Genomic DNA, 144179 nt, shown 5'->3' with positions numbered 1-144179 from the left:
AAGACTAGCTTTGCAACATCTTCCACTGGGCCAAAAATTAGCCCCACCCTAGTATGCAATTGCAGAACATCATCTATCATGGAGGGTGCCTTGAATGTATCTGCATTAGGCCTTTCCTGCTTGAAATACTTCCTTCTTTATTGTGTCTTATTTTTCTTTCCTGTGGAAAATATGATCAGGATGTTTCTCAATAATTCGACTTTATTGCCAACCTGAAGCAACATTATAAACATGGGAAAAAAAGACAAGAGGAAAAGGTAATTGAGTCCTAACCAGCTAAACTACTTTCTACAGCCTGGAGAGAATTATCAAATCCCATATAACATGTTATTCAGTAAGACATTGCCTAATCAGATATACAAACATACATACATAATTATAATAGCATCACCAAGTACAAGGTCCATAGGCAGGCGATTTTGAACTTGCGGGTAAATGGCAAAATCAACTCCACGGAGCCGAAAAGATACAACATTAAAATCTAAACAAGGGTGAAATATATTTTTACAATGGTATACTATTTCTCCAGTTTTCTCCAAGCCATAAAATTCGTTTATTAAAGTCAGACACACTCTTGAGTCTAAGTGAGTTACAAAGGGTTAAAATGTGCATTGGGAAGTATATAGAGGCCAAAAGTACCTGAGAAAACTGCAGGTATCCTAGGTTCTGAGGTTTTTGTTGTCAGCCAAGGGAGCAAGTAAATAATAAGACAGGTCAGCAGAGATCTTTCCCCTTGTTTTGAGGTCTCTGGTCCAATTCAACCTCAATCTTGGGTCTAGCAGGAATCTCTCACTCTCAGCAGAAGCTGCCTTACATCAGTGAGAATTTACTCTCCCCCTGGATTCAGTTGATAACTCTCAGTCATCACTTTGTGACTGTTGCAAAAGACGGGTCTCTAACAGGGACATCTGCCTTCCACGAATTACCACGCTGCTTAATGATGTTCAACTAGCCATTTAACAAGTCTAACTTATCCAATTTGTAAATATTTATTGCTTAACAAGAATGCTCAGTCATAAATTTGCTAAAACATAGAGAAATAAGGAACTGTGTGCTCTCTCAAAGGAGACTCAAGCTTGTAGAATTGGCTAGTTGCCATTAGGAATTAAATGAAAGATGCCAATTGAATCATACAAGAATTATTCAGCATTAACAATGGATAAAATCATGCCAGATACCAGGTCCATTTAAAACATGTCCACTTGAAAGACAGAAGAGAGCAATTAAAATATCTTCTTGATATATTTTCCAAATACAGAAAATAAGGTTATCTCAGGAAAAGAGAACCTATATCACAAGGGCAATCACATTCATCTTCTGTTTCCAGACAGACTTCACTAATTGATCACTGTGCACTTTACTTCTGAGCCCAGGTAGTGCCTTGGACAATCTGTCAGCCTAGCTCTCCAAGTTGGGTTGAAACTTATTTGCAATCTTAGCACTGAGCCTGTGATTTTCCCAAACACTACGTAGTTTAGACATTCTAAATCCTTCAACACTCCACTAAGTAAACATGAAATACATGTTGGTTTAAGGAATAGATAAATTCAAAATCCTTTCCCCTCTAAATGTTTTCACACTGTAGCCCCTCCTAAAGTGGCATTAGTCATTGAAATTTCAGTGAAAAATTCTCAATCATCTTCCACCTTTTCCATCACGTATTGCTATTGGCGTTATCTTTCCCCCTACCTTCAGTGTTCCTTCTTTTATTTTTACTTCCAAGCACTTTTGTGGTAGATGAATTTTAAGCATCTGGAATAACTATAGGCCCCCAATCAAAGGTTTTTAAAATATAGTTCATGAACCACTTGTATTAGAGTTTCTTGGGAGTGTTTTAAAAGTACAGGATCCCATTCCAGACCTAGCCAGTCAAAATCCTAGGAGGGGGTGTTTGAAGGGTGTGTATAGATGGAGGAAGGTCAGAAATATGGAGCTTTAAAAATCTCTCCATGTGATTCTGATTTGCAGTAAGGTTTATGTAATACTGCTCAATGCCATGTCATTGAAAACTTCATTGCCTTCTTCTCATTCCTCTCTAGAAATAGTTGAACTAGAGAGAATACATCAATACAAAGTGTATTTCCATTTCTAAACTTCAATTTCTTGCTTTTGGCTGAACCCATGTGTGTTTAAAAGTGTTATACTACTCACCAGTCTTTCTTCCCCCTTACTTCGTATCTTTCAAGAACTCATACTCTACCTGACATGGAACTCTGTTCTTGGGCAGGTTGTGCTATCAAGGGAGACCATAGAGCTCTCTATTCAAGAGATTCTTATTGAAATTCTCTCAGGTATTAAATGTGAAGACTTCCAGTTTAAAGGGACACAATCAGGAGGACATGAATATGTCCTGCTTGTTCTGCATGTTAAAGCTAATTTTTTTTGACAAAGTCTTACTTAGATCACTTCAGGATTACCCATGGATATAATAATATTAATAATTAAGAAGCTAAATGTAATTGTACATGTGTTTGGCACATAGTGTATTATTTAAATCAGATGGATTTGAATGCTTTTAAATAAGCAATGTACCAGTTCACCAAATCTTCAACAGTTCATCAAATCTTCAACATAAACTATTTTCCTACACCCAAACTTGCTTATTGTGTTTCTCTCTCTGTTCTCTCTAGAAATTTGATTTTATGACCTCTATTATAAATAACACACTGATTGTTCTTTTGGCATTCATCTGATAGTCTTTCTTGATATAAGTTGAGAACTGGCAATTTCGGGTGTTGAAATTGAAGTCATATTTTATTTCCCTATTTCACTTTGACAATTTTGAATGTATCCTATAACCAAATTTGGGACCAACCTAATTTTCCATAAGAAAACAGTCAAGGTAAATATATAAGGAGGTGACTGGGACACAAATACTTTAAAAATCATGGTTTTAAGTGTGTCATGAACACATTACACTTTTCACATTTACCCTCTTCAGAGTTCATTCAATAGAAAAATGGTGGAGGGCAATGGGATTTCAAGAGGGAGAAAGAAATATTTGTTGTGCAGAGTCTGGGCCATTTATTTTAATTTTGGAATGTTCATTGGGGATTGCTTATGAAAAAAAAAATCTGATCTAAGTAACAGTCATTTTCTTATACTTCTTAATGACAGACATAATTCCACCAGAAAACTTAATTACCATCAATTCACCCAACAATCATTTATTGAGTACTTATGGTACACCATGTACTATTTTGGGTGATTGGAAAGAATCACTGAACAGCATAAATCCCTATTCCCATAAATTTGACTTTCTAGTTTCAGGAAAAAAAACAAAAACAAAAAAACAGAAACTTTCTTCCTTAAAGAACCACAGACCCTGGACCCTGCTTCAGTGTTGACTCCTCTAGTATCACTAGCACCAGGTATGTGATGGGCAAATATCTATTACATAAACATTTTACCCTGACTGGTGTTGGTTATGTCTATACTAGATCCCTACTTCATGATCCTGAAAAATATATATAAAGAGCAAAGGGACTAAAGAAGGATTTGAGGAAGGGGTTTGCCTGGTAAAACCCCAAGCCCCAGAGAAGTTCTGCATAATCACTTTTAATAAAAGCCTGTGTTAATTTTAGAGTGGCTGATTTCTAGCATAATAAGATCTGTCAAATGCAAGTTGTCCCCCTGTCCCCAAAATATGAATAGACATTCATATTATCTGGAATATAGCAAATAGATATTGCCATTATGGGGAAAAGAGAAAAGGTGACAGGAATGCCCCATTTCTTGGTGTGCTCGGTCACATTTCATTTTACTGTGATTAGGAGCCATTTGACACTTTAATCAGGGTGATATCTCACATGCCTGGATCACTTAGCCCAGAACAGGAGACTGAACACTGACATTTGTTTTCTCCTCATGTTCAGCGGATCACTGTCACTGCACGCTGGTGGGTACCAGCAGGTGTCTGGAGAGGAATTTAGTGAGTTCTCCTTGGTCAGAAGCCAGATGACAAACATAGTGAGTCTGTTATAAACATACTTCTTAATGATTACACCAAACCCACCATTCCATTTCATGCTGTTGTTAGCTCGGGGCTGCCTCCCTGTACTGAACAAATCCCTGTACCTTGAAACCAGGGAGCGTATGCTATCCAACATGATAATCCTTTTTGCTCAGACCAGGCCCATTGTGGCCAAAATTAATTGATGGTTCAGGTATCAGGCTGGCCATTTTCGATAAAATGTCACATTTGATCTTTAGATTAAAATAGGTACTTTTATTCCCAGTTCTCAGATGAGGAAACTGAGGCTCAAAGTCACTTGAAATAATGTAGCATGTAAGCGGTCTGGGAATTGAGACTTTCATCTTGTGTTCTACTCCACTGGGAAAATCGAAAGTGCAATAAGAGGATTTCCACAGAAGCCTTCCACCAGAGCTCCCCATCTAACAGCATCTAAACCTTTATACTCTGCTTTCCTTCCTGTAACCATGAACAAAAGGTCCATGCTCCTTTCCAAAGCTAATCTTTCCACTTGTATATTAAATCCCACTTCTTCTCATCTACTCTAGAAATTAATATGCCCTATGTCATTAATTTTACTCTCTATTGCATCATTCTCATCACTATGAAAACATGCTGTTATTTCTCTCATTTTAACAACCTTCTCCTTACTCTATTTCCACTGCCAAATACCATCCCATTTCTTTGCTGCCCTTTGTTGCAAAATTAGTCTAAAAACATATTTATACTCATGGTCTCTGAGTCATTTCTCAGTCATTTTCTCCTTCCATTCTCTCCAGTCAGGCTTTATTGAAACTGCTTATATCACAAATGACCCCTGTGTTGCTAAATTTAATAATCGATTCTCAATCCTCATCTTACTTGACATAGTAACACATTTTGCACAATTAGTTATTTTGTCCCCTTGATACATTTTCTTCTTTTGGATTCCAAACACACTTCTTTGGTTTTACTCTTATGCTTCTGGCTCCTCCTTCATAGTCTCATTTGCTAGTACCTTCTCTTTTCCCTAACCTCATAAGATTTAAATGTCCCAGAGTTGTCAATGATCCTCTTCATTTATCTATGCGTCACACTTTTGCCGAACCCATCTGATTTAATGATTTTACCTATCATCTCTCTGTGGATGAGTGCCATATTGGATCTTCTAGCCATATCTCTCTCTCAAACTCTGGACTGGCATATTCAGCTGCCTGCCTAGCATGTCTACTTGGATGTCTAATAGATGTCTCAGTATAACTTACTCACAACTTTACTCTGGCCACCCACAGTTGTAATCTATATTTGGTTCACCTAGAATAGAATATTTAGTATGCATTCAATAAATATTAGTTGTCTGAATGCATTAATGAATAAATGCTTACAGCCTAGCATGGTTACTGGCACATAATTTGGAATTCAATAAATGCTTTTTGAGTAAATTCAGTAAATGAAAGAATAAAATAATGGCAGGCCATATTTTGAATTCTAGGCCAAATTCACTTTAAGCCAAATTTTAATATGTTTAAGAAGATAAAGAAATGCTTATAAAATTAGAATCATTCAGATGTCCCCTGTTTAGAAAGGGATTCCTGACAACTACATCTAAATTAGTTAACTATCTCCCACTCCCAGTGTTCTCTAATGTCACTATGGATTTTCCTTAGAGCAGTTATTACTGTCCATAACCATCTTGTTTACTAGTTGTTTACTTCTTAATTTTTGTTTCTAGAATAATCACTCTATGAGCAGAAGGACATTGTTCAGCACTGCAGAGACAAGGGTATATGCTCAGTAAGATTTTTCAAAGGAATAAATGTATGAATGAATTAATGTAATAAAAGGTAATAATTTTAAGAGTTAAATTGGATAATTTGGATTATAAATATCATGAGGGATTAGAGGAAGAAAGAGAAATAAGAGCTGAGGCTGAGCAATAAGAGCTGGGATTTTCTTCATAGAAAATGTATAACCTGACCCAGATATGAATTGTCTATGCTTGTACAGAGAATAGTTTGTAACAGCATGCACAGGGTTTGATTCTCTACATGCCAACCCATTCTTATTGTTTTCTCTCTTTTTCCCAGATGCAAACGTGCACTCCATGGCATTGTTTCTCAACAATTTTTTCACTAAGTTTCTCACTAAGGAAACTTTTTAGACATATTTTTCTGAATCATTCCCCATGAAATTTTAATACCACATATATGCTGTATAATCTGGTTATATACCAACTGAATATTGTGCTTTATACATTAAAATAATAAGATTTTTCACACCTTTGCCCCGAAAACCGATTTTTGCCCCCTTGTCAGAGCTATCACTCCCACCGAGAATGCAAGTTCTTTAGCAACAAAAATTGCTAACTTTCTGTTTGGTACTGGGCCCTCTTATGTCAAACATCACAGTTTTCAAGTAGGTATTTCTTTTATGGCATTTCCTTTTTTTTTTTTTTTTTTGAGATGCTCTAATTTTTCAAATATCAAAACGGCAAAGCTTGATATCCTACGTCCTCCCAAACCTTTTACTATTTGGTTTTCAAGCAGATTTACTAAGGAGTCTTGGATTCTATACTTAAGATCAAAATCAACCACAGTTCAGGAACTCATGTATGTAACATTGTTGGAGACTCTGCCAAAACATAAGGAGTCCAGCCCCATGTACTCAAGAAACCAATTATACTCACTGATATCTTTTCAGAGCATGGAGCCTCTTTATCTTCTTCTTTCTTTGACATTCATTTATTTCTTTGCAGACCTTTAGTCTTTGGTTTGGACTGGTGCATTTCTTTTACATTCCTCTTGATGTCTGGCTTTGTGTGACTGATAAGAGGAGCTTGAGATTCTTTTTGTGGTTCAGGCTTCTTTGATAAGCCAGCTCACAAGTTTTTGTTTGTTTATTTGTTTGTTTGTTTTTCCCATTGCTGCTTCCTTCTATTTTCTTTAAGAGCTGCATTTCTTCTCTTTTCCTGAGCAGCAGCTACTGCTATTCCCTGACTTGGAAACTGACTCCCTGTTGCATCATGCAGGAATAGCCATTGCATTAATGGCACTGGCATCAGGCAAAAGAATTTAATTCTCAAACTGTTTGACAAGAAGTAACCACTAAACATTGAAAAGTTCTTAAGATTCAAGATAGAGAGCAGCTTGCAGAATACTATGGGGTAGCTGAAAGTAATTTTTATGGTGCAAAGAAGGCCCGTTCTCTCTATAGGTGTCACCAACGGGTAATAGCAGCTACTGTGTCAATGCAGTTGTGATGCAGTGGGTAAGAGCAAGCCTTCAGAGTCAGAACCCCGGCTATTTCAGTTAACAGATGTGTGACCTTGGGAAGGTTATCTGATTTCTCTCAGACTTATTTTATCACCAGTTTCTCATTTGAATGGAGAAGACAATAATAAACTTCATAGGATTGTATAGATTTAAAGAGCAAAATAGTCAGCATTCCATAAATGGTATCTATTATCGTTTTATACATATAGGGCACTTGTTGATTCTACTCTCAATGTCCATTTCTCTTTCCTTTCCATATAAGTCATACTTTCCTCTTGGGAATTAATATGATCTTGGTGACCCTGTCACAACTTTGTGCTTCAGTAATATGATGGTTAGGTTCATGTGTCAACTTGCCCAGGTGATGGTGCCCAGTTGTCTGGTCAAGCAAGTACTGGCCTATTACTGCAAGGACATTTCATGGCTGATTAATAAACCAGAAGGCTGGCTTATTAAACCATCAATTGATTGCACCTGTGGCTGATTACATCAACAATCAACTAAGGGAGTGTCTTAGAGAATACAATCAGTTGGATTTAATCCAATCAGTTGAAGACTTTTAAGGGAGAAGAGAGACCTTTCATTTTTTTCTTCAGCCAGCCAGCCTCTCCTGGGGAGTTCATTGAAGACCTTCATCAGAGTTGCCAGCTTGCTCTCTGCCCTACAGAATTTGGACTCATGCACCTCCTTAGTTGCACGAGACACTTTTATAAATCTCATATTACAGATAGCTCCTGTTGGTTCTGTTTCCCTAGCAAATCCTGACTAATATAAGTAGTGAACCTTCTAGGCTAGTCCAGTGGCCATAGGTACCAATGCAGGTCTGGAGTGGCCCAATCTGTATAAATCTCACAGGTAGGGATGTTGGGGAAACATTCCTGGGAGATACAAGGAAACAAGTTGCTCTGTGAGCTTCTGTCCCTATTTTGGGAACTTGAGTGTTCCTGTAAGATGTTAGTAAGAAGGGAAACTGCAGATGGGGCAGATGGGAGGGTATATGGGAAATCTCTGTACCATCTTCACAATTTTTCTGTAAATTTAAAACTGTACTAAAATAAAAAGTTTATTTAAAAAAAGAGAGAGAGAGAGAATGAGGCCAAAATAGCAGAAGAAGAGGAGGAGACATAAAGGAACTGGGTCCTTTGTGACATCATTGAGCTCCTAAATCAAGATTTGTTTACAAATGAGCTTTTTAGTAACACAATCTAATAAATTCCCTTTATTATTAAAAAAAAAAAAAAAGAATTATACACCACATGCAACTGAAAGCTGCCTTTAGGTCCACACTTAATTCCAAAACTTTTAGCCAAAATGCTCAGAACCAAGTAACAAAGCCCAGAAGATAGCTCTTGGATTCATGAGCTCTTTGTCTCCTTACAGATGATACTGGATATAGGAATCACATTAGACCTTACAGGGGCCTTTCAAAAAAACTTTTATAGACACCTGGAGCTGGGAGCCAGTCAGCACAAACAAATGAAGCAACAAATCTGAAGCAGTGATCAGAATTTTAGAGTAAAAAAAAAGAAAACTTAGAGATCAATAAAACAGATACTAGCGGAGCTGCTCTGATTGAATTGAGTAGTAGCCCTGAAGCGCCACCCTCGTGGCTTCTCTCCCCTCTGATAATCCATAAACTCTTCCAAAGTAGACATTGAGGAATATCCTAGAACCCATCACCACCATAGACAATAGGTTGAAAACCAATGTTTAAGTGTAACATGCTTATTTTATAGAGCCCAGATAGGTAAGGCAACTTGCCCAAACACCCTCAACTAAAGAGCAGTTCTCTAGTAGGTTCCCTGACTCCTTTATACTATGCCCACTTAGCCTCTTTAGAAGAACAAGGTACAGGGTATTTTGGTAAGTTCTAAGGAAGGATTTCAGTCCAGGAGAACTCATGGAAAAGCACAGCACAGTCATGAATGCAAATGCCCCATGGGCCAGACATAATGTCATCAGAAAATATGGGAGCTGAGGAACACTGGAGATTGTGTCCCTTAACTAAGGGCATTCAGATTGAAAAGGTCACACCACTAGATGTCAACTGAAACAAAATTTAGGTCAAATTCTGGGCCACCCAATGACCTACTCCTTTGTGTAAAAAGGAGTGTTAACTTGTACACGCATGTGAATTACAAGCATGCACCTTTTTTGGATGGAAGAATAAGTAAAAAAAAAAAAAAAAAAAAGATTTCTCTGGGACAATGTAGCAATGTAGCTCCTGGGATTAGATAGGGCTAGATGTCAGAATATGTTTAGGAAAACCCCAGAAGAGGATCAAAGGCTACTTGATGTGACCTCATAACCCAAGACTTCAGAAGGTTTGTAGTGTTGTATTGGCTCTTCTGTAAATCAGGGAAGAAAGCTACCATGGGAACCATATCATGGGCCTCTGTCTGCTGCCCTTATGCTTTGCTTTTCCAATGACAAAGTCATTGACTGGCTCTTGAGCCCACATGGTTTAGCACTTGAAAAATGCTCTTCACAAGCCTCCATGACCTAGGATGGGACAACTTACCGTAATATATATCAATAGTTTGAGAGTAAGACAATTCACAATTTAATTTCCATTTAAAAACTGCCTTTATTTCAATTTATTCATCCCTTCATTCATCCATACCTTCATTCTTTCAACAAACCCTATGGGCTCTACCTTTGCAACATATCAAGTATCTAACTCCTTCTCATTATCCTCATTACACCACCATCTTCTCTCACCTGAATTACTACAATTGTCTTCTCACTCTGTGGCAGCCCATATAAAACCTATCAGCCATTTGTGGTTATTGAGCACCTGAAATGTAGCTAGTACAAATTATACTGTAAGTGTAAAATGCACACTGGATTTCAAAGACTCAATATGAAAATAATGCTGTAAAATATCTCATTGAGTTAAATAAAATACATCATTAAAATTAAGTTCACCTGGTCCCTTTGACTTTTTTAATGTAACTACTAGAAAATTTAAAATTACATGGCTCACTTTTTTGGTTTTCATTATATTTCTATTGGACAGCATTGTTCTAAATGGTCTCTCTGCTCCACCCTTGTCTTTTTATTCAGTTCACCACCCAGTTGCCTGTTGAAATGTTCAGACTGTGGCACTTCAGTGTTCAAAGATGGATTTCCATCCTACCTAGAATAAAAGGCAAAGCCTTCCACATGACCTGTAGGGCTCTATATAATTTGACTCCCATTTCCTCTCTAGTCTCATCTCCTACTGTATCTCTCTAGCTCACTCCAGAAACACTGACCTTTTTCCGCATCCCTGAATTTCATTATCAATTGCCTCTGTCTAGAATGTTCTTCCAAAAGGATCACATGGCTTGCTCCCTCACTTCCTTTAGGCTCTTTCCATCTTTTCAAAGCCTCTTTCACCTTGTACTAATACTTCAATTTTTTTCATTTTATCACTTATCACCAATTAATATCATATATACGTCATTCCTTTATCTGATTTAATGTTTGTTTCTCCCACAATAATGTAAATTCTCTGAAGGCTGGGAAATATATCTTGTTTGTTTATTGCTGCTCTCCAGCACCTAGAACAGTGCCTAGCACACAGACGATATTGAATTTGAGCAAGGATTTGTTCCAACTACTTACTAGAACCTTAGGCCTTATATGAATGCAGTCCTGTTTACCTCTATGAATTCTCACCTAATATTTTCTCGTTTATTCCCCTGCAGTGGCTTCTTGATATTCCTCAAACACGTCAAGTTCATCCTTGTCTTGAGGCCTTTATTTGCTTTTTCTTCTGCTTAGAATATTCTTACCTCCAGATCTGGCTCTTTTGTAATTTTCATATTTCCAAAGTCCTTACTGAACACGTTATCTAAAAGAGTTCATTTTCTACCCCCTTACCTGGCTTTATTTCTCTTTTTATACTCTGTCACTGCATGAAACTACGTTATGTATATTCTTGCTTTGCTCTTTGCTTACTTACTACCTCTTTTTTATCAGAACATTAATTCCATACTGGTAGGAATTTGTTTTCTTCACCAATGTATTTCCAAACTTTAAAATAGTACCTGGCACATATTAGTGCCCATTTAGTATTTGTGGAATAAATACAATAAAATTATTGTACCCAGGAGATATTAGGTGCTCAAAACTCAAAAAACAAAGACACAAGTATTTTGGGGAAGATTGAAAAGTTAACAATAAAATTAGTGTGTGATAAGTTCAAACACAGAGAAAGCACAGGAGATTCTGGGCACTTTCAAATGGCTACTTGAAAGTAATGTTGCAAAATTAGGGGAATTTGTGACTTATGATTTCTTTTCCCCACACACTCACCATGTTCCACCCTATTGTGTCCCCTAAAAGAGCCCTGTCTCGTCCTTAGCACTCATAGTCCTTAGGATGTTCCAGATAGAGAAACGGAAGCCCACACAAAGCTTCCAGAAAACCCTAACATTTCCTGCCTGGTGAATGAATTAGCAAATTAAGAGCTGCAGCCAAGTTCCTGGCAATCTAGGACTCCAGGTCTCCTCTTGATGAGGCACTGGCTTCAGTGTTGTCAGAAGCAAAGTAACTCATGGCTTTACGATCAAAGAGGAGCCACAGTGCTAAGACAAGTAGTCCAAGTAAGAACAGGGCACAGAGAACGCTTTTCTCCTTAGCTCAGACTCAGCCCCACCAAATACTCACCCTCTCTTTGATCAATCCTGGTACAGAGCAGTCCTTAATAACTATTCATTGAATGAATGAGTAAGTTGACCAGATAGAACAGCATAGTGATTGATGGCAATAGAATCAGCTCAGCACCCGTAAAATCCTAGTGACAATGATCATCTTGCTTATTCGCTGTGAGACTCTCTCTCACAGAGTTGTCATAAATGTAATAATCTAAAATATTTTCCATAGTGTTGAGCCCATTCAAGCATTAAATGAGGAGTAACTACTATTATTTACAGGCTCCTTTAATTAGGACACATGTCAAGCCTCTCCTGAAGCCTCTGGAGATAAGGGCCCTTTCTTTCCCTCCTAAAACATAGTACCATATCCCCCTGTTTCATATCCCCCTGTTTCAGTGTGTCACTGTCTACTAGAAGCAGTTCAGTCATCCTTTCTATTCATCTTCAGGGAGGAGAGTAATTTCCTCTGAAACACATGGGCACAAACCTAAATGGGACATTAAGGATCCCTTAGTCCAACTTTATCATTTCACAGATAAGGAATGAGTCCCTTGAGTGGAAAAAGGGCTTATTCAAGGAAATATAGATTTTTCCAAGAGTCTTAGTACATCCTTTTCCAACACGGAGTGGAGAGAGAAGGATGGCATAGGAAGCAAGGGTTTTAGGCTTGAAACTACTCTTAAAGTCAGGATTTCAGGCATACCTAATCATGTCTACAGTTAAGCAACAAAGCATAATAAATGGTAAAGATAAGCAGGCAGTCAACCCAATTTACCTAAAGCGAAGTATTATGGGTCAAAACTATTAACAGACACTGTGGTTGACAACTGCAAAACACTCCCTGAATGTACACAGAGCACTAGTCTCATAGTAATAAGCATATGCATAACCAACGTCTTGTTCAAGACAAGGGATTGAGATGGTTTGGAAGCCCATCAGCACTTTAGCCCCAGCACGAGTTCTGAGAATTCCAGCTCTCTGATGGAAGATCTCAGTAAAATCATGCTGCTCTTCTTTTTGGAAAAGTCTCAAAGACTGAAACTCTTTAAAGTTTCCAGGTCCTTAAACTAAACACCATCATCTTTTCCTTTATTGAACTATATTGGTCTAAACCATTATCTCTTTTTATGATGGCAAAATTTGCCTCCGAGTATGGCACCTTCAGATTTCAATAAGAAACAGAAATAAGTCATAATAAACTTGATAAAATTGATAATTTGGTGTCAAGCACTCTAATAAGTGCTTTATATAAGCTATCTAAATTATTTCTCACACCAAAGCTATCAAAGAGGTTTTATTGCACCCAATTTGATGATAAGAAAACTTGCACAAAGTTACAAAACCAGTAAGTAGTGAAGAGAGGATTTGAACCTGAGTGTTAAATTTCAAAGCCCTGAGTTTTAGAAAGGTTAATGCATTCAGTGAGTACCTAAAGTAAAGTAGGGTGATCGCTGAGCTGCAAAAAGTAAAAAAATAATATGCTCCTTGTAGGCAGAAACCCCACCTAACCTTTTTAAACACCCCAGCAGTAGCACAATACTTGACACTCATTAGCCAATATTTGTTCAACATTCAGGCCAGAATGGGGTGTCAGGCATTAATTAATACATGCTTAAAGAAAAAAGTCTCCAAATTAACAGATGAATGCAGCCATCAAAAATTAGTAACAGTGAAGTCATCAGCATGGTGACCCAAGACATACCCTAGAAAAGTCTCCTCTCAGAATCAACTAATAAATGGACAAATCCCCCTTCCTTAGAATTCTGGAGGATGACAGACACAAGTGAAGGACTCCACCAATGCTGAATCGAAGAAAAAGAAAAGTGAACTCCAAGATCAGGAAGGAGATTTCCTTCTGGGACCCACCAGTCAGGATCCTTCCCCTCACCGGGTCCCACGCAGCTTGGGAGTTTCAGAGAGGCAGCACAGCCTGGGGCCCTCCTGTCATGGACCCAGAACACAGAGCCACCCACAGCAGTGAGTTAGAAACCCACGCATATCCAGATACAGGGACATAAGTCCGCAGAGACCCAGGGTGGGTAAACAAGCAGCTGAGGAAGCCACATACAAAAGGGCCCCAAGGGAGGCGTGGGGGAGAAACCTCAGCAGAACTTTTGGCAAGAGATGTGCACACTCAATCCAGTCTCCCTTGGCAGGACCACCTAATCACAAAATTAACTTTTCTGGATTGATCCCATCTGGGTCCCCAGGGGGGGACTCCCTAATGGGGAAGAAACTAGAGGCAGAAAAGCCTCACAGAATAAAATAACCTGGGGGCGGGAACTGACTAATAGAAGAAATGAGTAACAAAAAAGGTGTAAGACATACAGAAAACAAATAGCAAAACGGCAGAAGTAATTCACCAGATGGAGACATTCTGGGGTGATGGTAATGTATATCTAATAGGGGTTTGGTTACACGGATGTGTGCAAACTCATTAATATATGCTGGAGATTTCTTCATTTCATTGACAGTAAATCTGAATCTCAAAAGACAAAAAGCTACTTAAAAAAAGCACAGGAAGCCTGAGCACTGGAACTTGGTCATAGCTCACACTTTTGCTCTGCTCTTTATTGACAGAGAAAGTTAACACACTCTCTGGGTGCCCCCATTTCTGAAAAATAGGTTTTACAGTACCCTTAAAGGATGGTTGTGAAAATTAAATAAGACAGTGCTTATGAAGTATTTGGAACACTCTCTTACCTAAAACAAACCTTTGATAATTATAATTTTCTTCCCTAGCCATGACCATGACTACTTTATAGCAATGTTAACAATCACGTTCACCTTAAACTTGTTGCTTTAGTTGTCATTCAGTTATTTTGGGCTGTTAACTCTATTGATCCAAATGGGGTGTTGTGATGCAATCAATAAGCACTATCCCCATTCAACACCTACAGTTGCAAATCAACTTTCTGAATCACAGTTGTTTTTCCTGTCTTCCATAAGCAAAATGAGTAAGAGAGGTGAGACGATAATTTGAGTAACTTTGGAGGCCTTTTCCTAAGTCTAATTCCTCATGTGCTTAAAATATTTTCCATAGTCTCTCTTCATTTTGAGCATTTAAAAGTGCTGTGAGGCAGATATATTTGTCTCTGTTTTAGCCAATAAGGATACTGCAAAGCAGAGCAGGAAAGTCAATTACTCGAAGGCCCAAAGGCAGTCAGAAGCTGTTTATTTGCTATTTGTATTTCTTCTCCTGCAAATTGCCTAGTCATTTTGCAGGCCCATTTTTTACTGGGGTGTTCAACTTTTAATTACTAATTTGTAAGCACTGTTTATATATTAATAGCATTAATTCTTTATTCAACATATACTATTGCACATATTTTTTCCAGTTTGTCATAGGTATTAACTTTATTACTATTTTCCAAATATAAAAGGTTTAAACGTTCATGAGGTGAGATTGATCTTTTTCATTATAGTTTCTAGCTTTGGTGAAATGCTTAGAAAGTCCTCCTGTATTTCAAGAGTACAGTAATAATTACCTAATTTTTTTTCTAATTCATCTGGCAAATTAAAAAAAAAAAACTAAATTCCCATCAATATTGGAATGATGAATGTCTGGATGGTGGGCTCTGGATAATTTTTCACTTTCTTCTTCAGACCTTTATTCCTTTATTCCTTTACTGCATTAGGGCTCTTCCTATCTCATTAAGTCTGTCCAAACTATCTACATCAAGAAAGGGAATTTACTGGCTCCTGGATCTGGATAGTTCAGGAGTAGTCTCATTTCAAGCATTTCAGGGGAGAATGCTTCAGGGTTCGCTGTGATGAGAATAATGTTCGTGTTTCTTGCTTTTCTTTTTTTTTTTTTTTTTTTCCTGACTTTACATTTAGTGGCTTTGCTTCTGCCTCATTCACGGATATGTCTCACTTCGTGATAAAAAAAAAAAAATGTCTTCCAGTTGTTCCCACCTTCCTCATTCACATCCATTCAGGGGCAGGGGAAGAAAATGCTGTTGCAGTTCTTTTAAAGAAGTGGACTTTCCTTTCCCTGGAAGCCTCAGTTTCTTATTAGCTTGTTAGTGCCGAATGGGCCACGTGTCCACCATTGATTTAATCACAATGGCCCTGGTGCATTTGGATTTTCTTAGATCAATTAGGACCCATCCCAGGAGCTCAGAGCATGTCAGTCTCAACCCAACTACAATGCTAAGAGCAGGTAAATTTCTTAACAGAAAGACAAAGCACTCTTTTGCAGGAAATATGAGAAATAGATGTCAGTTGAGGTAACAAATGCCCTCTACCAACCTACCTTCCTTCCTTTCTTTCTTTCTCTTTCTTTCTTTCATTCATTCTTTCTTTCTTTCTCCTCCCTCCCTCCCTCCCTCTGTCACTCCCTCCCTCCCTCCCTTCCTTCCTTCCTTCTGTAGGAAAAGGGTAAATGCTACAATAAAATAACACAAAAATGTTGATGAAATTATTTTCCTCTCACCTAATTAGTGTCTTCCTAGAGTAAAGACAGTCGTTATTTCAGGGAAGTGCAAATTCAAAGTCATCGTATCCTGTATCCCTAGCTTTGCTGTAGACTGGTCCTCGGAAGTGTCATTCATCTGCTTAATTAGCCCAAAGGAAGCACTTGTTTCAAATTAGAAGCAACAGCCTGTCTGAAAAGGACATAATAGCATTAACAATCACAATTTGTTTAATAGGGCTTTTAAAGCTGATTTTTAAATGAGACTGACTGAACCCAGATATATTTTCAGTCACTTGGTTTTCCAATCCTCACAAGCATCCAGAATTTCATCACCTTAAACTGCAGCTACCATCCTCATCATCTAGAAGGAAATTAGTTGTACAGCAATTGATTGTCTATTGTTAGAATAGTAAAATTGAAATTGTGATAATATTGTAATAATAACTGTGATCCTAATGCATAGCTATTTGGGTTTTGTCCCTCCTTATGGTTTACACAAGACTTCAAACTAGTTTATATGATAGGCAATTTCAAGCAGGTATCCACATGTGTTTGAAGAAAGCAATTGAGAGGAGAAAAACGGAGAGTTAAAGAAAGACTGAATTAGCTGAATCTAAGGAAAGTATGTTTTTACCATTTGATTGATTCAAATTAATTTGATGATATTGCTCCCTGAATAGTTAGTAGTCTCCATCCAACAGGTGAAACTGTGAATATCTTTCTTTCATCCTTCCACTTTCCTTTGCTATTACTCTGGTCCTCAATAAATAAGCCCATTCTTTCCTAACCTTTATGCATTGGTTGATGGTGATATTCTTATCTCAATTTACTTACCCTCACCATGATCCCTGGGTGCTTCAAACATTTGGGGGGAATAAATTATTCATATGTAACTGCATATGTGTCATGGACATATACATTTTTCTGCCAAACCAACTTTCATTTAGAGAACTAAACCTCTTCCTGCACCATACTTTCAGTAATGGTGTCAATCACAGATGTTAGTACTCTCCCCAGCACAAGAATGAAGGAACACGTAACCCTGGTAGTTAATTAGGACCCCATCCTCCGGGCAAAGAGGTGAATCTAAGGCTGATATATGCAAAGACACTGGAGGAAAGTCTGTCTTTTCAATGACAAGCCTATTAATGATACAGGCTTGGGGCTTCCTGTGGTCTCTTTCCCACTATAAAGAGTGGCATTGCTAGAGAATGAAACTAAATAAAGCCAATACACACATATGTGATAGAGCTGAGTGATAGAAAGAGAGAAAAAGAGCTAAGATCACCCTTTTTGGACCCCTATGTTTAGCAGGACTTAAAAGGCAGCTTTACTCCTAGATTGTCTAAGTTCATGAGCGAATCATTCACTTTTTTTTCCATAAACAAGAAAGAGTTGGGGTTCTATCACTCACCATAAGAAAATTCAAGACCAATACAACATATATATTAAAGTTATCTTTTTCTCATCCTTTAAATATTTCACATTAAGCTGCATTTAATTGATACTTAATGACCATTTGTTGAATTTAAGTCGATAGTAGTTCTAAATCAGAATCATTGTACTAAGCAGAGTATGAAAAGAGTCAACCATCAGGACGAGGATGATGATGGTGATGGTGATCCTCACAGGACATAAGCAACATGAGTTTTTTTTTCCACTAGTGTGTGTGTGTGTTTTTTTAATGCAATTTTATTGAGATATACTCACATACTATACAATCATCCAAAGTATACAATTATTTACATTATCATCAAATAGTTGTGCATTCATCACAACCCATTTTTGAACATTTTCATTACTCTAAAAAATGAAAATAAGAATAAAAATAACAGTAAAAAAGAACATCCAAAACATCCCATACCCCCCCATATCCCCCTATTATTCATTTATTTTTTGTCCCCATTTTTCTACTTATCTGTCCATATACTGAAGAAAGGGAGTGTGAGCCACAAGGTTTTCACAATCACACAGTCACACCATGTAAGTAAGCTATATAGTTACACAATCGTCTTCAAGAATCAGGGCTACTGGGTTGCAGTTCAACAGTTTCAAGTGTTTCTTTCCAGCTATTCTAATACACTAAAAACTAAAAAGGGTTATCTATGTAATGCATAAGAATAACCTCCAGAATGAACTCGTGACTCCATTTGAAATCTTTCAGCCACTGAAACTTTACTCTGTTTCATTTCTCTTCCCCGTTTTGGTCAAGAAGGCTTTCTCAATCCCACAATACTGGGTCCAGGCTCATCCCCAGGAGTCAGGTCCCACATTGCCATGGAGAGTTACACCCCTGGGAGTCAGGTCCCTCATAGGGGGGAGGGCAGCAAAAGTGACATGAGTTTTTGAGGATGAAGAATTCATTAGCAACATTCAAAGAGCCTGCCTTCAAAATACACAGTTCTTCCTCTAAGTCTTTATGAACAATTTTGTGTTGCCAATGAAATTGAAAAACAAAGTCTTATATATTTATATAAATATAATCTATATAAATATAGATTATATTTAAAGCATTTTTAACCTTGTGGAGACATCGTCTTTTAAATACACTTCTTGGAAGATAGGGTAGTTTATCTTGATGGAGACAGTTGCTTGGGATGCAGCTTAATGATTGAAAACCAATCTTCTCTGACCATTAAAGACACTCTCCCCCACCTCCTGCCACTATGGAATGGCAAGAACATTACTTTCTGATTCTTCATGTTAATTAAGAGATTCGAATTAGCAAGACTAAATATATATAACATCTGTTTCACCATAGCTACATATACTCAGTCTACATGAAATGATAAAATTTCAGTGAACTCCAGAAAATATTTCAGTGGTTTGCGCCACATAAAGTATATCATTTTCATAGAAGCATAAAGAAAAGAAATTCTGCCTCAACATAACAGCATAGTGGTTGAAAGTGCTGTTCCTGTGTGAGGAGCTTGGGTTTCAGACTCCCACTCCACTCGCAGGTAACATAGCCTGCCCAAGCGTGATTACCAATCTGCAGAATGGGAATGATAATAGCACTTTAACATGAGAATTAAATGAGAAAATGCTAGAAAGAACTTTGGTCAGGAAATCTAAGTTCTCCATAAATGTCTGAATGTATAAATAAGTACATGTGTGGGTATATGTATTTATCCAGCTTAAACTCTCTGTTTATTAATGTGAAACCAAAGCTCGGAATGAAAAAGACCCTGGTCCAAGACATTACACCTGATGACAGCATAAGCAGAGCCAGGTCCAAAGTCTTTGGGTTTCCCAGTGAACTGTCCTCTGAACTGCCTGGCCTTTCCTTCAGAGCCTGTGGACATAAACCAAACAGCCCCTAGGTACCAATGGTAGGTTGAAGCCTATGGAAACCACATAGTCACACATACACAAACACTCATATATTTTTTTTAACTTTGGAAAAGGTGTTTCACTGTGATAGTCATCAGAAAAATGCAAAGTAAAGCCCCAGGAAGGTAGAGCTACACACTCACCAGATTGCCAAAAATTCAAACAACTGATAAGGGCATGCGTGGGTTGACCAGGAACTCTAATGCACAGCTGGTGGGGATGTGATCTGGACAGTCATGTTGGAAAATACTCTCACATCATCTAGAAAGTTTGAAGATTTGCATGCATCTTGATCCCACGGTTCCTCCCCTAGAGGAGCGTGTGCACAGGAGACATCTTACCATGTCCCCACCTGGAGACATCCCACATACCATCAGGGTAGAATGTAAATAGACTGTGGTAGTTATTGCTCGTAAGACAACAGGACAGACCCAGCCACAAAGATTGTGGCAGAACCTGAAGAAACTTCTGGTTCTCCTGCCTTCCTGTGTAGGCCTTTCCACACACCTCCTTCCTGGTTTGGTTGGTATCTCTTAGATGGTGTCTCTGACCAGGTTTGTTCCGCCTTGTCCCCCAGAACCCAAGGTGATGTTTGCCAAGGAACAGCCAGCACACAGTGAGGTGCAGGCTGCGGCAGGGGCCAGCGCCATGCTGAGCTGCAAAGTGGCCCAGGCCCAGTCAGAGGTGATGTGGTACAAAGATGAGAAGAAGCTCAATGTGAGCTCTAGAGTGTGTGTGAAGGCCATAGGCCATGGTCACTGGCTGGTGGTGCAGAAGGCAGACAAGGTGGACACCGGGGAGTACAGCTGTGAGGCCAGGGACCAGAAGGTCTCCTTCCACCTGTACATCCCAGGTGGGTCCTGAGGTCCCTCTTATCTTCCTGAGGATCATCATTAGGCAGTGGTTGGTGGGAGGAGCCATCTAATGACCTGTTTTCTTACAGAGCACTTCATATAACATCCTCCACCATGTATTTACAACACACTGAATGACAGGCTCTTGTGACATGCTTTTGTATTTTTAGATGTTTAAACTTCACAAAAAAAAAAAAAAAAAACCCTATGAAGAAGAAGCTGATTATTCCCCTTTTAAGATAAGGCTCAGGATGTTTCATAACTTCTAGGTCAAACAGCCAGAAAATAGCAGATCCAGGATTTGGGCCCAATAGCTTGGGATCATTTTCCTTCTTCTTTAAAGACTTTGCTTTCAGTATTTATTTTAGCAGGCTGCTAATGACTCATTCTGCCATTTTTTTGTTTGTCTGGCACCACATTTTGCCTTTTTGTTTTTAATTAGTAGACTATTTTTTTAATACTTTTAGATTTACAGAAAAATTGAGCAGAGATTTTATATATCCCCTTCCCCTGCAAACTGTTTCCCCTATTTTTGACATCCCACGCTAATGTGGTACCTTTGTTATAACTGATGACCCAGTATTGATGTGTTGTTTTAATTAATGCCCATAGTTTAGATTAAAGTTCCCTCTTTGTGTTGTACTGTTCTGCAGGTTTTGACAACTGCATAATGTCTTGTATCTACCATCACAGTATCACAAAGAATAGTTGTACTGCCCTAGAAATCCGTTTGATTCACCTGTTTTTCCCTTTCCACTGACCCCTGGCAATCATTGATCTTTTTACTGTCTCTATAGTTTTGTCTTTTCCAGAATGTCATAGAGATGGAACCATACTCGCTTCTTTCATTTAGCAGAATGCATTTAAGGTTCCTCCATGTCTCTTCGTGGTTCAATAGCTCATCTCTTTCTAGCTCTGAATAACAGACTACAGCTTGTTTATCCCTTCACTTACAGAAGGACATCTTGGTGTGCCCAGTTTTGGGTAGTTATAAATGAATCTGCTATAAACCTTCTTGTGCAGATTTTTTTGTGGACATATGATGCCATGGAGCATGATAGCTGCATCATATGGTAAGAGAATGCTAGTTTTATAATAAACTGCCAAATTTTCTTCTAACATGACTGTATTGCTTTGTGTTCTCATCTCATATTGCTGCACATCCTCATCACCTTTTGGTATTGTCAGTTTTTTGGATTTTTGCCATTCTAAAAGGCATGTATTGACAGCTTATTGTGGTTTTGATTTGTAATTTCCTAATAATATATGATGCTGAGCATATTTTCATATGCTTATTTGCCACCTATCTTCTTTGGTAGACATGTTTGTTTAGCTCTTTTGCCCATTCTTTACTTGGGTTGCTTATTTTCTTAACAATTGTTGAGTTTTGAAGAATTCTTTATGTATTTTGGATACAAGTCCTTTGTCAGTGTCTTGGTTTGCCAGAGCTGTTATGACAAATACCATATGAGGGGTTGGCTTAAACAGCAAGAATTTATTGTCTTTTTTTTAATGCAATTTTATTGAGATATATTCGTATACCATATAATCCATCCAAAGTATACAAACAGTGGCTCACAGTATCATCGTATAGTTGTGTGCATTCATCACTACAATCAATTTTAAAATATTTTCATTACTCCAAAATAAAGAAAAAAATAAAAATAAAAATAAAAACACTGAAAACATCCCCTACCCCTTATACCTCCCATTATTTATATATTTTTTGTCTATTTTATTACTCCTATGCCCACACTCTGGGTAAAGGAGACACACTCACATTTTAATCTCCATCTAAACTCACTGCTCTGCTTTGCCAATCATAGACTTCCTCTGCTTTTCAGAGTTCTCTAAAATGTGACCACAACCCTTCTGTTTTGGGTTCTTCCAACCTGTGTGCATATTTGTAGGTGCACTATTTTTAGTTGAATTCATGTTTCTAGTTATGTATACAATGAACACAGGAGCACCTTGACTACAAGGAATGTGGTTAGGTCTCTGGGGTGTCTCCTTATAAGTCTGATTCAAGTGAGATTGTGCAGGCTTTTCCAAAATGCTTTCTAATGCACTGTTTCTCACCTCACACCATCTCCTCCCTCCATCCCTCCAAAATGTCAATTCCAGGGTTTGTCACCACACAGGCCACGTGGGATGCTGGAAAGTTAGGCCACAAGCATTTTCTTTCAGGGTTAGAGCACTGATGTCCAAATTGAGGGGGCAGGAAAACAGCGTCAGTGGGGGTCAGTTCCCACAAATGCAATGTTCATTTAGTGAAATTTGCCTTTTGGTGGTAACTTTTTTATTGAATTGAGTACTTTATTGTAGCCTGGAAAAGTCTTTTTCAATATCTTCAAAATGTTCTCTAATGAGGAGGCAACATTTTTTTTCCTTCCAAAGCAATTGGCTTTGATTCACTTTTGGTTTTTTAAATCATACTTTAAAAGCCCAAGTTCCTGAATCAATAATACAGTACTGCATTTTCTGTCCTAAACAATTATTCTCAGAAAGTGGGAACACTTGTAATTTAACATGCCGCTCAGACAGTATAAGAGTTGAGCTGCTTGCCTTTTAACTTGCTAGAACAGGGATGAAAGAAGCCATTGTGGATAAAGAAAGAAAAATCAGCTCATAAGGTTTGCTAAACCTCATTGCATTAGGAACCAGAGGGAACTTCTAGGTTTGGGGCACATGGAGAGAAAAAGCACAGTATTACAAGGTTGGATGCACTGATGGAGAGAAGGGGCAAAAACCATACAGGTGCTAAATCATGATAAAATGTATCAACACAAATTAACAGAACTATAATGCGGGATTGTTGGTTATCATAAAAAAATCCATGGTATAGGTCATCTGATATGGGAACTCTTCATCTATCATTTAGGCAACTACCCACTACATTTATGCCCCAGGCTCTAATCTGCAGCGAACAAAAATAGCTCATTGTCTACAACTGCTGTGGCAAGTGGCTAATGGAGAGGATCCTGGAAATATTAAGGAAGGAAGGATGACCACCTATATGTGGTATGTGAATATATTTCAATAAAACTGAATTTAAAAAAAAAAAGACAGCCTCATGGAGCCCCATGGAATCTACTGCCTAGCTGGGAATGTAGACATTAAATAAGAAATTACAATGTGATGAATGTTAGGAACAGTTGTTTATGTGGTACTTTAGGAAGATACAGAAAATGTATTTTTTTTTTTTTCTGGTCTAGGTAATCAGGACAGTCCTTGCCAAGGAAGTAAAATATAAAGCAGTGACTTTCAGTCACTAGTTAACAAATATTGTTTAAGTACCCAATCAGTTAGAAAAATTTCAGAAACTAAGAAATGATGCTTAACAAGACTGACAGTCCCTTCCCTCAGACAGCTTACAATTAAGTTGGGGAGAAAAGTAACAGAGACATGTGAAAATACAAGACAAAGTAATTTCAGATAGTGATAAGTACCATGAAGACTATAAAGAGTTCCACTGGCAGTGGAGTGGTAATTTGGAACCGAACTGAGACCTCAGTGATGCAGAGGAGCCAACCAAATGAAGATCAGGGATAAGCATACTTCTGTAAAAGTAGGAACTTTTGGCAACCCTGAAGCCAGAATGGGCCTGGCATTCCCCTCCTGTTCTTTACGTTGCAGCTGTATTGATCTGTATTTCCTTAAACATAACAACTGTTTTTTGCCTCATGTCTTAGTTTGCAGGGCTGCTGTAACAGAGTACGCTACACTAGTTGCCTTAAACAACAGGAATTTATCTTACAGCATTGGAGGTTGAAGTCCAAAATCAACTTGTGAATAGGGTCATGCTTTCTCTGAAACCTGTAGCATTCTGGTGGTGGCTTGTCAGCAATCCATAACAATTTCTGCCTCTGTCACATGGCCATCTGGCTCCCTTTCTGTCTCCTTCTACTGTGCCCAAATTTCCTGTGCTTAAAAGGGCCCCAGACATATTGGGTTAAGGTCCACCCTGATTCGGTTTGGTCTCTCCCTAACTAGTAACATCTTCAGAGATCCTATTTACAAATGAATTCACCTCCACAGGACTGGGGGGTAAGAGTTGAATATGTCTTTATGGGGGGACATATTCAATCCATATCACATCATGATTGGGCAATCGTCTTTTGCTGAAATATTTCCTCCCTCTAGATGCTTACAGGACTCATCCCTTCACATCCTTCATATATGGTACTCAAACGTCTCCTCCTCAAACAGACCTTTCATGACCAGTGTTAATACACTGCCACCCATACTCCAAGGAATGCTCTAACCTTCTAACCCAGTGCTGTCCAATGCAATAGCCACTAGCCACATGTGGCTATATACATTTAAATTAATTAGTTATCTTAGGTTAGTTGTCTTTTTCTTACTCCCTTGTTATGGTCTCTTTGAAATGTTCTTTTATTGTATGTTTGTTTTCTTTTTAACTTTTTTTTTCATACAGTTGATTTAAAAAAGAAGGGAAAGTTAAAAAAAAAAAAGAAAAGAAAAAAGACAAACAAGGAAAAAAAAAAAAAAAGATGTGGTGCCCCCTTGAGGAGCCTGTGGAGAATGCAGGGGTGTTTGCCTGCCCCACCTTCATGGTTGCTGACATGACCGCGGACATGGGGGACTGGTGGTTTGATGGGTTGAGCCCTCTACCATGGGTTTTACCCTTGGGAAGACGGTTGCTGCAAAGGAGAGGCTAGGCCTCCCTGTATTTGTGCCTAAGAGTCTCCTCCTGAATGCCTCTTTGTTGCTCAGATGTGGCCCTCTCTCTCTGGCTAAGCCAACTTGAAAGGTGAAATCACTGCCCTCCCCCCTACGTGGGATCAGACACCCAGGGAAGTGAATCTCCCTGGCAACGTGGAATATGACTCCCGGGGAGGAATGTAGACCCGGCATCGTGGGATGGAGAACATCTTCTTGACCAAAAGGGGGATGTGAAAGGAAATGAAATAAGCTTCAGTGGCAGAGAGATTCCAAAACGAGCCGAGAGATCACTCTGGTGGGCACTCTTACGCACACTTTAGACAACCTTTTTTAGGTTCTAAAGAATTGGGGTAGCTGGTGGTGGATACCTGAAACTATCAAACTACAACCCAGAACCCATGAATCTCGAAGACAGATGTATAAAAATGTAGCTTATGAGGGGTGACAGTGGGATTGGGAATGCCATAAGGACCAAACTCCACTTTGTCTAGTTTATGGATGGATGTGTAGAAAAGTAGGGGAAGCAAACAAACAGACAAAGGTACCCAGTGTTCTTTTTTACTTCAATTGCTCTTTTTCACTCTAATTATTATCCTTGTTATTTTTGTGTGTGTGCTAATGAAGGTGTCAGGGATTGATTTAGGTGATGAATGTACAACTATGTAATGGTACTGTAAACAATCGAAAGTACAATTTGTTTTGTATGACTGCGTGGTATGTGAATATATGTCAATAAAGTTGAAAGAGGAAGGCTAGGGACATGTATGACACCGGAAGTGAAGATAGAAGATAAAGACTGGGACTATGTAACTTAGTGAAACCTAGAGTGCTCAATGATGATGATTAAATGAACGAATATAAGAATGTTTTTATATGAGAGAGAACAAATGAATGTCAACTTTGCAAAGTGTTGAAAATAGGATGGTACAAGGGAAAAAATACAATCAATGCAAACTAGAGTCTATAGTTAATGGTAACATTGTAATATGTTTCCATTAATTGTAACAAAGGCCACAAACCAAAGCTAAATATGTATTAGAGGGGGATATAAAGTAGGGGTATGGGATTCTTGGTGGTGGTATTGTTGTCTGAACTTTTTATTATATTTTATTTTTTTTATTTTCCTTTTTTCTTTTTTTATTAATCTTATTTTAATTTTTTCAGAGTAATGAAAGTGTTCAAGGGCTGATTGTGGTGATGAATGCACAATTATTGATGAATATGATGATACTGTGAACAACTGATTGTACACTCTGGATGGCTGCATGGTATGTGAATATATATCAATAAAATTGCAGGGTAAAAATAAACAGAGAGATAAAAGTGCTTGAGAAAATGTGGAGAAAGGGATATACCTATTCATTGTTGGATGGGGAAATAGAATGATATTGCCCATCTGGAGGACAAAGTGGTGGTTCCATAAGGTCCTGCAACCCATTATTGGGTATATACTTGGAAGAACCGAGGGCAGGGATATGAATGGACATTTGCACACTGGTGTTTATGGCAGCAGTATTCATGATTTGCAATGGAAGGAGGTGGCTTAAGGGTACATTGATGAACAGAATGGTGAATTGTGGTGTAGGCACATGATAGAATACTAAACAGCTGCAAGAAGGAATGATGTTGTGAGGCATGCAACTAGGTGAATGGACCTTGAGGACAGAATTTTCATTGAAATAAGCCAGAAATGAAAAGACAAACATTATACCACCTCACTAATATAGACTATGATGTGCAAACTCTCAGAACTGAATCTAAGAGCATAGGTTATCAGGGGAAGGCTTATTGTAAAGGTCCTTAGATTGTAAGTTCTTACAGCAGTCACATCTATTCCTGACTTGTAATGGTTATCTCTAAGTTCTGAGAAGCTGAGCTCTTTTTGTATAACCTAGTCGGTCCCTGGAACTTTGGGTATCTTTGTGACACCTGAGACTTGGAGCTAGAGTATAGCAGCTATGAATGTGAGTATTATCCCATACAGCAACTGTTAAAAAAGCTGAAAAAGAGCTCAGACTTCAATTAGAGATGTGAATAAAGCTGATCTGGTTAGGACTAAGGCAAATCAGACTAAAAGGTAAAGGACAATACTGACGTTGTTTCAAAACTTCAATTTCTTTGTTAAACCAAAGGAAGAGATGTTTATTTGGTGCAAAATCTATATTTTCTGCAGCACACTGTATAATTTAACTTGTATGGTCAGTTTATTCAAACACCATACTTACACAGAACTTTGAATAGGGAATTAGATCTGGTTGGTTTGTACAGGTTAGTGTGAAACCCCAATAAATCCCAAAGTAATCCGACCAGAGAATAAAAATGCATTTGCAAAGTCCCCTTGAGGGACTGGGGAAAATGCAGAAATATTAAACTTCCCCACTTGGGAAATTACTGATATTCTCACAAGCATTGGGCATTACCATTTAGAAGGACGAGCCCTTGATCTTGGGGCTTGCCCTTATGAAGCTTGTTCTGCAAAGGAGAAACTAAGCCTACTTATAATAGTGCCCAAGGGTCACCTCCAGAGAACCTGCTCAGATGTGGCCTCTCTCTCTAAGCCAACTTGGCAGGTGGACTCGCTGCCTTCTCCTGTAGGTGGGACATGACTCCAAGGGATATAACTCTCCCAGGCAATGTGGGACATGACTCCTGGGGACGAGCCTGGACCCAGCAACATGGGACTGAGAAAGACTTCTTGACCAAAAGGTGGAAGGAAAATGAAACAAAATAAAGTTTCAGTGGCTGGAGATTTCAAATGGAGTCAAGAGGTCACTCTGGAGGGTATTCTTATGCACTATATAGATATCCCTTTTTAGCTTTTAGTGTACTGGAATAGCTAGGAGGAAATACCTGAAACGGTTGAACTGCAACCCAGTAGCTTTGATTCTTGAAGATGATTGCATAATTGTGTAGCTTACATGGTGTGACTGTGTGATTATGAAAACCTTGTCGCTCACGCTCCCTTTATCCAGTGTATGGACAGACAAGTAGAAAAATGGGACAAAAATTAAATGAATAAAGGGGGGGGGTGATGGATTGTTTGGATATTCTTTTCAATTTTATTTTTATATTCTTATTTTCATTTTTTTTAGAATAATGAAAATGTTCAAAAATTGATTGTGGTGATGAATGCACAACTATAGGATGGTACTGTCAACAATTGATTGTACACTGTGCTTTACTGTATGGTATGTGAATATATCTCAATGAAAATTGTATAGTGTTAATAATTTTGGCACCACCTTTCACTCTCAAAAGTGTCCTGGTATGGACAATATAGTACATAACATTAGCAAAGGAAGAGTATTTATGAGATGGGAACAGGGAACTAACTTGGGGACAGAAGAGCACACAGACCTTTATAAGAGCACAGATTTAACCTATCATATATAAGTAGACTGTATTCTAACTGCAATTGAAAAGCACTGGATGGTTCAATATGGAATAGGACTTACCTGGTTGAAAGCTGAGATGCAGTAAGTCAGGCAAAATGAGGAACTTGGTGGGAAGTATAGCCTGCCCAAAAGAATGGCTATCATATGCATAGTCCCAGACAAGAGAGAAGGTGGATGGATAAATGTAGCAAGTTGGAAAGAGGCAAAACCTAGGGTTTAGTCACCAGGTAGGGACCAAGTTGTGGGGGTTTTGAAGGACAAATATAATATTTGGGACTTAAAAACAGTGAGAAGACAGAAAGGAATTTAAGCTGAGGAGTAACATGACTGGTTTTGCCTTTCAGAGTGATTACTTTGGAGTCAGTGAAGAGAAAGAAAATGTAGAGGAGCAATAATGAAGGGCAGCAAGAGCACTCAGATGGCTCTCAGGTAGCCCAGGTAAGAGAAGAGGAAGTCAGAGCCTAAAGCTAGGGCAGTGAGATAGAGAACTATGGTGGCTTAGAGGAATATTTGGGAGTTATAGTCAACAAGGCTGAGTGATTAGTTAGCTGTGAAATATTACAGTTATACATTTTTGTCTAAATAACTGTGTGGCTATGGTATCATTTACTGTGAGATGTGAACACAAAAGGAATAAACTTGATATGGAAGAAGAAGTGTTCAGTTTTGCATTTTGAGCACCTGTGACACATCTAAGTTGAAATGTCCCATTAGAATCAAAGGCTGAATGTCAGGAGTTTAGAAATACAGATTTGGGGCCTAAAGTATACAGTTGTTAAAGAAACAACGATAATGCCTGAGGTAATCTTTTTCCTAAGGAATGTCAACTTCCAAAAAATAACCTTTTTACAAATATGAGATTTTTGAGGTTATTAAATCCAACTCACCTATTTTTTAAATGAATAAACTATTTATCCAAAGAGAGGAAGTGATTTGCTAACGACCATGTATCGCAGTTAAGTGACAGAGAGAGAATCAAAACTCATCTCTCCTGAAAGCCCAGCATCTTTACACTACACTGCATATCTAATTGTGTTGCAGCATTAACACCCCATAAAATAAAATGCCACCTTGGCTTATTTTAATTGTAGGCAAAAATTCTCCAATTTCTAAAAAATCACATTATATCTATGGATTGGTAGAGGAATACTAAGTGATCATGATTAATTACAGTCTCTAAAAGTTCTAGTTATTGTTGTTATGCTATTAATTAGTTTAATAAAGCATTAATTTAGATTGAAAATATGATACTAGTAAGGTTTTAATTTTAGAAATCAATATCTCATTAAAAAGCTATTGTTGTATCTATAGGCTTCACTAGATTAATCTCCTGGTATAAAAGAAACATTCCAAATTATAGAAACTATGCTTACATTCAGGAGGTTTTTTTTTTTTTTTCATTTTTATTTTTGATTTAATTGAAAGGAATATATTTGATTCTGTAGGAAATGTACAATCACTCTTGTTCTATAGCTCCCTTTGGCTCTAACAAGCCTGAGACATGGTCCTTTTCATTCTCAGTCTTTATGATAATGGAAATATTAAAGCCACTTAATAACTATAATAATGCACAATGCAAAGAAAACCAAACTAGGGTTCCAAAATGGCACATACTCTTCTATCTCTGTTCTTTAACCACAGAAGAGAATTAAAAATCTTTTATGCAAGCAAGCCCAAGATTCTTATGAATAAGTGAATATGTCATTTCTTTCTCTTCTACACTTTGGAAAAACTCAGAATTACTGTCCAGCCTTAGACACTTCAAAAATTAAATAGGGAAGGGAGTTTAGGGCTCATCCAGAGACCCTTGCCATGTCTCCAACCTCATTTTCTACCATGTCCTCTGCCCTCATTATATTCCAGTCACACTGATCTTCATTATGCTTCTTGAACATGTAAGCTTACTCCTGCCTCAAGGCCTCTAATCTCACTATTCTCTTTTCTTGGAATGCTCTTATCTCAGATCCATAACTAGACCATTTTTACCCTTCGGTAATCAGCTCGAATGTTACCATCTCACAGGCATTCCCTGACGACCCTATCTAATGTAGATGCCCTGATCCCTAGTCTCTTTCCCTCCCATTTTCCTATTGCATTTATTTTATAGTAGCTATCACCTTCTATGTCCCAGTTTGCCAGGCTGCTAAGACAAATATTACGCAGTGTATTGACTTAACAACAGGAATTTATTGACTTCCCATTTCAGAGGCTAGAAGGCTTGATTCCTCCTGGGGTCAGTAACATTGTACTATCTGTCAATCCTTGGGTTACCTGACTCTCCCATTCCATGGCATTGTCTTCTTCTTTCTCTTCCCTGTTCTGTTGACTTCCAGCTTCTGGCTTCTCCTCTTTGCTTTCTCTCGGTCTGGCTTCTGGTTTCTTTCTCTTTATAAAGCCTCCAGTAAACCAGATTAAGACCCAGCCTCATTCAGTTGGGCTAAACCATAACTTAAAATAACATCCTCAAGAGAACCTATCTAATGGATACGCAGCCACAGGAATGTGGATTAAGAACATGCCTAAATTGGGGTATATAATTCAATCTACCAGAGTCTATTATGAACTTATTTATGTATTTGTTTACATGTTTTCCACCTGTATTTCCCACTAGAATAGAAGCTCCATGAAAGCAGAGATCTTGTCAATCTTGTTCAGAGTCACATCTACAGTGCCTAGCTCTGTAGCACTCCATAAATATTTTAAATGAATGACTCTAGCATATTACTCAGTTTATAGTTTGAGAACTTGTGGCCCACTAACCAATGATAGTACTAAGGCAAGAACCCAAATTTATTTCATTTGAAGTCACGAACTCTTTGTATCTCAAATACTGCTTCTGTCTACCTCATCTCAAAGGTTCTTCCTGAGTGCATTTAAATATTTTTCAATATTGATAAAGTAACAATAATTAGGTGCTAAGTATCATCATTTAGCAGCAAATAGGTGTCAGGCATCATCGCACTAAGTATTTTACATGCTTTAGTTCATCTAATGTTCACACTGACTTTAAGCTGGTAAATACTATTAGACTTTGAGAGAAAGAGACTCTGACGGATATAAGTAATTTGCTCAAGTTCACATGACTGGGAGTTTTTTATGATCCCAAACACTGATATCATAATTATTTTGTTATATTAGGTTCTATAAACTTAACAAGGTGTTTTATTGGGTGTTCAGTGATGGGGTGGAGACATGCTCAAAGAATAGCAAACCTCAAGGCAAATAAATATCATAGCAAATCAGGCCAGCTAGATTTGTATTCTTTGCAAGTCACAATATGATGACAACATCAACAAGCACTTCTACTAGGTTACAAATATCATATTGATCACTAAAACATTAGACCAGTAGAAAAGTTCCACGGCTGAGGCTTATTGATAGATTGCCCAACACAGTAACTTCTCAAGTACCTAATGGAGAAGTGTCAACATTTGGGCCCAAGGATAAAAAGATTAATAAAACTCAGAAGCTCATATTTCATACGTATTTTTCACCCCAGAGAAAATGAATCCAAATCCTGCATTCATCAAATTGATTTTTCTGTTTGTTAATGTCAGAATGTACAGATTTCCTTTCAAGGTCCTCAAAAGTTCCTAAATGTCACAATAAATAGCAGGCTTACTGGTTATTTAATTAAGAGGAAAAGAGAGAGATTCTCTTTAAGTTCTAATTTGAACAGCAGAATTGTTGATTATTTTCAGAGTTGCATAAATATTAAGGAAAAGAAACACTCTCCCTCTCCAAGAATGAAATGGGGAAAGTGGGAACCCAGTGAGTCCTAGGTGATTTTGTAATCAATATTAAACAGTAACAAACAAGAATATTACAAGCATTTATAGTGACATTATTTCATACTCTCTTGGGATTTTTACACTATATAAAAATAAACAATAGGAATAAATTAAAAGCAAAATAACTTGGGATATCTTAGCTCCTCCTTTCAAAGAGCCTAACAATCTTAGCATTCCTAAATCCATTCTACTTTACTTATCCTTAAAGAAAACTGAACATTCTTCTTTTCCTGCCATGTCTTTTCATTTGCCTTTCAAATTAATTCATTTGTGATTTCCTATTAATGGTTCATTTACTTGAATCCATTTAAACTGGCTCTAATCTATCTCTTAGGAATACAATTCCCCATTTGATTGGATGTAAGGAGAGTGTTCTAGTGGAGAGAGGGCACTGGTTACAATGGCCCTGGCTGATAGTGGAGGAGATGTTAGACCTCATGGTGCCTCAGTTTCTGCATGTGTAAGAAACAAAGGTGGAAATGATGAGCTCAAAGGGGACTTTCTCCCTCCAGTGCCCTTCATCTTGGATCTCAGACTCTCCTCTCTCAGCCCATGCGGGCTTAATTACAACTCAAAAGGTCCAGGAAAAACTGAAACGCATTTTAAATGCATGTCTATGTGCATCATCGCATTGTTTCTTGGTTAAGAAGTAGGATGTCTTTCACAGGATTCTAAAAAAGCGTTTATTATAAAACCCCTGCCCCAATTTTTAGAGCCACTGTCTACTTTCTAGCTCTATCAAGAAAGCCTCTATCTTACATTGGCTAAAAGAATATATTCTGAACTGAAACACCTTAGATTTCATTCTTACTCTTCAAAATAGTAAGTTTCTGACCTTGCAAAAGTTACATAATTTCTTTGTATATCCGGTTTCTTGTCAATAAAAGGGTTAATAATAGAATTTTCTTTACAATGTTGCTTTTAAAGCTTAAACAAGATTATGCAGGCAAAACGCTTGGCTTGGTACCTAGCACATAGCAAGCACTCAAAGCCATTTTTACTTATGTTTTAAAACGAAAAACTGTAAAAATGACCATAAGGATCAGATCAGATGGATCATGTATCTACCTTACTAATGGAATATATATAAGTAGCAAATACTAAGAGTTTTAATAAATATTTGTGGAATGAAAGAATGCATGAACTAAGGCTTTTGAGTAGATCAGTAAAGAACCAACCTTGATAAGAATCAATGATGGGTCACCTTGTCCCAATTGTGCTGAGCATTGAAGGAATATTAGAGGGAAACCCTGAACATGCTTGCTTACTTCATCTTTATGTCATTTACTTTCCCTTGTACCAGAGCTGTCATCCAATTTTTCCACTTAAACAAAAGCCTGCTCAGAATCATCTTTATTTATTTCTTTGTATCCACAAATATATTTCCTTGCAAAGTCCTAAGCCTAATTTACTCTCTAGGTAATGATTTTTAAATAGCTTAAACTAATTTCTCCAGCACATACTCTGTTTTGAAGTTTTTTGCCTCAATTTCTTCATTCAGAGTATTCATTCCTAGGTGTTACACAGATGTGTTAATATCTACAAAAGAAAGTGAGAATTTTTTAAGTGTCTAGATTTTTTGTTGTTGTTCTCGGAGACTAATTGCAGCACTGTTGTTACTATTTCAATTATTAGTAGTAAGTATTTAGCAGACATCTGTTAACGTTCAATTTAGGTAAACTTTTCCTGTAACAGCTGGAAGTCTGAAATAATGCTCTCTGAATACTAAATTCACCTTTGAAGTGCATTTTGTACTCAAACAATTTGAGGCATTTCTCATACTTCTTAATTATTCCAAACTTCAGGTTTGGTACACTAGAAATAGCTGAACTCAAGGCAGCCTCAGTGCTAGTACCTGCTTCTCCTTTAATTAGCAATGAGATTTCTAAACAACCACTAGACATCCCAGGCCTCAGTTTCCTCATTTGTAAAATGAGGGTCGGAGCAGTTGGTTAAAGAATCACTATGCTGCTGGCCAAATAATCCCATAAAGGAAGTCAATAACATAAGAATTTTAAAAATTAATTCCCATTGAGTTGCTTCTGCTAAGTAACTGGATACTTAAACACATTTTTTTTTTTCCTTTCAAAGATGATCTTGGTAGAAACAGCATAACAATGGTAAATGTCACTCTTAGGTACTGATTCAAACCAGGTTCCATCTTAGGTATGTAAGAAAAGGATGCCAAGGGTTCCTAACCATTTTATCTCTAGCTCAGTCACATTTCTATCCATCCATCACACATTTGATGAGCACTTTATGTGCAGCTTCTAGGACACAGAGGTGAATGGCACACAGCCCCAGCCCTTCAGAAACCCACATCAAAAGGGATTTAACATGAGACTCTCCCCTGCAAAGGTAGAGAAGTCATGAGCTCCTCTTCATATGCCCTCTACCATCATCCCCATGAAATACAATGGTTTCAATATTGAGTACCTAGAAAAAGGACTTTTAATTTAAGAGGCAGTTTGGGGCGGGGGTTGGGGGTGGGAGTGGGGGACTGAGAGAGGGGAATAAACGTGAAAACCTTCCTGAACAGCAATATAGCAATATGTATCAAAATCTTTTAAATATGTCTACTTTTCAACCTAGGCATTCAAATTCCAAAAGAAATGCATCATATATGTAGGCAAGATTTACCTCTAAGAATGTCCCCCACAATGTAGTGCACAATTTTTAAAAATTGGAGTAAGTTAAACATCTATCATAAAAAGACAAGTTAAACTAATTATGGTTCATGGAAAAAGAGAAGATGAAATATGTTGCAGCTATTTCAAATGATGATATAAATATTTATTGAGATGGAAAGATGCCCAAAATATTTAAGTTGAAAACAGAGTATAAAATTGTGCTTAATGATCATTCTTTGTTTTAAAATATATTTTTTATATTTATACATATACAAAATCTGGAATTAAATACACAAAAATTAATGCTACTTGTCTCTGGGGGTATATGATGAATAGATTTTTAATTTTCTTCTTTATGTTTTTCTCTATTTTCTTTGTTCAACGAACATACATTACTTTTAAAACTAAGCTTGGGTGAGTGTGCAGGGGTTGGGGACAAGATAGAGCTGCGTAAATTCATAGCCACAGCCTCTCATGAATAAGATGATCACTACTTGGGATCCTGTGAAATGGGGGAGGAATATTAAGAAAACCTCCTTCAAATTCTGTCTTGCATCTAGTTTTCAACTTTGTCTCCCACTCCCCTTCGCCTCTGCAGATGCCTTCCAAGGATCCTTGAGTCTCTCAGTCCCCAGAATATCTTCTGTAGCATTTAGTGTTTGTCTGTGTCTTCTGTACTCACCATCTGTTGCCTTCAGTTTGTAGCTCTTCCGTGCCTATGTTTTGTCTCTCGAGCTAGTCTGCAAGTTTCTCAAGGACAGGTATTCAAGTCTTATACCAGGTATAGAATAAAAAATTGTATAAATAATAATACATAATAACAAGGAATAAAAATGAAGACTTGCTGAAGGCCTCTTTGATTCTGGGCACTGTCCTATGGATATATGTTAATGCATTTTACCCTCCCAATAATTCCATGCGGTTGGTATAATCATTCCTATTTTACAGATGTAGAAACTAAAGCTTAGAGAAGTTAAATAGCTCTCTCAGGGTCATACAGTCACTAAGTTGTGGAAGCAAGATCTGTTTAGCACATATCACAGAGCGTCATAGATTAGCAAGCACTCTGCAAATAACAGTTAATGGGCTGTTTGATAGGGGTCTGCCTTGTGGCTGGAGGAGAAGAATTTTGTTTGTAATTTTAGGTCCAACCTTACCCTTGTCTCCCTGAAATATTTCAGCCTTCAAGCAATGTTCAAATGTTGCATCCTTTCTGTAACTCTCCTGGATCTCCCTATCTTGCACCTTCATTTCTGTTCCTAAATTCTATGTAGCCTTTGTCACAATTCATTGTAATTATTTCTTGGATTCATGTGTTCTCACCCAACTGCCACCTCAGTGAAGGCAAGGTTCTGTCAATTCACTTTCTATGCCTCATATACATTAAGTGCTCAGTCAATGAGTATTGAATTGAATGAAAGCAGGAAGGTATAAAGCCTCTGATAGAGACAAACTAGCCATGTTTTAGGCTGGTCTTTGCTTTTCTATTATGTGATTCTCTCTATTTCCAGCAATGGATTTGAAAGATCAAACAGTTCTGAGTTGGGAAACTTTCAGGGAAAATAGTAAATATGCTAGTGTTCACACTCCTTTTTTATATGGTGAGTCTTAGCCTAAATTGATAGACTATCAGGCACACCCTTATTAAAGTCTCTGTATCAAAACTCACTCCAAGGTCACTATTATTCTTGAAAAGTTTGCAGTTTTAAATTAACCACTCCCCTCCATTAGTAGAGATAATTGAAAACTGAACCCAAACAAAATAACACTTAAAGCATACCCAGAAGACTTGGAGGCATAGAAATCTATGAACTGAGCTGCCACTGGGTGTCCTAAGACTATCATTTCACCAAGATGCATTTACTAATAATGTCTGTAAATCGCTAAGTGCTGTCAAAAGTCTTCTGGAGGGAGCACTGAGTGGTCACGTCTCTCCTGGGAGGGGCTGTGCCAGGAGCAATATTGCTCATGCCATTAGCATGTGTGAGCAGAAGCTGTGAGCCCTCTTTGAGAGGTTCACAGGAAAGTCACTCTGCAACTAGCAAAGAGTCCTCTTTCTCATTACTGGAAATGCCAAGCAGGGAAGGAAGTGGGTCAGGACGTCCCTCACTCTCCTTGAGATTACTTCGTTGGCAGTTTCTGGCCTTTGTCGTTCAATGACCATTTTAAATTCCTTTATTCTGGGCTGAGCCGTACGTTATATGACTGTAAGTGACACATTTACAGAGCAGAAAGCTTTCCCTACTTCATTCTCATTAATCTGCTGTAAAATATAACGACTCCTCCTTTGGGCCGCAGGTTGGCCCTGTCTTCTAACCGAGCTTTCTGAACAAGAACCAGGTCAGCAGCCATTTTGGTCACTTTGTGTTTTTGCTTTTACTCCCAGAAAAAATGCAGCAAAATGTCATAAAATTCCATTAATACAGAGAAAACTGACCCTGAAAGACTCATTTATTTCACAACCTGAGTCACTCCTCTTAAGATGTTTACTTCTTTAAAAATAATAAAAATCTTTTCTTCACAAATTTCCCTGAAAAATATATCTTAGGAATGAAGAATTTTATCCAGATACTTTCCCATAATGAATTGCTAATCAAAATATAAAATGATCCATTCTCAGTTAAGCATAGAATCTCAGAATTTTAGGACTGGAAAGTAATTTAGAAATAATCTCAATCAATTCTTTTATTTAAGGGAAGGACCAACATGAGAAGCTAAATGACCTTGCCACTACCACACTGTTAGTGACAGGGCTCAGCGTGGAACTCGAGCGTCCTAACTCTGAGCAGGGGGTACATGTTTAATTAGCTTTTTATGCCAAAGGGGAGAAAATTCTTATATTGAGTTATCAAAACAGTAGAATCATTATAGGAATCTGAATTTAATCTGCCAATGCAGATAAAATGAACATATATGACTATCAAAGAGTAAGCCCTCTAATTTTTGAAGAAAAACAGCTAATTGGCCTAATGAGAGGGTTCAAGTTCAGAATATTGGTGTGGGGCACATATTTCAAGTAAACAAATGATTCATTAGATTTGAATCAGAGTGTGTTATCTACATGATGCCAAACTACCACTCATTTCAGCAAAACTGGACAAACCAGTGAGGAAACAATTCCAAATTGGTCTATCCAAAGCAATTAAATGTAATGTGTCATTAGACATAGTCAGAAATTTAAAAAGCAAATGAGAAATGGGAACATAGGAATAGAATAGACTCTTACCCTTGGAAAAGATAGACATAAGGATGGAAAGGACACCATCTGGAGATGGATGTGGATACCTTTTAGAGTCCATGCCTTTACTTACTCCCCCTTGAATACCCCCGTGGAAAAATACAAAGCTCTTGGAATGGATATCTAACATGACCCACCTCCCCACGCATTGTTGTCTGCACCAGAGAAGGTCACCTGAATCATGCTAGGCCAACCAGTGCCCCCTCTTGGTGATCAGAATCAGACAAGAAATCAGTCTCATTGTGTGACTAGAACCAACAGATGTGGAGATGGGTGCCTTCCATGTGGCTGAGAAGCAGGGAAAGGCAGTTGGCAGAAGTTAGCAGAAGTGCAGAAAACAGAGTCTATGGTTGTAATAATTGCTATAAGGAAAATCAACAGCATCCTGCAACAGAGCATAATAGAGTGAGGATCTTTGTGAGAGAGGATGGTGAGGGTAGACATCTCTGAGGTGGTGATTATTAGAATGAGACCTACAGGATGAGGTGCCAGCCATGTACACACCTGGGGGATGTATTTTAGGGAAAGTGTACAGTATGTACAAAGCTTATCAGTTTTAAAGGATTGAAAGAGGCCAGAGGGATTGGAACAGAGTGACTGAGGGGGATGGAGAGTGAGGTGAGTTTGAAGACAGCTTTCTTATGAAAGAGACCAATTGTCTTTATTCACCCAGAGCAGTGTGGATTTCAGTCTGTTACCTGTGCGTTATTATTCACAGTATCCCTTGTACTCTCAAATGTCCTCATTTGGACTCTTCTAAGGTAAGAAATTCATATTTTCTTGCACTTGGAAAGGGAAATCATTGAAGATTTTCAGTCAGGTAGTGTCAAAATCAGATCTATATTTTTAACAGATCGCTGTAGCCAAGAGTGTGGAGTAGAAAGCAGGAAGCACAAGTCATGGAAAACTGGACTTGTGGACTGGCTTGGTGTTGGTTTCCTTCCTATTGTGAGCCCCTTCATGCACTCAGGGGAAGGAGGTCCTGGGTAGGTTTGTGAAGAAACACACTGAGGGCTTTGTAATAACGCATAAGTATAGTTGCCACCTTGGACTGAGGAAGGCGCACAAACATTCAGGCCATGCTGGTATAAAGCAGGAAGGGCTCAGGGGCCTAGGTTACCTGGACAATTATCTTAATTCTCCTCCTTGTAGTCACAGCCTCAAGAAAACCACATAAGACCATACATCCAAATGTATTTTAATGCCATTGCTTAAAGATAATTCCTCTGCAAAAAATGCAAAAACAACCCCAAAGCCAAATCACAGATGAAACAACAGATTAGGTGAGAAGCAAGGAAAGAATTCCACATGCAGATGATGAGTTCTGCATGATATCAAAGATAGACTTGAAACAACTCAAACAAGAGTGCCTTTAAGCAGGAAGCCACCTCGCAGTCATTATTCGCCACAAATAAATAAAGTTATGAGGCAAGAAAGTTTACCAATTTAAAAAATCTCACTGGCTTTCAATCATACCAGATAGCCTGAATTAAGACAGGTGAAGTCAGCTTCATCTTGTTGTGAAGAGTGATGAGGAATTGCTTTGGCAATTAAATATGACTGAAAGCTCTGTGGGGTTATCATTAAAGTAAGAAGGTCAAATCAAGTGTGATGGATGTTTACACAGGAAGAAAAGTCCCAACATGGGTAGTGGTTTGTAAAGGCATCTCCAGAGTCCACAGTGTTCCAAATCCTGGACTATTTTCCTAAATCCAATTTATAGGTTTGTGTTATTTTAAGATGCATTCTCTCTCTAGCACAACTCACCACTCATATTCCAACCCTCCCCATAAAAAAATAATCCACTGCTTCCCCAAAAACAGCTATGATCCTATTTACTTTATTAGGAGCAATTCGCTTTTTAAAAAAATGTACCACATCCTTAAGAGAGGTGGTGGTGGATTGACTTGCGTGCCCCAGTTTGGACATGTTCTTGGTCTTGGTCAACTTCCTGGTGGGTGTGGACCCATTGTAAATAAGGACTCTTCAAAATGTTATTTCAGCTAAGTCAGTAAACCAGGCTGGGCTTTAATCTGGATTAGTGGAGTTCTTTATAAATAGAGTGAAAATCAGATGGAGAGAGAAGCCCCAGGGAGCAGTCAAAAGCCAGGAGCAGTCAGAAGATGGAAGTCAACAGAACCTGGAAGAGAAAGGAGACCATGTTGCCATGTGTGTTGCCATGTGGTGTAAAAGCCAAGGAATCCCAAAGATTGCCAGCCAGCCAGAAGATGTTGACCGGGGGAGAAGCAAGCCTTCTAGCCCCTGAAATCATGATCCAATAAATTCTTTTGTTAAGCCAAGTATTTGTTTTTAAAGCTAAGGAACTAAAACAGATGTGGTGAAAGTAAAAGAAACAATAGAATTTCCAGTGGTGAGTATCATTAAATGTGCATACTAAATATACATATATATTCAACCTAAAAAAGTGGTGACCTAGGATTGTGATATTATACAAATATTGTTCAAGTCAATTAAATAAGTGTGTACTGAGATGTTTTTTGTATGCCATGAATTGGACTAGACTCCATGAGCAACAAGGGAGGAACCTAAAATGTGTTCTCTGATCTTTAACTTATGGCATATTTTTGGAAAGTGCCTGCAAGGGAAAGGAAGAGGAAAAAGAAAAACAAACAAACAAAAACATGTATATATGCCTGCATGTGTATATATGCCAGAGAAAAAGTTCCAAAAGAGGTACAGAAATTGAAGTAGTGTTTGTCACAAGGTGATTCAAAGACCACCTGCATCAGAACCAATTGGGGAGCTTGTAAAATTGCAGACCTTCAGACCCCTTCATAAACCTAGTGAATCATATTCTCTGGGAATGGGGCCAAGAATGCAAATAAAATCATATTCTCCTCTTAAAATTCACCTAACACAAGGAGAAGATAACTCAAATATTTTACCAGGACCTACATAAATAGCACCCGCTTTCTTCTCATACCTCATCTTCTCTCCCTTCCCACCTCCACCCATACCCACACATCACTCTTTCATTAGCCTCCAGTTGCACTGATATTCTTTCCAGTCCTCAAATGACAAGTTTTCCCTATGACTTACTCATCCTGCTTTCTCTTTGAAATGTTTTCAAGCATTGCCCTAGTTAGATTAGCCCCCACCCCCCATCACCACTACCATTTTATATATCAATAACTATATTTTTTGTTTGTAGTGATCTCTTGGTATTCTATTGCTTCTGCAACAAATTATCACAAACTTGGCATAAGACAACACAAATGTATTATTATCTTACAATTCTGTAGGTCAGAAGTTCGACACAGGACTTAGTGGGCTAAGATCAAGGTTTCAGCAGGCTTTTTGGAGGCCCTAGGGGAGAATCATTTACATGCCTTTTCCAGCTTCTAGAGGTCATCCACCTTCCTTGACAAGTGGCTTCCTTCTTCCATCTTCAAAGCCAGCAAGGTTGCATCTCTCTGGTATTTATTCCATGGTCACATCTCCCTCTGACTGCAGGTGGGAAAGGTTCTCAACTTTTAAGGTGTCATATTAATTAGAATGGGACTATGTGGATAAACCAGGATAATCTACCCATCCCTTAACCTCCATGTAAAGTAACATATTCACAGATTCTAGGCATTAGGGTGTGGATGTCTTTGGGGGCCCATTATTCTGTCTACTGCAAATACCGAACACGACCTGAAATTATCTCATTCATTTTTTTGTTTTTCCATACTGCTAAAACAAGAGCTCACCAATGGTACCCAGTTCCTAGAAACTATGTTAACATATAGTAGATTTGCAATAAATATTGAGGAAACAAATGATTGGAAGAATGATGGACTATCACACCAACTCCTTGAATTATTATGCATCTTCAAATCAGATTATCAGACATTATTGAAGGTCTGTAGTCATGAGGTCAGCACAGTCATCAATTTAAATGTCAAGCCAATCCACACCAAACCTGGAGTGGAGGATCCAATCTATTTGCAATATATTTTAGAATTGGCTACCTCAACTTAACTCATTGCATGCATTGGAAAGTACCTATGAAGGAGAAATGCTTTATGTTTAACAAAATTCCTTTTGTTGCCACTGAAGCTACTTTCCTCTACTGTAGCTCTAAGGAACAAAAAATATCTTTCAACACATTTCAAGAGATGCAAAATCAAATGATTAGAGAGGTATTTGTAAGTAATGAAAATAAGTAAAGCTAGAAGGATGAAAGGATAGAGTGATAAAGACTGTGTGACCTGAAAAATGCATGCTGAAGCAAAAAGAATAAACATCCTATGTTGCAATAGCTGGTTATTTCTAAAGAGAAAAATCTGAATCTTCTTGTGAAATGTACTGATGTCTAAAATACTATGCAGGTAAAACTTCGGCTTCAAGCTCTGAAGGAACAGCATGTCTCACTGATAGCAACCATAAATAAATATACAAACTCACAAAATCTGTTTGAAGACGTTGTAAAGATGCCAATGCAATCAGGATTTGGGAGACAAAAATCTCAGGAAAGGGAAGCTCATTGAGCTGTGATGTACATTTTGGACACCACTTTTCTGCTGGGAGCATTTACCAATTCTTGGCACAGGAGGAGAGGCTGAGAAATTAAAAAGGCAGAGGCAGCTGTAAAGAGGAAGAACAGTGAGTAGAACATTTTGGCAATTTCTCAGGACCAGAGAGACAAAAATTGCAGTTTGAGGCTACCAAAGCTGCTAGTATGTGAGGGACCAGGAATCCTGAGGGGACGGAGGGTAGAGATATAAGTTAAAAACTCAGTAGGTATCCCTTTGAAGCATTTGCCAATTCTTAAGCTGTGCCCTACTTGATGTCCAACACAAATCCCTTTTATTGCTACTGAAGCTTCTTTCTTCTATTGAGTCTGAAGAACACAGAATATAAGCTTCTCCTACTGAATTTCAGGATGTTGAAATCAAATGATTATACCCAAAGACATGCAGGTGATAGAAATGAATGAAACTAGTTAGGTGCAAAACAACAGGGAGTGGTGGGGTCTGTGGTGAGTTGGAAAGTGCATGCTGCATCTAATAAAGGAAGGAATCACTGAGTACCAAATAATTTTGCCTTTTTGGAATAAGAATCCTGTGTGTACAAAACAGAGTAGACTTTTCAAAGGTACTGAGAAACAAAAATTGAAGTTCAGGGTCCACCAAGGTGGATAAGCAACCCAGGCACTCAATTGAGACCACTGGAGGTCTACATCCTAAGAACTGGTCATAAACAAAGGTACATTGATCTTTAAGGAAACTCTCTCCCTAATTATATTGAGCATATACCTTACTCTAGTTAGCAGCCAGAGAAAGAATCAATGTCCTGAGAAATATAGCCTTGTCCAGAACCCTTACAATTTTTCCTCCACATATTTAATCAAAAATTACTAGCCATGAAGGAGAGGCAGATCACCATGTGACACATGATGCATAACACGAGGCAGAAGTGCAACCCCAAGGACTGCGGCAAGCCAGCACCTGAATGCTACAGACCTTGAGAGATGATGCTTCCATTTGGGACTTCTAGCCTCCAACACTGACTGTTATGCTTAAAGAGTTCCTAAGAGAAGTGGACTGTTAATAAAGGAGTATTGGAAGAAGAAGAAATATATTTGTAGGAGTTTCGGAGAAGATTATATATGTCAGATCAATGGTGAACAAATTATAATGCAGCTTGTTGGAAGTAGCCCCAGAAGACGCTCATTTGAAAGAGCCAGACCCAAACAGTTCATTGGACCAGAACTGGTAGCTGGACCAAGATTTGGGTAGCACTGCTTTAGGTTTTAAATCTTTATCCCACTTTACAAGGTCAGTTTCCCAAGCAGAGGGCTGTATGCATTTGTTCAGGCTTCTCTTCAGACCACTGAAAATCCATATTCAATTGAGATCAACCCCAACAGTTTGGCCAGATTCGGTCAGAATGCTCAGGACCAGTTTGATGTACATTGATATGAACAACAGGTGCTAAGATGGCAACTCTCATGCACCATCTCATAGACGGGAGATAGGCATTCAGCAAACCACAGCCTGCTGAATCCTGCCTACTGTCTGATTTTGTATGCCTGAAAGCTAAGAATGGGGAGCAAATAAGCAACATGTAAGATGTCAGAAATGATTGGAATTTGGACACTGGACTTATGAATGCACAGGAAAAAGAACATACCTACATTGGCCTTCAAGAACAGCAAAACTCAACCCAGTGACCTTGATTCTTGAAGACGATTGTATAACTAAGTAGCTTGTACAGTGTGACTGTGTGATTGTGAAAACCTTGTGGCTCGCACTGCTTTTATCAGTGTATGGAAGATGAGTGGGAAAATGGAGACAAAAATTAGATGAAGACTAGTGTGGGATGGAAGAGATGGAAAGATTTAGTTGTTCTTTTTTGCTTTTATTTTTATTTTGGAGTAAGGAAAAGGTTCAAAAATTGATTCTGGTGATGAATATACAACTGTATGATGGTGCTGTGAATACTTGATTGTAGGGTGTGTGAATATATATATAAATTAAACTGTATTTAAAAAAGTAAATGAACAATGGGGAGGAGGGGAATGGGATGTTTTGGATTTCTTTTTTATTTTAATTTTCATTTTATTTTTTGGAATAATGAAAATGTTCAAAGTTTGATTATGGTGATGAAAGCACAACTATATGACAATACTGTGAACAACTGTTTGTACACTTTGAATGACTGTATGTTATGTGGTTGTATCTCAACAAAATTGCATTACAAAAAGGAACAGCAGGAGGGTGGGGCAAGATGGCGGCATGGGGAGGAGTGGAGGCTGGGTAGTCCCCCTGGAGCAACTGCAGAAAACCAGAAACAACTAGTAAATAATCCAGAGTAACTGCAGGGGGACAAGCAGGACTATCCACTCATCATGCATCAGCCTGGATTGGGAGGAATGCCCAAGAGCACAGCATAGGGTCTGTGAGTGAAACCTGGGGATCCGGGTCGTGGGACCCCCTCCCCCACAGCCGGAGCTGCGGAGCCTCGTGGTGCCAGAGAGAAGCTCTCTCCCAGCGAGCGGGTGTGGCTCAGCTGAGCTCCAACTGGGGTTTTGGGTGGCGAGTGTGAACTGCTCGCTGCAGGTATGCATCCCCAAGGGACGGACAGAGGCTTTGGGTGATGACTGACCTTGGAGAGCCAGGGGGTCACCTTGGACTGGGTCTGAAGGGGACTGTCTGTTTCTTTTTTGGCTCAGTGGAGAAGGCCCCAGTCATTTTCAGTTTCCAGGGCTGTGACTCGGGGAGCGGTGGAGACGGCACGGGCAGAGAGCGAGGCCATTGAGATGCTGGAGACCTCCACCTGGGGGGGTCTGTCTTCTCTAGGAGGAGAGGGGTGGGGCCCTTTCCATTCGGAGCCAGACCCCAGAGCCTGGGGGAACGCGGCCACACCTCCTCACACCAGTCAAGAATTATAGGCTAACAGGCATCACCTGCTGGGCAGAAAAGCACAGTGACCTGAGGCATCAAAGGGTGGAGCAATTTTCTAAGACACACCCTCAGGGAAACCAGGTACTGAATATTTCTTCCCTCTGGGACCTGAGCCTGTTCTGGTCTGGGAAAACCTGATTCGGATAGCCAAGGAAACCATGCCTAGACAACAGAAGATTACAACCTACACTAAGAAAAACAAAGTTATGGCCCAGTCAAAGGAACAAACGTACACTTCAACTGAGATACAGGAATTTAAACAACTAATGCTAAATCAAATCAAAAAGTTTAGAGAAGATATTGCAAAAGAGATAGAGGCTGTAAAGGAAACACTGGGCATATATATGGCAGAAATCAAAAGTTCAAAAAAACAACTAGTAGAATCTATGGAAATGAAAGGCACAACACAAGAGATGAAAGACACAATGGAAACATACAATAGCAGATCTCAAGAGGCAGAAGAAAACACTCAAGAACTGGAAAACAAAACACCTGAAAGTCTACACACAAAGGAGTAGATGGAGAAAAGAATGAAAAAATATGAGCAATGTCTCCAGGAACTCAAGGATAAAACAAAGTACAATAATGTACGTATCATTGGTGTCCCAGAAGGAGAAGAGAAGGGAAAGGGGGCAGAAGCAATAATAGAGGAAATAATTAATGAAAATTTCCCATCTCTTATGAAAGACATAAAAGTACAGATCCAAGAAGCGCAGCGTACTCCAAACAGAAGAGATATGAAGAGGCCTACGCCAAGACACTTAATAATGAGATTATCAAATGTCAAAGACAAAGAGAGAATCCTGAAAGCAGCAAGAGAAAAGCGATCCATTACATACAAAGGAAGCTTAATAAGACTATGTGCGGATCTCTCAGCAGAAACCATAGAGGCAAGAAGGAAGTGGTGTGAAATATTTAAGATACTGAAAGAGAAAAACCACCAACCAAGAATCCTATATCCAGCAAAGCTGTCCTTCAAATATGAGGGACAGCTCAAAATATTTTCTGACAAACAGACAATGAGAGACTTTGTGAACAAGACACCTGCCCTACAGGAAATACTAAAGGGAGCACTACAGGGTGATAAAAGACAGGAGTGCGTGGTTTGGAACACACTTTTGGGAGATGGTAGCACAACAATGTAAGTACACTGAACAAAGCTAACTATGAATACGGTTGAGAGAGGAAGGTGGGGAGCATGTGAGACACCACAAGAAAGGAGGAAAGATAAAGACTGGGACTGTGTAACTTGGTGAAATCTAGAGTATTCAACAATTGTGATAAAATGTACAAATATGTTGTTTTACGAGGGAGAACTAGCAAATGTCAACCTTGCAAGGTGTTAAAAATGGGGAGGCATTGGGGGAGGGATGCAATCAGCATAAACTAGAGACTGTAACTAATAGAATCATTGTATTATGCTTCCTTTAATGTAACAAAGGTGATATACCAAGGTGAATGCAGATAAGAGGAGGGGATAGGGGAGGCATGTTAGACACTTGACATTGGTGGTATTGTCTGATTCTTTATTCTACTTTGATTTAAGGTTATTTTTCCTTTTGCTGCTTCCTAGCTGTCATTTTTTTTCCTTCTTTCTTTTGCCTCTCCACCTTCTTTGACTCTCCCTCCTGCCTTGTGGAAGAAATGTAGATGCCCTTATATAGATAGTGGTGAAGGTGGTGAACACATAAATGTATGACCATGCAGAGAACCATCGATTATTTACTTGGAATGGAATGTATGGTGAGTGAACAAAACCATATTAAAAAAAAAAAAATGTGTTGATGACAAAACCTCGAGGGCAATATACTGAGTGAAATAAGCCAGACACATAAGGACAATTATTGCAGGGTCTCACTGATAGGAACTAATTATAATATGTAAACTCATAGACATGAAATATAAGGTACCAAGATATAGGACGAGGCTTAAGAATGGGGAGTGGTTGCTTAGTATGAGCAGAATGTTCAATTAGGATGAACTTAAATGTTTGGAAATGAACAGGGGTGTTGGTAGCAAGATGTGAGAATAACTAACAGTGCCAAATGGTGCGTGAATGAGGTGCAAAGGGGAAGCTCCGAGTCAAATATGTCACCAGAAGGAAAGTTGGAGGTCAAAAGATGAGAATGTATAAAACTGAATCCTATGGTGGGCAATGTTCATGATCAACTGTACAAATACTAGAAATCGCTTCCATGAACCAGAACAAATGTATGACAATACAATTAGAAGTTAATAATAGAGGGGCATATAGGGAAGAACTATATTCCTATTACAAACTATATACTACAGTTAGTAGTATTTCAACATTTTTTCATAAACAGTAACAAATGTACTATATCAATACTAGGAGTCAACAATTGAGGGGGGTTGGTTAAGGATAGGGGAGGATTAGAGTTTCCTTTTCTTTTTTTCTTTTTTCATCTTTCACTTTATTTCTTGTCTGGAGTAATGAAAAGTTTCTAAAAATTGAACAAAAATTAAGTGTGATGGATGCACAGCTGTATGAGGGTACCCAGGGGCAAGTGATTGTACACTTTGGATCTTTGGATAATTGTATGGTATCTGAACAATCTCAGTAAAAATGGAAAAAAGAAAAAAAAAGAACAGCAGAACTAAAGAAAGCTTTAAAAGAAAAAGAAAACAGATTATTGTTACAACAAAGGAGATTTTTTTCCCCTTGTGTTTACCAGCATTGGAAAAACTAATGTAGAAAAAAGACCAAGAAAAAAAGGTCTAAGAGTGTAACCAGATCCAGTACTAATAGCAGTGACAGTTCAGCCAGTGATTCATCATCAGAAAGTGAAGAAACATCTACTCATCCTCCTCAGAGGACAGTGACACTGACGAAAGCTCTTCTAGTCCATCATCTACAGCTTCTTCTACAAGTTCTTCCTCCTCCTCTGATTCATACTCAGGTTCCAGGTCCTCCACTAGCATCAGCACAAAGAACAACTCTGAGGATGAAACAACAAAGAAGAAGGAAAAGAAATAGAACTGCTCCATTCATATTGTACTGATGGACTGAAAACATTAATGTGATTCTCTAAAGGGAATTTAAAATTCTTAAGGCCAAGAAGTTTAACTGGTCAAACTTTCTAGAGTTCAAAAGTTTCTAAATGTTTTACATTGTAAGAACATAAAAAGTATTAATAATGGATTTTATATATATATATATATAAAGACTTTTTTATTTTAAGGGGAATTTTGTTTTTTTTTTATCTTTAAAATATGTCTATTGTGGTGATGGATGCACACCTGTATGATGGCACTATGGGCAACTGCTGTACATTTCGAATCTTTGGATAATTGTATGGTATGTGAAAAATCTCAATAAAATTAAATTTAAAAAATATATATGTATGTATATATATATATATATATATATATATCTAAAATCAAAGCTGAAATCCAGTAAATCTGTTTTTGTGATGAAACTTATCTTTTTTTCCCCTGTGAAATAAATGCCATATTTTGTGATATGTTAATGGTATGTATCTATCAGACATGTTTTCAGAATAATGCATCAGAATATCAGACAATGAATTTCTAATGCTTTTGGCTATATGTTATTCCGTAAGATTTAAATACCTTGCTATTGTAAAGTTATGAGTTTTCCGACTGTTGATAAATGTGCTCTATTTTTATGTTTACATTCAAGAAAGTTTTTCTGACTTCTCATCCTAAATGAAAAGTACAAGGAACTTATTATATATTTACACCTTTTGAATGGTACAAGTTTCACATTGCTTGTTGCATCATTCATTATCCTGTGGTTCCTTATGTTCTCAGAGTCACACTTGTCTGAGGAAAATCATTCTAGAGGAACCTTAAAGGGGACAAAAAATTGGAAATTACTTAGGAGTCTAATCTTGGTGACTTTTGATAAATTCGGCATATCAGAAAAGAAAGCAACCATGTAAAAAGTAATCTTAAGTAAAAGTGATATCTATGTGTACTGGCATGCTATAAAAGGTACCATTAAAAGGACAAAAAGGGGTAGGAGGAAGAGGCAAAAATTGCAGAAAATTAGGGCAGTGTTGGTTGCCTTTTATTAAAAAGATTTTTTTGTCTTCCATAAAGATTGCCTTTTGCCATTTGTATAATTACTGTATAACAGTGTATATGGTAACTGGTCACATATGACAGTCTACTGCATAAATATGAATGACTTGGATTAAATTTGGTGTATTTACATAGCATTTACACAATTGAAATCTAGCATAAAAGTCAGGTTTAAAAGGAAATACTGCACATTATTTCTTAAAAGTAAAATAATTTGTGGTGATTAGACAATTTGATTTGACATCACATTATTCTATGATGTCATTTAAACTTTTTAGAAAGCAGTATCATTTGTAGAAAAAATCTTGTTTTGGGTTCAATATTGTAAAAACTATGAATAGTAAGTCTTCTTTAAATTTTATTGAAAAAATAGTAGAAAATTACTTTTGAAGAAAATGGGCTTCTATTTAATCTTAAAATATATGTATGTTGTGAGTTTAAGGAGCCTGTGATTACTTGTAAGGTTTATAGAACCATCTGCTTTCAATGATTATAAATAAATTCTCAAAATACATTTCAAAAATAAATAAATAGTATTAACACTCAAGTCAAATTTACAATTATACATACTGTGCAGGAAAATAACAATACCCTAAATTCAAAATAAGTCAAGAATAGGAAAAACACTGAAAGTAAAAATGAAATGCAATAAAGTGCCCATGATTCTGAAAACGCAAAAAAAAAAAAAAAAAAAAAAAAAAAAAAATTACCAGGCATAACAAAAAGCAATTAATGAGAAGAAAAAACCCAATAGAATCAAACCTACAGTTAACCTAAGGATTTGAGATATCAGGCATGGACTTTAAAAATAACTACAATTCATGTGTACAAGAAAATAGACGACAAAACGAATTTCACAGACAACATTTTATATATAAAGATATAGATATAGATATATAAAAAATAAATATCCCAACATGAAAAATATGGAAAGATGGAAAGTGGTATTATTAGTGAACAAGAAAGTAGGTCAGGAAAATAAATTAGGCTGAATCACAGAGAGACAAAAATGTAGGGAAAAAAAAAGTGAAAGGGACAGAGGGATATACGAGAAAGATTTAACACGCATGCAGTTGGAGTCTCTGAAGGTAAATAGAATGAGACACAAGTAATATTTGAAGTCAAATGGTTGAGAATTGTCTAAAACTGATGAACACCACCAACCCACAGCCTCATGAAGCTCAGCAAATCCCAAGCAGGAAAAACATAAAGAAACCACCTCTAAGCACATTATTGTCAATACAAAGAAAACAAAATAAAAAAGGAAATTGTACATGAGAAAGAAAAAAACACATTAGCTTCAAAGAATCAACAATAAGAAAACAGCTTTTTATATAATAGAATAATGGAAACAGAAAGATAGTGGAGTGACATTTTAATGTGCTATAAAACAAACAACAACAAAGCCGTTAATCTGGAATTCTATATCCAGTAAAATATCTTTTAAAAATAAGAGTGAATCACAGACATTGCCAGACAAACAACACCTAAGCAAATCCATCACTAGCAGACCCACAGGAGCAGACAATGACATCAGGACTTCATCTTACTCCATCTCATGGCTCTACCTTTTTCTCTGCTGACTTATTTTCTCAGGTGGTTCATTACTACTGGTGACCTCAGGGAGTTCAGACTTATATATTCATAATTCTGAATTGAGTGAATAAAAAGAGTTATCCTTCTCCAATAGTTCAAACTAGAATTGGGTCACATTCTTAAACTAATCACTAAGCCTGGGAATTAAGGGTGTGATTACACGGGCCTTGGTCACATGGGGTATCTAGCTAGGTGTCAAGTTGGCCCACCCAAATCACATGGAAGGATGGTTCTCCAAAAGAAATAGGGGTTCTATTATCCACAGAATTGGGAAAGGGGGAAAAGCAAAGAGAGTAGGGTATCATTCTACTCACTTGTGACACATCTGTAGTTTCCTCTAGGCTCCCATTCATTTCCTTATATAAGTGAGTAGCTCTGGAAAAGTTTCGATGAGTTTGCTAAGCCTTGAAGTCTCAAAATCATGTTTCAAATACAAATTCAAGGAAGATGACACAGCATGCTCTTATTTAGCTGTCTAAGGTCTGTGCAGGGCCACGTCCTGGTCTGTAATAATGTGTGACTTTTGCTAACCCACATTCACCTTCCTTCCTTCCTTCCTTCCTCCCTTCCTTCCTCTCTTCTTTTCTTCCTCTTCTTCTCTTTCTGCCTCTCTTCCCTTCTCTCTCATTTTTGTTATTTTTTTTCCAGTTTTCTACCCTGCATCTACGTGTCCAAGATGACCCTTTTTTGAACCCAAAGTCTTCTCCTAAGTAACTTATGAGAAAAGATCAATGCTTTTCCATTTATATCATTTGGTATTTCAACTTGCATGTTTAGTCCTCTTGAATTTTAGTGTCTCAACAACTTCTCTAATTTCCCACATTTTTGTTTCCATCTATGTCCTTTAATCTCTCTCCCATAAGCATATATACTTTCTTCATTCATCAGGATTACCCACCCTCAATATCCAGATCAAATTTCTTCTCTTCCGAGAAGACGTTTTGAATGCCCTCAGCAATAAAGTTTATATGTTCCATTTTTACTTATCAGATGGCATTGCAATTATATGAGGTCCCATTTTCCTAACACTTTTCGATCACCTCAATGGTAAGAACTACATCATATTAATTATTATAACTTCCCCACCTGCTACACATTATGTATATACTCAATAAATGTTTGCTCAGATGCATGGAGAGGAGAACAAATAAAGGATTCTGGCCTAACCCTTTGAAGCAAAGTTCTTATTTCTCTAAATCTTTTTGACATTTATTTCTCTCCCTTCAACTCTCCCTTCTCTTTAAAATTACTTTATGAATTTTCTGGAGATGTAAGTTTATGAAATAGTGTAATATGATAGTGGAGTCTTTTTTCCTATCAGATCTTTAGGCCATTTAAAAAGTAATTATATGAACTCACAGTGTTATTAGTTATGTTCGATGAATTGGCATTTCCATTATGAATCCATTTTTAATTACATTGGACACATTTCATCAATATTTCTTCTGAGAGCAGCAGAATATATAATGGCACTCACAGAGACACATTCACCAGATTAAATGGAAAACTCCTCTACTTGTACAGTTATGCTATCCATTTTTGGATAATTGACAAAGCCTCTGAATACTTTCTCCAACTTAAATATGGTCTCTACTAGAAAATAAAACAGAAAATTCCATGATTATCCTGATTTGTAACAGCTCAAAAATCTAGAGAGTATGTAGTCTATTGATTGTGTTGCTCAATTTTCTTCTTTATTAGTTCTGTGAAAGAAAACAAAATAGATTGAGAGGAAAACTCCCAAGCTGAAGGCCTGCTGCCATCAGTTGAAAAAGAGTTGGAGAAAGCAAGGGCACATTGCCTTGGTATTACAGATTATTTGTTACAGTCAAAACCCTTTTGGTTTCAACTGTCAGAACCAGATATCAAGCAACTTAAGGAAAAAAAAGAGGTTTACTGGTTCATGTAACTAAAAAGGCAAGGGGTACGTTTTTTTGGATTGAGGAGCTAGAACAAAATGTATCTCGACTTTCACTGGTAAAAGTAGTCCAAGAGTCAGAAAAACTCTTTTTTTCCATAAAGGGCCAGATAATAAGTATTTTAGGTTTTGAGGGCCTCACCAGATTTCCATTATATGTTCCTGTTTTTTTGGTTTTTATTTTTTACAATCCCTTAAAACATAAAGACCATTCTTAGCTTATAAGCCATACAAAAACAGGCCATGGGGTGGCTTTGGCCCACACAACATAGTTTGGCAATCCTTGATAATCCATAGTCCATATTCAAAATTACATTAATCTTTCCAATAACATCCTTTAAAATTACTTTTTTTCTAAGTCCCCAACCCAGTTCAGGACAATGCATTGCATTTAATGGTCATGTCTCTTTAGTCTCCTTTAAAATAAACTATGTTTCTTTGTTTTTCTTAACCTTCATATACTTAAAAAGTACAGGTTATGACTCCTAGGGGTGTAAATCTCCCTGGCAATGCAGGATATGACTCCTGGGGATGAATCTGGACCTGGCATCGTGGGATTGAGAACATCTTCTTGACCAAAAGGGGGATGCAAAATGAAATACAACAAAGCTTCAGTGGCTGAGAGATTTTAATTGGAGTCTAGAGGTCACTCTGGTGGACATTCTTATGCACTATATAGATAACACTTCTTAGGTTTTAATATATTGGACTAGCTAGAAGGAAATACCTGAAACTACCAAACTCCAACCCAGTAGCCTTAAGTCTTGAAGACAATTGTAAAACAACGTAGCTTACAAGGGGTGACACTGTGATTGTGAAAACCTTGTGGATCGCACTCCCTTTATCCAGTGTATGAATGGATGAGTAGAAAAATGGGGACAAAACCTGAATGAAAAATAGGGTGGTATGGGTGGGGTGATTTGGGTGTTCTTTTTTATTTTTATTTTTTATTCTGATTCTGATTCTTTCTGTTGTAAGGAAAATGTTCCAAAATAGATTGGGGTGATGAATGCACAGCTATATGATGGTATTGTGAACAGCTGATTGTACACCATGGTTGACTGTATGGTATGTGAATATATCTCAATAAAACTGAATTTAAAAAAAAGTGCAGGTCAGTTATTTTGTAGAATATACTTCAATTTGGGATTATCTAATGTTTCCTCAGAATTAGACTGTGCATTTTTTAATAAGTATACTAATGACATGACATGGCGTCCTTCTCAGAGCATCATGACAGGAGGCATATAATGTCTATTTACCTTAATATTAGGGATATTAGACGTTAGCTTTGATCACTTGATTCACATGGCATCTGCCAAATTTCTTCATTGTAAAGTTACTATATTTCCCTTTGTAATCAATAACTAATTTGTGGGACGGTATTTTGAAACTTTATAAATTTCCTGTTTTTCATCAAACTTACACCTACAAGATTTAGCTTTCATTGATGATTTCTTAACTTCTATATTTATTAGATGTCCTACCATGATAAGGAAAAGCTTTCCACTTTATTTATTTAATCAATATAGAATCATTTAATTCTTATTCTATTTGAGGGATTATAATTTGCTATCATTATTTATTTTGGTGCTCAAAATATTCCAGATGTGGTCAGTGAATGCTCATTCAGGCTGGCTCCTTTGTTCTTTTGGCATGTTTTTATTTTCCTGTATTTTCTGATAAAATAAGAATTTTCTGGCTCATCTTTCCCCTTCCTGCCCCTATCCTGGAATCAGCCATTTCCCCAAAGAGTTCTGGTCCCTTTTACTGCAGAATGGTTTATAAAATAAACATAACAACGCTGCCCCTTATGATTTCAGAGAAGGTGCAGTAGCAAGGCACCTTGACCCTCCCCCTCCCAGCCAGGGAGGTGTTATAGGAAGACCAGGAGGAGTCTGAACTCCCACCATGTGCTGGTTTGGATGTATTTTGTCCCACCAAAACACCATTATGTTTGATGCAGTCTTGTGTGGGCAGGAACTTATTGGTGTTGATTGGGTTGGAGACTTTGGAGACTTTTGATTGGATGTTTCCGTGGAGATGTGATCACTCAACTGTGGGCGAGATCTTTCACTGGATAATTTCCATGGAGTTTGGCCCCACTCATTTAGCATGGGCCTTGATAAGTTTATTGGAGCACTATATAAGCTCAGACAGAAGGAGCAAGCTTGCTACAGCCAAGAAGGACACTTTGAAGAATGCACAGGAGCTGAGAGAGGAACTGCAGTTTACAGAGACATTTTGGAGACAGCCTTTGAAAGCAGACTTTTGCTCCGGAGAAGCTAAGAGAGGAGAAATGCCCCAAGAGCAACTGAGAGTGACATTTTGGAGAGAAGCTGAAGCCTAGAGAGGAACATCCTAGGAGAAAGCCATTTTGAAACCAGAACTTGTAACAGATGACAGCCACATGCCTTCCCAGCTAACAGAAATTTTCCTGATGCCATTGGCCATCCTCCAGTGAAGGTACCCAATTGTTGATACATTACCTTGGACATTTTATGGCCTTAAGACCATAACTGTGTAACCAAATAAACCCCCTTTTATAAAAGCCATTCCGTCTCTGGTGTTTTGCATTCCAGCAGCATTAGCAAACTAGAACACACCTCCAACCTGCAATAATGAGACACTGCCCTGCAACTGCCCCAGGTTGTCAAGGAGTCTGAGTCAGGAACCTGGACTTCCAACAAAATTTGACAATAATATGGTGGTCCTCCACTTCCCCTACTGGTGCAGTGCCATAGTCTAAATTAGATTCAGAGTCTCAATACCCAGAACGTCAAGGATTCAATAAAACATCACTCACATGATCAAGAACTAGAAAAATACTCACACTGAGATGACTGAGATATTAGAATTATCTGACAAAGATTTTAAAGTAGCCAGCAAAAAATGTTTCAGTGAGCAATTATGAACACGTTTGACAGTAATGAAAAAACAGAGAGTCTCAAAATTAAGATAGAGGAAATATTTTTTTAAAAAATGAAAATTTCAGAATTTAAAAATAACTATAATAAAAAGCTCGTAGATGAGCTGAACAGCAGAACAGAAAAGACAATCAGTGAGTCTCAAGATAGAACAATAGAAATTGATCAGTCAAAACAACAGAGAGAAAATAGACTGAAAATGTATGAGAAGAGCCTCAAGGACTTGTGAAATTTAACAAAAAAATCTAGTATTTCTGTCACTGTAGTCCCAGAAAGAGAGGAGAGAGAGGGTGAGGCAGAAAAAGACTGGCATAAATAATGGCTGAAATTTCCCAAAATTGTCAAAAGGCATACAGAAACAAGAAGCTGAGCAAACCTACAGTGGTTGTTCAGTTAAAGTTCATTTGATGAATAAACACTTACTCACATTCAAACGACTTTAACAAAATCTGAGTAGATACGTAACTGACCATATAGTACAGAGGTCCCAGGTTAGGTTAAGTACGTCCAGGCTGATGTCAGCAATTTTAGTTGAGATGTTGGTAGTCTGTGGCCAGGACAGAAGGAGTCTCATGGCTCAAAGTATATAGATTTATGTATCAGGAACTTCCTGGGGCTTTGTTGGGCAGGTGCTGTGAGCCCGTAAGGGCTGTCAAAACACCATTTCTACTCTACATGTTTAACAAAAAATTGTCATAAATTAAAAATCAGAGTTTTCTCATAAACATTGTCACAATGTGAAGCAAAGTTTGGCAGGTAACATATAATATCCTTCTGACTGGGAAAGCCTGGAGGACATTGTTTGACTGTCGGCGAGCTCTCCTTGCAGTTTTTAATTAACAGATTGATGCCTGATGTGATAGGCCTCACGTTAATTAAAAGACTGATGTCCAACGAGATAAGGACTAGGGTGTACACACAAGCAATTCTTTGGCAAGATGGTAAGAAGGAAAGGAAATGGAGGGAGAATTGAGGACAGAAAGTGCAAAATAAGTAAAGCTTATAATGCTTGTTAAGAACATTGGTCATCCTTTATTTTCAAAAATTTTCACTCTCTGGGTATATTCTAGTACCATTTCCCAGATGCATGGTTATCAGTTTGGGAAAAATAACTGAATATTAATAGCAGTCAGTTCCAGTACCCCTTAGGGAGTAGGAAAAGTGCATGGAGGCACTGCTTTTAAAATGTGGGGGAAGAGAATGGAGAGGAGGGAGAAAGTACAGACAATGCCCTTGGGTGGCCCTCCACTTCTGACTGTTCAAGCTGTCCTCATCTGGAACACTGGGGATAGCCATAGGATTCTCCCACTAGTGCAGTTACTCTCAGACATTATGTAGGCATTATTATAATGGAAGAAAATCACTCTCGTCAGGAGAATTATTTTCATCCATTCATTGAGCATAACTCTAACAGAAGACCTAGAGAAATATTATCAGCTAAGCCGAAGCTTCTCTATTCTTGCTAGCCATTACACATGTCTTTTTGGCACCCATCTTCTAATAGACAGAAAGTACATTACACTTTGAGAATAAGGTATGCCTTTCATGTATGTCTTTCAGGTTTTACCATAATAAAAACAGAATTCTTTACAAAACTGTTGCTTGGTAGTTACCATACTGAACTATCAATAAAATTAACACTAAAAATTTGAACACTTTATATGTCAACCATGCTGAGCTAAAACATGTCAAACAGGACTAAGAACTTTACATTTGTTACCTCAAGTATTATTACATAACCCAGTGAAGTAGGTAATATTATTTTCCCCATTTTACAGATGGGAAGACTGGGCCTTACAGGTAGTAAGTTATGGAGCCAGGATTTGAATCTGATTCCATTCTCCATGCCCTTAATCACCATGGCAGAAACACAGGCTTCATGTTCAACAAATGGTTTTAAAGTCACTATCTGAGGTAAGGCCAAGAAGAGCTTTCAACATCAGATTATGTGGTCTGTGCTGTATTCTCAAAGTATTTAGGAATCACTGAAGGTTTTGAGCAAAAATTTGATACCATTTAGATTATCCTCTAAAAGAATTAATGTGAATGTGGCTTATAGAATAAATTGAAAGCAGAAAGAAGAGATATTTGAAAAATTATTAAATCTACCATTAACTGAGCACCTATTATATACCATGCATGCTTTCTAACTTAATGAAAAATACAAATCCTGGAATAGAGCAAAGGAAGTGGGATTCAAGCTAAGTGGACAGCTCTATAGAACCTATAGTAAGAATCATCAGCAGAATTAGCGATTCATTAGTAAAGAGAAGCAGTGTGACACACTCAGCATGTCTTCAAATAGACTCACAATGCCTATTCCCTTTAAAAGGGTCATTATGGCAAGATTCAAAGGCACTGGGAAAACAGAATACCAAACTGTGATATAATTAGCCCTGTTTCTGCCAATTGCCATCATGCAGGGACACCTGTTTTGTGGGTCAGCCTTGGCCTAATCCTCATGGTATTCTTCATCAATCAGTGAACAGCATTTATTAAAAGCTCATAATGTGCACAACCCTAAACCTGCTGCTGTGAATCTATTCTAACAGAATATCCAGAAAGTAGAAAGTAGCACAAATCTACTGTGAAAACATTTTATATATATATATACATATATAGATTTAATAATTTATATAGCACCATGAGAATATCTATATAAAACCAGAGCTCACCTCAAATTCCCTCAAACAGATTCCTTTCTCTTAACTCTGCACATGAATTTCAAAACACTGTAACTTTGAGCAAAAATGTTCAAAATTCCAAAACTTCATGAATAACTTTGAGGTAAAAGATTTTTGGAGCCCACTGAGATGAAAATATTAAAAGATTTCATTTAGCATTTCTATTTTTGGGTTGAACTTAATTTGATGGAAATGCTGGCATGATGCCACTCTCTAGAAATTACACTAAATTCTCTGTTTTCTTTGCCCACCTCCTTCCTATCCATAAATTTTCCCAAGAATTGAAAGTGCAGAAAGGAAGGTGCATTTCAAGTGAGGAATGCAAATATGAACTAAGGCCTAGAAGAGATGTCTGGGGGTAGAGGATGCAGGGTCCAATCGGTTATTAGAAGAAGTGAGTTATTTGGTTTGATTGAGAAGAGGGTGAGAGAAAAATGGAATGCAGAAGGAAGTTTTCTATTTACTAATGAAGGCAACAATAGTGCTCTATAATCCAAGGGTGGACACTTAGATTTAAATCTTACTTCAGGGGCCTCCATGTTCTGTTTGTGTTCTGGAGACATCAAAATACCGGTGCTACCATGCATTGCCCTTTACGAGGTTCAACAAAATAGTTAAATTTAAATAAGCCAGGGATCAGTGAGAAAACACATAACATGTATGGAATATAAAAGTGCTTAATAAATGAGCACTGACGTAACAAAATTTGAATATCCTGTATTTCATGTATCACCCACTATGAGCTTGTAGGGAAACTTGTAACTGTGCCAGGACCTGGATATATAAATGAAAATAAGATGTGTCTTTTTTTTTTTTCAAGGTGCTTATGGGTTTATGCATGCAAAGTGGGTGGCAGAACAAGAAATGAACCTGTTCAGTACAGTATTATAAAAAGATGTATGCAGAAGGTGCTAGGAGAGCACACAGAAGGGATATGAAATCACAGTTAGGAGATCAGGAATGTTTCCCAGAAGAGGTTTCAGGGGCCAGAGTAATCAAAGAGCTGGGGACAGGCATGCAAGGCAGAGATAGCTTTCTGGTTTTGATGCCCATCGCAACCTAGAATAAATCCACCTATTTGACGGCTTTCTAAATTCTAAAAGTGATTCTCATTTTGATGGTTCTTAGGGAAAAGACCTTTAAACATCAAGAGAATTGAAGCATGCTTCCAAGAATGATCAACTGCTATACCAACAAAGAAATTCTCCTTACTACTCAGTCTACAGTAGACACACCTTAACGCGGTCATTCTCAACCTTTTCTGTTTACTTTTCTTTACAGCACATACCACTTTCTGTAGATCATTTACTCATTTATTGTATAACTGCATCCACTAGAATGCAAGTCCATGAGAGCAAGGACCTAGTAAATCTTGCTCATCTATATATCCCCAATGCCTGTAACAGTCCCTGTTATATAGAAGATGCTCTATAGATACTTGCAAAATGAATGAATGGCTTCCGTTTGTACCATATGGAGAAAAAGTTAAGAACATCTGGTGTACTTCTGCCCTGGCATTTCTAGCAACATATTAATGGACCACATTCCTTGATTTTAGTGTGAATACTGAGTTCTAAAATAACATCAAAGCATCTATTTTATCACATTAGAACTTTACTGTAGTGTCAATATTTGACAACATTTAATCATTGTCACTGTGTTAAACAGTTATATGATAGTAATCTATAAAAAGTGTGCAAGGATCTCTAGCCTCAATTGATTAGTTTATACCATACATTTTAGATGCTTACCTACCTCATACTAGAACAAAGAATACAAAGGGAAATCAGCTCAATATATCAAGTATTTGTTGAGGACTTACTATGTGAGAAGGGTATTGAATAAAGAGAGTCATTGGTAGTTACTCCTTGATTTAAGCTCTGTGTAGAAAATTAATCTGCATTCTTTTGAAAGACCCATTGTAATTCAAATGCCTTTTCATTTGAAGACCTGCTTCATGTTACAAGAATGTGTTTGAATCCCAGTGAAATAACAATGTTGAATTTTGAATTACCCAAGGTGTCTCCATTTTTCCACATGATATTTCAGTGGTAATCATAGTGATAAAAATTATAATAATGTTAAGACATTACAAGTGTTCATGGCAGGCTGGCCCTCTGTCAAACATTCTGCATGCACTATTCCTATCTTGGCCAGGCACTATGATTTTCTCCATTCTGCTCTGAGAAGACTGTGGCTTAGAGAAGTTTGTCCCCAGAGTCACAGAGCTACCAGGTGATAGGGCCTTTAAGTATCTGACCACAGAGCCCAAGTTTCTAGAAACTAGACTATATGTACCTAAAGTACTAGTATTTTTCTTTTGAAATGAACAATCTACTCCATTTATTTCCTACCAAGTTGCTTTATAATTCATGTTAATTTCTTGAGATCAGTTTGTCTATTTATTTACTTATCATAGACTTAAATGCACCAAGAATCAATACTAACCTCATTTACTATTGAACTGGAATCTTACTTTCATGTTTGAGGTCCCTGTGGGGACCTCTAAAGACAAAAAATAAAGAGGTAGTTAAAAACGATTAGACACCATGGGGCCCTGACCATGTCTCAAAGAAATTAAAGATCAGAAGCCCTGCACACAACCCTTCTCTTGATGATTTGTCTTAACCAGCATTGCTATTATACTCCATATTTAATGAGTGAGTTAACTTGAGATACAATAAAATGTTCCCTTCTAAGTTGTTAATGTTCTCTTCTCAGATAAGGTGAAAACATTTTGTTAACCCACTTAATATTCTAACTTGCCCTACTCTCAGGCTCCATTAATACTTCCATAGAAATAATGACCTAAAGTGATCAGTAATCCCTGAATCATTTGACATTATGCTTGTACTCGTCAGGGTTCTCCACAGAAAAAGAACAGACAGGATATCTATCTATCTACCTACCTATCTATCTTTCTATCTATCTGTCTGTCTATATCTATGTAAATATTACGAGAGTTATTAAAGGAATTTTCTCACATGACCCTAGGGATTGGCAAGTCTGAATTTCCTGCAAATTAGGAACTCTGATGAAGGTTTTGATGAATTCCCAAGAGAAGCTGGCTGGCAGAAATTATTCTTTCTGACTGTTGAAATCACTATTTCTCCCTTTAAGACCTTCAGCTGATTGTATGAGACTTCTCTCATTGCTCAAGGCTATCTTCTTTGTCAATCGCTGATGTAATCAGCCATAAAAGCAATCAACTGACTGATAATTTAAGTCCATACACTACCCTCACAGCAACATCAGGCCAGTGCTTGCTTGACCAAACAACTGGGTACCATAACCCAGCCATGCTGACACATGAACTTAACCATCACAGAGCTCAAAACTGTTTGTTGGAGCCGCCATCTGAGGGTTGTGGAAAGTGAAGAGGCCCAGCCCTAGAAAGAGATGAGTTCAAATGGTAGCCCTGCCTTTTACACCCTATATACTCTAGGATGAGTTGCTATTCTTCTTGATCCTCAGTTCTTCTATTTAAAAAAAGGTGAAGAAACATTTACATTTACTTCTCAAGGTGGTCTTTTTATGGTTTTTGTTTTTAATTAGAGATCATGCAAGCACAATGTTGGACATGAAATAGGGCACTCAATAATTAGAAACACATTGTCATGTGATGGCCAAGAATATCCTCAGATTGGATCATTAGGGTAAAATTTCTTCTATCACCCCTCCAGAGTAAGAGTGTGGAAAGGGAAGGACCCAGTGAACTTTGGTCTTTTCCTAAGAGACCCCGATCCCTCCCTTGTTCAGCCCAGAGGCCCCAGCAATGAAGTTTAGGCTCCCTGTTCCTACCTCCTGTCCTCTAGGCACAAATCTAACTGGAGAAGAAAATCAGCAAGTCAAAAGAAAACTCTTTTGCTTTGGCCTTGAACCATTAATTACTTAATGTATTCATTCATTATTCACATCAAGGAGCTAGGAAACTCACACCTCCCCAATTTGTTGATAAAGGATAGATGAGCAACATGAAGAACTATGAATTTTTGCCAATAGACACTTGACTAATAAGTGATTATTGGGAGGTAGTGCCAAATGTGAGCATCAAGATCACTGAAACCTCCAGTGTTTTCCAGTGGGAATAGTTTATTCAAAAACCCACCCAGAAAGTGTTAGTGTATTTTTCACTTAGATGATAACTTGATTATATTTTTTCTTTTTGTGGTATTAGGAGATATTCAGTGGTATGACGTTTCTTTATTAAATATGTCACTATGATTGGATCTTAATGAGAGCTTATTTGGGAAAAGAAAAAAAATATCTCTAGGGGCATGGCCCATGTGGAAACAAACTATGAAAAAAAACTAAAACATTTTTAATCAGCCACCCTTAAATGTTTCATATAATTCATGTCCATTTGTTTTAATCATTACTCTCCTCTCAAAGAAAATTAGCCAACAGTACTATCTGCACTGATGCAGAAAGCATTATCTAATTTTGCAGCCTTTAGCAGAGCAGATGAATTAGAAGGTTAGTGACTGGGTCTTATTTACATATGTAAATATGGGAACTTCTCTGGGTCTCAAACAACTGTGGCACAAACTCTCCACCTCTGATTCTTCTCCAAAATGCTGCATGAAAACATGATCAGAATCCAAAGGCACAAGCAACAGACAGGAAAACCAGAGGACAGTGCTGTGAGAAGGAGGAGAGGAGTTTTGCTTGTAACTCAACACCGGGTATAGGGTAGTGACAATTCTTTCCCTTCAGAGTCAAAACCAGATTAATTTTAACTGCTCACTCTCCAGTGATTGCCTTTTTATGAGACAGATAACACAATTAAAATTTTAGGGTTTGTTTATTTTTGCCTTTTTAGTCCAAGTTTCCATGTGGGATACAAACTTGCTTCCATAAAGCACATAAATACAACCAGACGAAAACTCTCGAATTACTGTGAACTGTGGGGACCATGTGAGCACTAGATGGTAATCATTCTAGGTTCCTTAACTCAAGTGTTTCTGAAAGCTTTACCTGCTCCTAGAAAGCTTTATTTGGCTCCTTTGGGGTGCCACTCCTTCTGTGTTTCCACAGCGATTTCACTTGGAATTACAATGTTTGAAATGTTATTAAGATGTGGATGCAATGACGTAATCTAAAGGCAATGCCTGTCAGTCAAAATACCCCATCCTGTCCCAAACCACAAAGAGCCACCAGGCAAAAATTCCACTAAAACAACCAAAACACAAAATTGCATTAGAACACTAAATTCCAAATAAATTTTCTATTGCAAAGTTTGATTCAATCATTTTTGGATCCCTAATGCTTATGCTATGTTGGCTGAATGGATGAATGAATGTTAGCCTTGGGTATTTTGAATGATTCAGATATACAGAATGTAAGTTCATTCTTCATCATTAAGATGCAGATATTTTAAATCACCAGTTTAACATTCAGATATAGCAATTTAATATGTTTAGTTCGTTAAGCAAAAATGATAAATAAAGTTCTGCTAGGAAATCTCTTCACTACCTCTTTACTCCTGTCCCCAGGGCCGCAGCTCATGTTGTTCCTTGGCTGCTTCTATCCCCTCTGACCCACTTGAAACCCACCTCTTCAACAACATTTTCTTTGCCCACTCCAGCCTTTGTTGAGCCTTTCCTTCTCAGAAATCCATCTGATTTTTGGACAGCCATCTCCCACTTAGGTCAGTGCTTACTGGGATGTTGTCTGTTTCACTATTCTCCGGATGGGGGAAAAAGTATAATAATAACATCAGAAAGCAAAATAGGTAGAAGCAAGAAAGGACAAGAAGGAGGTCAGATAAAGGTAATGTAACCTTTCTTTCCTTCTTCTTTTAAATAGGCACCCTGCAGCTGTTTAATAAAACCATCTACTTGCAGTGATAAATTACATGCAAATTATATCAACCCTAAATTGCTTCCTAAAGTTTCTAGCTGCTGATGACAGCAATGTTTTATGTAGATTTAAACAAGGTGATTTGGCAAAGAAGCATGAACTCACACTTGTATGGCCCTGAAATGACTGTTTTGGTGGCAGAGAATGACTGAGAAATGAGGAAAATGCCCCAAATATGTAATTTGTTAGTTTATGTACTTGTGTTGCCTGAATTAGCTGTAACATTAATGTGTCATGGTCAAAGATTTTTAACCTTCATAACTGCTTGGGGGAGCATCTGTTTATGTTATTTTATGGTAAAGAAAATAAAAGGGCTTCTAATGCAGAAGATTCCTATTGCAGCATTTAATGGGCTTTTACTGTTGTTTTGCTTAATGCTATGCAAACAAAAACAAAATCTAGGGAGAAAGGAGATGTGAAAAGTCAGTATTAGAGTCACACACACATGCACACACACACACACACAGCCTCTTTCTCCAAACTGACAACCTAATAAAAATTCAAATATTTGGCTTCCACTGAACTAAAATTGAACTGCAATCACATGATTTTTTTTTCTTTTGAAGTGAGATGTAGTCACTGTGTCAGTAAAATATAAGAATTATTTTACCTAGGAGTCAAACAGCGTAAGTACTTGCCTGGCTCTTGAACTGGGGTCTGTCTCTTCAGCACAGTTCCTTCCATTTAACAAAGGCTTCATTAATGTCTAAGGTGAAGGGATTGTGTTTCAACAGCTTGATTAAACCACTGCAAGTCCCCATTCATACTCAGCTCTTTAAAAGCTTTATCAATAAAACTTTCGCAACATTTCGGATTTCCTGGAAGCCCTTCTAGAGTAAGTGGCTGCTTCCATCAGAAACCATCTGGTTTATGTACGGAAGAGGTGGATTTTCATGCTTGGGCATCCAGTGTGAAGTATCCACCAAGGAAGCACCTGTCTGATAAAGCACAGACCCCCAGGTGGCAGCTTTTTAAACTAAAGCAAACACTCTACTTGTGATAATGGCCATTCTGTCTGTGCGGAAATGCAGCAGAAACCCCAGAGATGTCCAGAACTCACAAATGTATATCCAGCATTGCTTGGTTTCACCAACCCCTTGCACCTGATTCATTCATTCACTGAATTAATAAATATTTCTGAATGCCTATTAGTGCCACTTACTTTGTGAGGTTCTCTAGTGATGTAGTGGATATTAAAAAAAAGAAAAATCTCTCTTTCATGGGGCTTATAATCTGAGAGAGGAAGTAAACAAATCAAGTATTAGACATTATTATAAGTGCTGTAAAGGAAACAGAGAGGGCATGAGATACCTTAAAACGTGGGTTAGAGAGGGGCTACATTAGATAAACTGGTCCCAGATGGTCTGGGTTAGGATCTGAGGGGCTACATTTAACAGTGACCTGAAGAAAGAGAAGGCACCAGATAACCTGATATGCACATAAGGCAAAGAACTGGGTTAGGACTACACCAGACTGAGGTAAAAGCCTGTGCACAGATTTGAGGACCTTAAAGAAGTCTAGGGTTGAGCAGCGTGACCTCAATGTGTAGAGACAGACAGGGACCATACAGGCCAAGTGGATTTTTTTCCTAAGAGCTTTGACAAACAATTGTTTTAATTTACAACTCATTGCTGACCAGTGTTGTTAAAATGCTTTTTCATGTGCTTATTGGCCAGTCATTATGGACTTTTGTGAAGTATGTGTTTGAGACTTTTCACCCGTTTTTATTAATTTGTCATTTTATTATTGACTTGTAAGAATTCTTCGTCTATTCTGGACATGTGTCTTTTGTTAGACTCATGTGTTGTGAATATTCTTTCCCAGTCTGTGGTGCACCTGTACATTTTTTAATGGTGTCTTTAATGAGCAGATATTTTTAATTTTAGTGAAGCCAAATTTATCAATTTTTATTTTGTTGTTAATAAGTTTTGTCCAGTTGAAGAAATATTTGTCTACTCTACAATCGCAAAGATATTTTCTATTCTTGTTCTAAGTTACTTTATGTTTCTAGCTTTGGTCTATGTTCTATCTTAAATTAGTTTTTTAAATATGGAATGACGTAGAGGTCAAGGTATTTTTTCCCCTCCTTATATCCAGTCATTAATGCATCAATATCAATTGTTAAAAAGACTTTGCTATCCCCACTGAATTGACTTGGCACCTTGGTTAAAAAGCAATTAAACATACACGTGTGAGTCACTTTCTGTTCCTCTGTGTTTAGTTCATATATCTGCCTATATTTATGCCAATTCCACACTGTACTAATTAGCACAGCTTTGTAATAAGTCTTGAAATCAGGCATCATATGTTCTCCACCTTGGTTCATTTTTGGCCATTCTATATGTTTTTCATTTCCATATACATTTTAGAATCAGCTTGTCAATTTCTAAATAAAAAGCTTGCTGGGATTTTTAGCATAAATTGAAACCAGAGCTCAATTGGGGGAAAATGAACATTTTAGTAACTTTGGGTTTAAGAATTCATTAACAATATTTCTCTATGGCATTTAATTAAACTTTAATTTCTCAGTATTATTTTGTAGGTTTCAGTGTAATATATTTGAATACTTGTTTAAAAACTTTTTTATTTTGAAATAATTTCAAACAGGACAGTTGCAAAAATATACAAACTCCATATAGAGAATTCCAACATACCTTCACTGCCCCCCCAATATAAACAAATCCACCAATTTTAACACTTTCCCACCTTTGCTCTCTCTCTCCTCTCTCTCTCTCTCTCTCTCTCTCTCTCTCTCTCTATCTATCTATCTATCTATCTATCTATCAATCTATCTATCTATCATCTATCTAGCTATCTGTGAGAAACAAGCACTATACCTAAAAAAGAATAACACCCAATTGTGGAGAAGAAAAGAATTTCTTCTTCTTGCAAGAACAGGCACGCAACCGAAACGTCGGAGGTTAGCACGCAGAACAATAGAACATAGTACTACTTATGCCCTAAGCCTAACACTCCAGTCCCTCCCCTGTTTCTCCATTGGCTGGATACTCCAGAGGTTATAGCCTATTGGACAGGCCTAACTAACCCACTGAAATTTGAAACATTCAGCCCCCACAAAATTGAAACATTAGAAATAAGTCTCCCAGGCAAATTAGAAACATTTGAAACAAGAGACATTTGAAACAAGTCTCCACCCCTGACTATAACTGTTATGCCCATATAAAGCACTGACACCACGTCTATGCTTACTGGCCTCTTCCCTTTGTTCTTTAACTGCAGAGCCAGTCTAAACTAGTTTGGTAACAAGTTATGAGGCTATTTTAGGAATCTTACCCTGAGTCTCCACCTTGCAAGGATAGTGGGTGGACAAACAAGAGGACCAGCCACAGATTACAGCTTGGCTTCTTCTTCTTCTTTTTTTTTTAATTAAATTCAGTTTTATTGAAATACATTCACACACCATACAATCATCCATGGTATACAATCCACTGTCCACAGTATGATAACATAGTTATGCTTTCATCACCATAATCTATCTCTGAACATTCTCCTTACATCAGAAAGAACCAGCACAAGAATAAAAAATAAAAGTGAAAAAAGAACACCCAAATCATCCCCCCATCCCACCCCATTTGTCCTTTAGTTTTTATCCCCATTTTTCTACTCATCCATACACTAGAAAAAGGGGGTGTGATCCACAAAGTCTTCACAATCACACTGTCACCCCTTGTAATCTACATTATTATATAATTGTCTTCAGGAGTCCAGACTGCTGGGTTGGAGTTTGGTAGTTTCAGGTATTTACTTCTAGCTATTCCAATACATTAAAACCTAAGAGGTGTTATCTATATAGTACATAAGAATGTCCACCAGAGTGACCTCTCGACTCCATCTGAAATCTCTCAGCCACTGAAACTATTTCGTCTCATTCTGCATTCCCATTTTGGTCAAGAAGATACTCTCAGTCCTATGATGCCGGGTCCACATTCATCCCCGGGAGACATATTCTGCATTGCCAGGGAGATTTACACCCCTGGGAGTTGGGTCCCACGTAGAGGGGAGGACAGTGAGTTCACCTATCGAGATGGCTCAGTTAGAGAGAGAGAGGGCCACATCTGAGCAACAAAGAGGTACTCAGGGGGAGACTCAGGCACCATTACATGCAAGTTTAGACTCTCCTTTGCAGTAACAAGCTTCATAAGGGCAAGTCCCATGATCAAGGGCTCAGCACATCAAACCACCAGTCCCAATGTTTGTGACAACATCAACACCAGTCCAGGTGAGGATGTCCAACACATCCGCACCTTCCCCCAGATCCTCGGGGCTGGGGAGGGGGAGGTACAGCTTGGCTTCTTAACCCTCTGCCATTCCCCCGAGCTGACCCCACCCTGTGTAAAAGTTAAACTTAGTCCAATTATCACACTATCTTCTGAACATTTTAGGGCAGTTGTACACATCACATGCCTTGAACACATACTTCCATGGACATTTCCTACGAACAAGGAAATTCATTTACGTAATCAACTTAAGTGCAGTTATCAAGTTCCAGAAACTAAACATTAATCTAAAGCTTACCCTCTGGAGTTCAACATTTTCTTACTTCCCAGTAATGACCTTTTGACTGTTCTACAGCATTCTGTAGGAGAGCTGGTGAGCCACCTTCTACATGCAGAGCAAGTTCTGGAACAGCCATCACTAGACAGATTGGGCCAGATATACACGCTCCCAGTATGTGCCTGCAACTCTGCTCCCTCCAGACCTGGGACTGGGGATCCTCACTGGGAGCACTGGCCAACTCCACACAGAGCTGGTAACAGGATGAGGGAGGGACCAGCCAGGAAAACGATCCTACCACTTTTAAATGGCCTTTTCCTTTTATCGGCACTCGCCCTGTTACTGCAATCATTTAACTGTTTTCTGGAACTTTTAGAAAGTTGTTTCTGCCAGTTCTTGCTAATTATTCAAAGCTTCTGTGGGGGTCAGAGCCTTGAAGCATCTTATTCCACCATCTTGATCATGGTTGGGTGGAATAACTTTTATTAGATTTATTTCTAGCTATTTTAAATTTTTTTATGCTATTGGAAAATTTTTCCATTATTCATTTTCTGGTTGTTCAATGCTAGAATATGCATATACAATTAATTTTATATAATGATTTGTATTCTGTGACTTTGCTAAATTCACTTATTAATGCTGATTAGTAACTTTTGTAGATTCAATAGGATTTTCTATATACTGAAATTTGTTCTGTTTGTGTATGCACTGGCTAAGACAGTGAGTAAATGTTGAATAGCAGTGGTGAGATCTGATGTTCTTGCTTTGTTCCAAGTCTTAGACAAAAATTACTAAATGTTTCACTACTAAGCATGATGCTAACTTTAGATTATTGATAAATTTCTTTTATCAGACTGAAGGTGCACCCTAGTATTTTGTGTCTTTTAGTTTGTTTGTTTTTTTAATAACATGAATTGGTATTGAATTTTGCCAAATATTTTTCTTGCACCTCTTCAGATGATCATGTGAGTTTATCCTTTATCATGTCATTGATGTAAATTACACTGATTGCTTTTTGAATGTTAAGACAACCTTGCATTCCGGAAATAAACTCCATTTAGTCATGATTTATCATACTTTTAATATATTGCTGTATTTGATTTACTAATATTTTGCCACAGATTTTTGACCCTTTGTTCATAAGGGCTATTAGTCCTGTATTGTCTTTCTTGTGAAATATGCTGGACTCATAAAACAGATACAGAAATGCTACTTTTCCCTGTTTTCTAAAATAAATTGTGTCATGTTTGTACAACTTAAACATCTGAAAGTGTTCAATGGTAAAGGGACCTGGACACCTCGGCCTCAAATTTTCTTGGTGGGAAGGATTTTTTAAATGAATTATGTTACTCTAATAGATTAATGTATTACTTGTGTTTTCTATATATTCTTGTGCCAATTTTACTAAGTTTCACTTTTGAAAGAATGGGTCCATTTCATCTAAGTTATTAATATTTTTTGCATGAAATTGTCCCTAATGTCCCCTTATCCTTTTAATATCTGTAAAATTTGTACTAATTCCCTGCTTTCATTCCTGATACTAAGTTGTGCTTTATCTCTTTTATTCTTGATCAGTTTTGCAAGCAGTTTATCAATTTTATGAATGTTTTCCAAGGACAAAGTGTTGGCTTTGTGAGTTTCTCTATTGTCTGTATTTAGACAATTTCATTGATGTCTATTTTTATTTTATTTTTCCTTCCTTCTATTAATTTTGGGTATTTTAGGCCTGTTTATCTTCTTAGGTTTGAAATACATCATTTACTTTGAAACCTCCCTTCTTTTATAGTAAAGCTTTTGAGATATAAATTTCCCATTAACCATGGTTTCAGCTTTACCATACATTTTTTTGTACATTATATTTAATTAAAGCTCTTTAAAAAATATACAAGGCAGCACAAGAAAAAGATAAAGCTATGATCAGCAGATACTATTTCCCTCCTCATTTGGTTTGATTAACTTGTTCATGTATTAGTTTCATCATATTTAACCCTATTTTTGACATCAGTTCCCCAGTGCAGGATATATTCATGAACCTGACCCCCCACCCCACCTCCACCCAACAAAACAAAATGAAAATTAAAAAGAGCTAGTTATTTTCACCAACTGCTAGTTATTTCCACACATTAGCCTACAGAGATGAGATTCCTTTAGCTTGCAAGTCACAGTTGCAGGTAAGTATATTATAGTTTGGAGGATCTCAAGGAATTATAAGCAAAATCAAATTAATTATTCCTGACTCTCTTAGAACTGTTAGAGATTTTTAAGTTTTGGTAAATAATATGTATCTAGATTTTCATATGTAGGTATATATGCATACATATTCACAGGTACACAAGCACACACATCAGTATCTGTTTGGAAGTAGCTTATGTTTTGCAGTAGATAAGGTAGGGTCCCAATAGTGGAATCTCAGTATGTCCTAAGATTAATACCAAACAACTAACACTCTCCCTCCCCCAGGAAAAGAAAATCTAACTCCTACGAATTGCCAAGTAGTGCAGTTTTGCTGAAGATTTGTGGGGAAACAAGATGAAACCCACTTCAAAATCTCCCCGAAATGTTTTTAAATATCTGTTTCTCCCAGTTTCTCTCCCAGTGGTTTTAGCCTTTCTACTATCCAAAAATGTTCTTCTGTAACTGTCTCTGAACACAGGTTGTAAAATCTCCACCATAACCCTTTTCAAATTCCCAGAGCTTGTCTATCCCACTTAACCAAAGAAAAGTTATGAAAACTCATAGCAAAATAAGAACACAGATTTGGATGACTACATGAAAATGAAAGATTTTTTTAAAATGAAGGCTATGATAAGCAAAGTTAAATACTGGGAGAAGGTATTTGCAATGAATTAAACAAATAAATACTAGCTTGACTACATAAGGGCCTACTGCAAATCTTTAAATCCAAAGTCCTGAATTCCAATAGAAGAAAATGGCAAATGATATGAATTTGCAATTTCAGAAGTGGAAGCCTATACTATTAGACAAAAAAATGAACAGAACATCGTGGAATTACTGTGTAAAAGTGAAGGATTTACTGCTGCAACACTAAATCAGAACTGTGTCCACTGAGCACATAAAACATAAAGCAGGTAAGACCAAAATCTGACATATGCAAATGTAAGTTTCATTCCTTTGGCTCTGGCAGAAAAAAAAAGGAGAAAGAACGAAATTGGTATTATCTATCTAGTTTTCCTGAGGCAGTCTGTATTTTGTTTTCATAACTTGTATATATATGTATACATATATATTTTTATTGAGATTGTTCACATACCATACAACTATCCAAAGTCCCAAAGTGTACAATCAGTTGCCCATGATACCATCATACAGCTGTGCATCCATCAACGCAATTTTTTTTTCAATTTTTATGACATTTTCATTACTCCAGAAAAGAAATAAAGTCAAAAAAAGGAGACTCAAATCCTTCCATATCCCTAACCACCACCCCCTCCATTATTGAGTCATAGTTTTGGTATAGTACATTTGTTACTGTTGATGAAAGAATGTCAAAATGCTACTAACTGTAGTATATAGTTTGCAATAGGTATGTATTTTCAATTTCTACCTTATGTACACCCAGTGTTTTCATTATATGGTCCATCTCTTTTGCCATATCCTCCCTAAACTTTTTGAATTGACTTAGTATTAGTTGTTTAAGTTCCTGTATCTCAGCTGAAGTGTAAGTTTGTTCCTTTGACTGGGTCATAACTTCATTTCTCTTAGTGTAGGCTGTAGTTTTCTGTCGTCTAGGCATGGTTTCCTTGGTTACCCCAATCAGGTTTTCCCAGACCAAAACAGGCTCTGGACTCAGAAGGAAGAACTATTCAGTATCCAGTTTCCCTGAGGCTGTGTCTTAGAAAATTGGTACACCCTGTGAGGCCTCAGGTCACTGTGCTTTTCTGCCCAGCAGGTGGTGCCTGTCAGCCTGTAATTCCAGACTGGTGTAAGGAGGTGTGGCCCATGGCTGTTTTCCCCCAGGCTCTGGGGTCTGGTTCTGAATGGAAGGTGGGTAGTAGAGCTGGGCCCTACTCCTTTCCTCTTAGGAAGGATAGACCCCCCTAGGCAGAGGTCATTAGCATTTCAATGGTCTCTCTCTGCCTGTGCTATCTCCACCCTTGTCTGGGTCAGAGAGCTAGGAACTGAAAATGGCTGAGGCTTTCTCCACTGAGCCAAAACAGGGACAGAAAGCCCCCTTCGGGGCCTGTCCGGCTCTCCAAGGTCAGTCTTCACCCAAAGCCTGTCTGCTTGTTGGGGATTTGTATGGAGCAGTCAACACTTGGTAATTAAAACCCCAGTTGGAGCTCAGCAGTGCTATATTCGCTCGCTCGGAGAGAGCTACTCTCTGGCTCCACGAGGCTTTGCAGCTCAGGCCATGGGGGGAAGGGGCTCCTGGCTTGGATCTGCAGTTTTTACTTACAGATTTTATGCTGTGATCTCGGGCATTCCTCCCAGTTCAGGTTGGTGTATGATAAGTAGATGGTCACGTTTGCCCCCTGCAGTTATTCCAGATTATATACTAGCTGTTCCTGGTTGCTTATTAGTTGTTCCAGGGGGACTAACTAGCTTCCACTCCTCTCTATGCCACCACCTTAGCTCCATCACCATACATTTTTTGATATATTGCATTTTGTTTTGTTTTTAATCATTTGGTTCAAAGTATTTTCTAATTTCTCCTGTGGCTTATTTTTTTTATTATGGTAACATATGTATAGAATTAAAATCTCTATTTTAACTTTTCTAGTTGTATAACTCAGTGCTATGAATGACTTTTACAACATTGTCCTACCATCACCACCTCCTATTACCCAGAACAGAAACTCTGTACCCATTAAACAATAATTCCACCTTCCCACTCCCCCCAGCCCCTAGTAAACTCTAATCTACTTTCTGTCTCTATGGATTTTTAGTCTAGATAGTTCATATAAGTAGAATCAACCAATAAGTATCCTTTCACACGTGGCTTAAGTTTCATCAACACATTAATGGATAAACAAAATGAAGAATAGCCATACAATGGAATACTGTTCAGCTATAAAAAGGAATGGAGTTCTGATATATGCTACAACATGCATGAACCTGGAAAATTCCATGGCTTATTCTCTGAATCATGGATTATTTCAGGGGATCATATTAAATTTCCATGAAATTGGAAACTTTCTATATATCTTAATTTTATTATTGATTTATAACTTATAGTTGTGATCGAACAATATGTACACAATTACAATCAGTTGCAATTTATTTAGACTTGTTTTGTGGCTCACAATCTAATCCATCTTTATTAATACTTTATATCGCAAACTCTCCCCAATATATAGGCTTCTCTCATATTTTAAAATAAATTTAAACAAGGTGTTAACAGGAGGCTGAATCTGAAGAACACCGTATGTAGTCTACTCCATTGCAAACATTCTTCATTTTTATATCAAGATGGAGGTTAGTAGGTTAATTAAAACACAGGATTTGCTGATGTGAATATCAATGAAATCGGACAATCATATTACTTTATTAGTTCTTGATCTTTTGCATTTGGGAAAAGCATAATTCACTGTTCTACCCATGTCAGTTCTTGAGAGATACATGAAACCCAACTTGAATTCTCTAATAAAATTATTGTAACAAAAGTACAACATCTTTATTTCTCTTTGAACAACAGTTATTACAGTTTAAGGTGCAAAAGAATTATAACAGATCATGCTAAAATTCAGTTTTCTAGGTCTCCATTCAAAGAGATTTTGATTTTGATTCAGAGGGTTAAAAGTGGGGCTCAGGAGCTACAATGGCTACATTGCCTTAAATAAAGTCCCAAATCCTTAACATGACTCACTAGATTCTGATAAAGACATGTCCTGGCCCTTATTGCCTGTCTCCTCTTAAACTAGCCTCCTCTCATTGATTCCACTTCAGCTTCATGGTCTCTCAGTTTCTACAAAACCGCACGCTTCTTTCTGCTGTTATACCATCACATATGCTATTTCCTCTGCCTGGAGCCTTTCTTCTAATTTGTCAAATCAACTCCTTCTCTTCTTTTGGGTCTCAACTCAAAGTCTTCCACAGTGTATACATTACATTATGTAAGTCTCATCTTTCTGAACAACCCTATCACCCTAAATAGATATTTCTTTTGAAACTTTCACTTTTTCACAGCAATTACAATTATACAAATGTAACTACACATTTATTTATGTAAACATTGATTAAATCACTGCCATCCCCACTAGAAGTATAAGCTTAGTGTAGACAGTGATCTTGCTGGTAGTTCACCAATGCTAAATAATGGCTATCTCAGTGCCTGGCACAAAATAGACATTCAGTAGTTATTCAGGGACTCACAGGACAAAAAAACAAGCAATGCCAATCACTAAATCATGACCTTCTATATTGCTTATTGTTAGCAGCTACACAACATCCCTCCTCTTCTGAGGACATATCTTCCCCAATTTTACTGCAAACACATGGTTACCTTGGGTTCCCTCTTGTTTGTTAACTAATAACCTTGCCTCCTTGTTATTGCTGATGGAACAAGCCAGGACAATCACAGTTCTTGCACAAAAGTTTTGGAAACAAAGTCAAAAAAGGGATGCAGTTTCTCTCTGGGTGGCAAATCTATTATATAAAGCACTCAGGAACTCTCAGCAATCATTGTTCAGATATAATAACTGGAAAACTAGTTTCCAGAGAGAGAGGAATGAAATAGTCTGGAGAGAAGTGCACGGGAAGATAATTTTATTTTCATTTTAGGCTCTGGTTTTTCTTTCCTATCTCTGACTCCCCTGAAACCGTTTTATAGGTCAGAAGTCTGAAAAGGGCCTCACTGGACTAAAATCAACAAGGCAGCAGGGCTGCATTCCTTTCTGGAGGCTCTAACGGAGAATCAGATCCCTTGCCTTTCCCAGCTCTAGAGGCTAATTGCCTTGGCTCATACCGCATTTTTCCATCTTCATAGTCAGCATCTCCACATCTCTTTCTAACCTCAGCTGGGAAAGATTCTCCTCTTCTAAGGACTTATGTTATTAGGTAGGTCCCATCTAGAAAATCCAGGATAATCTCCTCATTTCAAAGTCCTTAACCTTAATCGCATCTGCATGTAAGGTACCAAATTCACAGGTTCCAGATGTTAGGATGTGGACAGTTTTGTGGGGCCATTATTTAGCCTACCACTCCCAGTGTCCTTGAAACAAATTCCCTAGTCAAGCTAAATTTCTATAATAAAAATTAAAATCCCCTCCATAACCTCTCCTGTATACTCTGTCTAGATTAATGGCTATGAAATTCCTAGAAACATCAGGTTAGAAAGCCAGCACTTTCTTCAGTATCTTCCTGTTCATAGCACACACATCCAGTTATTCACTGACCTGAACACTTTACTCCTTAAAAAGTTTGACTTAACCCCCTCTTTTTTTTTTCCATTTTCTTTCCTTTTGCCAGTGTCCTAATTCAAAGTTTCAGTCCCTTCTCACCTGCACTACCACAATAGCCTCCAATCTAGATTTTCTGCATGTAACTTTTTTCCCAGTCATCCTCCTTACTGATAACAGTGTCATCTTTCATGTGAATTGTGCAATCACACAATGCTCTTAATTTTCTAATAAAAATCATTCAGCGGCTTTAAAAATCTTCAAATTAAGTCCAGATTTTCATAAAATGATCTAAAGTAGCATAGGCTATATTTTTATTTTACCTTCTTCTTCTCTCACTCCACCCCACCCCACCCCCATTCTGAGTTAATGAATATTTGCGGTGTGAAAAGCTTTACTCATCCATCATTCATTTATGCCTGTAGTATATTAGGTACCATGAAGGATGGAAAGAAATGAAAATATACTCTAAGGAAATACATGAAAAAGTTATTATATGGAGGGAATTTGAAAAATGGGAGAGATTCAGTTTATCAGAGAGGAGATAGGGAGGGTATTCTAGATTGGGGAAGAACTAACAATGGGACACATAAAAATTGATTTAATTAAAATATAATATGTTCATTCTTAATTCAAATATTTATGCAGTATTTATTATCATTCTCAACTCAAGAGAAACGGTGGCAAAAAAAAAAAAAAAGAAATCTTGTCCTTATACTCTAGTGGAAGAAACAGAAGGTTTATAAAAAATAAATAAATTATACTATTTTGAATAGAGGCATTGCAATAAAAAATATGAGAGAGAGAGTGTGGGTGAGGGACTGGAAGATCTTTAAATTGGTTTACAGGGAAGTTCTCTGTGAAGCAGTGCAGTGACATTTAAGAAGAGATCTGAGTGATGAGAAAGAGCCAACTATGTGAAAACCTAAAATAAGAGAATTCCAAGGTAGAGACTAGCTTTGCAAAGGCACTAATTTGGAAATAAAATTGGAGTATTTGAGAAATAACAGTAAGGTCAGGGTAGCCAGAACAGAAAAAGCAAAGGAGAAAGTGGTGTTAAAAAAAAACAAAAAAAAAAAACAAAAAAAAACTGAGGTCAGAGAGAGAAGCTGGTACAGATATAAAATAGCCTTGTTCATCACAAAATGGAATTGGAATTGTATTTTAAGTGAACAGGAAGGCATCGGGGGTTCCAACCAGGAGACATGCAATCTGATTTATGTTTTAAGAGACTCACTGTGGCTGCTATGTAGGGAATTGGTATTAGGGGGAAAAGAAGGAAAAAGAGAACAGTGAGGTGGCTATAGCAAAAATCCAGGCAGGAGAGGATAGTGGCCGGGACTAGGAAGGTGGCAATGGATGTGATCAGCAATAACTGGATTTGAGACATTTGTTGAGGATCAAGCTGACAGGACTTAAGGGATAGAGTGTAAAGAGAGAAGACAAGAGGTCTGAGGATTGAGCCTACTAGCACTCCAATGTTTAAAACTTGGGACATAAGAAAAAATCAGCAAATGGGAGTGATAAGACAGAACTAGTAAGGTAGCCCAAACAACAGAAGAGTGTGGTCAGGGTCCCAGAAGCCAAGTGAAGAGTTTCAAGAAGAAGAGAGTCACCTCGATGGTTGCTAACATGACCACAGACATAGGGGACTGGTGGTTTGATGGGTTGAGCCCTCTACCATAGGTTTTACCCTTGGGAAGACGGTTGCTGCAAAGGAGAGGCCAGGCCTCCCTATAATTGTGCCTAAGAGCCTCCTCCTGAATACCTCTTTGTTGCTCAGATGTGACCCTCTCTCTCTAGCTAAGCCAACTTGAAAGGTGAAATCACTGCCCTCCCCCCTATGTGGGATCAGACACCCAGGGGAGTGAATCTCCCTGGCAACACAGAATATGACTCCCAGGGAGGAATGTAGACCCGGCATCGTGGGACAGAGAACATCTTCTTGACCAAAAGGGGGATGTGAAAGGAAATGAAATAAGCTTCAGTGGCAGAGAGATTCCAAAAGGAGCCGAGAGGTCACTCTGGTGGGCACTCTTAGGCACAATTTAGACAACCCTCTTTAGGTTCTAAAGAATTGGGGTAGCTGGTGGTGGATACCTGAAACTATCAAACTACAACCCAGAACCCATGAATCTCGAAGACAGATGTATAAAAATGTAGCTTATGAGGGGTGACAATGGGATTGGGAAAGCCATAAGGACCACACTCCACTTTGTCTAGTTTATGGATGGATGAGTAGAAAAATAGGGGAAGGAAACAAACAGACAGACAGACAAAGGTACCCAGTGTTCTCTTTTACTTCAATTGCTCTTTTTCACTTTAATTATTATTCTTGTTATTTTTGTGTGTGTGCTAAGGAAGGTGTCAGGGATTGATTTAGGTGATGAATGTACAAGTATGTACTGGTACTGTGAACAATGGAATGTACGATTTGTTTTGTATGACTGCGTGGTATGTGAATATATCTCAATAAAATGAAGATTCAAAAAAAAGAACAGGGATGAAAATACAAGGAGAAACTAAAAAAAAAAACAAAGAAGGGAGTGATACACCATGTCAAATGAAACTGACAGGGCAAGAAAGAGGAGAAGTTAGAGGTCACTGTTGACCTTTACAGGAGCCATTACTTACTGGGACAAAAGTCCTACTGGAGTAGGAGATGAATATATAGAACCAGCAGATATAGCATACTCTTTCAAGAAGTTTTGCTGTGAAAGGGAAAAGAAAGACCAAGTAGTAAGTAAAGGTGTGGTTCAAGTGTGGATTTTTTTAATTGATCTTAAGATATTTGCAGGCCTGTAGTATTTCAGATAATAATAATAAGCTTTATTATAATAGGGTTGACTGAACTGCAAATGTCAGTGACATGGGGATAAAAGTCCTCCTAGAGAAACTAGAATTACAGCAGCCAGCATGCATTGTGATTAAAGTTTGGCCTAAACTGGAATCCTGATCCCACTATTGGTAACTGTATGAACTTAGACAAGTCATTTAAGCTGTCTAAGCCATTGTTTCTTTGTTCTTAAAGAGGGATGACAATTGTTTTTTGAGGAGGAGGAAATATGATAATATATGTAAAGCATCTACTGTAGTGCTTGATATATAGTAAGCACTCAAAAATTGGGAGGAATTATCATCATTAATATTTAGTGCTTGATCCTTAATACCTTCTGCAATTGGCGCTATGGCCTATTAGGATTGCAGCTGTGTCAAAGAGAACAAATTAAATTTGGACTTACTCCTCCTTTCTGTGCCTCTTCCAAGGCAGATCATAATGCCCTTTCCCATTTCAAAACCCCACAGAGAATAAAGCCAGGAGGGTGGAACAGCTGTTTGCCAAGCTCCACACAAAAACCTAGTGAGATAGTGTCATTTTAAACATTGTTTTCTTATGTGTAAATTAGCTTACAGATTTTCAGGCTTCCTACCACTAATTACTAGATTACTACAGTTACCCTGCAGGGAAAGCAGCAATGAGGAAGACAAACATAGCATTCTTATGTGAATGCTCATTTGCATAGTTCCTACAACTCCCTGTTTCTCCTATTCTGGCATTTACAGTTTTACACAAGAATATTAGGCAACAAATTAGCCCAGAGCTGAATTAATAATAATCCAGAATCGACCTTGGGGAAGAGAAAACTAAACAAATAAATTTCTTAACATTTGGTTTTGCCTTTTGACCTATGCCAGTTAGCAAGATGCTTTCCTAATTCAGGAAACTCGGGTTGAAATTGCAGCAAAGAAACATTGGTAAGAAAGTGGTGACATGCACAGATTTAAATATATAGTCACTTAAAAGTCAGACCACCTGATTTCAAATCCAAATTTCTATTTACTAATTTTTTGCACTGAGTAAATCTATTAGGGCCATTTTGTATGAAAGGGAGGGACAGAAACCCAATTCAAACAGCTTAAGCCAATATATTTGGCACAGGCATAAAGGAAAAGTTCAGGGTTCAGGCATGACTGGATGCAAGGGTAAAAAAGATGTCATCAACAACTGGTCTCTTCTTTCTATGTTCAAACCTGCTTTCTTATATGTATATCATTGTTAATGCTAGCAGGCCCAGCAGGAAAAAGAGATTCTGTCTTTCCTAGCAGCTTGAAAGCATTCCTAGAATTGAGTCAAATGCCTATCCTTGAACCAATCCCTAGAGCCCACGTTGCTATAATGCTTATTGGCCAGGCCTGGGTCACATGCCTGTCCCTTAAGTCATCTTCAATTACACCCAGCAGACAATCAGGGAAAATCAGGATGTTTTTACTACCCGAAGGGAAAAACATTGAGTTGAGGCCAGGAAGGAAAATACAACAGATTACTATTACTATTGCAAATGATTCAACTGTTCTAAGTTGCGGTTTACACATTTGTAAAAATATAAATAGTATGTATTATTGTAGTAGTACCTACCTTATGAGATTATGAACATTTGGCAGAAATTAAAGACTAAATAGTTGTAAATTATTATCATTGTTTTCTCAAAGTTATTAGGCTTAAGCCTTGTTATTTTCCCTAACAACTGACTTCATTTACCACCTAACTACTGTAATTACATATATACTATTTGCCATATGTTAATTATGGTATTCTGCTTAGCATGTGGTTCTTCAAGCAAAGGAAGGCAAGCAATTTGCAAAGCTACACACCATGTTAAAATCCTGGTTCGAGTTCACCTTTCAGTTACCCAGGAATTTTAGATAAATGAGGCCAATTTTGTTGGACTAGGGAGATCAAATACCAGGATCTATAGCCTGTAAAACTTCAGATGATGCACCCCATATAAGGCCCAAGGATATTGGAAGGGATTATTGGTGATCCTGTCTCGTCATCTAATTGATGTTATTTCATCCTACAAAATTTACCAAATTTTTGCAAGGTGTACATAAGGCCAAAAACTTGCCTTGGTGTTTGGTCATTACATTTTGGGGCTCTATTAAATGCCATTTTAAAATTACATATTGTATTTACCAGTCTATGCAATGATATTAATTATAGTGGACAGTACCATATGTCTTATTTTAATTTACAAGGGTTGATGGTTCCTGTATCTAAACAAAAAGAAGTACCTGAAGAATATGTCCCCTATGTTAGGTGGGATGCCGTTGTTTGAAAGGAGCAGAAAACTCAACTTATACTGCAGTGAACAATAAAGGGAATACATTGACCTACATGACTGGATAATACAAAGGTAAATTTAGGTAAAGGCTCAGTTTGTTCAGTTCCTCTTTCCTCCAATTTTTATTTTCTTACCTGGCCAGCTTTCCTTATGGTAGGAGGATGCTTATACAAGTTTCAAGTCTCGCATCTACACATTGACCATCCAGAGGAAAGAAAGCACCACTCCAAAGGACCAGAAAATAATCCATCACTGCAAACATTTCCTTCATGCTGCCTCTTTTTAGAAAAAACCTCCTCCCTCTTTTAATTCCTGGCATTGATCTTTACTCCATCACTAAGTTTTTCCTTATCCACAATGCCAAATACATGGAATCATAAAGTAACATTTTGAGACTGGGTTTTCTCATTTAAAAAAAAATGCATTTCAGATTCATGCACACTGTTGCTTGTATCAATAATACATTCCTTTTTATTGTTGCACGTATTCCATTGAGGGACATTTGTCTTCAGTTCTTGGAGATTATGAATAACAATGTTATAGACATTTATGTACATGTTTTTGTGTAAATGTGAGTTTTTATTTCTCTAGGAATTAAATTACTGAAAAAAATAGTAAACTATGTGTAACTTTGTAAGAAACTACCTGTTTTCTAGAGTGGTTGTACTGTTTTGCATCCCCTCTATCAGTGTGTGAGGGTTCCAGATGCCTTTTTCTTCTTGAAAACATGATATTGTCAGCTTTCTGTTGTTGTTACTATTGTTGTGTATTTTGGGTACTTTAATAGATATAGCATGGTACCTCAATGTGGTATTCATTTGCATTTCCCTAAGGAATATGGCAATGAGCATGAGGCATGTTCCTATTTGCCATGCTAATCTTCTTTGACAAAATGTTGGTTTAAATCTTATGCCCAATATTTTTTAAATTTGGTTGGTATTTTTTTATTGCTGAGTTTCAAAAGTTCTTTATATAGTTTGGTTACAAGATTGGATGAATACGTGATTTGCAAATATTTTCTCGTGACGTGTCTTGTCTTTTTAACCACTTAGTGTCTTTTACATATGTAAGATTTAATTTTGATAAAGTCCAATTTATCAATTTTTTTTCCTTTTGTGTGGACTTTATTTGAGATCTCTTTGCCTCAACCAAGAACATGAAGGCTTTCTTCTATGTTTTCTACTAAGAGTTTTATATTTCATGTTTTACATTCAAGTGTATAATACATTTTAAGTTAATATTTGTATACAATTTGATATATAATTCAAAGTCCTTTTTCTTCCACTTTTTTTTTTGCAAATAGATGTCCATTTGTTCCATCACCATTTTTTGATACTATCCTTTCTCCAAGAATTGTCCTTGTACCCATTTCCAAACTGTAGGTACTATAATGTATGGATCGATTTGTGGATTCTCTGACCTGTTACATCTACAATGTTTATCCTTTCATCAATACAATCCTGTCTTGATTACTAATGGCTTTATGGTAAATCTTAAAATCGGGTAATTTGAGTCCTCTAACCTTGCTCTTTTTTCAACATTGTTCTAAGTGTTCCAGTTCCTTTCTCTATAAATTTTAGAATTAACTTGTTTACTGCTACAAAAAAATACTGCTAGTGTTAGGATTGGGATTGTGCTAAACCTATAACCCTATTTGGAGAGAAATTACATTTAACTCTATTGATTCTTCCAGTCCAAGAACATAGTAGGTATCTGCATATACTTAGGTCTTCTTTTATTTTTTTTTTTTTAGCAAGGTTTTTTAGTTTTCAACATAGAGATCCTATACATGTTTTATTAGATCATTATAATTTGGAGCTAGTGTAAATGGCACACATTTTTACTCTCAAGTTTTATTTGTTTATTGCTAGTTGTAGATATTTTATTGATTTTTGTACACTGAATTTAGGAGCAGATATTGTAGAATCTTTGGGATTTTCTATGTATGTCATCATGCCATCAACACAGAGGAACAATTTTATTATTTCCCTTCCAATGTGCATGATTATTATTTTTTTCTTTATTGTACTGGTTAGGACTTTTGGTATTATATTGGCTAGTAGTAGTGAGAATGGATTTCATTACCTCATCCCTAATCTCAGGGAGAAAATATTCAGTCTTTCACCAGTAATTAAAACGTTAGCTGTAGGGTTTTGCGGATGCCTATATCCATTTAAGAAAGTTCCATTTTACTCCTAGTTTTCTGAGTACGGATCCTGAATGGATACTAAATTTTGTCAAATTTTTTTCTACAAATTTCACAAAGATTGTATGGTGTTTCTTTTTTAGATCGTTATATCAGTAAATTACATTTGTTTGGTTTTCAACTGTTGACACAGCTTTGGATTCCTGGGATGAAGTCCACTTGGCCATAATATATTAGACTTTTTTATATTTTTGGAGGTGATTTACAATATTTTGCTGAAGATTTTTTTTGTTTTTTTTAACATTTTTCATTGTGAAATATAACATATATACAGAAAAGTGATAACATTCTAAGTATGGTTTAACAGATAGTAATAAAACAAATTTCAAAAAATGTTATGGGTTACAGTTCCAAAATTTCAGTTGTTTCCTTATGGTGAAATATACTGTATGTACAGAAAAGTAATAATTTTCAAAGTACAATTTCAAAAGAATGTTGTGTGTTACCAATATTTTGCTGAAGATTTTTACATCTATGTTCAGGAGGACATTGGTCTATAAATTTTTTCCTCTTGAACTGCCTTTGTCTAATGTTTGTTATCAGCATAATGCTGGCCTAATAAAGTGAAATGGGAAGTCACACTCCTTGTATATCTTCTGGAAAAGATTGTGTAGAAGTGGTGTTAATTTTTCCTTAAATACTTGGTATAATTAACTGTAAAAGCATTTTGACCTGGAGATTTTATTCCTTTTTCAATTTCATTGATTTCTGCTTTTATTTCTCATTTCCTTCCTTCTGCTTGCTTTAGGTTTAATTTACATTTATCTAGTTTAATTAAGTAGAATCTCATTTATTGTTTGGAGACTGACCATTCATTGATGTTTTTGCTACATCCTACAAATGTTTCTATATTGTATTTTCATGTTCATTCAATTCAAAACATTTTCTATATTCTGTTGAGAATTCCTCTTTGATCTATGGATTATTTAGAAGCATGTATTTAATTTCCAAATATTTAAAGAATTTACAGAAATATTTATATTATTGGCTTCTAGTTTCATTTCATTATGGTTAGAGAACATACTTTGTATGTTATTTTGATTCTATTGACTATGTTAAGGTTTTTTTTGTAATTCAGAAAATGAGTTATCTTTGGAAATATTCCATTTGCACTTGAAAAGTGCTGTCATTAGAGTGTTTGATAGATATTAATTAAGTACAAGCGATTGGTAATGTTGTTCAGTTCTATATCCTTGCTGATTTTCTGTCTCTTATTTATATGTATACCAAGAGAAGTGTTCAATTATTCAAGGATAATTGTGGATCTATTTCTCTATTTAGTTCTATCGCTTATTGTTTCATGTATTTTTAAGCTGGGTTGTTAGGATCATACACATTTAGGATTCTTATCATGTCTTACTCAATAGATATATTTATCATAATATAATATCTGTCTTCAGCTATGGTAATTTTTATTCTTCTGAATTCTACTTCGTATGATATTAATGTAGCCACTCCAACTATTTTTTTAATTTGTGTTTTCATGGCATATCCTTCTTCACCATTTTATTATAAACTGCATATCAGAATAGACTTTTTCTGCTTGGTAGGGTAATGCCTAAAATATATCTGTATCTGAGAGGGTAAAAAAGCTAGTTTATATCTTAGTTTCTTATTCCATGGCAAATAAATGAGTGGTGGGATGGAAAGAGTTGGTTTCTGATGGTTGGAGTGGTAAGGGCAATCCCATAGCTTTAAGGTCAGTAATATGAGAGCAGTTCATTTACACAGTGCGACATATGGCAGAGATCATCCCCTGCAAACCCCTGAAGAACAGCCTATGGCAAGTGGAGCTGCAGGGAGTTGTGCCAGAGTGACAGTTACTCCCACTGGATTTAGGTCTACCATTTTATTTATTATTTTTTCCTTGTCCCACCTGTTTTTCCATTTCTCCACTTCCTTTTTTTTTTTTTTTGCCTTACTTATATTATTTGAATATTTTTAGAACTCCATTTTATTTTATCTAATGGCATTTTGTCTATACTTCTTTTTACAGCTCTGTTTATTCTGTAGCTGTGCTAGGTATTATACATACGTAACTTTCCACAATCTACTTAGGGTTAAAATTTAACACTTCAAGTAAAATACAGAAATTTACAATCATATAGATCCCTTTATCCCATCCCCACCCCCACCCCCCTACACACTCACATCATGTTGTGGCTTTCAAGTATATTACATCTACATACATTAAAAATCCCCTCTGATAGTATTTCAATTTTTTGCCTTCAATTGTTGTGCAAATTTTTAAGAATATTGAAAGAGAAAATCACCTTGTTATATTCACCCTTTACTTTCCTCTTCCTTCTTTCTAGTTCTAGATTTCCTATGTAATCATCCCTCTTTCATCTGAAGAACTTCTGTTGGCATTTCTTTTAAGGCAGATACACTATTTTTCTTCATCTGAGGATGTCTTCACTTCACCTTCACTCCTGAAGGATAATTTTGCTAAATATAAAATTCTGGGTCCTTTTCTTTCAGCACTTTAAACATATTTTTCCTCTGTTTTCTCACCTTTGAGAATACTCAGAATCTAATTTTGAAATATTGTTCTCCTATATTTAATGTGTCATTTTTCTCTGCCTGCTTTAAAGTTTTTTTATCTTTCATTATTAGGACATTGATTATGAGACATCTGTGAGTGATTTACTTGGACTCACCCATTTGTTGTTTCCTGAGCTTCTTTGGGAAGTTTTCAGCTATTATTTTTTTCAAATATTTTTTCTGCATCAATCTTTTTCTCTTCTCCTTCTTGGACTCCAATGACACAAATATTGCGACTTTAGATGTTGTCCAACACATCTCTGAAGCTCTGTTCATTTATTTTCTGATATTTACTCTCTTGATTGTTCAAATTTTATAATTTCTCTTGTTCTATCTTAAAGTTCACTGACTCTGTTCTCTGGCATCTTCCTTCTGTTATTGAACCTCTGCAGCATTTTTTTTTTTTCTGCTATTATGGCTTTAACTTTGAAATTTCCATTTGATTATTTTTAATAGCTTCTATTTCTTTGCTAAGAATTTCTATCATTTATTTCAAGAGATTTGCCCACAGTGGCTTGAAAGTCTTTGTTTGATAACTCCAACATCTAGGTTCATGTTTACTGATTATCTTTCCATCAGGAATTGTTGACATTTTCCACTGATTCTTTTATGTTAATAATTTTGGATCCTATCCTAGACATATTGAGTATTAAACCATGAAACTCTAGGTTCTGTTAAAATATCCTAGAGAAAATTGACTTTTTGTTTGTTTGTTTGTTTTAACAGTAGATTAGTTTTGTTACTTGCAGGCCACAAGTCCTTGTCCCCTTTCCAAAGCCTTTGCAGTGCTATTTTTGTTTGGCCTATCTAGGCACAACCCAGGGGCAAGTTTGAGACCTAAGTAGTGAAACACCTTAATGCAGTTCTGAAAGTCTTTGCTGTGTTGATTCCAATCAATTACATGGATATATAACACTTATACTTCGTACAAAAGTTTAAAGGATCCCTTTCACTAGCTCCCTCCCCTTCATGATTTCTCCCAACTGTCTGGTTTCCAGCAATCACTTTTCTTGATGCTTCAGATAGAAAGTTGAGCTGTTATATTCCCTGTAATGGTGTGCTCTTCCCATAATTTTGCCTGTTTTCAGGGCAAAGTAGCACAAGAAAAAAGCCTGTGGGCTGTCACCTCAACTACTGCTAATCTCTGTGCCACCACCACCGCCACCATGAATATGCATCTTCATTATGGGGCTCACTTTTAACTCCAGGAAAATCTAAAGTAGAATATATGGAAGCAAAAGTAACCAGGTGGTGGGGGAGGGGAGTTGATTTCAGTTCTGACATATAAAGAACCTGGAAGTTGTCACTGCCATCCTTAAAACAAACAAACAAAAACTTCCGGACAAACCAAAAATCAGTGCTTTTCCCCTTTAGAGAACTGAGGGGGAAACCGCCACCCTAAATCCTAAATCTGGAGAGATTGGTACATTTAGAAAGACAGAGTATTTGAGATTTGCTCACATGGAGCAGAAGCCACTGGACATCATAACCTGGTAGGACCATTTACTTGACTAGTAATTTTGATGAATTACTGGACACTGAATGCAAACTAGTATAAAAATGAGAAACTCCTGGGAGCTGCAGTCATAAGGAGTCCCTACACTTTTTGTTTGCTTTCTTTCCAGGAACCTCATGATGAGGGTTTGAGAAAGATCCTCTTATATTTCTGGTAGGGAGAGAGAAGGATAGTCATCCTGGAAACCTCCCAGTCTCTTTTCCATGAAAAGGATTTGTTTCCAGTGGGTAGGAATTCATCAGAGGGCAATTCTGAATTCCACTCTACTTCAGTATGCTCCAGACTTCCTGTCTCACCCAAGAATGAACAAAAAGAAAACCCATAGTCAACATGGTCTCAAGGAAATAGATGGGGGGTGGTGCACCCGGGGAAGAGAGTAGGAGGCAGAGGAAGTAAAAAGTTCTACCCCTGGAGTAGGGACAAACATTTATGAAGGTCAGAGGCCCACTAAAAGACTGAGATTTAAGAAGATTATAGAATGCTCTCTCTCTCCCATACACTGCCACCACACCAAGTCTCCAGTATAACAGTGGATTACAGCTGAAAAATCTAGAAGACACAGACTAACTCTGAGGAGCATACAAAGGAAAGCCCCAAACATCTGAAGGGAGACAAAAACAAGGACACCGGTACCCATAGCTCCAAAAATATTAAACACCCCAGCTCCTACCCACACTAACATGAATATTCACACTAAAGGCTTATGAATCTCAGTTATCTATTACTCAATAACACATGTCCAATAAAAAATTACAAGGCATGAAAAAAGGCAAGAGAAAATACAGTCCCAAAGGACAGAGCAAGCATCAGAACCATACTCAGATACGACTTATTAGAATCATGGGGAATTTAAAATAACAATGATCAAAATGTTAAGGGATATGATGGAAAAAGTAGACAACAGGCAAGAACAGACTAGTAATGTCAGGAGAGAGGTGAAAACCATAAGAACGAATCCAAAGGAAATGCCAGAAAGCAAAAATACAGCAACAGAAATGAGAATGCCTTTAATGGGTTCATCAGTAAACTTGATATAGCTAATAAACTTAATGATAGGGCAATATAAACTTCCCAAACTGAAATGCAATGACAAAAAAAAAAAAGTTAAAAGGGGAGAACATCCAAGAAATGTGAGTCAAATGCCAAAGGTGAAACAGGGCTATAATTGGGACACCAGAGGGAGAAGAAAGAGAGAACAGGGAAGAAAAAATACTGAATTAATGTCTGAGAATGTTCCAAAATTAAGGACAGACACAAAGACCACAGATCTAGAAAGCTCAGAGAATACCAAGCAGAATAAATACCACTCCCCACAACAAAACTAATAAACAACCAACTAACCAATCAGCCAACAAAAAAACATCTAGGCATGTTATTTTCAAACTGCAGAAAACCTAAAACAAAGAAAAAATCTTGAAGAAAGCCAGAGGTGGGCAAAACACTTCACTTACAGAGGAACAAAGATAAGAATTACATCAGACTGTAATTTCACCACGAAAAAAATGCAAGCAAAAAATGCTTAAAAGTAACTAGGGATTTATTTCCATGTGGGTCATTCTGCAAGTTTTGATTTCCCTTCCCAGTCTGCCTGCTATTATTTATTTTCCAGAGTCATCAGACAATTACTTTATGTATTTTGATCAGGCTTTTGAGTTGCAATTGGTGAGAGAAACAGGGTAGAGTGTGCTTACTCCATCTCACCCAGTTCCAGAACTTCTATTTTAATTCTTATAGCCATCCTATGAAGTAGGTATGATTTTTATTATTTTCCATGAAACTGAAACCTAGCTGCCTCAGGTTATTAAAGGCAATGCCAGGAATTCTACTAGGGGTAGAAACAAATCTATATAGGCCGAAACTGTACCAAATATGTACAGATATGTACTATGAAGTCAAATACTGCAAGTCCTTTTTCAAACACCAGCTACCAGAATTTATGTTAAATAAACCTAAAGACTGAAGTCTTTGGAGTCTTATTTTTAAAATCTTCAATTTTCTCGTTCTCTATTTCCTTAACATAAATTCTAGATTGCTCCCTTTTTTTCTCTCTCTGGCACAGACGATTAAAGGAACACTATTAAGACAAGCAGGAGAGGACAAATAATGGGGTGGAGAGGCAGGAGAGGTTGCCATTTATTTTAACTAACTGATGTCATTATTAAATAAATATTTAATAGTTTCGGTGAATTTCAGATACAGCCTGCATTTTACAGGATTCATTTTAGTTCAGAGAAATAGCTGCTGTCTGTAGATTCTATAAGCTCAAATAGCACTGTGTGCATATTCTTCATTGCACGTTTCACAGTTGCAATTTGCTTATAATTATCTAATTAATATAACCCTCCCTTGCTAGAATGTGACATTCATGAGGGAAGAAAATTCACCTCCTTTTGCTCACAATTACTTCACTGCTACTTGGCATATTTCCTGGAACACAGTAGATTTTCAATAATTATATTTTGATTTATGTTACCTCTTTTGAACATCTTAGGTTAGCTATGTTGGGTAACTGAGGCAACTCAACAAGCGCCAGGCATATAAAAAACGGAAAGAATGATGTTGGACCTGCCTTGGAACTTAAACAACCTAGCAGAGGGTCTAACGTGTTGAAAAAAATGAATGAATAAATGAATGAATGAATGTAGGCATGAATGACATTAATAGGGCAAAAAACAAGCCAAATTCTTTAATTTCATAAGGCAGGTTTAAGAAACACAACTAAACAAATTAAAGGACAATGGTATGTTAAGGCCATTGTTAAAAAGAAAATAGACAATGAAAGTAGTTGTGACTGTAATTCAACTAGGCTGAAAAACAGGAAAACAGAGACACTGCCCTCTGCCCTTCAGAGCAAACAGCTGAAAAAAGGAGCCATACGTGTGTCAAACAACCATCATGCAATGCTGTAGAGACTATAATGGAAGTGTGAATACAGAACTGGAAAAGCAAATATGAGGGTGCAATGGATTCTTTCTGGCTGTGGGCATGGGAGGGGGAAGGAACTCAGAAAAATTTACAGAGATAAGGTGAATACTGAGCTGGAATTTGAATGATAAGAGTAAATATGCTTTGGATGGCATAATCTCCACACTTTCTCTGTCACAAATCCAAACATCCGTTAACCCATATTCAACCCCCAATCCTATTTTTCTCCACCCAAGCCTAGTCTGAAGGAATTTTTTATTCATTCCAGCAAGGATTGTTACCAGTGCTTTTTTCCTACCTTGTCGTTTTCATAATGTGATGTTGAAGGGTCATAATGAAATGCCTACCCCCATTGCTGGACTGGCTCCAGCAACGCAACAGGAATTTATCAGCTCATGTTTTTTCATATAGGTGAAATCCAAATTCAAAGCATCAGCAAGGCAATCTTTTCTTCCTGAAGATTGTGGTATTCTGGGGCTGGCTGACAGTGATCCTTGGTTCTTGATTTTCTGTAACATGGCAATGTATATGGCGATGTCTTTTGCTTTCTCCTCCAGCTTCCCATTGCCTTCCAGCTTCTCCCTGAAGCTCTCTCTCTCTCTCTCTCTCTCTCTCTCTCTCTCTCTCTCTCTCTCTCAATTTCATTCAGTTTATAAAGGACTCCAATAATCCAGATTAAAGTTCAACTTGATTCAGTTGGGCCATGCATTAACTAATGTAACATCTTCAAGAGATCTTCTTTACAATGGGCCCATACCTACAGGACAAAGGGATGAGCATGCCTTTTTGCGATTCAAACTCCAAAGCAAAGGGAATCTTAGCCATCCTCCATGATGAACCTGTCACTGGTAGGAAGATTAATGTGGAATATAGCCAAAAGGGCTTTGCAAATTTTGGGTCCTCTTGGAAAAACCATCTTGGCCTTACTCCCTAAACAGTTATCAATTTTTATTATACTTAATAGTAATTCTTAATTCTCAAGTTTGTGGCCAAATTTTCTTACTTAAGAGAAACTGGAAACCTAAATTTTTGTTAAATTTTCCTCCTTTTTAAACATTAGCATCTAATCAATATCTCCATTAAAGGCACTCTTCAGGGGAAAAATGTCCACTTACTGATTTTTTTTTTCATTTTTATTTCTTAGAGTAATGAAAATGTTCAAAAAATCGATTGTGGTGATGAATGCACAACCACACGATGACACTGTGACGACTGTACACCTTGGATGACTGCACGGTACATGAATACACCCCAACAAAATTGCATTAAGAAACCAGTTTTGAAAATGACAGCAATTTTATAAATATAAATGTATGTAACGTAAATATAATAGCTGAAAAAGCTCTGAAGTTTAAAAAAAAAGTTAAGGGTGCCTCATACATATACAAGGCCATATTATAATTGTAATTAGAAATCATTTCATATTAATATGGCACCTCACATATCTTATGTCATGGAATTTGTGAATTATGGGCCTTGATGAATTCAAAAGTAAAAGAAACTCTTGGTAGCTTGTTTTATTTATTTATTTATTTTTGTTCATAATTTCTCTCTTTTCTTTTTATAATTCATTTTTATTGAGATATATTCACACACCACGCAGCCATACAAAACAAAGCGCACATTCAATTGTTTACAGTCCATGTACTGATTTTGACCTATGTGTTTTGATCTCTGCCCTCTCCAGATCACCTCTGGAGAAAAGTTCCCCAATACCTTGACATTCCGGTGTGCTTAAAACAATTCCATATCTTAGAGTGTCCCACTGAGGGAAAGAGCAAAATTCCCTAAAAGCATCTCTCTACTCTCAAGAAGTTGAAAGTCACAAAAGATTGTCACTGTTACTCTCTAACAATCTAAACAAACCAGAGAAGCTATAAAATCATTAAAATGTTTTCTTACTCTCCTCTGATTTGTGATAGTTACTCTCTTTCTGGGTTTGATGACCTTAATGCTTTTGAGGTATAATGGTCAGATATTTTTGTAAAATGTCCCTCAATTTGGGTTTGTCTGACTTTTTTCTCATGGTTAGACTGGGATTATAGAGGTGAAGTGTGCTCATCACATCATATCTGGGGTACAGGCTATAAGCATGAGCTATCACTGATTGCATTAACTTTGATCACCTGACCAAGATAGGTTTGCCAGATTTCTTCACTGTTATTTCCCCTTCCCACACTATTCTTTGGAAGCAAGTCACTAATTCCAGCCCACACTCAAAGGGGGTAGAGTTAGCTTCACCACCTAAAGGGAGGGGTAATTACATACATTATTTTGAATTCTTCTACAAGGAAGGCTTATCTCTTCTCCCTTATTTATCTATTTATTCACTCATCTATTTATGTCAGTGTGGGCTCATGTGTATTTAGTGTTTACTTTGTATTAGAATCCAATACTACATTAATTTTGTTTCTTAAATTGTTCCAGGTTTGGCCACTAGGAACTTTTTTGTTGTCTCTTGTGTCCCTTTGAAAAGCCCCATCCTTTTAATTTTTGAACACATCTTTATTTTTAAGCACTACAAGATGCTCCAGATTCATCTTATATTTTCCCTTCTCCAGCCCTAGAATCAACCATTTCTCCAAGAAAGCCAGGTGTCTTTTATTGGAGGCTGGTATTTAGAAATCAAGATCTGGTAACCAGGTGTACTCATTCATACTGGTTTATCACTGCTTCTAGACTATCCTGGCAGACAGAGATAAGAAATCCATGCGTGTTTACTAACACATGTATTCACACATGTATTCATATATACCTATAATTATTTGTGTCTATCCATCTGTATACATATTAAAATAAACATAAGTTAATAATGATGCTTCCAAACACACTTATCCAATATCATATAATTTATTTAGGTCTTCCCCCTTTGCTCAGTTATATGTTTCCTCTCCAACAAATGAGAAGCTTGGCTCTCCTCACCATCCATCTACATTTAATTATTTGTTTGGCCCCAGTTTACAAGTAAAGTATTTTACAAATGGTTAATCTGAACCTCTATGGCAAACAACTTTTCCACTGGAGTACAAGGTTAGCATTCAGTTCATTTTGTCTTTAGCCTTACAGTTTCTAGTTAAAACACTATTTTCCAAGTCCCAAGACTAGAGTCGATCAAGATGCCAGTGTTAAGACACTCCGAGTTACAGTTCCTCCACAGAATCTTTGAACAGCTACCAAAAATAAACAGAACTATCTTCCTTAAAATTCTGGAAATGCTTAAGGGTTGCAGTAAATGGGAATGTGCCAAATCAAGAAAACACAGCTTTACAAATGGTAGGAGAAGCTTGTAGCACCCTTACCGGCCTCTCCCACCTACGCTCCACAGTACAGTGGGTGCTCCAGTTGTGTTACTGGCCCTGTTCCAGACAGAGCAGAGTAACCCCCATGTGCATACTGGGGTGCCCGTATGTTGGTGCCAACCTACTGGGTGGCAGACCAGGACACTTGTCTCTGGCTCACATTCCCCGAACTTGCCCTCAGGAAGAAACAGGATGTAGAAATCTAAAGCAGTGCAAGAAACAATTAAGTGACCATGGCCTGGTACAAAGGATTGCCAGCTTTGAGACATATAATAGAGTACTCAAAAAGGGGGAAAAGTTTATTTCATAGGGAATAGAGGGGACATTAGGATTCCCGTAATGGGGCAACTCCTAAGGCCACAGTGAGTGAAAGTCCAGGATAAGATACAGACTCAGAAAATATGGGGAGGACCTTGCAGTTCACTTTTGCCTCAGGCTGATATTCATGATAGGAGGGCTAAACTCTGAGGAAGAGCATCAGCCCACACAGATCCAGTTTGCAAGGACAGTGAAAGGTGTATATGTGTGTGTGTGTGTGTGTGTGTGTGTGTGTGTGTGTGTGTGCGCGCGCTGGGTTGTTTGTTTTGGTTAGGTCCTGGCACTCAGGGAATTCTCTGTTATATCACTATCTGGGAACAAACTTAAGGAACAGACAACTCAGGACCTAAATAAACCCCAGACTTAACACTCTAAAATGTAAAAATGTATAGTGTGAAACAAAAGATTACAAGTCAGACAAAGAAACTTGAAATCATAGCCTGTCCAAAGGAACAAGATAAAAATTCAGAAACCACCAAAAACAAGAACAGATTTTGGACATACCACACAAAGTTTTAAGAAAATTATCTTCAATGTTCTAAAGGAGATAATAGAAAATATGGAGAAAGAAATAAAGGCTATCAGATAAATGATGAATGAACAATAGGAGAACTTCAATAAAGATATAGAAATTTTAAAAAGGAACCAAGCAGTAGTGAGTTGAACATTACACCCACCCCTCAAATTCATGTCTACCTAAAACCTCAGAATGTGACCTTATTGGATACAGGGTCTTTGCAGATCTAATTAAGTTAAGACGAAGTCACACTGGACTAGGATTGGGCCCTAAATCCAATGACAAGTATTCTTCTAATAAGAGGAGAGGAATCATATAGTGACACAGGAGGGAAGGCGGCCACGTGAAGGCAGAAGCAGAGATTGGAGTTATGCTGCCATAGGCCAAAAAATGACAGGAGCTGCCAAAAGCTGGACAAGTCAAGGAAGGATTCTTGCCTAGAACCTTTAAAGGGAACATGGCTGTGCTGACACCTTGATTTGGGATTTCTATACTCCAGAACTGTGAGAGAATAAATTTTTGATTGTTTTAAGACACCCACTTTGGGATAGTTTGTTATAGCAGCCCTAGGAAACTAATTTACCTGCCAACATCTTGATTTTAGCCCAGTGAAATGTGCATCAGAATTCTGAACACAGAACTGTGAGGTAATAAATTTACACTGTTTTAAGCCACTATGTGGTGGTTTGGAGTTGTATGTACCCTAGAAAAACACGTTCTTAAACTTATTCCATTCCCATGGGTGTGAACCCATTGTTTAAGTAGGACCTTTCGAAGAGGTTACTTCAGTTAAGATGTGACCCACCTCAATCAGGATGGGTCTGAATCCTACTACTGGAGTCCTTTATAAGCTGAATGAAATTCAGACACACAGAGAAACCACAGAGGGAGCAGACAGAAGCTGAACACCAACAGAACCCAGTTGTGAAGGGAGAGAATAGGAAACACTACCATGTGCCTTACCACGTGACAAGCTAAGGACCAAGGATCACTACGGTCTTCAGAGAGAAAGCATCACCTTGATGACACCTTGAGATGGACATTCTTACTAACCACAAAATCAAGAGCCATTAAATTCTCATTGTTTAAGCCAGCCCATTGCATGGCATTTGCTTGAGCAGCCTACGAAACAGAAACACAATAAGTATGTGGTAATTTGTAACAACAGTCATAGAAAACTAATTTCCCTGTTTAATAATTAGAAAGCAGATATTGAAAAGTAAAAATTAAATTTAATGTTTTAACATGAAAATAAATGTTTAGACTTTAAAGTCCTTTAGACTCTTAGGTAATGTTTTAGTTTCCCGGTTTCTAAAACAAAATACTTTGCAATGGGTTGGCTTAAACAACAGGAATTTATTTGCTCTCAGTTTTGAAGCTAGGAGAAGTCCAAAATCAAGGCATCATCAAGGCAATGCTTTATCCCAGAAAACTGAAGCTCTGGGGCTGCCTGCCAGCTATCGTTGGTCCTTGACTTTTCTATCACATGGCAATGCATGTGGAAGACTCTCCTGGCTTCTCCTTTCTCTTCTGGGTTCTACTGACTTTCGGTTTCTGGGTGTTCTTTGTCTAGCTTCTTTATAAGGCCTTCAGTAGTAGGTTTAAGGCCCATCTCAATTCAGTTAGGCCACACCCCAATAGAAGCAACCTCATCAAAAGTCCCAGTCACAATGGTTCACACCCACAGGAATGGACTAAGTTTAAGAGCATGTTTTTCTACGGTACAAGCCACCACAGATAGGTTAGATAGTTTATCAACAATCAATTAATTTCTTACAAGATGATGAAAAAGTAAATTTCAGATTTAGTTCTATCCGTTTGTCACTAATTCTGAATGGAGGATAATAAAATAATGAGGTTTTCTTCCACTGCTAAAACAAGCCATCTTAAACCACTAAAAAATTCTACAGGCATTCTGTCATAGTTTGCAAGAACAAGGGCCAAATGTCATTTGAAAAGCACTGGGAAGATGGAATATGTCATTGTTGCCATGTTACAACTGCTCCGGTATTGTTGGGAAGAAATTCATACGTTGGGATTCAATCTCTGTTTCTATAGCCAGCTCCCAGAGTAAGGACAGCATACAGTTTTGACTCAGCCAATCCTGCCATCTGTTTGATAACTCTCCACATCTTATTTTATGACTTGTAATGTGTCATAATAAATGCTGCTGTTATTTTTTATGGACCCCTGTGAGTTCACGAGTTCTATATGCCAAATCTTAGTGACCAGTTCTCCACCCTCCTTCACCTCCCACTTAACGCCTCCATATAATTCTCCTTCAGAGGCTACGGAGGTAAGAAAAGAAGTGGGATTATCTTGTGAGCACATCTTGGTTTTCTCATAGCTATGAGCTGTATCCTTTTTATTAAATTCAGAATTGTACCTAGGGGAACAAATGCAGTCTCATGGATGGGATGAAGGGAGTGTGCCTGCTTTCTTCATGCACAATAAAAATAAAGTCCATGAACTCTGCACACCAGTAAAGAACATCTTTATGGAAACATTAAAAAAAAAAAAAAAAAAAAAAAAAAAAGAAAAATCCCAAAAGCACAACTGGAGGTAATGTCTAACAAAAATAGGATAAATACATACCTAAAAGTTAAATAAAGGGGGTAAGCATAAAAAGAGAAAGGAGACTTCTATTCCCAACATAGCTAAAAGAATACTTTTCATCTCCAACAGAGGCAATCAAGACTAGGAGGAACCTTCCTTAGTGTAGCCCCAATGCAGGACTCAGAGGTGGCAAAGGGCAAAGCATCAGGGGAGCTGAATTCCCTGAACAAACCCTTCTGGGAAGCAAGAACCTGAGAGAGAGGGCCAGAAGAGCACCCCACAGAGATGTTAACAGCTACTCTTGGAAGAAAAATCTTCCTTTTCTGATCTTATGGCTCATAACCAAAAGCATACAGTTTCAGCCATTGAAACTTTTTTGATGTGTTTTTGTTTGTTTGTTTTGTGTTTTGTTTTTGCTAAAAGTATCCATGGAAACTCTTTACCCTAATTGCATACCTTAGGATCTCCCTCATGTTTTACACCCTTGATGAAGAAATAACTGACATTGTATTTCAAAACATGGATGTGACATTTACATTGTTGCAAAAATACCTAAACATAATGCTTAATACATAGTAAGTGCTTCATATTAGGAAGCTTCAACAAGTGCCTCTTTGATACATCTTCCAAACAGCAGAATATCGAATTATTTATGCCCAGTTATTAATGGGATGTTCTAAGGGCCTTAAAATAATGAGACAGAAGAGTTTCCCAAGTAGCTCACAGAAAGAGTAAGACATGGCAGAAAACAATTTTTTTAAACTTGAAATAAAGTATCTGATATTTAGCAACACATAAATGAAACAGCATAGTTTTCTCCATTTTTCTCTGATTCTGTCAGTGTATTCAAGCCTCATGTGATTGGTTGTATATATGGAAGGTAAGAAGACAAGAGACCAGGATTAGAATTACAAACCTACTTGTTATAAATCAGCTCAATGAACTTTGGCAAAAGGCTTAAATTCTCTGAACCTAACATTTCTTATCTGCAACATTTTTGTGAAAATTAGTGAGATAATGCCTGGCCCATAACAGGCACTTAATAAATAGTTGTTAAATGACTAAGAAAAATGAATGGATGCACAAATGAATGCATATAGACAATTCCATATCTTCCTCCCAAACCTGTCCTACTCCCAACCTTCCCTATCTCAGGTTATAATCACTCTATCCTTCACACTTTACATCACATCTGTCAAGAAATCATGAGGATCTATCCAGAATTTGACTTTTTTTAAAAAACCTTTTCCACTGTTACCACCCTGGTCTGAGCCATCTCTTGGATTTCTGTAGTAGTCTCCTAATAGATTTTCTTTCTTCTACATTTGTCCCCATATAATCTAATCTCAGATAATTTCTTTTTTTTCCTTTCTTCTTTTTTTTTAAAGGATAGTTCAAGTCTCTCCTCTGCTCAAAACTCTATTTCAGTCAGGGAGGGAGGGGAGTTATTGCTTAACGGGTACACAGTTTCTGTTTGAGGTTATTTTAGCTTCTTAGGCTGCTTAAAGCAAATACCATGAAATGGTTTGGCTTGAACAATGGGAATTTATTAGCCTACAGTTTTGAGGCTGAGAAAATGTCCAAATCAAGGCATCATCAAAGTGAAGCTTTCTTCCCAAAGACTGGCTGCTGGTGATCCTTGGCTCCTCTGTCACACAGCAAGGCACATGGTGGTATCTGCTGCTGTCTCCCTTCTCTTCTGTTTCTTTGATATCAGCTTCTTGCTTCCATGGCTTTCTCTCTCTGTGTGTCTGAATTTCATTATCTTATAAAGGCCTCCAGTAATAGGATTAAGACCCATCCTGATTGAGGTGGCCACACCTTAACTGAAGTAGCCTCAGCAAAAGGACTTACAATGAATTAGACTTAAGAATATGTATTACAATGGGTTACATTTAAGAATATGTATTTCTGGGGTACATACATCTTTAAACAACCACAGAAGTGATGAAAAAGTTTGGGTAACTGATGTTAGTGATGGCAGCACGATATTGTGAATGTAATTAATGCCATTGAATTGTACTCTTAAAAGGGGTTAAAATGGGAAGTTTTGAGTTGTATATATGTTTACAACAACAAAAAGTTAAAAAAAAAAAAAAAAAAAACTATTTCAGTCAAAATAAAAGCCAAAATTCTTACAGTGGCCCAGAAAACCCTACCTGGTCTTGCTCCCTGCTATCTCTGACCTCATCTCCTTCTGCTCTTCCCCTGCACCTCACTAGGCTCCTGCCACAGTGACCTCTTTGCTGATCCGAGAACTTACTGGGCATGCTACTGCCTCAGAGCCTTTGCACTGACTGTCCCTCTGCCTGGAATGCTCTTGCCCTAGATTTACATTTCCAAATCCCTTATCACCCCCCTTAAATCTTTGTTCACATCCCACCTTCTCAATGATTCTTAAACTGAGCATCTCATTTAATGCTATAGCCCATATATTCCATCTTCTTTCCTTGCTTTATTATTTTTTTTTGTTTTTTATAGCCTTATCACTATGTAATATGATAATTTATTTATTTTTATGTTCGTTTATTATGCTTGTTTATTGTCCATTGTCTGTCTCTCCATGCAAGAATGCAAGCTCCCCAAAGGTTTTGTTTACTATTACATTCAAAGAGCCTGGCACATAATGGACTCAAATATTTGTTGAATAGAAATGTAGCACAATACAACTATTATTATTATTATTAATTTTAGCACATATTAGTCACACTACTTCTCTATTGTCTCTAAGGATACCAGTGACATAAAGAAGGTTCTCTGACCAGGGGATGACATTAAATACTACCAGAAGTTCTATCCCCAGGGTTAGAGATTGATTTTCTCTACCCTAACACGTGAGAATCAAACAGTTGTCTATTGATGTATATCTCCAGGGCTTTAGACACAGCACCAATCAACATGCCAGGGAGATGCTACCTGATGGAATCAAATCACGTATCAGTATCAAAGTCATTTCCTAAAAGAGAAAAACAATAAAACAGGAAGAAAACACCCAACTCTGACATCCGGGGAAAAATATAATAATGAGAAACCAGAGAAAAGTTCTGGGCAAAAGAAGAACCAGAACATCTCTCACCTTTTTTTCCAAGTTAAAAAACATTTTATCATGTTTCTTCCATGTTACCCGATAATATGTATGCTTGCTGGATTGAGAACACTGTACAAAAATCTCCTTGTGGGAAAAGATAACTTAAAGACTACAAAATTCACTGGAATGAGGATTATCTAAATGTTTTTGATCTGAGATCAAGCAGAGTGAATATAAGCCCAAGCTCTTGGGTCAGATTCCCTGGATTCCTTGTGTGACTTTGGGAAATCACAGTTTCCAGTTTTTCCTCATCAATAAAATGAGGAGAGTGTTCACGTAAGTTTTAGCTTGTACTATAATCTCTCATGTTTTGTAAAGGCAACTTAAGAGTCTTAAGTAGTATTCTTTCCGTACAATGGATTCTTTGAACCTAAGGAGTTATTCTGCAATGGAAAGGGCAGGGGGCACTGGGCTTAGTAATCAGACACCATGGCCCACAGCAAGCGATTTAACCATGAGGATAATAATACTGAACTCATAGCAGTTTATAATGGCAATGATAATATACACAAAGTCCCTGAGTAGTACTTGACATATAGGAACTGTTTAATAAATGATTATTATTATTACTAATATGGCAGTTCCCACTAACGAATGTGGCCTGTGACCCTCTTCCCATTGACTCCCATTCCTGAATGTAAATCTCCACTCTTCCTTCCTTTCACCCCTTGAGAGTTATTCCTGAAACCCTACTTCTGATTCACTCCTGTGTTTCTCCCTTTGCTGGTCAGTTTAAGAGTTTCAGCCAGAACTATCTGCCCTTCTTCTTGGCCCCTTTCACCAATGCGATTGCTACTAGCAGATGCTCCAGCCTGTGCCCAAACCCCATTCTTCACCTCACTCTCCACTCAAAAACCTTCTTACTCTTATTTCCAAGTCTTTCAAATCAGAGAGAGCCCAGATGTTAAGAGAAATGGAAAGATCTGTGTATCGTCTGTGAAACCATAGAGCATCTACCTTTTCTATTCATATAAAGATTCATCATTAGTATTCTCAGCAGACATATATATCAGTCTGCTCAGCATCTATTTCCCCTTGTTTTGTAATAGAGTAATAGAACCCAATTTTCCTAGTAACTACCCCTTTCCCACTCATAGCCATGTGGGGTGGGTGGGATTATCCTAGAACTGTGCCAAGCTGGATATATGACTACTTTGATGCCCACACAGAGAAGAGTAGAAAGTCAGGCAGATGGAGACAGAGCTGAGAGATTGAGAGACCAAGAATCTGACCTGATGACATTGTCTGAGCTCCTAGATGCAGCCATGACTAAAGGGAATTTCCCAACAGTTAATAAATTTTATCAGCCAATATGTTCCTCAATTGTTTAATCTATGTTTAATTGGATATTCCGTCATTTGCAGCTGTATTTTTAATACTATATACATGGGAAATTCTTCATTCTCTCTTTGCTGTAGTACTTTAACATTTTTTTTATGGGTTCAAAGGCCCCTTTGAGAATCTGATGGAAGCTATGAACCTCCTCAACACAAAAAAGGTGCATAATACAGAAATACAAAATGTTGATGGCATTTTCCAGTTGTTTAAGACTGCCTGGAAACCCAGATACAGAACCTCATCTCTATAGGTGTGAGGAAAAAGGAAAATCTCACTTGTAAGAATGAGATATTTAATTCTTAATTATTTTTTAGCTGAATGGCTAAGATAAAATTAACTGTTTGGTGGGTGGGTATGGTTTATCCCGTTTACAAAATCTATAAAGATAGCATGTTTGGGTCAAAGATAGAAAACAGGGAGAGAGAAAACCTTGAGACTACTATCTTATCTGAATGGGCCAGGAAAAAAAACAGATGCAGAATCAAATTGCAGCTAATATTTTTGATCATTTACATAACAGGAGTTTCATATGCACTACCTCTAAGCCTCACAAAGACCCTTGAGATATTTTTATTATCTCCATTTTACAGATAAAGAAACTGTGGATTAGAAAGCTTAAGAAATCTGCCCACACTCATGCAGCTAACAAGTAGCTGATGGCAGCTGAACTCACAGCTGTCTAACCCCAGAACCTGAGTTCTTTAACACTGCCCCTGTGAAAAACAAAAAGTGGAAAGAGGAAGCAGCAGAGAGGAAAATGAGTTTTCAGTCAGTTAGTACTCCTCTTCAGTGTTTGTTGAGCTCCTCTCATGTTTCAATTCCTGAGCTAAACTCAGTGATGGAGAATCACAAGGGGCCTCAATATATTCCCAGTCTAGAGGTCAAGGTCATACCAGGGACTCTCAGAGGAAAAGATCAGGGCTACCAGGGAGTATCTTAGTTCTCCTGGGTGCCATCACAAATATCACATGATGGGTTGACGCAAACAATATGAATTTATTGGTTTAGAGTTTTTTTTCTTTTTGATTTTGTTTTTGTTTTTTAAATACAGGGAAACATAGTTCAGCTCTCAGGGTGGTGAAAGTTTTCTACCAATAAACACAGACTAAGAAAATACAAAGGCATAGTATGTTGGATTTGATTACATAAATCCTTTGAAGCTCCTAATCATAAAAACAACACAAAATCACCATAAATAAAAGGAAAAGGGGAGGCGGGGCAAGATGGCAGACTGGTGAGCTGTATGTTTTAGTTACTCCTCCAGGAAAGTAGGTAAAAAGCCAGGAACTGCGTGGACTGGACACCACAGAGCAATCTGTCTTTGGGCATACTTCATACAACACTCATGAAAACGTGGAACTGCTGAGATCAGCGAAATCTGTAAGTTTTTGCGGCCAGGGGACCCACGCCCCTCCCTGCCAGGCTCAGTCCCGGGGGAGGAGGGGCTGTCAGCTCCAGGAAGGAGAAGGGAGAATTGCAGTGGCTGCTCTTATCGGAAACTCATTCTACTGATTCAAACTCCAACCATAGATAGACTGAGACCAGACACCAGAGACTCTGAGAGCAGCCAGCCCAGCAGAGAGGAGACAGGCATAGAAAAAAAACAACATGAAAAACTCCAAAATAAAAGCAGAGGATTTTTGGAGTTCTGGTGAACACAGAAAGGGGAAGGGCGGAGATCAGGCCTTGAGGCGCATCTGCAAATCCCGAAGCAAGGCTGATCTCTCTGCCCTGTGCACCGTTCCTTAATGGCCCTGGTTGCTTTGTCTATTAGCATTTCAATAACCCATTAGATCTCTGAGGAGGGCCGTTTTTTGTTTTTTTTTTTGTTTTTTTTTGTTTTTTTAAATCCTTTTTGCTTTTTCTAAAACAATTACTCTAAGAAGCTCAATACAGAAAGCTTCAAAGAATTGAAATTTGGACACGTCAAGTCAAGAGCAGAACTAAGAGAGCTCTGAGACAAAAGGCAATAATCCAGTGGCTGAGAAAATTCACTAAACAACACAACTTCCCAAGAAAAGGGGGGTGTCCGCTCACAGCCACCATCCTGGTGGACAGGAAACACTCCTGCCCATCGCCAGCCCCATAGCCCAGAGCTGCCCCAGACAACCCAGTGTGACGGAAGTGCTTCAAATAACAGGCACACACCACAAAACTGGACGTGGACATTAGCCTTCCCTGCAACCTCAGCTGAATGTCCCAGAGCTGGGAAGGGGGAGCAGTGTGAATTAACAGAGCCCCATTCAGCCATCATTTCAGCAGACTGGGAGCCTCCCAACACAGCCCAGCAGCCCAGAACTGCCCTGGGGGGACGGCACTCACCTGTGACATAGCACAGTCATCCCTCAACAGAGGACCCGGGGTGCACAGCCTGGAAGAGGGGCCCACTTGCAAGTCTCAGGAGCCATACGCCAATACCAAAGACTTGTGGGTCAGTGGCAGAGACAAACTGTGGCAGGACTGAACTGAAGGATTAGACTATTGCAGTAGCTTTAAAACTCTAGGATCATCAGGGAGATTTGATTGTTAGGGCCACCCCCCCTCCCCGACTGCCCAGAAACACGCCCCACATACAGGGCAGGCAACACCAACTACACACGCAAGCTTGGTACACCAATTGGGCCCCACAAGACTCACTCCCCCACTCACCAAAAAGGCTAAGCAGGGGAGATCTGGCTTGTGGAGAACAGGTGGCTCGTGGACGCCACCTGCTGGTCAGTTAGAGAAAGTGTACTCCACGAAGCTGTAGATCTGATAAATTAGAGATAAGGACTTCAACTGGTCTACAAACCCTAAAAGAACCCTATCAAGTTCAGCAAATGCCACGAGGCCAAAAACAACAGAAAATTATAAAACATATGAAAAAACCAGACGATATGGATAACCCAAGCCCAAGCACCCAAATCAAAAGACCAGAAGAGACACACCTAGAGCAGCTACTCAAAGAACTAAAGATGAACAATGAGACCATAGTACGGGATATGAAGGAAATCAAGAAGACCCTAGAAGAGCATAAAGAAGACGTTGCAAGACTAAATAAAAAAATGGATGATCTTATGGAAATTAAAGAAACTGTTGACCAAATTAAAAAGATTCTGGACACTCATAGTACAAGACTAGAGGAAGTTGAACAACGAATCAGTGACCTGGAAGATGACAGAATGGAAAATGAAAGCATAAAAGAAAGAATGGGGAAAAAAATTGAAAAACTCGAAATGGACCTCAGGGATATGATAGATAATATGAAACGTCCGAATATAAGACTCATTGGTGTCCCAGAAGGGGAAGAAAAGGGTAAAGGTCTAGGAAGAGTATTCAAAGAAATTGTTGGGGAAAACTTCCCAAATCTTCTAAACAACATAAATACACAAATCATAAATGCTCAGCGAACTCCAAATAGAATAAATCCAAAAAAACCCACTCCGAGACATATACTGATCACACTGTCAAACATAGAAGAGAAGGAGCAAGTTCTGAAAGCAGCAAGAGAAAAGCAATTCACCACATACAAAGGAAACAGCATAAGACTAAGTAGTGACTACTCAGCAGCCACCATGGAGGCAAGAAGGCAGTGGCACGATATATTTAAAATTCTGAGTGAGAGGAATTTCCAGCCAAGAATACTTTATCCAGCAAAGCTCTCCTTCAAATTTGAGGGACAGCTTAAATTTTTCACAGACAAAGAAATGCTGAGAGAATTTGCTAACAAGAGACCTGCCCTACTGGAGATACTAAAGGGAGGAGCCCTACAGACAGAGAAACAAAGACAGGACAGAGAGACTTGGAGAAAGGTTCAGTACTAAAGAGATTCGTTATGGGTACAATAAAGGATATTAATAGAGAGAGGGAAAAATATGGCAAACATAATCCAAAGGATAAGATGGCCGATTCAAGAAATGCCTTCACGGTTTTAACGTTGAATGTAAATGGATTAAACTCCCCAATTAAAAGATATAGATTCGCAGAATGGATCAAAAAAAATGAACCATCAATATGTTGCATACAAGAGACTCATCTTAGACACAGGGACACAAAGAAACTGAAAGTGAAAGGATGGAAAAAAATATTTCATGCAAGCTACAGCCAAAAGAAAGCAGGTGTAGCAATATTAATCTCAGATAAAATAGACTTCAAATGCAGGGATGTTTTGAGAGACAAAGAAGGCCACTACATACTAATAAAAGGGGCAATTCAGCAAGAAGAAATAACAATCGTAAATGTCTATGCACCCAATCAAGGTGCCACAAAATACATGAGAGAAACACTGGCAAAACTAAAGGAAGCAATTGATGTTTCCACAATAATTGTGGGAGACTTCAACACATCACTCTCTCCTATAGATAGATCAACCAGACAGAAGACCAATAAGGAAATTGAAAACCTAAACAATCTGATAAATGAATTAGATTTAACAAACATCTACAGGACATTACATCCCAAATCACCAGGATACACATACTTTTCTAGTGCTCACGGAACTTTCTCCAGAATAGATCATATGCTGGGACATAAAACAAGCCTCAATAAATTTAAAAAGATTGAAATTATTCAAAGCACATTCTCTGACCACAATGGAATACAATTAGAAGTCAATAACCATCAGAGACTTAGAAAATTCACAAATACCTGGAGGTTAAACAACACACTCCTAAACAATCAGTGGGTTAAAGAAGAAATAGCAAGAGAAATTGCTAAATATATAGAGACGAATGAAAATGAGAACACAACATACCAAAACCTATGGGATGCAGCAAAAGCAGTGCTAAGGGGGAAATTTATAGCACTAAACGCATATATTAAAAAGGAAGAAAGAGCCAAAATCAAAGAACTAATGGATCAACTGAAGAAGCTAGAAAATGAACAGCAAACCAATCCTAAACCAAGTACAAGAAAAGAAATAACAAGGATTAAAGCAGAAATAAATGACATAGAGAACAAAAAAACAATAGAAAGGATAAATATCACCAAAAGTTGGTTCTTTGAGAAGATCAACAAGATTGACAAGCCCCTAGCTAGACTGACAAAATCAAAAAGAGAGAAGACCCATATAAACAAAATAATGAATGAAAAAGGTGACATAACTGCAGATCCTGAAGAAATTAAAAAAATTATAAGAGGATATTATGAACAACTGTATGGCAACAAACTGGATAATGTAGAAGAAATGGACAATTTCCTGGAAACATATGAACAACCTAGACTGACCAGAGAAGAAATAGAAGACCTCAACCAACCCATCACAAGCAAAGAGATCCAATCAGTCATCAAAAATCTTCCCACAAATAAATGCCCAGGGCCAGATGGCTTCACAGGGGAATTCTACCAAACTTTCCAGAAAGAACTGACACCAATCTTACTCAAACTCTTTCAAAACATTGAAAAAAATGGAACACTACCTAACTCATTTTATGAAGCTAACATCAATCTAATACCAAAACCAGGCAAAGATGCTACAAAAAAAGAAAACTACCGGCCAATCTCCCTAATGAATATAGATGCAAAAATCCTCAACAAAATACTTGCAAATCGAATCCAAAGACACATTAAAAAAATCATACACCATGACCAAGTGGGGTTCATTCCAGGCATGCAAGGATGGTTCAACATAAGAAAAACAATCAATGTATTACAAACATTAAAAACTCGAAAGGGAAAAATCAATTGATCATCTCAATAGATGCTGAAAAAGCATTTGACAAAATCCAACATCCGTTTTTGATAAAAACACTTCAAAAGGTAGGAATTGAAGGAAACTTCCTCAACATGATAAAGAGCATATATGAAAAACCCACAGCCAGCATAGTACTCAATGGTGAGAGACTGAAAGCCTTCCCTCTAAGATCAGGAACAAGACAAGGATGCCCGCTGTCACCACTGTTATTCAACATTGTGCTGGAAGTGCTAGCCAGGGCAATCCGGCAAGACAAAGAAATAAAAGGCATCCAAATTGGAAAAGAAGAAGTAAAACTGTCATTGTTTGCAGATGATATGATCTTATATCTAGAAAACCCTGAGAAATCAACGATACACCTACTAGAGCTAATAAACAAATTTAGCAAAGTAGCGGGATACAAGATTAATGCACATAAGTCAGTAATGTTTCTATATGCTAGAAATGAACAAACTGAAGAGACACTCAAGAAAAAGATACCATTTTCAATAGCAACTAAAAAATCAAGTACCTAGGAATAAACTTAACCAAAGATGTAAAAGACCTATACAAAGAAAACTACATAACTCTACTAAAAGAAATAGAAGGGGACCTTAAAAGATGGAAAAATATTCCATGTTCATGGATAGGAAGGCTAAATGTCATTAAGATGTCAATTCTACCCAAACTCATCTACAGATTCAATGCAATCCCAATCAAAATTCCAACAACCTACTTTGCAGACTTGGAAAAGCTAGTTATCAAATTTATTTGGAAAGGGAAGATGCCTCGAATTGCTAAAGACACTCTAAAAAAGAAAAACGAAGTGGGAGGACTTACACTCCCTGACTTTGAAGCTTATTATAAAGCCACAGTTGCCAAAACAGCATGGTACTGGCACAAAGATAGACATATAGATCAATGGAATCGAATTGAGAATTCAGAGATAGACCCTCAGATCTATGGCCGACTGATCTTTGATAAGGCCCCCAAAGTCACCGAACTGAGCCATAATGGTCTTTTCAACAAATGGGGCTGGGAGAGTTGGATATCCATATCCAAAAGAATGAAAGAGGACCCCTACCTCACCCCCTACACAAAAATTAACTCAAAATGGACCAAAGATCTCAATAGAAAAGAAAGTACCATAAAACTCCTAGAAGATAATGTAGGAAAACATCTTCAAGACCTTATATTAGGAGGCCACTTCCTAGACTTTACACCCAAAGCACAAGCAACAAAAGAGAAAATAGATAAATGGGAACTCCTCAAGCTTAGAAGTTTCTGCACCTCAAAGGAATTTCTCAAAAAGGTAAAGAGGCAGCCAACTCAATGGGAAAAAATTTTTGGAAACCATGTATCTGACAAAAGACTGATATCTTGCATATACAAAGAAATCCTACAACTCAATGACAATAGTACAGACAGCCCAATTATAAAATGGGCAAAAGATATGAAAAGACAGTTCTCTGAAGAGGAAATACAAATGGCCAAGAAACACATGAAAAAATGTTCAGCTTCACTAGCTATTAGAGAGATGCAAATTAAGACCACAATGAGATACCATCTAACACCGGTTAGAATGGCTGCCATTAAACAAACAGGAAACTACAAATGCTGGAGGGGATGTGGAGAAATTGGAACTCTTATTCATTGTTGGTGGGACTGTATAATGGTTCAGCCACTCTGGAAGTCAGTCTGGCAGTTCCTTAGAAAACTAGATATAGAGCTACCATTCGATCCAGCGATTGCACTTCTCGGTATATACCCAGAAGATCGGAAAGCAGTGACACGAACAGATATCTGCACGCCAATGTTCATAGCAGCATTATTCACAATTGCCAAGAGATGGAAACAACCCAAATGTCCTTCAACAGATGAGTGGATAAATAAAATGTGGTATATACACACGATGGAATACTACGCGGCAGTAAGAAGGAATGATCTCGTGAAACATATGACAACATGGATGAACCTTGAAGACATAATGCTGAGCGAAATAAGCCAGGCACAAAAAGAGAAATATTATATGCTACCACTAATGTGAACTTTGAAAAATGTAAAACAAATGGTTTATAATGTAGAATGTAGGGGAACTAGCAGTAGAGAGCAATTAAGGAAGGGGGAACAATAATCCAAGAAGAACAGATAAGCTATTTAACGTTCTGGGGATGCCCAGAAATGACTATGGTCTGTTAGTTTCTGATGGATGTAGTAGGAACAAGTTCACTGAAATGTTGCTATGTTATGTAACTTTCTTGGGGTAAAGTAGGAACATGTTGGAAGTTAAGCAGTTATCTTAGGTTAGTTGTCTTTTTCTTACTCCCTTGCTATGGTCTCTTTGAAATGTTCTTTTATTGTATGTTTGTTTTCTTTTTAACTTTTTTTTTCATACAGTTGATTTGAAAAAAGAAGGGAAAGTTAAAAAAAAAAAAAAAAGAAAGAAAAAAGACAAACAAGGAAAAAAAAAAAAAAGATGTAGTGCCCCCTTGAGGAGCCTGTGGAGAATGCAGGGGTATTCGCCTGCCCCACCTCCATGGTTGCTGACATGACCACAGACATAGGGGACTGGTGGTTTGATGGGTTGAGCCCTCTACCATAGGTTTTGCCCTTGGGAGGACGGTTGCTGCAGGGGAGAGGCTAGGCCTCCCTGTATTTGTGCCTGAGAGTCTCCTCCTGAATGCCTCTTTGTTGCTCAGATGTGGCCCTCTCTCTCTGGCTAAGCCAACTTGAAAGGTGAAATCACTGCCCTCCCCCCTACGTGGGATCAGACACCCAGGGAAGTGAATCTCCCTGGCAACGTGGAATATGACTCCCGGGGAGGAATGTAGACCCGGCATCGTGGGATGGAGAACATCTTCTTGACCAAAAGGGGGATGTGAAAGGAAATGAAATAAGCTTCAGTGGCAGAGAGATTCCAAAACGAGCCGAGAGATCACTCTGGTGGGCACTCTTACGCACACTTTAGACAACCTTTTTTAGGTTCTAAAGAATTGGGGTAGCTGGTGGTGGATACCTGAAGCTATTAAACTACAACCCAGAACCCATGAATCTCGAAGACAGTTGTATAAAAATGTAGCTTATGAGGGGTGACAATGGGATTGGGAATGCCATAAGGACCAAACTCCACTTTGTCTAGTTTATGGATGGATGTGTAGAAAAGTAGGGGAAGCAAACAAACAGACAAAGGTACCTAGTGTTCTTTTTTACTTCAATTGCTCTTTTTCACTCTAATTATTATTCTTGTTATTTTTGTGTGTGTGCTAATGAAGGTGTCAGGGATTGATTTAGGTGATGAATGTACAACTATGTAATGGTACTGTAAACAATCGAAAGTACAATTTGTTTTGTATGACTGCGTGGTATGTGAATATATCTTAATAAAATGATGATTAAAAAAAAAAAAAAAAAAAAGGAAAAGGCAAGTGACAAAATGGAGGGAAATACTGGCAACATGTGTGACCTTGTAATTCAATAAGAAAACCTGGATAGAAAAATGAACACAGAACATAAATTTAAAATAGATAAAACATGAATATATTAAATGGTATATAACAAATGTAAATATATGAAAATGCTTCACCTTGCCAATACCACAATAAATTAAAACAATGAAATAATTTCTCATCTATCAAGTGGCAAAGAATTTCTAAAAATTAGCCTCTTCATTTTATCAAAGATGTGGTGAAAATAGGCACGCAAGGAAATGTGAACTAATACAACCTTTTAAGTGAGCAAACTGGTAATATATATGAAGAGCTTTTAAAACAGGCATAACCACTACCTCAGTAATTCCACTTATACAAATTTATCCTAAAACAGTAAGAGAAATGCATAAAGATTTTTATACACAGATATTCACTGAAACATAATTTACAATAGTGGAAGCTAGAAAACCCAAATTTCCAAATAGTAGCAATTGTTTTAGTAAAATAATACTGACAATACAGCACGTGAAGAGCAGGGATCTTAAAACATCAAAATATTAACAGTGGTTGTCTTTGGGCAGTGCTAGTATAGGTAACTTTTATTTTCACAAGTTTTCACAAATACATATTAGTTTTATAATCAGAGAAAAGTTATCACAATATATTGTTAAATGAAAAAGATTATAAAACAGTAATGTACAAGATGATCCCACATTTTCCTTTGAAAAGCATATATACATATAAAAATACTAGGGTAGACAACAAAATGTAAATTCTTTTGATTAGTGGAATTTTCATTTTTATTCATTATTCTTTAAATTTTCTGTAATGAAAATCTTACTTTAGTAAAATTAAATAGTTAAAGGAGGAAAAGTTTAGCTTGTGCTTTACTAGAAAGCGGCCCATTTTGGATCTCATATCTCTTGATCTCAACTATCTTGACCTGTCTCTGTGGGTCTATTTCCTATCTCAGCCTTTCTTCTGAAAAGCTCCTGATTCGCTCCCCTAAGCAGATTTATTCATCTCTTTCTCCTAAGGAACATCTGAATCTGCTCCTGCTGCTGCTTAACTCTGAAGATGCCCAGAAATCATTGGGCCAACCTTCTAGTCCAGGTGAGAAATGAGGAACCACATTATGACAGTGGCACTAGGGATGGAGAGGTTGGGCTGGATTTGGGAGGTATTGCTAAGGTGGAATTGTTTTAGTACTGGGTGGTGAAGGTTAAGGAAGAGAGATGGCTTCCAATCTGGACACCTGGTGTTTGGCTTAGAGGTTTGAGGCTAGGGGAAGTCAAAAATTGAGGCATCAGCAAGATGATACTTTCTCTCCAAAGTCTGTAACATTCTGGTGCTGGCTGCTGGTGATCTTTCAGGTTCCTTGGCTTGTGTCCCTGCCCTGACTAAAAGGCTTGCTTCTTCCCAGAGTCAGTGGCATTCTAGATGGCTGGCAATCCTTGGGTTCCTTGGCTTTCCCATCACATAAGGATGTCTTCTCCTTTCTCTTCCAGGTTCCTGATGACTTCCACTTTCTGACTCCTCCCTGTGGCTTTCTCTGATTATGTCTGTATTTCTTCTGCTTACAAAGAATTCCAGTGATCCATGTTAAGACCTAACCTCATTCTGTTGTGCCACACCTTAACTAAAAATAACATCACCAAGAGATCCTATTTACAATGACTTCATGCCAACAGGAATACAGATTAAAAGTAAGATCATGTCTAAATTGAGGAACATAATTCAGTCTACCACAGAGAATTCAATCTAAACCAATAAATATTCTCATATTGATAATGATATGAATTCTGGTGTTCCAAACTTCTCACCTCTGATCCAGTGAAGTCTCCAACTCTGTGGTAATTCTCTGCTTGCATCTTCTCATTATTGTCTACCCTTCCCTGCCCTTCTCTGTTACCTGAGGACTGACACCTATGGGCTGCATCACCTGGGATCATTTGCCCTCTGGATTCCTCTAGGTTTTGGTCAATGAGAGGGAATGACAGGATACCAGAGTATAACACTGGGGTATTTCTTCCCATGTATCTCTTTGCTTTGGCACTGTGTATTGGCAGTGATTGCATCCCATTATGACCCCAGCTCCTTTGGATGGCCTGTCATCAGCATTCTCAAAGGGCACTAATAGTGTAATTTCCTCCCCTTCCCCTTCAGGCTGAGGAATGGGAATGGGAACAGGTAATAAAGAACCCTAAGCACAGTATGATTTATTCTATGTTGTAGGTAAAACAAGGCTTGTTAGAAACACAAGAAAACCTACCATTAGTTTGTGACATCATTTATATGGGAACTGATGTTCTGAACTCCAACAACATTACAAGTGAACTTCTCCAAGGAAACCTGCTTGCTGGATCTGGGGGTCTCTGTCTATGGCCTCTCTGTCACTGCTGTGGACAAAATTGACTGTATCTTATCCCACAAGAAGTTGCCTTCTCAAAATTTGCCTGAAATGTGACATTACTCTATGAAGTTGGAAGGACGCTAATTAGCACAACTATTAACTTTGGGAGAATAGCTGGTTTTAAAATTAATAGAACTAAAAGAAAACATGATGAGTTCCTCTAAAATCTTGTAATAGGGAAAGGCTTTTTAACTATGAATCAAAAACCCAGAAGCCAGGAAGGAAAAAAAGATAGATTAAAGTATATAAATATTTTTAAGCTTCTGTAAAGAAAGTAAAAGACCATAAAAAAAGAAAAAAAATAGGACAATCTGAAGGGGGAGGCTGCAGTTCATATTATAAAGAACTAATCACTCTAATATATAAGTATCTCCTAACTAAAATCAAGAAACAAAGACCAACAAGGAAGTCTACAATGAAGTCTGAACATCTGTGTTAATTTGAATATTTCCTAAAGCATGGCACCCTTTCTGTACTACCTACAAATGAATAGCATGGAGGAAAGTACTACACAAACACCAATTTGGAAAATGGGTCCCTGTGAACATCCACATGAGTATTGTAGAGTTAGGTGGATGAAGAGTTTCAGAGAGTTTGATTCTCTGGGTTTTCATTACTTTTAGATCTCTAGTCATTAGTTCCTAGCATACACAAAGCCATTTTCTAAGACAAACGACAACTTTGGACCCATAGGATTTTTTTATACTGTGCTCTCATTTTTAACCAAGCCAGCATCTGAACTAGTTTGGTTCCCTTCATTGATAAGTTCAATTTATCCATTAATTTATTCATTCTTTTCTTAGCACCCTCAATCTGAATTATCTCCCATGGGCAACTCACTGTGCTGACAGGCCCTGATGGAAGTTATAAGCATGTATTTTACATTCTTCTTGCCCTGAAGAAGTTTACAGTGTAGTTGTTTTCACTCAACTAATGTCCTACAAATATAATTTTATTTTAAATTTCATCTTTTTCCTCTTATACATGAATGCATTCCTTTTGTACATGAATACATTGGGTTACCAGTTCAAAATGTACACAAAGGAAAAAAATCTAAACCAATCCCAAGCATGGAAATGACTTTAATATTGAAGTATAATCAGCAGGTGATTATCCTGGCAAAATGAGCCATTTCAGATTTTTTTAACTTTTTTATTATTTTTTGTTTTTAAATAAGCAAGGTATTTGTTTTATGTTTTTGTAACTTGGTCTGGGAATTTTTCCCAAAGTTTTTATGAGTATTTTTGCAACATGGAATCCACATCCTAAATGTACTGCTGAGCACAACAAAATGAGAATATATTTCCTTACTGAATTCCAAGCTCAAAAAATAAATCCTTGAAAGCATCTGCTTTCAATCAAAAAGCCAGACTACCTCCCAGCTGGAAAAAAAGAGGAAAAGGAGAATTATTTTAAAGTATTCCCTAAAATCCAATAGTATTATTCACCAATGTATGATAAAGGCTATGGGGAAGATTAAAAGCAGAATTGGAGCAGGGAATTTGGAAACTAAAAAATCTAGGTAAATTCCAGATGCTACTTCAGAGAAGTCATGCCCTATCTCTGTGTTTCCCAATTTAGTAACAAAATTGATAAAATCTAAAATCATATTGATAAAAACTGCAGTTCAACTATATTTTCCATGGAGACATTTTGTACAATTGTCCAAATCTTCCATTGGTCTTACAATAATAATGATATTAGAGTAATAGAGTTCTGAATTCAATCTAATTCTATTGGTGCTGGGCTCCACTTATAGTAGCTACATAATGAATTCTCTCTGAATGAATCATTTCTTTGGAGACAGAAGATTCTTGCTTTTTAATTGAAATTTAAATGCTTCATCCCCAGAGTTAAAGGATGATAGTAAAAGGTGGTTGGAAAATAAAATCATAATTGGTTTTGAGATAGACAGCTTTCTCATCAGCCAGATGTTTCTTGCAGTGTTCAGATACAGAAACTCATCATCGAACAATTTAATTTTCATCATAATGTAGTATACATCAGGTAGTCATGCCCTAAGTGTTTGAATAATATGCATCTAACCTACATGAATTTTTATGAATATCATATCTTTAGAAATTAAGTTTTGAATAAATTGGAGATTTTTTTCTCCCTATTCCAATTAAGAGAGAGAATGATCAAGGTGTAGGAAGATTTGGGAGGAGAAGAATTGATATACAAATGTGAAAAAGCTGTTAGGGAAAAAAATATTTCTAAGTTTTCTGAATCTAGGAATTCTCATTTTCCTCCTGTAATAATTGCACAGTATAAAACCAAAGTGAAACACCTGTTCTGGTGAATATAGTTTTTACATGCAAAATGGATCATAAATGCCTCAATCTTCATTAAATTAAAAGGTAGAGCAGAATACACATCCTCTGAAGTCCTACTAAGTGCCACACAGTGGACTGAATGTTTTATACCCATTCTGTTTAAAGAACACTTTTGGGTATAGCTTGTATATGGAATTATAAAGATAAATAACATGCATTTTCCTTTTCCCCTCATGGTCTTATTCTTAGAAATAAAATATACATATTTTTAAAAAATATCAGTGATACTTATGATTCCTTTGGAAGATACAGAATTTCCTGGATATATTTCAAGGTACTGGTAAGATATTATAGGAAATTGGACTAAGATATATGTTTTGAGAAATGATGAAGTTCAATGTGACTCCACTAAGCAAAGAGCTTAGAATAAAACTCTAAGGTTTCATTATATTCCAAATGCCTTTAGAATTAACCTAATGCTACTATAGCACAATTCACGTAAGGAAAGATAATTGCCTTCTAACAACCACGGAGTAGGCACAAATTGAAGTGACTGCTTATTTCAAGAAATGCCCAAGCCTGTGCTAACAACCCCATTCCCCACATCTGATTTCTTCTGGTAATACAATCACACTGTTGGTTACTGGGGAGCTAAAGGGATCCTAGTTCCCCTTGCCACAGTTATTGGTCCAATGGGTGGACATGTGACCTAAGCAAAGCCAACTGGATTCCTCGCCTAGGATTTTTCAAAATCAATCTAGGATTACTTATAGGAACACGAGGCCATGTTTCCTGCCACCTAGAGAACACACATCTGTAGCAGAACAGATTAAAAAAACTAAAATACAAGGATAAGCAGAGAAGGGGGGGGGTCAAGATCTACTTATCCTTGATGTCAAATTTTTTCTACACAAACATGCATGAACCTAATTGATGCTTAGTTTCTGTCACTCACAACCAATATCATCCTACCTAATATATTCAGCATGGTTAGAATTGATTGTCAATATTGGCTAAATCAAGGAGAGATCTGAAGCAATTATATAGATTTTTTTTCACAAACACCTGGGACTTGATTGATTGGCAGCAGTAATTAAATTCACAGAAAAATCATACAAGTTACTACTCTACTGACACAGCTAATTTTAAAAATTCAAACCACAACCTGGTTGTACTTATCTATGTATTTTTGTTTTGTTATAAGCTCCATTGCAATTATTATCTCAAGTCTCCATGCAATCTAAATCTGCTTAGTTTCAGAGTCTTTTGTTTATTCTGATCTACATATCTTAGTCATTTGGCAATTAATAATTATTATTATAATATAGCAAAATAATTATATTAATATCATTATTAGCAACTACTATAATGAACATTAGCTGTGATCCAGACATTGTGCCAAGCTCATTTATGCCTTTATTTGACTGTCTCAGCACTATTATAAGTTAGGTATCATTATAATTCCATTTTCTAAATAAATTGAGGCAGAGAAAATGAAGCAATGTTTCCAAAGTTACATAGCTATTAAATTTAAAGGAGCTGGGATTTAGATCCAGGCAACTTCACTCCAGAGTTGAGGGGTTATTCAAATCGGACATAAAGCAGAGCTTATAAGAAGCCACAGTGGAAAATTATATTTAAACTAAGTGAGATAGGAGGAAGAACAAAATCACCCCAAGGCATTCCACTACCACCACCACTTACTCAACATTGCCACTGGAATTTTAAAATTATTTTGGCAATTGTTTAACATCTCTCACCCCCTATATAGTTTCTAGGTTTTCATGGCAGCCTTAATGCCTGGAAAAGTTTCTAGGACAGAGTAGTGACATAATAAAAATTAAATGAATGGAAAAGTCAGTAAGTGAATGAATTAATTAATCTAGAGGAACATGGAAGTGGAGAACGAGAAGTGTGTGAAGAAAGATTAATTAAAGGTACTGAAATATGCAGAAGGCATTCCAGGAAATTAAATGCTTCCAAAACAATTCAGAATTGGAGTGCACTCCATCCTCCCAACCAACTCCCCACTGCCCACCATTGGACTATTTCCCCTTCTCTTTGGGTATTGAAGGGTTTCAAGAACATCAGATCCTCTTTTCCTTGCCCTCAGAACTGCTTTAGGAAGGAATGACTATGTAGCTATAGGGCGCCTATTTTAGAGGCTGCTTTCTGGCTTCCAGGCTACAAGCTTCCGAAGACCAGCTTGTTTCCTGCACATTTAATGAAGTTCACAGGCAAGTGGAAAAACAACAAAGAAAGGAGGTCAAGCCAAGAAACTTTATATTTTTCCCATTTCCCTTTAGCAGAATGTGTTTTAACTGTGATAGCCAAGTGGTAAGTAAAACTAAAGAGTCAGGTCCATCTCTATTTCCCTTTCTTGGTTTCTGTGCCAAGAGGAGCTGAGCATTTCTATTTGCAGATGTTAACTGTTGGAACTCTCTCCTCTTTTCAATGTCTGTTGCAGTGACAGAGCTGGGGTTGGAAAGGGAGGCCAGAAAAACTCTATTCTATTCCATCACCAATTTTTCATGAGCTATCTTGTCATTAACTCATGTAAGCTGAATTACGCTTCATTTCCTTGCCTTGTGTAGATTGAACCAAGTGATTTTTTATTTAGCACCACTGTCAGAACTCACACTGGTGCCCTATGCACGCAATCTTGCCTGCAGATATGCTTTGTTTCTCCCACATGGCCTTTGAAAACACTGAACCAACATTTTAAAATTGAGACGTTTCACTAAAAATACAGATCTCTAAATTCTGAAAAACCTAAGCAGCTTAGTAATACTAGGCTCATATTTCTATAAGGCATCAAGCCCCAGGACCTGAAATGTGTCTTCTCAATTCACCCCGATTATCCTGAGACACTGAGGACTAGAGTCACTTGCCATTTGTCATTGAGCTTGCATGGCTGAAGTATCTCCCTTTATCTATGTCTCTATCAAAAGTAGGCTTGAAAAAGAGAGTTTTAGAGGGCATAATAGCTTCTTATGGCTACCCAGATTCACTCATATGTTATCTGCTGGCCCCTGTTGACTTTCTATTTATGAACCCTAGGTATAGATGGTAAAATGTTATCTATTCATGGAGATAATATTCATAGTAGTCACAATGGTAATAGTAATAGCTAATATTTAATTGAGCATTTACTCTGTGCCACGGGCTTCATATACAGTATGGAATAAACATTATTACCATAACCTTCATTTTACAAATGACAAAAGTAGAGATTAGAAAAGTAAATTTCCCAAGGTTGCAAAGCTAGTTAGTGGACATCCAAAGCCATACTTTTAACTATTATATGTACTAGTTTAATATATAAAATGTTGAAGTTAATAAAATAGAGATTAATGCTCTTTATAATATTATATTAATGATTCTCTGCCCTTTCTCAATAAGATTGCTATGTGAACACCAAGAGTGTCAATTATCCAAGACTCACCATAGCTGAAAAACATAAAACCTACATATTCAACAAGTTTCCTACATTAACTTTTTGGCCTGAGTATTTACTGGATGGTCAATCAGTTTTACTACAAAGTACTTTATTGAATCATCAAGTTCAAGCTGAATTCTAAATGGCTTTTCCCAGGGCTGTCAGTTCTGGGATATTACTTGATATGCAGCCAGATTTCTTGAGGCAGGAACTGGCAGCTAAATCTTTGAATGGTACAGCCTCAGACAACCAGCCAGAGAGGATGGAAATTCGTATCATATCTCAGTATCATTCAGGATCCGAGAAAGAAGCAGATGGCACACACTAATTGCAAGTAATTTAAGGAGACTCAAAGCATAGGCAGGTACTGGTAAACCATGAGGTATTATATTAATAACATTCCTAGGTATGAAGGGGCAAGTTAAGGAAGCAGTTATCAGAATCTGGAGATAGGGAGAGCTGTGTGGAGAAGGCCATCTGAAAGCACTGACAACTTTGGTCAAGGGATGCAATCAGGCCATGGTGATGTCACGGGGAGGGACCCAGGGAAGCAAATGCCAGCACCTAACTCTTCTTCCTCCCACCAACTTCCTTCAAGTTCCCTCCAATCTCTTAACAGTCTTTGCCATTTGCTAGAGGACAAGAGATGCTATTGATATAATCTACTCAGATTAGCCCTTTCAAGGCACAGAGCAAGGTAGAAAAAGGTGGAAGGACATCTGGAGGCAAATGAAAAGATATTCTGTACATCCATCCCAGCTAAACTGACTACAGTTTCAAGGCTGACAGGTGTATTTTGAAATATAAATCAGGCAAACCATTCCTGCATTTAACTGGGGAAAATTCCAAAGTAATGAAAATGGTTCTCCCAGAATTTTAAAGTAGGAAGTAAGTTTAGTCATCTCACTTTTGTACCCTCAAGGAGTGGTCTCATGCATCTTTAACTTGAGCACCTAAAATGAAAGAGAACTCACATCTTTACTGAATCAGCCAAGATTCCTTATGTTGCAAGTGACAGCAATCCAACTCAGTCCATTCACATAACTGAGAATTCCAAGTGTGGCGTTCATGCAAAGCTAGATTTAAGAGCTCAAACAGTGTCATCAGGAGGTCAGCTCAGATTCCATGGCTCTTATCTGGAAAGATCCTAACTATTTCACCACACTCAGGATCCCTCCTGAATCCTGGGGCTGGTACTGGTTGACAACATGCAACACTGCCCTCCCCCGCCAATGGAGTCCAGATCATGGGAGGTTTCCCTTCCAAGTCAATGATCACAAGACTTTGAGATCAATAGCTAAGAAAACAACAGTCTATTTTGGCAAAGTATATTACATACTGCTTAAGTACATGAATTCCTGAGCAAGCCTTCACCAGTTACCAGTTGAGAGAACTTGTGCAAGCTACTTAACTACTCTAGTCCTCCATTTTTTCCCACTTGTAAAATGGATAATAATAGAACTTAACTCATAAATTATTGTAAGGATTAAATGAGTTATAAACATGTAGAGAACTTTGAAGGGTGCCAGGTACATAATAAGTGCTTTGTAGGTATATTCTATAGTATTGTGATGTGATAGCTCTGGGATGTGGGCAAGGGAGACACACATCTATATTATGTGCACTGGAGCCAAGAAACATCCTGCTATGTACCTATACCCACCAATCAGTAGTGAGTGATATTGAACAAATTACTTAATTCTCTAAAATTCATTTTCTCATCCTTAAAATCGGGATTTTGACAGTACCTAATTCAGAAGATTATTTTGAAGATTAAATGAGTTAATGAGTAAAAGGCCTGAACACTGTGCTTAGTGTAGTAAGTTCCTACTCAATGTTATAAATAATAACATTTATATAATAAACTCACAGCTACAGATCATATTAGAAGGTCATTCTTCCATCCCCTCCACTGCCCCACCATGCTCCAAGCTTAAGGGGACATCAGGGCCTCTGGTCTCTCACTCACTTCAGTTTCCCACGATCAGGAAAGAAATATCTCACCTTCTATGATTAGAAATAAATTAGATAAGGAAGCTAAGGTATGAGAATAGTGGGAGTATCTGTATGTGTGTTTGTTCATATGTGTATGTGCATGTGCTTGATACGCATGCATGTGTTAGAGATGGATGGCCACTACAGCCTAAACGTGTACCTCTCCACTTACAGATGTGCTCCTCGCTGTGGACTTCCCATTCATTGTCTTCCCTGGGCATACTAGAGTATCAGAATGATTTTTCCTTTTATATTACTCTGAAACTATTATGTAGTAGAAGAAAAGAAATTAATTCTGATAGAAGATTAAATGTGGTGCTTTTCTGGGGACCCCCCAACACAGTGTTGTGCTAAATCAGGGGGCCAATTTCCCACCGATTCTAAATCAAAACTACTGCTTTCTTTGCTATCCCATTGTCCCAGGAATACATTTTGCATTAGAATGTCAGTCTCTGATAATTGAGCAAAGTCTATCTCTTGTTTTGTCCTTTCGGTAATCCCTGAATTCAGGCTGATTCTCAAGTATAGATGCAGATGATACACTAGAAAACTGTATTTTATTTGGAAGCCTTAGAAGCACATGTTATTTCTCTCCATTTAACATTCAGCAAGGTTTCCTGAGTCTCCACTACGTACCCTGCACTGGGGGCTCACCACTGAACAAGACAGGTGAATACTCAGTCTACCAACCATACCTTCCAGTGGAGAGATACAGACAATTCACAAATATGCAAATAAATGTGAAAAATGCTATCCACAAAATACAAAATGATGCACAGTGACCATAGTTGATGGCTGTGGGAGAGATCAGGAATCTTCAAAGGCAGGATATAGGAAACCTCTACATCAGTAGAGTTCTTCTAAGTCTTAGGATTCTCATCTGCAAAATGGAGCTAAGGATGGTAGCATATTAGTAAAGCACATAATATCCACAGCACCAAGCTGCAACATGGTGATAAACACGTTAAAACCTGTGTTGCCAAGACAGTATGGTGTTAATCCTTATTTTGGTTTCTGCACTTATACAGCAGCTGGGAAACAGCCTTGCTAGGAACCCAGTGTTCTGCTCACATGCATGAATGACTCTACAGAGCATTTTGAAAGCATTAATCACATTCCCTTTACCTTTTTTATACTTCATAATGATGCTAATGGCTGAAAGGGCACCAATTTCCTGGCCATTTATAGTCAGCAGGGTTAATTTATTCAACTGGTCAGAAAATGTCAAGCCCATCAGCAGCATTATTCACTTCATTAGCTAATGTAGTATAATTTAATGTTTTGGGGATCAAAGAAAAGATACATTTGAAGAATACCTTGGAATAAAACCAAGGTTATTATTGAAAAGGGAAATTCTTTACTTAAATTACCATCATCAGTACAGCTGAGTATCTTTTCTCAGAAAATGACCCCATATACCTGTATGTCAAATGACCATATGCGCCATTTTCCAAATAGCCCTGGGCAATGCTTGAAAGAATTTTATTAATATTATATAATCATTCTAAGAGCAAATATTTATTAAGCCCATAATATGCTCAAGGCTCTGAGCTGAGCATTTTCAATAAAGTTGTCTCACAGAATACTTACGCCATCCCTGTGAGGAGGGAACTCTTGCTCCTGTTTAGCAAATGAGGAATCAGATGCTGCCAAAGCCTAGTGGTGTGAAGGTCACCATGCCTCTGGGGACCCACGGGTTGAGGCTCTGGGGTGTGAGTTTGGGCCTGGGCCTTGGCCTGACTCTTGGTTATGGCTCAAAATCAAGGGACGTGGTATTTTGAGATTTAAATGGTAGTGTAAGAATAGCTTTGCACCCAGCCTTCCTCTTATTACCTGAATCTACTTCACTGGAAAGTAACACTTGAGAGTAGAAAGATGGCATTGCCCTAGGAGCTCCCTACCAAGAACCAAAGGGCCCCACGTAATCTAGCCCATGGCCACCTCCTAGAACACATTTCCTGGTGTTTTCCTTCTCAGGCACCAACCTACAGCCACTCTAGCTTCTTTCCCCAGCAGCAGATGCAGTGCTGGCACATAGTGGGTACTTAACTATTATTATATCTCACAGTAAGAAAAGGTAATATGTGAGGTTAAATCCCTACTTAAACATCACATCCAGGGCATCGAAATTAATAGGAAGCCTTAATAAGGTGCAGAACTGCTTAATTACTGAAGTGGAGATTGGCCATCTGACACTAAGTGAAAACTCACTCTTGGCATAAGGTGACAGCAAAGCAAGTGACAGAACTGACTTAGAATCAATGGGAAATGAACCTGCACGTAGGAAATATTTTAAATTAGCGTGATGCAAACTTAAAGCTGCCTCAAAAAAAAAAAAAAAATCAAATAATTTCTTTACTATTTTATATCAGATTGCCAGAATATTATAACAGGGAAAAATCATTCTGACATCATAATTCTCAGGAGAAAACTAACCAAAAATAAAATCATAATGGTGCTAGAGTATAATTTTAATGATTCCTTAAATAGGTTAGGTGAATACTCCAGCAACACTTGTCCCATTTTTTAGCTAATTATCTTTTTCCTGCTGATAAAACGCTAAGCCCTAAACTGTTAAAAAATTATTTTTCTGTGTTTTTTTAATCTGTATTATTTATAGCCCAGTGATCTAACAACCAGAGCTGATACTGAAATGGTTGTCCCAACAAAGCAAAAGGCTAATTCCCTTCTTTCATATTCATGTGCTATGAGCAGGGGCTGACCGCTGGCCTAAAGATGGGAAGCCTCACATGACAGGACAGACACCCAGGTGACCATTAGGGCACAGAGTGTGGTAAGAGAGTCTGGAAGGGGGAAACTGCCCATTTGACAATTTTGTCAGTGTTGGCCTTTGGCAAATGAATGAGAAAAAAATGTGCTTACTGTTAGACCTAAAAAATTATACACATTTAAAAAAAAATGGGGAAGGTTGCAAACAAACAAACAAAGCAAATCCTGATGTGGTGGCAAAAATACAGATTTGGGAGTCCAGCAGACCTGAATTCTGGATGTGTCTACCACCTACCGAGTATGCAGCTTAGGAAGAGTTTCAGCTCTCTGGGCCCAAGCTTTCTCCTCTTTAAAAGAAAGAATAATAATTCCCATCTCAGAGGCATTTTCAGTGATGCTCAAACAAAACAAAGACTGTCTAGGAAGAAAGCGCATTACAGAATAAAATGCCAAACAGCTTCTCTTGGTAGCGGTATTCCACTGAGAGTGATTAGGATCAGTCCGTGTCATTGAAATACTAGCTAGTGAGCTGAGTGACTTTAGACAAGTGACTCGTATTCTCTGAAACTTAGTTTTCTTATCTATAAAGTGGGCATAGTAAAAATATCTTTCTGTGCTATCCATCCTTTTCTATCCTGCTGTCTGCCCAGGGAGGCTGACTTACATGTTGTAGCTCAACAGACTTCCTTGTTATATGACTTCCAGTTCAATACAGACAATGCAAAGCAGAGATTAACAGAAGGCATAAAAGTTAGGTAAGGCGTTTATTCCTCTGACCCCCATCAGGTCTCAGTGGCTTGCCTGCTACTTTCTACCCAAGCCAAAGCTCTCCTAGGACCACAGCTGTTCTCTCTAGTGTCTGCTAACACTCCTTTCCCTTGCCCCTGCAGGCCTAGGTGAGGTAGGATGCTTCACTGTCTCTTATTTTTTTTTTTTAATTTAAAATTTTTTATTTATTGAGATTGCTCACACTTCATATAATTATCCAAAGATCCAAAGTGTACAATCAATTGCCCCCGGTACCATCATACAGCTGTGCATCCATCACCACAATTTTTTTTTTTCAATTTTTAGAACATTTTCATTACTCCAGAAAAGAAATACAGACAAAAAAAAAAAAAAGGGAAACTCAAATCCTCCCATACCCTTAACTATCCCCCCTCAAGGTTGACTCATAGTATTGGTATAGTACATTTGTTACTGTTGATGAAAAAACATTAAAATACTACTAACTGTAATTAGTTTGCAATAAATAGGTATATTTTTCCCTATATGCCCCTCTATTATTTTTTTTTAAGTTTCAGAATAGTATTTAATTTTCAGATATTTATAGTCATCGTATTTGATATCACAAAATAGTGGCCGTGTTATACATTTTACAGATGAGGATATTGTTACACTATTCTCACCATACATAGGTTGCAGAATAAATGTGAATACAGATCAATACTTCCCCTTCTTCCTCCTTTGTATATTTACAAACATGCCTATACATAACCCTTGCTATCCAAATTATTTTTATCTGAACCAAGGAACTAAATGCATTCAGATAATTCTGTTTTGTTTATAGAAATTCTCACTGTAAACTATACAAACTTAGGGATCAGAGAGTAAATAGATTTTTTTTTCCCAAGCCCTCTATCTGAACTCAGAAGCTAAAATGGTTCAGTATTTTCCATTAACTATGCAATAAACAGAAAATGTTGGGTCCACTATTAATGTTCTTTTGTTTCAGTGTATGAAATAGAAGTTAATAACTGCCACTTAAATTTAGTGGTTCAAATGTGTATCTCTGAGACACCTGAAACTCAGAGCTAGAGCTCGCCAGACATGAATGTCAGTATTAGTGCATACAGCCACTGTTAAAAAAAAAAAAAAAAAAAGCTGAAAAAGAGCCCAGACTTCAATTAGTGATATGAAAGAAGCAGGTCTGGTTAAGACCAGGGCAAGCCAGGCCAAAGGGTAAAGGTTGAAAATGATTGTGTTTCAAAACTTCAACTTCCATATGAGACCAAGGGAAGAGATATCTATTTGGTACAGGATCTAAATTTTCTAAACGGTACAACTCTACAGTCAATTTGTTCAAACACCACAATTGCATGGAACTTTGAATAGGAAGTGAGATACGGTAGGTTAGCATAGGCTGGAGTGAAATAGTGACACATCCCAGAGTAATTTGGGCAGATAATAAAAAATATATTTACAGCCTCCCCCTCCCCAGCCCTGAGGATCTGGGGGAAGGTGTGGATGTGTTGGACATCCTCACCTGGACTGGTGTTGATGTCACAAACATTGGGACTGGTGGTTTGATGTGCTGAGCCCTCAATCATGGGATTTGCCCTTACGAAGCTCGTTACTGCCAAGGAGAGTCTAAACTTGCATATAATTGTGCCCAAGAGTCTCCCCCTGAGTACCTCTTTGTTGCTCAGATGTGGCCCTCTCTCTCTCTAACTGAGCCATCTCGATAGGTGAACTCGCTGCCCTCCCCGCTATGTGGGACCCAACTACCAGGGTTGTAAATCTCCCTGGCAATGCAGAATATGACTCCCGGGGATGAATGTGGACCCGGCATCGTGGGACTGAGAGTATCTTCTTGACCAAAAGGGGGATGCAAAATGAGATGAAATAGTTTCAGTGGCTGAGAGATTTCAAATGGAGTCGAGAGGTCACTCTGGTGGACATTCTTATGCACTATATAGATAACACATCTTAGGTTTTAATGTATTGGAATAGCTAGAAGTAAATACCTGAAACTACCAAAATACAACCCAGAAGTCTGGACTCCTGAAGACAATTATAGAATAATGTAGATTACAAGGGGTGACAGTGTGATTCTGAAGACCTTGTGGATCACACCCCCTTTATCTAGTGTATGGATGAGTAGAAAAATGGGGATAAAAACTAAAGGACAGGAGGCGGGGCAAGATGGCAGACTGGTGAGCTGTATGTTTTAGTTACTCCTCCAGGAAAGTAGGTAGAAAGCCAGGAACTGCGTGGACTGGACACCACAGAGCAATCTGACTTTGGGCATACTTCATACAACACTCATGAAAATGTCGAACTGCTGAGATCAGCGAAATCTGTAAGTTTTTGCGGCCAGGGGACCCGCGCCCCTCCCTGCCAGGCTCAGTCCCGTGGGAAGAGGGACTGTCAGCTCCGGGAAGGAGAAGGGAGAACTGCAGTGGCAGCCCTTATCGGAAACTCATTCTACTGATCCAAACTCCAACCATAGATAGACTGAGACCAGACACCAGAGAATCTGAGAGCAGCCAGCCCAGCAGAGAGGAGACAGGCATAGAAAAAAAACAACACAAAAAACTCCAAAATAAAAGCAGACGATTTTTGGAGTTCTGGTGAACACAGAAAGAGGAAGGGCGGAGCTCAGACCTTGAGGCGCATATGCAAATCCCGAAGAAAAGCTGATCTCTCTGCCCTGTGGACCTTTCCTTAATGGCCCTGGCTGCTTTGTCTGTTAGCATTTCAATAACCCATTAGATCGCTGAGGAGGGCCCTTTTTTTTTTTTTTTTTTTTTAATCCTTTTTTATTTTTCTAAAACAATTACTCTAAGAAGCCCAATACAGAAAGCTTCAAAGAATTGCAATTTGGGTACGTCAAGTCAAGAGCAGAACTAAGACAGTTCTGAGACAAAAGGCAATAATCCAGTGGCTGAGAAAATTCAATAAACACCACAACTTCCCAAGAAAAGGGGGGTGTCCGCTCACAGCCACCATCCTGGTGGACAGGAAACACTCCTGCCCATCGCCAGCCCCATAGCCCAGAGCTGCCCCAGACAACCCAGTGCGACGGAAGTGCTTCAAATAACAGGCACACACCACAAAACTGGGTGTGGACATTAGCCTTCCCTGCAACCTCAGCTGATTGTCCCAGAGTTGGGAAGGTGGAGCAGTGTGAATTAACAAAGCCCCATTCAGCCATCATTTGAGCAGACTGGGAGCCTCCCTACACAGCCCAGCAGCCCAGAACTGCCCTGGGGGGATGGCACTCACCTGTGACATAGCACAGTCATCCCTCAACAGAGGACCCGGGGTGCACAGCCTGGAAGAGGGGCCCACTTGCAAGTCTCAGGAGCCATACGCCAATACCAAGGACTAGTGGGTCAGTGGCAGAGACAAACTGTGGCAGGACTGAACTGAAGGATTAGACTATTGCAGCAGCTTTAAAACTCTAGGATCACCAGGGAGATTTGATTGTTAGGGCCAACCCCCTCGCCGACTGCCCAGAAACACGCCCCACATACAGGGCAGGCAACACCAACTACACACGCAAGCTTGGTACACCAATTGGACCCCACAAGACTCACTCCCCCACTCACCAAAAAGGCTAAGCAGGGGAGAACTGGCTTGTGGAGAACAGGTGGCTCGTGGACGCCACCTGCTGGTTAGTTAGAGAAAGTGTACTCCACGATGCTGTAGATCTGATAATTTAGAGATAAGGACTTAAATAGGTCTACAAACCCTAAAAGAACCCTATCAAGTTCAGCAAATGCCATGAGGCCAAAAACAACAGAAAATTATAAAGCATATGAAAAAACCAGACGATATGGATCCCAAGCCCAAGCACCCAAATCAAAAGACCAGAAGAGACACAGCACCTAGAGCAGCTACTCAAAGAACTAAAGATGAACAATGAGACCACAGTACGGGACATGAAGGAAATCAAGAAGACTCTAGAAGAGCATAAAGAAGATATTGCAAGACTAAATAAAAAAATGGATGATCTTATGGAAATTAAAGAAACTGTTGACCAAATTAAAAAGATTCTGGACACTCATAGTACAAGACTAGAGGAAGTTGAACAACGAATCAGTGACCTGGAAGATGACAGAATGGAAAATGAAAGCATAAAAGAAAGAATGGGAAAAAAAATTGAAAAAATCGAAATGGACCTCAGGGATATGATAGATAATATGAAACGTCCAAATATAAGACTCATTGGTGTCCCAGAAGGGGAAGAAAAAGGTAAAGGTCTAGGAAGAGTATTCAAAGAAATTGTTGGGGAAAACTTCCCAAATCTTCTAAACAACATAAATACACAAATCATAAATGCTCAGCGAACTCCAAATAGAATAAATCCAAATAAAACCACTCCGAGACATATATTGATCACACTGTCAAACACAGAAGAGAAGGAGCAGGTTCTGAAAGCAGCAAGAGAAAAGCAATTCACCACATACAAGGGAAACAGCATAAGACTAAGTAGTGACTACTCAGCAGCCACCATGGAGGCAAGAAGGCAGTGGCACGATATATTTAAAATTCTGAGTGAGAAAAATTTCCAGCCAAGAATACTTTATCCAGCAAAGCTCTCCTTCAAATTTGAGGGAGAGCTTAAATTTTTCACAGAAAAACAAATGCTGAGAGAATTTGCTAACAAGAGACGTGCCCTACTGGAGATACTAAAGGGAGCCCTACAGACAGAGAAACAAAGACAGGACAGAGAGACTTGGAGAAAGGTTCAGTACTAAAGAGATTCGTTATGGGTACAATAAAGGATATTAATAGAGAGAGGGAAAAATATGGCAAACATAATCCAAAGGATAAGATGGCCGATTCAAGAAATGCCTTTACGGTTATAACGTTGAATGTAAATGGATTAAACTCCCCAATTAAAAGATATAGATTCGCATAATGGATCAAAAAAAATGAACCACCAATATGTTGCATACAAGAGACTCATCTTAGACACAGGGACACAAAGAAACTGAAAGTGAAAGGATGGAAAAAAATATTTCATGCAAGTTACAGCCAAAAGAAAGCAGGTGTAGCAATATTAATCTCAGATAAAATAGACTTCAAATGCAGGGATGTTTTGAGAGACAAAGAAGGCCACTACATACTAATAAAAGGGGCAATTCAGCAAGAAGAAATAACAATCGTAAATGTCTATGCACCCAATCAAGGTGCCACAAAATACATGAGAGAAACACTGGCAAAACTAAAGGAAGCAATTGATGTTTCCACAATAATTGTGGGAGACTTCAACACATCACTCTCTCCTATAGATAGATCAACCAGACAGAAGACCAATAAGGAAATTGAAAACCTAAACAATCTGATAAATGAATTAGATTTAACAGACATATACAGGACATTACATCCCAAATCACCAGGACACACATACTTTTCTAGTGCTCACAGAACTTTCTCCAGAATAGATCATATGCTGGGACATAAAACAAGCCTCAATAAATTTAAAAAGATTGAAATTATTCAAAACACATTCTCTGACCACAATGGAATACAATTAGAAGTCAATAACCATCAGAGACTTAGAAAATTCACAAATACCTGGAGGTTAAACAACACACTCCTAAACAATCAGTGGGTTAAAGAAGAAATAGCAAGGGAAATTGCTAAATATATAGAGACGAATGAAAATGAGAACACAACATACCAAAACCTATGGGATGCAGCAAAAGCAGTGCTGAGGGGGAAATTTATAGCACTAAACGTATATATTAAAAAGGACGAAAGAGCCAAAATCAAGGAACTAATGGATCAACTGAAGAAGCTAGAAAATGAACAGCAAACCAATCCCAAACCAAGTAGAAGAAAAGAAATAACAAGGATTAAAGCAGAAATAAATGACATAGAGAACAAAAAAACAATAGAGAGGATAAATATCACCAAAAGTTGGTCCTTTAAGAAGATCAACAAGATTGACAAGCCCCTAGCTAGACTGACAAAATCAAAAAGAGAGAAGACCCATATAAACAAAATAATGAATGAAAAAGGTGCCATAACTGCAGATCCTGAAGAAATTAAAAAAATTATAAGAGGATATTATGAACAACTGTATGGCAACAAACTGGATAATGTAGAAGAAATGGACAATTTCCTGGAAACATATGAACAACCTAGACTGACCAGAGAAGAAATAGAAGACCTCAACCAACCCATCACAAGCAAAGAGATCCAATCAGTCATCAAAAATCTTCCCACAAATAAATGCCCAGGGCCAGATGGCTTCACAGGGGAATTCTACCAAACTTTCCAGAAAGAACTGACACCAATCTTACTCAAACTCTTTCAAAACATTGAAGAAAATGGAACACTACCTACCTCATTTTATGAAGCTAACATCAATCTAATACCAAAACCAGGCAAAGATGCTACAAAAAAGGAAAACTACCGGCCAATCTCCCTAATGAATATAGATGCAAAAATCCTCAACAAAATACTTGCAAAACGAATCCAAAGACACATTAAAAAAATCATACACCATGACCAAGTGGGGCTCATTCCAGGCATGCAAGGATGGTTCAACATAAGAAAAACAATCAATGTATTACAACACATTAAAAACTCGAAAGGGAAAAATCAATTGATCATCTCAATAGATGCTGAAAAAGCATTTGACAAAATCCAACATCCCTTTTTGATAAAAACACTTCAAAAGGTAGGAATTGAAGGAAACTTCCTCAACATGATAAAGAGCATATATGAAAAACCCACAGCCAGCATAGTACTCAACGGTGAGAGACTGAAAGCCTTCCCTCTAAGATCAGGAACAAGACAAGGATGCCCGCTGTCACCACTGTTATTCAACATTGTGCTGGAAGTGCTAGCCAGGGTGTTTTAGTTTGCTAATGCTGGAGAATGCAAAACACCAGAGATGGATAGGCTTTTATAAAACGGGGGTTTATTTCACTACACAGTTACAGTCTTAAGGCCACAAAGCGTCCAAGGTAACACATCAGCAATCAGGTACCCTCACCGGAGGATGGCCAATGGTCTCCGGAAAACCTCTGTTAGCTAGGAAGACAGCTGGCATCTGCTCCAAAGCTCCGGCCTCAAAACGGCTTTCTCCCAGGACGTGCCTTTCTAGCAAGCTTGCTTCTCTTCAAAACATCACTCCCAGCTGCACTGCATTCAGTCTCTTTGAGTCAGCATGTTTTATATGGCTCCACTAATCAAGGCCCACCCTGAATGGGTGGGGTCACACCTCCATGGGAGTATCCCACCAAAGTCACCACCCACAGCTGGGTGGGGCACATTCCAAGCAAATCTAACCAGCACCAAAATGTCTGTCCCACAAGACCACAAAGATAATGGCATTTGGGGGACACAATACATTCAAACCGGCACATTCCACCCCCTGGACCCCAAAATGACATTATCTTTCCAAATACAAAATACATTCATTTCATCACAATATCACAAAAACTTAAACCATTTCAGTAACAAAAGTTAAGTACAAAATCCCATCAAAATCAAATATAGGCGTGGTCAGTCCTAAGGCATACTTTTCCTTTAGCTTTGGATCTGTGGACTTAGAACAAGTTATATGCTTCCAATATACAAAGGAGGGACATTCACAGGATAAACATTCCCATTGCCATAAGGAGAAACAGTAAAGAAAACAGGGTTAACAGGACCAAAACAGTTCTTAAAACCTGCAGGACAAACTCCATTAGATTTCAGAGTCTGAGAGTCATTTACAGAACAACGTTGCATCCTTGGGGCTTGAGAGAGTGGAAGCTTAACCCTTCCTAAGAGCCTTTTCGGCAGCCCTTTCCTCTCCAAACGCTTAGGTGAGTGCTCCAACATACCCACACATTGGGGAGACCACCTTCTTGGCCCCACCCTCCTCAAACCTTGGGGCAGCTCCCGGATTCCCTTCCATCTCCGGGGCACACGCTCAACCCCTTCAGAACAGTGTAGTGGCAGCCAGGCTCTCCCCAATTCCCTGGGAATGTGCTCCAACCTCTTTGGGACCTGAGGTGGCAAAACTCTTCCAGAGCATCGAGGCGGAAAGCCCGCCCTTGACCTCCAGGGCAAACTCACCCTTTCCATGCATGTGGGCTGCTCCACTCTCCCAGCCCGAGACCTCCTGACTCCAGACCTCAACCTCCATGGCTCTGTCTTTGAAGAAATTTTTCCTTTAATTTTTTCCTTGTCTGTCTCCTCCAGTCCAGACCGGCAATGGCGCTGTCTATAAAGATCTCGCAAAAATTCTGTTGGCTTTGCATGAAGCATGCAGGGGTCAAAGCCATCAGACAATAGGACTTTCCACAAATTCTTTCTGGATAATTCCATCTCCAATCCTGGCTTGTACTGAAATGGTGGCTGGGTTCCATGTTTGGTTCCATCCTCACATTGGGCTGTAGCTTCTGGGATTCCACCCCCTGGAAGCTCGTAATTTTCCAAGCCATCAGCTTCTGGTTTCTTGGAACCCAAGAGTTCAGTTCTAAGTTTATCTCTCTCTGCTCGCATTTTACTATAAGCTGCAAGGAGAATCCAGGATACGTCCTCCACACGTAGTCTGGAGATCTCCTCAGCTAAGTATTCCAAGTTGCCACTTTTAAATTCTTCCTTCCATATGACACCAGGACTCAATTTTGCCAAATTCTCTGCCACTTTAAAACAAGGATCGCCTTTCTTCCAGTTCACAACAACACATTGATCATCTCTGTTCAAGACCTCGTCAGAAGTATCTTTAGAGTCCATATTTCCATAAACAGTCTCTTTAAAGCAGTTTTGGCCTTTTCTATCAAGCTCCTCACAACTCTTCCAGAAACTCCCCATTATCCATTTAAAAAGCCGTTCCAACATGTTTGGTATTTGCAAACTCAGCAGCAAAAGCACCCCACTTCTCTGGTACCAAAATCTGTTTTAGTTTGCTAATGCTGGAGAATGCAAAACACCAGAGATGGATAGGCTTTTATAAAACGGGGGTTTATTTCACTACACAGTTACAGTCTTAAGGCCACAAAGCGTCCAAGGTAACACATCAGCAATCAGGTACCCTCACCGGAGGATGGCCAATGGTCTCCGGAAAACCTCTGTTAGCTAGGAAGACAGCTGGCATCTGCTCCAAAGCTCCGGCCTCAAAACGGCTTTCTCCCAGGACGTGCCTTTCTAGCAAGCTTGCTTCTCTTCAAAACATCATTCCCAGCTGCACTGCATTCAGTCTCTTTGAGTCAGCATGTTTTATATGGCTCCACTAATCAAGGCCCACCCTGAATGGGTGGGGTCACACCTCCATGGGAGTATCCCACCAAAGTCACCACCCACAGCTGGGTGGGGCACATTCCAAGCAAATCTAACCAGCACCAAAATGTCTGTCCCACAAGACCACAAAGATAATGGCATTTGGGGGACACAATACATTCAAACCGGCACACAGGGCAATCCAGCAAGACAAAGAAATAAAAGGCATCCAAATTGGAAAAGAAGAAGTAAAACTGTCATTGTTTGCAGATGATATGATCTTATATCTAGAAAACCCTGAGAAATCGACGATACAGCTACTAGAGCTAATAAACAAATTTAGCAAAGTAGCGGGATACAAGATTAATGCACATAAGTCAGTAATGTTTCTATATGCTAGAAATGAACAAACTGAAGAGACACTCAAGAAAAAGATACCATTTTCTATAGCAACTAAAAAAATCAAGTACCTAGGAATAAACTTAACCAAAGATGTAAAAGACCTATACAAAGAAAACTACATAACTCTACTAAAAGAAATAGAAGGGGACCTTAAAAGATGGAAAAATATTCCATGTTCATGGATAGGAAGGCTAATTATCATTAAGATGTCAATTCTACCCAAACTCATCTACAGATTCAATGCAATCCCAATCAAAATTCCAACAACCTACTTTGCAGACTTGGAAAAGCTAGTTATCAAATTTATTTGGAAAGGGAAGATGCCTCGAATTGCTAAAGACACTCTAAAAAAGAAAAACGAAGTGGGAGGACTTACACTCCCTGACTTTGAAGCTTATTATAAAGCCACAGTTGCCAAAACAGCATGGTACTGGCACAAAGATAGACATATAGATCAATGGAATCGAATTGAGAATTCAGAGATAGACCCTCAGATCTATGGCCGACTGATCTTTGATAAGGCCCCCAAAGTCACCGAACTGAGCCATAATGGTCTTTTCAACAAATGGGGCTGGGAGAGTTGGATATCCATATCCAAAAGAATGAAAGAGGACCCCTACCTCACCCCCTACACAAAAATTAACTCAAAATGGACCAAAGATATCAATATAAAAGAAAGTACCATTAAACTCCTAGAAGATAATGTAGGAAAACATCTTCAAGACCTTGTATTAGGAGGCCACTTCCTAGACTTTACACCCAGAGCACAAGCAACAAAAGAGAAAACAGATAAATGGGAACTCCTCAAGCTTAGAAGTTTCTGCACCTCAAAGGAATTTCTCAAAAAGGTAAAGAGGCAGCCAACTCAATGGGAAACAATTTTTGGAAACCATGTATCTGACAAAAGACTGATATCTTGCATATACAAAGAAATCCTACAACTCAATGACAATAGTACAGACAGCCCAATTATAAAATGGGCAAAAGATATGAAAAGACAGTTCTCTGAAGAGGAAATACAAATGGCCAAGAAACACATGAAAAAATGTTCAGCTTCACTAGCTATTAGAGAGATGCAAATTAAGACCACAATGAGATACCATCTAACACCGGTTAGAATGGCTGCCATTAAACAAACAGGAAACTACAAATGCTGGAGGGGATGTGGAGAAATTGGAACTCTTATTCATTGTTGGTGGGACTGTATAATGGTTCAGCCACTCTGGAAGTCAGTCTGGCAGTTCCTTAGAAAACTAGATATAGAGCTACCATTCGATCCAGCGATTGCACTTCTCGGTATATACCCGGAAGATCGGAAAGCAGTGACACGAACAGATATCTGCACGCCAATGTTCATAGCAGCATTATTCACAATTGCCAAGAGATGGAAACAACCCAAATGTCCTTCAACAGATGAGTGGATAAATAAAATGTGGTATATACACACGATGGAATACTACGCGGCAGTAAGAAGGAACGATCTGGTGAAACATATGACAACATGGATGAACCTTGAAGACATAATGCTGAGCGAAATAAGCCAGGCACAAAAAGAGAAATATTATATGCTACCACTAATGTGAACTTTGAAAAATGTAAAACAAATGGTTTATAATGTAGAATGTAGGGGAACTAGCAGTAGAGAGCAATTAAGGAAGGGGGAACAATAATCCAAGAAGAACAGATAAGCTATTTAACGTTCTGGGGATGCCCAGAAATGACTATGATCTGTTAATTTCTGATGGATGTAGTAGGAACAAGTTCACTGAAATGTTGCTATATTATGTAACTTTCTTGGGGTAAAGTAGGAACATGTTGGAAGTTAAGCAGTTATCTTAGGTTAGTTGTCTTTTTCTTACTCCCTTGTTATGGTCTCTTTGAAATGTTCTTTTATTGTATGTTTGTTTTCTTTTTAACTTTTTTTTCATACAGTTGATTTAAAAAAGAAGGGAAAGTTAAAAAAAAAAAAGAAAGAAAGAAAGAAAAAAGACAAACAAGGAAAAAAAAAAAAAAAGATGTAGTGCCCCCTTGAGGAGCCTGTGGAGAATGCAGGGGTATTCGCCTACCCCACCTCCATGGTTGCTAACATGACCACAGACATAGAGGACTGGTGGTTTGATGGGTTGAGCCCTCTACCGTAGGTTTTACCGTTGGGAAGACGGTTGCTGCAAAGGAGAGGCTAGGCCTCCCTGTATTTGTGTCTAAGAGTCTCCTCCTGAATGCCTCTTTGTTGCTCAGATGTGGCCCTCTCTCTCTGGCTAAGCCAACTTGAAAGGTGAAATCACTGCCCTCCCCCCTACATGGGATCAGACACCCAGGGAAGTGAATCTCCCTGGCAACGTGGAATATGACTCCCGGGGAGGAATGTAGACCCGGCATCGTGGGATGGAGAACATCTTCTTGACCAAAAGGGGGATGTGAAAGGAAATGAAATAAGCTTCAGTGGCAGAGAGATTCCAAAACGAGCCGAGAGATCACTCTGGTGGGCACTCTTACGCACACTTTAGACAACCTTTTTTAGGTTCTAAAGAATTGGGGTAGCTGGTGGTGGATACCTGAAACTATTAAACTACAACCCAGAACCCATGAATCTCGAAGACAGTTGTATAAAAATGTAGCTTATGAGGGGTGACAATGGGATTGGGAAAGCCATAAGGACCAAACTCCACTTTGTCTAGTTTATGGATGGATGCGTAGAAAAGTAGGGGAAGGAAACAAACAGACAAAGGTACCCAGTGTTCTTTTTTACTTCAATTGCTCTTTTTCACTCTAATTATTATTCTTGTTATTTTTGTGTGGGTGCTAATGAAGGTGTCAGGGATTGATTTAGGTGATGAATGTACAACTATGTAATGGTACTGTAAACAATCGAAAGTACAATTTGTTTTGTATGACTGCGTGGTATGTGAATATATCTCAATAAAATGAAGATTTAAAAAAAAAAAAAAAAAAAGAAATGACATCCTTACAAACTCTGCTATAGTTGGTCAACATTCATTTATTTATCTGACAAATGTTTATTGAATGTCTTTAACCTGCCAAATTCCTTCTGGGCTTAAAGCAAAAGACAGGACAGAAAAGTTACCATCCTTCAGAAAGCTTGTATTTTAAAGAGAGGGAAATTTATTTAAAAGTATACAAATCAACAAAATTAATGCAAATTGTGATAAATATTATGAAGGATATAAATAAAGTGATGTGAGAGAGTAAAAGGGAGGGTCAATTTATAAGGGGTCATCAACTAAGGTCTCTTGGGCTGAGAGCTGAAAAATGTAAACATGATAACCGGGAAAAGAGGCAGAAGCAAAGTATTCCAGGAAGAAGAAACAGCAAATGCAAGGTCCATTGGTGGCTTACGCCCGTGAGGAATGTGGCTTAATGGGCAGCTAAGCAACCACCAATAGTTTTTCCCTGGACTCAACAAATCCTAGCATCCTCTCCTTAGTCTTCAATTTCCCTACCGTTGCCTGCTCAGAGTTGCTAAGTTTTTCTTTGTTTTCCTCCTAGTTTCTTTAATGCTTTTATGTTGAAGTCCATCTGGTCCTAAAATCTCTAAGGAGATTCTAATCTTTTTGTAACTACCAGAGGTATTATCTGCACACATTTTAATTCCAGTACTCCTTCACTCAACAGTCTAATTTCTAACACAGACGAACAGCCAACATTGTGTGTGTGGATGATAGAAAAGAAATGTCTAATACTTTACCCTACAGACAGTCCCTTCAGTAATTCCCTGACCACCATACCCAGGGAACAACAGGGATAAGGGGTTCAGGATTTCAGTGCTATGTTGAGAGAACACACTGATTAGCATGGTTAGCATGTACTGTAAAAGTATGCCAGCTTTGATTGTCTACTCGGACAGGCAGTTAATTATCATACATGGGCCTGTTCCAGGTACCATGTAGATTACAAAGAAAAACTAAAAAATGTGGTTCCTCTCTTTCTTTCATATTATAATTATTTTTCTTCCCTGAAGGTTGATAATAACTTTTCATACTATTCATACACTGTATATTTTCTCCCATAGCATATATGCTCATTGCCATCAAATAGCCTTGCAATAATTATTTGTTTATTATCCTCCACTAAACATTATATTCATTGGGAATAGGGGGCAGGTCTGTCTTGTTTATCTTTGTATCAGCAAACATCTTCCACAATGGATAACGCATAGCAGGTACCAATAAAATCTTCTTGGATATATTAATGAAATTAAACTATAATTCTTTGTGTCATTCACAATCTAGAATGGTATAAGTTTGTTTGGATTGGGGAGATACAGGATATAAGCTCATGACAGTTAGGAACCGAGGCAGTATTCACTTACTCAGCAAATGTTTTGAGCAACCATTATGTGCCTGGCATTATGCTGAGGATAGTTTAGTGAGCAAAATCAGGAAAGGTCTCTGTTTTTACTAAGCTGACAATCTGGCTGTGGAATCAGACCCTTGTCAAATAATCACACAAATAAATGGAAAAGCATACTTCAGATCAATTTAGATGTGAATAGCTCTAAGCAGGGGAATGACAAAGGGAAAGTGAGGACAGTAGTCCACAAACAGGCAGGTACAGCTTTGATTCATCTCAGTATTATTAACAGCTTCCTCTCTGTCCATGTCCACAGGCAACAAAGGAAAAGTCATTGTTTCTGTATCTCAGCAATTGAGACACTCTTTCCAGGCTCTACTTCACACCCACCTTTGGAAGCTTTCTTCTATTTCTATCCAACTGCCTCACTCCGGGATTCTGTCTCTTCACGTGGTACTATAGATAGCACAGTTGGACACTGCCTGCTTTCAAGCTTGGTTGGACTCTATGTCTTGGTGCCCTCCTGCAGCTCCTTGCTTGGCAGCTGTGTAGACCAGTTTCCATCCAGCCTAGCACCCAACCTATAGCTCAGAATTCCTGTCCATGGGCTTTTGCTTGCCCTGGAGGAGAGTTGTGTCTTGTGTCATCTTCCCCCTTGCCTCTGTGCTCGCATGTGCTCTTCCACCCAGCTGAAGAACACTCCTCATTCTTCCCAGATTCTCTAAATCCAATTCAAATGTTCCAGGTCTACCTCAAGTCTGGTTTCCTCCAGAAGTCTCGAATGGCAGCATCATCGCTATACTTGGCACTTTTTTTCTGTTAGTTCACTCAGCAAAAAGTAACATTTTAAAAATGTAAATCACATCATGTCACTCCTTGCTTTTAATTTTCTAGTCGCTTCCCTTTTTCCTCAAAATAAAAGCCAAACCCTTTAACACGTTCTGTGAGATCCTACTTGATCTGCCCCCACAGTCCTTTCTGATAACATCCAGCATTATTTCATCATTCACACTTCCTTACCAAGCTTCTACAGGCTGGATTTCTTCAGGTTCCTAAAATATGTCAAGATTATTCCCACCCAAAGGCGTTAGTGCCTACTGTTCCCTTTGTCTACAAAACCTTCTCAGTCCCCAGGGTACATTCTGCCAATCATTGTCACCTGCTCTGAGAGGCCTTCCCTGACTATCCACTCCAAAGTTACTTCTATCTTACCCTAGTCAATCTCTACTAAGTTGCCCTATTTTCCTCATGCCCCTTACTACACTTTCAAATTATCTTGTTTACTTATGTAAGTATAAATGTACCTTCTGATCAGTAACTCAAATGCCAATTCAGTCTTGAATACTGAAAAGGATGTATGCATCTTTAGTCTAGCTGGTCACTCACTCCTTCCTCAGACAGCAGCATTCAGTGGAACCACAAGTTCTTTCCACCAAGCTCTGTTCAACTTTCTCTGCAGACCCTTGGACAGAACTTAAATTATAATCCCCTCCCTATTGTGCTTTCATGTATGAGCCACACATTCAATCCATGGAGAATACTAAAATGTTATACGCCCAAACAAACTTGAGGAGTGTTGGCTACTCAATTCCCCATCAGTCTACTCTCCAAGCACCTAGCTAACCCATCTTTCACTTTTTTTATATTATTCCAGAAAGATTCAGATTCAAGTCTACAGTGTTACCCAAACTAAAGAGGAATCATATTAAACTCTGTCTGGTCTCCTTAAAGCACCTCCTCTTGACCTCTTGACGTGAGATGAAGAGACAGGCAGCCCTACCCTCCCAAATTGGGGAAGTAGGTAGCACTCAAAGAACCCCAAATACTATCTCAAAAATTCTTTTCTTTTATTTTCAACTGCTGACTTTTAGTTATGACTCAGTGCAGGTGAGGATTTTCAGAGATGTGGAAAGGGAGTTCAACACCACTTTTGAAAATTTTATATCACAGCCTCACATCTCATTTTGGAATATGGTAATTATTTTCATGGTGCTCAATCTAAAACTTTCAAAATCACATATTAATTATCTGTATCCAGAATTACATCCAGCTTCTTTAACAATAAATATGGCATGGGCACCCACAAATCAGAATGGTAACTGGTTGAAAACAACTGGTATGAGACATGCTATATCATAAAAGATTAACATCAACCTTCTCTGTCTCCCCCACTAGAATGTGGGCCCCATAAAAGCAAAGATTCATCTGTCTTGTATACCACTGTGGATCCTCTGAACTTAAAACAATACCTGGCACAGAGAACCTGCTCAGAAAATATTGATTGAATGAATTGAATGAATAAACATTTATGTGCCAGACACCATGCTAAAAGCTTTATATTGATCAACCTACCTCAAAGGTAGTTATGGCTATTTTATAGATAAAAGAATTGAGTTTCAAAAACATTAAGCAAATTTTCCAAGGTCATACATCTAAAAGTGTCTAACCTGGAATTAAAATCCAGGTAGTCGGCCACCAGAACAAATATTCTTAAGTTATTCTCTTATACTGTCTACTAGATGCAGAGGGACATTGCATTTCCAGACCTGGGACTCAGTCTGCTACTTTTTCTTTTAATGTTCTAATAAAAAGAATAAGACAACTATAATACAGTGTAGAATACATGTGTTGGAAGAAAGGTATTTCAGGAGAAGACACAATCAAACTTCATGAGGTAGGGTGCAGTTTCAGAAAGTGTTCTTAAAGATGGAGCTTTCTCAGATTACTCTGAAATGATGTTTTCCATTTTCATAGATGTAGATGGGGGTTAAAACCATTCTAGAGGAATGGAAAGATGGGGTTGTGGTAGGAAAAGAAAGAAGATACTCAAGAGACACAATGAATCCAAATCTATCAAACTTCGTAACTGATTAGATATTGGGGATAAGGAGAGTGACAAATCAGTTGTTGATATAAGGATTTAAGAACTCCAAATTGAAACTGAAGAGGCGAAGGAATTGTTACTGTTATGTGAAACAGGACCTTGAGATTATTTGGAACAGAAGTAAACGGGAATATGACAAGATTCTAGAGGAGCAGAGTTGTAAACAAAAGGACCAGCTAGAATCCTAGTGGGTCCACCCCAGGTAGTGGGGAACATATATGTGTAAGGGACCCAATTATCATCTTTCCAGAGATGCAGTTTTGATTCCAGGAAGATGGTTAATTAAACTACTCTTTCCACAGAAAGAAAATAGGTATTAATAGGGCCAAGATGGTCTTTGTACTTCCTGATAGGTCTTTATCATTTCTGGGCCCTTCTTTACAATGTATGGCAGACACACACAGTATCTTTGACTTCTTAGGTTCTGGTTGCCCCAATAATGGCCTTTTACTTGCGGCTATGTAAGATGCTCACCATAGGACAGGTCTCAGAATTTCCCATTCTGCCTGTAGAATAGGCAGAGGGAAAGCTAGGAGCAGTATGGTATATATGGAACATTTAATTCGTCGCACAGTAATCATTTTCCAGGGTCAATCACAACAGAAACCATAATTTTAAATCATTAGCCATTACTGAACTTTTATATATCTATCTATAGCTATAGCTATAAGTGTGTATTAACCTATGTCTATTATTCTTTCCCCACAATACTGAACAGGAATTTATTCCTGAAAGTAATTGAGTCATGGGAATATGACAAATCAGAGAAAGGTCTCTGAATCACCAAGGGCAGGCTAAAATGGATAAACATTGCTGGACTACATTTTAGGGTTCCTTTTAGAGTATCTAAAGTGGTGTTTATGGTTGGTGAGTTCCCAGGTCAAAGCTTGACTCTTTAAATGGGAACATCTACTCTTTGCCAAGTTAAAAAGAGATTTCAGCAAATTTATAGCTGAATGAGGAAATTTGAAAATTTGAAAATGTTTATATCATTCTCGGCCTGGACTATGACAATCAGCAACATTTGTCCAATTTAGTCATATCTATTAAAACAACTAGAATATAAACAATATTAGCTGAACCCAGGGTTGATAAGCCCCTATATTACTTCTGCCAGATCACAAAAATGGATTGGAGAGAGCAAAATTCAGTCAGAAAAATGCATGTGCCAGTACCATGTCTGCAAGGTAAAAAATCATTAGTTTTGACTCTGCCTCCTTCCAAAGGTTTTTCTGGGAATAAATAGGACATAGTGCATGTAAAATTTAACAATAAATAGAATAATTTCACCTACTCATTTATTCTTTTCCTTCATTAATTCAACAAATATTTACCAAGTACTCATTTGTACCAGTTTTCTTATTAGCCCCAGGTATACAGTGGTGAGATATTCAGATATTGTTCCTGCTCTCATACATTTTTCTTACTATTTAGTTGCATAACCACGTATATTAGCATTTGTTTTAGCATTAGTAGTATGCCATGCACAAACAAAGGCTTTATATTAACATAAGAATCCAATAAAAAGTATTGTAAGCTCTCCTCAGGGGCTGTTCAGAACTTGGGAAGTAGGATTGGAGTCAGGTAGACGCAAGTGTCCGTAAGCTGGATCCATCACTTACTAGCTGTAAGCTGGGAAATTCTCTATGCTTTTGAGTCTTTCTATGTACAACATGGATAATGATAGTTGCGTCATCTTAGGGTTGTTGGAGCTTAATGAATTAAAGCCTATAAAAGCACTCCACATAGTAGTTAGCACACATAAAGCCCTCTATAAAGTATAGCTTAAAATTTTTGCACAGAAATGCTCACTTTTGCCACACAGCTACCCGAGAAGAGACTATCTCTCCTTCACCATGGAGCTTGTCACCGAGGGCTACTCTCAGCAATTTCTAAATAATTCACGTGGCTAGAGCCAGGCCCAGACACAGGTACTAGTACTTATGGCAGCCTGCCTGGTTTCAGCTCATTCCTATGCAGGAATCTCAGGCTCAGGTGCCCCCAGAAATAACCCCAAGTGTGGTGAAGGTACAACCACTCAAAGATGCCTCACAACCTAATGGGGGTAGGTGGCCCTTGCAGCAGCTGGGAGTGGAGCCGAATGAATACATTCCATCCCAAGGAAATGCCTAATGAAAAGTGACTGCTCCACTTCAGGTTGGAGCAGCCAACCTTCTGTTGGCTAATCTCCAGGCACCTGATAGAGAAATTGGGTCAGCAACAATTTTCCCCCAACAGGCAGCTGATGGAAGACAAGGGCTGCCCCAAGCCAGAAAACTCCCAGCTCTATTTCCAAAGGGCCCTTGTGCTGGGGTGTGACAGGCTTCACACCCTGGCCACTTCTGAGGGCCAAATAAGAAAGCTGCTGGATATGGGTCTGGAAGGATTGCTGAGGTAAACCTGCAAGACTACTGAAAGCTACTTCTGCACATTTCCTCTGGCATGTCACACTTCTGCTAGTCAAAAGTAATTGCAAACAGGTACTACATTAATATTTATCATTCCCCCCTTAAGCAGCATTTGATCTGAGGGTGCCACACACATATACTTTCCCATGAGCCTGTTCCCCAGTGCCTTAGTTCTCTCTGTGATACCTGCTACGTAATGACTTGAGGTTCGACTTTCCAGTTAATTAGCAGAAAAGCCTTGCTAGACTGAGAAATATCCTTTACTCTTAGTTCTGTTTGAAGTTCTTTTCTACTGGATCTCATCAATG

General features: G+C 38.0%; 1 protein-coding gene across 1 annotated transcript; it reads left to right on the top strand.

Annotated features, from left to right (window-relative positions):
• Positions 1 to 20157: 20157 nt before the first annotated feature.
• LOC119507784 (obscurin-like) lies at positions 20158 to 20484 on the top strand. Its single transcript, XM_037800929.1, has one exon. It carries the CDS (start codon positions 20158 to 20160, stop codon positions 20482 to 20484), a length of 327 nt encoding a protein of 108 aa, XP_037656857.1.
• Positions 20485 to 144179: the final 123695 nt, after the last annotated feature.

The sequence above is a fragment of the Choloepus didactylus genome, chromosome 13 (assembly GCF_015220235.1).
Source record: "Choloepus didactylus isolate mChoDid1 chromosome 13, mChoDid1.pri, whole genome shotgun sequence".
NCBI classification, from domain to species: domain Eukaryota; kingdom Metazoa; phylum Chordata; class Mammalia; order Pilosa; family Megalonychidae; genus Choloepus; species Choloepus didactylus.
Note: the sequence above shows the minus strand (reverse complement) of the source record. Positions and strands in the feature narration are given on the sequence as shown.

What these genes read in the sequence shown, in the direction of transcription:
- LOC119507784 (XM_037800929.1), top strand. Translation starts at nt 20,158, where the DNA reads ATGGTGTCTCTGACCAGGTTTGTTCCGCCTTGTCCCCCAGAACCCAAG.